General features: G+C 39.2%; 6 protein-coding genes across 7 annotated transcripts; 2 read left to right on the plus strand and 4 right to left on the minus strand.

Annotated features, from left to right (window-relative positions):
* The first annotated feature begins 16,370 nt into the window (after window positions 1–16,370).
* LOC134668353 (organic cation transporter protein-like) lies at window positions 16,371–25,396 on the plus strand. Its single transcript, XM_063525833.1, has 7 exons — window positions 16,371–16,798; window positions 20,405–20,639; window positions 21,040–21,295; window positions 21,856–22,178; window positions 22,321–22,621; window positions 23,478–23,659; window positions 25,222–25,396. Exons 1-7 carry the CDS (start codon window positions 16,371–16,373, stop codon window positions 25,384–25,386), a joined length of 1,890 nt encoding a protein of 629 aa, XP_063381903.1. The 3' UTR covers window positions 25,387–25,396.
* A 9,380-nt stretch (window positions 25,397–34,776) lies between these two features.
* LOC134668029 (organic cation transporter protein-like) lies at window positions 34,777–73,319 on the minus strand. Its single transcript, XM_063525471.1, has 10 exons — window positions 72,874–73,319; window positions 51,554–51,631; window positions 46,320–46,479; window positions 42,495–42,726; window positions 39,986–40,086; window positions 39,247–39,395; window positions 38,552–38,874; window positions 38,016–38,325; window positions 36,250–36,431; window positions 34,777–35,174 (listed from the first exon to the last, which is right to left on the minus strand). The coding sequence occupies exons 2-10, from the start codon at window positions 51,582–51,584 to the stop codon at window positions 35,013–35,015; spliced, it is 1,650 nt and encodes a 549-aa protein (XP_063381541.1). The 5' UTR covers window positions 51,585–51,631; window positions 72,874–73,319; the 3' UTR covers window positions 34,777–35,012.
* A 7,514-nt stretch (window positions 73,320–80,833) lies between these two features.
* LOC134668354 (organic cation transporter-like protein) lies at window positions 80,834–84,747 on the minus strand. Its single transcript, XM_063525834.1, has 4 exons — window positions 84,485–84,747; window positions 83,759–84,388; window positions 83,098–83,213; window positions 80,834–80,998 (listed from the first exon to the last, which is right to left on the minus strand). Exons 1-4 carry the CDS (start codon window positions 84,678–84,680, stop codon window positions 80,834–80,836), a joined length of 1,107 nt encoding a protein of 368 aa, XP_063381904.1. The 5' UTR covers window positions 84,681–84,747.
* A 235-nt stretch (window positions 84,748–84,982) lies between these two features.
* LOC134668355 (uncharacterized) lies at window positions 84,983–86,437 on the minus strand. Its single transcript, XM_063525835.1, has 3 exons — window positions 86,271–86,437; window positions 85,501–85,711; window positions 84,983–84,991 (listed from the first exon to the last, which is right to left on the minus strand). Exons 1-3 carry the CDS (start codon window positions 86,435–86,437, stop codon window positions 84,983–84,985), a joined length of 387 nt encoding a protein of 128 aa, XP_063381905.1.
* An 11,768-nt stretch (window positions 86,438–98,205) lies between these two features.
* On the minus strand, window positions 98,206–103,121 carry LOC134668356 (solute carrier family 22 member 1-like). Its single transcript, XM_063525837.1, has 4 exons — window positions 102,955–103,121; window positions 100,561–100,765; window positions 99,486–99,741; window positions 98,206–98,699 (listed from the first exon to the last, which is right to left on the minus strand). Exons 1-4 carry the CDS (start codon window positions 103,119–103,121, stop codon window positions 98,206–98,208), a joined length of 1,122 nt encoding a protein of 373 aa, XP_063381907.1.
* Window positions 103,122–114,823: 11,702 nt separating this feature from the next.
* On the plus strand, window positions 114,824–118,604 carry LOC134668019 (uncharacterized). 2 transcript variants are annotated; one of them, XM_063525459.1, is made up of 3 exons: window positions 114,824–115,102; window positions 115,734–116,637; window positions 118,449–118,604. In XM_063525459.1, the coding sequence occupies exons 1-2, from the start codon at window positions 115,045–115,047 to the stop codon at window positions 116,630–116,632; spliced, it is 957 nt and encodes a 318-aa protein (XP_063381529.1). In that variant the 5' UTR covers window positions 114,824–115,044; the 3' UTR covers window positions 116,633–116,637; window positions 118,449–118,604. The 2 variants fall into 2 exon arrangements, with proteins under 2 accessions (XP_063381529.1, XP_063381527.1); XM_063525457.1 differs by having other exon boundaries at window positions 115,734–118,604.
* The last annotated feature ends 3,626 nt before the right edge of the window (window positions 118,605–122,230 follow it).

Below are 122,230 nucleotides of genomic sequence, written 5' to 3' on the forward strand. Positions count from 1 at the left end.
TCACAATTGCCACTAACATTGCAGTTCTCATGGTCAATATAATAATCATGTATTATACAAAAACACAAAGTTAAATTATTAAATGTGACAGTTTATTAATAAACATATTTTATAATCGCAAAACATTTAGGTACATGTACAAATATCTAATCTCGATCTGATCATAAAATCCCTACTAAGTAATATTGATATTGATATTTAGTGAAATCAAGTTTTACAGCATTACAGCTAACACCAATGCACTGTAAAATTAAATAGTAAAATTAAGTACCTAAGTAATAATAAAGCGATTAATAAGCTACCTACTTATTACATGTTTGATTCACAAAAACGTAAAAAATCTTTAAAAAGTTTATGACTTTCGTCGGCAAACAAGTCGGAGCTAGGTGCAAAAGATAAGAAATTACTCTGTCTGTCTGTCCGTCCGTACGTCACAGCCACTTTTTTCCGAAACTATAAGCACTATAGTGTTGAAACTTGGTAAGTAGATGTATTCTGTGAACCGCATTAAGATATTGGTACAAAAATAGAAAAAAAGCAATACATTTTTAGGGTTCCCCATACTTCGAACTGAAACTCAAAAAAAAATTTTTCATCGTACCCATACGTGTGGTTTATCTATGGATAGGTCTTCAAAAATGATATTGAGGTTTCTAATATTATTTTCTTCTAAACTGAATAGTTTGCGCGAGAGACACTTCCAAAGTGGTAAAATGTGTCCCCCCCCCTGTAACTTCTAAAATAAGAGTATGATAAAACTAAAAAAAATATATGATGTACTTTACTATGCAAACTTTCACCGAAAATTGGTTTGAACGAGATCTAGTTCGTAGTTTTCTTTTAATACGTCATAAATCGTAAACCGCAATTTTATTACGTTACTTGCTGCTGCGGAACCCTTCATGGGCGAGTCCGACTCGCACTTGGCCGCTTTTTTACCTCATAGCTATACTTATGCAAACAGGCTATTTTATGAATTATTTAACTTTGTTTATTATTTTTCATAAGTTAGTATTTTTACTGCTGATATTTGACACGATCTTATTTTTGAAGCCTTATACGAGCGTGTCAAAAATTTTTGCGGCCTTCGAAGAGTAACATATTATTGCAGGTGAGTCAGGTGACTGAACTACTGAAAAATCACACCGCGGCAAAGGCCAAACAGAATCTTGTTAAGCTTTACATGTTACGGATTGACACGGAGATCTGCATGCAAAAGATAGTTGTCCCGTTGTAGATCAGACGCGGACGGTGGACGAATCGCCCTGTAGCATGCCAGGTCGGGTAGCTATGGAACACCCTGTTTAAATCCACGTCGCTAAACCCGACGGTACCCTGGAAATTAAAACCACTTCATCAAAAATAAAATTAAATACATTACCTATATTTAGCTAGCCATACACACTAGGGTACGCCTGAGCATTTTTTCCTGAACAGTTCAACTACACGATCTAAGCTGGTTAGAAAACTGCACAGTCGGATCACATACGCTACATTTTAACCATGCAGTTGGCAAAACTGCGCAGGCATTCCCTTGTGTATATGGCCGGCTTTAAAAGAAACTAAGTTTTTGGAAAAATTTCATTTTTGGTACAAGCTTTTAACGCTGACTGTACTTTTCTTACCACAGGCTCGCTTAACTAATACTCATTGAGACAATTCTAAAAACCCCTAACACAATTAGGTTGCGTTGTTTCATCACAGAGTTCCTATGGCCACCTCCGGTCTCCATCATCAGATCAGCTCCATGATACCATAATATTGCATTGTCACCCGACTTACGTATGTATGCAAAATTTCAGCTCAATCGGAAACCGGAAAGTGGATCAAATTTAACTTGCAAGATTTGATTACAGAGAGATAGACAGACAACTGTCAGGTGAAAGTAAATAAAAGCTTGTAATAACATTATAAGTCCAGCATAATATACCTTCAGCACCCGACAGTCTTTTTTATTATACCGGAAGTTCCCTGTGATTAAAAAGACTCTCCCCAACCAACTGCGGCAGTTCTGTTTGTCGACATGTATCAACGGCCGTTCTTGGCCTGAGTCGTCCATTCTGAACGTTGTCGTGCTGAACTGAAACATATTTAAAATATATGTAATGTTGATAGTCATGTGAATGTGTTTAGGATGCTGTTGAGACTCCCATGTTTCTGCAGCGTATCATCCATATTCACCAAGGTGCGCACAGACGTCTCCGGTGCCGTCGGGCGCAAGAATCTATTTGACCAAAACCCAGTCTTAAGTCTTGAAACCTTTGAACGTCACACCTATCGTGCGCGTATGATAAAATTACATTCATACATACATACATACATACATATAATCAGGCCTATTTCCCGGAGGGGTAGGCAGAGACCACGGATTTCCACTTGCTACGATCCTGACATACCTCTTTCGCTTCCTTCACATTCATAACATTCCTCATACACGCTCGCCGGTTTAGGGTGTGGGGTTTAGGGTGGGTGTGTTAGGGGGGGGGTAGGGGATAAAACTTTGTAGAAAATTTACATTATTAAAAGGAACTTCAGCCAGAATCCTGTTCCGTCCGCTGAGGAAGGTTGTATTCTTATATCTGCGAATGCTGAAGGTGGAAATCCAAATCCGCTTCGTTGCGAACGGAGGCTGAGGTCTGCTACATTCTGTGGCGTTTTCTAGAATCACCTCGTATTTTCCCTGAAATAACATTGATTGTTATCGTTGTCTGTGTCCAGTAAAAGATCAAAAAATCACGACGTATCGATCTCTACAAGGCTTCGCATTCTCTTGTAGAAAAGGAGAAGGGGTCTACGGAAATTACGACATTTCACCAGAGGTGAAGGAGGTTTAAAAATCCTCAAAACACCTCACGGAATTACTGCTAGAACCCAAATACACAGGTAATCACAACTTTTATTTTTAAATATGTTAGTGGTCTGCCTAATTTCGTGTTATCCAGAAATTAATGGTTATCTAAGTATCTTCGTCATATAAAAAAAACACGAGTGAACATAATATTATTTAAATGTAATACTTACACTGCTAGTAGCACTATCTAAAATGTGGTAAAAAAATATTGAAAACAAAACAAAAAATGTCCGAGGCATACTGCCGTTACCTTGCAATAGATAATAGAAATATAATCGTTGAGGTTTCAATCACAAATATCGTTAATAATGATGATTATATAATGATATAATGAGATTTATAAATAACTTCATTGCCCATTATAATGCATTTTATCTAACGCTCGTACATGTATTAATATTACATTATTAGGTACCTATCTGGACACAAATGATACATACATGTATGGTCGTCGGTAAACGTCTAATGCTTTACACACGCATTATTACCTCAAGCGATTGATACCTTACTAAATGTAATCGTAAATAAACTTAACGAAAAGCTTAAAGTAACTGCAATTTTGTTGGACCTAAGCTCCGCATTCGACTTGGTCGACCATAATATTCTCCTGGTAAAACTAGACTTCTATGATATTTGAGGCTAGGCCTTATTAAATCTTACTTTCACAATAGAACCAAGTTCGTGAAAACTACAGATGTAGTACGAACGTAACTGTGAGAATATTATCCGAAACTGTCACACTAATGCGAGGAGGATACCACAGGGTTCCATCTTGGGCCCAGTCTTCTTTATGCTATACACAAAGACCTGATACAATTGGTCAGAAATGAAATATTGGATATCTATCATCCTAATCGTTTTTATGACGATTGCAAATGTTAGTTTGAATTGGCCCCCCGGTCGGTGTGAATCACACATAAATTCGATTATAATTGCGTTTCATCGTGATTTAGATGCTATAATTATAACTATAGATAACCTATTATTATTTACTAACTACCTCTAGCCACTGGTAGTATGTCATTAATGTTATAGAAATGCGTTGTGCTTGGCTTTTGGTTGCTATTTTTATTTGTCAGTTTTGGGATGGTTATGGTAAAAATGTAAGTATATGTTTCAGCTTATTATTCTTAGCTTTATTTTCTTTGTACATTTTCTTTGTTCATGTCAAATTTCATGACATTACAGAATGTCGTTTTAAAAAAATAAGAACTTCGATTGTCTGGCGGCGGCGGGGTAGGTGTGACTCGATAAACGATTGCCATCTTAACTAATTACTTAATAATTTGACTGAAGTAAAACTTTTCAGGGAAAGTTCGAGGTAATGCTTAACAACATCACAATTTGCCGTGACCCAGAGCCCCCGTTCCCCGATAAGCCGATATTATTATACGAGTACAAGCTGTTCAAACAGAAGGGCCACAGTTATGTCAACGGCACCAGCGCTGTACTCAAAGAAGTTTCGTTCAGCAACGTAAGAATATATAATAAAAACTATTTAACCAGTGCAAACATATGCACGCGGCCTCAGTGCACGCTAAATAAATTAAGGATACTAAGCACGAAAACTTTCGTACGTAGACCCGCTTTTTTCTATCATATCGCACACGCATAGTTATATCCCCAGAAAATATTACCGGGACAGCAGTATAATTACAATGTTTAAGAGTAGTGAGGACAAATAACCATTTCATCATTTTCCTCGCGTTGTCCCAGCATATTGTCACGGCTCATGGGAGCCTGAGGCCCGCTTGGCAACTAATCCCCAGAACTGGCACTAGTTATTACGAAAGCGACTGCCATCTGACCTTCCAACCCAGAGGGTAAACTAGACCTTATCGGGATTAATCCGGTTTCCTCACGATGTTTTTCAAAGCGACTGGCAAATATCAAATGATATTTCGTACATAAGTTCCGAAAAACTCATTGGTTCGAGCCGGGGTTTGAACCCGCGACCTCCGGATTGAAAGTCGCAAGCTCTTACCGCTAGGCCACCAGCGCAGCGAGGACAAATAACCATAGTAAAAACTTACCAACGTCTACGTTCCAGCTCAACCTGAAAACATACAGTATAGATGAGTCCGGGCGCCGACAACTGAGGTTTACCGTGGAGAAGCTGACATGCCGCAGTTTGGTCGGGCAGGCGATCCTGGTCCTCACCAATATCGGGTACACCAGGAACAAGTGCCATCTTACGAAGGTATGTGGTGTGGTTACCAAAATGGTGATGATGTATCCATCTCTATCTTCCTCGCTTTTTGAGTCTCTGAACCAATGTGGAGCAAAGACCAATGTGGGTTCTAACCACGCCGTTTCCACGCCAAGTGCCACGTTAACTGTGGCGCTCCAATGTGATTGGGTACTCAGGCCCGGATTAGAGACCTAGGGCCCCTAGACACTTGGTATGGCACTAAGAATTTAGGGGGCCCCTTCTCCATCTCCAAACCATTGCTAGGTTGCCTGGGTCCCTGGGCCCGGGCCTTGAGGGCCTAGGCGGAAATCCGGCCCTAGGTAGACTACGAAACATCGATTGATTAGACACAAGGATTCATAATTCTCTTGCCCTTGTCCCATTCACTTGGGGTCGGCGCAGCATGTCTTTCTCTTCCACACCTCTCTGTCGCCCGTCATTTCATCATTCACTTGCATTCGTTTCATATCATCTCTCACACAGTCCATCCACCTTTTCCTCGGTTTTCCTTTCCTCGTACTTCCCTCCACATTCATTCATAATACCTTTCTCGTCACATGACTTTCATCCCTCCGCATCACATGCCCGTACCACGCTAGGCGATTTGCCCTTACTTTTTCTGTTATGGGTGCAACTTTCAGGCTTCCTCTTATATACTCATTCCTTATCCTATCCATTCTCGTCACGCCACACATCCATCTCAACATTCTCATCTCCGCTACATGCAATTTCTTTTCATCCGTCACCTTTAGGGCCCAACACTCTGATCCATACATGACGACAGGTCTTATGACTGATTTATAAATTTTACCCTTCAACCGAAGAGGCATTCGGCGTCGCAAATGGTTCCCGTGACCTGTCGCCATTTCATCCATCCTGTGCTAATCCGGTTTTTCACGTCACGGTCAATATCGCCATCGCACTGTACGAGCGAACCGAGGTACTTAAAGTCGGAGCAGATCGGCAGTGTAACGCCGTCGAGTTCTATGGCAGCAAAACTGGAGAGACCGCCATAATCGCAGAACATTAGACACAAGATTGAAGATTGTGTCGAGATTAGACACAAGGATTATTGATAAATTAGCGACGGTTCTAATATAGATGCCATGTTTAGCTCTTTATTATTTGTAACAATATAATTTGTGAGAGTTAAATAAAATGAATTAGAGTGAACAGGCACCTTCTGGGCGAGCTCGCTCCATCGTAGGCCACGTCTACGCCTCGGCTAGTCTGTGGCCATGAGTAAGCCCATTCATAATAAAAAAAAATGTTTTTTCAGGGTAACAGCACTTTTAAGGAGGTTGACGTGAACAAGGTCAGCCACAGTCTGCCGACCTGGCACTCTGTAGGGACCCTGGTACACCGCATGCATCTCGTGGACCGCGGGTACACCGTGTTTTGTTATGAGGTCTCCGTCACCGTGAGAGATTTGGTTTAAAATCCACCAAGATACCTTCCCTATTCTGTCCTACGAAATCTTCTCCTGAGTTACGATAATGGATGGGATTTTCGTAACTCAATAGAAACATAAACTTATCTATGTAGCAATATTTTAAGCTATCATAAATGAGTCTAAAATATAATGTACCTATGTTTTTTTTATTGAATTAAGGTGACAGTCCATTTCCAACGACAGCTGCATTACCTACTGTTGATTTTACTATGGAAATTGACAATGACAGCGACGCGTTAAGTACCGGTAGTGCAGCTGCGGTTAGAAATTGAATGTTACCATTATTATAGTCCCCACTATGCTCCAAAAGTCAAATAGCTGATGTGGATAAACCAGCTGCCAAGCTAAATTGGGACTGGGCGTAAGACGTTTACCGTATGCCGGATGACTTGTGGGCTAACAACCAATGGGCTTCGCCGGCCGTAGTATTTTACAGATAGTGCCAGCATAGGTTTTCCTATCAATTCCTAGAATCTTTCTTCTCTTTAAGCCAAATTTAAGTCATTCGATACATTATAAATGCGCCTATAGGATTGTAGGTGCGGTAATATTATGATGTGACTTTTTTTCCAGTCTTGAAATTTACCGATCTCCTGGGAATTCACAGGACTAACCCTGATCCAGTTCCGGAAAATTTAAAACCCGATACCGCTTCGCATGCCCTAGTAGTTGTAGTACCTAGTTGTGCTTGTGTAGTAGTAGTAGAGCAAAAAAACCTGGCGGCGTACGGTGTTAGACGAGAAGAAGAAGATCGGGAAGTCTTGGACCGAAATGAAGCAAGAAGCTCAAGATCGATCTACATGGAGTCACTGTGGACGCCCTCTGCCCCATCTAGGGGACATAGGATCTTAAGTCTAGTAAGTTATAGAGCAAAAAATGCACAAGGATGACTACAGAAATCGGTCAGCACCTTTACCAGACTCAGACAAGAGGTTAAAGTTCAATAAAAAAATAAATGCAAGGTATTTGAAGTATTTTCATATTAATATAAACTAAGCCACTTAATTCATAAAGTGCCGGCAGGTGGCTTGACCAGGCATGTCTAGACACGCTCACTCATTATTAAACCCTACCCGTGTCGTGCCTAAGTCCTAACATGGAAAACTGTGGAGCCTCCAACTAGAGTGTCTGTTACACACGGTACAATTCTTTTTTTAACAATTATTAAAATACGAAGTTTGGGCTGATATTTGGTTTGGCTATGCATATGCAAACCGTTTTTCCACTACTTGTTCGAAATCGATTGAGCTGGGTAGACTAGTAAATTTTTTAAACATTTAATGTAATACACGCATGTTTTGAGAAAAGCACTAAACGCCGCGTAGGGCTAAGATGGTCGCCTTTTTATTATCTGTCACCATATGCCTGGTCACGTTCTAACATGTATGAAAGTGCGAAAGAGACTTATGACATGACAGGTGACAAAAATGCGACCATGATATTTGTGCATAGGTAACAGGAATTACACGCCATTGTGCTTGCTTCACCCGGGTCTTCATAATTATCATGCTTGGCCGGCATTCACTAACTCTCGGCATTTGTAGCAAAATATACTATTGTTTCAATATTTTATCGACACTCCACACCACCCCTGTTCGCCATGGTCACGTAAACCTTCGAACAGTAAATATATCCACATTGGGGGTAGTCGCGGTGCATGGGAATTATCGCAGTTTGCATTTTTAATGCTCACATTTTAGCGACACGAAAGAGAATTGTGTAAGCGAGCAAAACCAGTAATCTCCATACTGCATGCGATATTACATTAATTATGCCGGTGTTTTTGCTCGCTAAGCTTTTATACAATGAATATGCCCCGTGCATGAACTATAGGAGCCGTCAGATTTTTGGCGCGAGGCGTAAATGTGTCGTTTAATCTTCCGATGTAGCCCACAAGATGACAGAACCTACTATGCACAAGGAAACGTACCGACGAGAACGGTAGATGGTAGCATTTGTTGATGTTTTCGATTCAGGCCACAAAATGGCAGACTCTCCAACGCGCACGGTCCCTATTGCCGTATATTTTTAGTAACAAGTTAGACACGAGCTGAAAATACTGTGCATACTTTGAATTCGCGCCTTTTCTACTGGCAAAGTTGTTTGACAGACTTTATTTAGTTCTAAAAGTTAAAAACGCCAGCCTCAAAGGCAAAAGCGGAAAAAAACATAATAAAGCACAAAACTTCCTCGGAAACAGTTAATTTTGCTTCGGTAAATACTTTCCTTATTAATTACAAGCGTCTCCCTTAACTCGAAATTAACCAAGTTTTTACAGGGCGCGGAAAATTAGCTGCAAAAAGAGTTTGCCGACGAAGTTTCATTATTTAGTTAACTGGGCGAATAAAAGAGTTGGCTTTAGGTCGGGGGCAGATTGAGCGGGAAAATAGACAAGTTTATATCTTGTGAATTTACGAGAAAAGCAGAGTAAAGTGATAAAAGCAGGGTAAAGTGAAAAAAGCAGGGTAAAGTGATAAAAGCAGGGTAAAGTGATAAATGAATGGTAAAGTGATAAATGCATGGTAAAGTGATAAAAGCAGGGTAAAGTGATAAAAGCAGGGTAAAGTGATAAAATCAGAGTAAAGTAATAAAATCAGGGTAAAGTAATAAAAGCAGGGTAAAGAGATAAAAGCAGGGTATACTGATAAAAGCAGGGTAAAGTGATAAAAGCAGGGTAAAGAGATAAAAGAAGGGTAAAGTGATAAAAGCAGGGTAAAGTGATAAAAGCAGGGTAAAGTGATAAAGTAGAGTCCATCTTAGCCAACTTTGCACAGACTTAAACAGAACAAACGGATTGTCATTTTAAACGTCACACTTTCATTTTGACATTAATGTTATGATGATTATGCCACACTTTGTCATTGCTAAAGCCATGCAGAGTTGGCTTGGTCCGACTCTATAGTCTGTATCTTAAAGTATTTAAATAAAAGTAAATAAAATCTATACTCAAATGGCTCCTTAAGCCAGTTGTGGTTTGATGAAATCATTACATGATTGTAATAATAGCTAAAGTCAGGTCGTTCAGTGACTGATCCAGGCGGTTTTGTATTTGGTCGGTAGGTACCTAACCAATAAAAGTATTAATTACCCGAAAATTTACAAATTGTTTGTTTACTTTTATTTAAATACCTAAATAAGATACAGACTAGAAGAGGTGTAAAATGTAAGAAAAAACTGTGTCTCGAATTTGACAGCTGAAATAGATGCTGCTGTATATTTTATGAGAATTACCTCCATTCTAGTACAACGTAATTATAGTTTGGCTCTAAAACTCGTGCTTTATAGCAGCCACCCGAAGTGGATCTCGGCCTCTGACACCAAAGACCGCCATGCTTCTCTGTCACAAAATTCTGTTAGTTTATTTAAAACCGCAAGTGCGCCGCCGCCCTAACAGCAATGGCGTCCATTCGGCTCATTCTGTGACCTTTTTACCTAATCAGGAGTGCGCTACCTAATCAAACCCTTTTTGTTCCGATTACACATTTCTACTTTATTGTACAGTCGACGTCAAAAATATGTTTACACTTTTGCACCTTACTCCTTTGTAATAAGGCGAAAAATGTAAACATATCTTTGACGTCGACTGTACGATGCCGCTGCTTCCTAGCTTTAGTATTTTACTCTTTCACTACGTGTACAGTACAGGCCACTAATATATCACCTCCATGTTTTTACGGTAGATTTTTTTAGGGTTCCACACCCAAAGGGTAAAACGGGACCCTATTACTAAGACTCTGCTGTCCGTCCGTCCGTCCGTCTGTCACCATGCAGGCTGTATTTCACGAACCGTGATAGCTAGACAGTTGAAATTTTCACAGATGATGTATTTCTGTTGCCGCTATAACAACAAATACTAAAAACAGAATAAAACAAAGATTTAAGTGGGGCTCCCATACAACAAACGTGATTTTTGACCGAAGTTAAGCAACGTCGGGCGGGGTCAGTACTTGGATGGGTGACCATTTTTTTTTGCCTTTTTTTGCATTATGGTACGGAACCCTTCGTGCGCGAGTCCGACTCGCACTTGCCCGGTTTTTTTATATTTGTAAGTGATTCTGGGGCCTATCAGAGAGGAAGATGGATCTTGGAGGCGAAGGAAAAATAGAGAGCTAGAGGAGCTGGTTGGCGAGATTAAAGCCACACGACTCCGCTGGCTTGGTCACCTGGAGAGGATGGGAGAGGATCGTGCTGTGAGAAGAGCGTATGTGGGGCACCCGGGCGGAAAACGTCCATCTGGGCGTCCCAGATACTGCTGGAGTGATGAAGCTCAAAAAGACCTGTCCGCCTTTGGAATACCCAACTGGCGCGAAGTGGCGCAGAATAGGGCAGAGTGGCGCTCTCTTGTGTCAGAGGCCAAGATCCTTTTTGGGTCACTGGGCCAGTGATGTATGTATGTAATGTATGTATGTATGTAAGTGATTTTAGGTAGTAGGTACCTACCTACTTTAGGTACCTAGTTTATTAGTCAGTAGTCCTTTGTGCAAACGACGAGAAAAATTGGTCTAGGGTCTATGCGGAAATAGAAGAGTCGTGGAATGTATGGGGCCCAATACATCCCAAGACTCTCTTCCCGACCAAACTCTACACTAAAATTGGACGCTACGAAAAGTCACGTGACACTCTTGTGGATAAAATGGAACTTTCTCATCAGTCTTTAAAGAATAAAGAGCCTTTACGAGCTAGTTTCATGGAGCATATTGTTTCGCCTCATGTTGGTGAATCACGTTACGATAATTTAACAATAAACAATTGACAGTGAGGTGCGTATAAAATTGGTAAGACCGAGCTTTGGTCGAAAAACATATTATAAAAACTCAAAAATGCGCGTTTTCACAGCGATAAAACCTAGCTAGATCGATTTATTGCCCCCAAAAATCCCCTAGCAATATTTCATCGAAATCGTTTGAGTTCCGAGATCCCCGAAATATATATAGGTACATACAAATAAATAAATAAACAAGAATTGCCCAAACAATAGATGCGTATAAATTTGAACAAATTTTAGGCCTATATCCAAATAAAAAGTAAAAATAACATACCTAGTCCAAATATACCTACAATCAAATCCGCCAATACCAAACACCTCTGCAATACATGACCATAGAATTTTACTGTCTAACCTTGCCAAATATTTAGTTTACTTTCGCAAAGTCCTTTCCAACACAATTTTTGTACAGAAACGAGCCTTATTATTACTGGATAAGGGTGTTTTTGCAGTGAAGTGTTGCATCTGATAGCCGTTGTTCAAATGAATACGATTTAGCTCTTTACGATTGACCGTCGGCTTAATGCCAATTTTATACGCATTCTAACATGGATTCATTTAGCATCCAAAACTGGAAGTGCCATTGAGCAAGCTATACCATTTCGTACCTTACCACAGTGACCTTTGAGTAAAAGCAGGCCACTGACGAGCCCTCCAAATGGATGCCGTTACAATGGATTCATCCAAATGGACGGCATCCTAATATTAAACATTGTGCGTTTTTGACAGTCACGGACCGATTTTGGATTGCAGCCACGCTATTTGGACTGTTGGAAGGCTCGTCAGTGGCCACCTTAACACCGCGGGAAGGGAGTCGGTATTCGCACTATTTATCCTCTGCCGAAACACATGCCCAAATGGGCCTGCACACAACTAGCGTGTTATGAACCATCCGTACACAAAAAGAGATCGAGGTGTGCAGGATTTGTCTTTGACGTTTGTCATTGTCTATGTACTTGTGTCGTCATTACTTATAATTTAAATTTTGTAATATGTAGTGAGTGAGAAGTGCGGATATTTGCACGTTTTCCTCGCAAAAAATGTAAGAACGATTTGTACGATAAGGCTTGGGATTCTCCCTTCCGACGTGTCGGAAGCCGGTGTTGCTGGCTCGAAGACTGTGACAGCAGTCAATATGAAAGCCGTATCTCATATTATTGTCACTGTAAAGAAGAAGACACCTTCTGCTATAGCAGAAGGTGTCGCAGAGAGCAAACCGGGACTGGAACCTCAAGTGGCAAGAGCTTTCTCTGCCAAAAATGTGGGAGGTCGTGCCGCTCACGCATCGGCCTCCAGTCACCAAACCCGTTGTCTAAACAGCAAGGCATAAATCGCCTGCAATACTAGTAGACGGAAAGGCCAGTGATGACGATGAAAGAAGAAGTGCCGTTTCTAGTTCCGTACGATTGAGTCCATGTTTTCGTCCGTAGAATAAAATGTCGTCCATAAAGGGATAACAAAACGCCTGTTATCGCCCATGCGTTAGGAAGTGCTGAGTTTTTCATGTTTTTTGAAGTGCCACCGTTGACGCTTCGACCCTTGTTTCTTTTTTAGGATTTTTATGTCAAGCGAACGGACATCCTAAGCACGTTATTTTTTAGAACCTTTAATATTTCATTTGTTTCGCTGATATTTGTTCGTTGACAATTTGGAGCGAAGGACCGAGTAAAAACGAAGGTCTCCATTTCAGCTTAGACAAATTATCTTTCGTATGTCCGGGTATTCTCGTCTACAGGTCGCATTTCAACCATTTTTCGTGAAATTAGGTGAGCAGATTTGTTAATCCTATCTAATTATGCGTTGCCTTATTAGAAATGATTATTAGGTTAGGTTAATACTGAACATATTTTAGGTAAGTAAGTAAAATTACAATAATGCGTTCCTCAAAATATATATGATTTTGAGGAATCATACGCATTATTGTAATCTTTTTTGTCACGATTTTAGGATAAATCACCTGTATTTAATTTTGTTGCCAACATAGTTTTTCGCCATCGTGTCGCCACCTTTGAGATGGTTGTGGTAACATGTTAACCTCCTGGATTACTCGCATGTATTTTCTCTTACTGACTGACAGAGCCAAGCGATTTTAAACTACTAAAACAGATGGCGTTGTAATCAAAAAAGTTTTTATTTTATAATTTTAGTGTAATACCTCATGCTACCTTATGGTTCAAAAGCGTGCAAAAAAGACCAGAATTTATTAGTCAGGTATTTTTAGTTCAACCTTTCTGCCATCGTGTTTTCATCCACCAAGTATCCCTTGCCAATTTGAACCCTAAACACGTTGTAATAAAGTAGGAAATTTGTAAACCTTTCGTTTCTTTGTATAGTCTGAACAATATACGTTCCTTTAGGTTTTGGGCAAAACTCCAAAGCACGTGTTAATTCGAGCAATGAACTTGCACGTGCTGCATTTTGTTCCAAGAATACTTGAAACGATGCATTTCTACCTTATTTTAAAAAAAGCTATCCTGTCCATAACCATATCCATACTTCCATACCAATATTATAAATGCGAAAGTGTGTCCGTCTGCCTGTCTGTTACCTCTTCAGGTAACCCTTTATAAGGCATAAGGGCTGATTTAGACGGCGCGCGAACTCGCATGCGATTTTAGTTACATTGCGGCCTGTGGATTCCATCCAATTCAACCGACCAATCAAAACCCGCAATGGTATAAAAATCGCAGGCGAGTTCTCGCATCGTCTAAATCGGGCTTAAGGGTGTCAGGAATTATGCAAAATTGAACTCTATCGCTTTGAAATAAAGTTCAAAATCAGGTGGGAAATATATTCCCTCTGCCTTATAAAGGCTTAAACTGCTGAATGGATTTTTAGTTTAAATTTGGCATAGAGATAGTTTTAATTCCCGGGGCAGGGCATAGAATAGTTTTTATGTTGAAGTCATTTTTAAAAAGGACGAAAAGGGGGGTGGAAATGAGAAAATTAACGAATTGCCTGTTAGTTGGCGTAAGGAATTAGCATATTATGCTCAAAATTATTGCCATTAGCTTTTATTCAGGCAATAGACTCTAACAACATAATAAATAATAGTACTATGTACCTACAGAAGACTCACTCTCTAACAAAACGCGTCTGTTACGATCAGCACAGATATGGCCGCTAGGTGGCGACAGCGCCACACGCGGCTTATGGCAAACCCCAAAATTGGGTGGAACGGATGTACTTTTAGCTACCTGTAAGCGACGAAATCGCGGAGTGAGACACGCCTGCTCTAACGCTGAAACGAATTCCAACCAGACGAAACCGCGGGCATAAAATACGCGGCACTCAAAAGTTTTTGTCGATAAATTGTGATCTTTTGTTGACATCTGTGTAACAAATAACAATTCAATAAGAATTCAATATGTTCTAGTTAATAAAATCAATGGTGGTTTCCTTTAAGGTTTCCTTTCGTTCCCAAATTTCCCATTTTACTTATTCTACCGGGTGTGGCCTATAACTCGAGCAAATAATTAAAACATAGATTGTACTACTCAAACGGTGACACTTTTGTTCAACAACTTTTAAAAATAATGAAGTATTTAGACTCCCTATTTTTCATACAAAATAAATATCATCTTCAATGGACGCCATCGCCGCGCCATATCATTGTGATTGACGTTGCTTGTCACGCCTTAAACATAACAAAATTCGCAATACATTGCGTCTTAGAATAAACTTTAAAGTGTATTAAAAATCAAACCACAAGTTATTTTTAAAAGTCGCTGAACAAATAATGGTCAGTATGAGGAGTACAGCCTACAGTTTAATTTTTTGCTCATATTACAGGCCACACCCGGTATAAATTATTAAAGGATACCTATCAAAATTTGGTGCCCTTGGGAGGCGCCCAATTGTAATATCAATAAGTTGCTCTGGCAGTTTAAGATAATATACCTTCATTAAGAACATTATTAATTTGTAAGACTATTCAAAAGGGCTTGTTGCCAGGCCTAATACTTGAATAAAGAATAAATTGAATTCAAATTTAACAATATAGCTAGAGGTACTATAATTAATTATAATTATTATTTATCATTACTGACGACCTTATTACGTATATACTCGCATAATATGATAATATATATTATCCTAATATCGATTATTGTAAAAAAATATCTTAATCACTTAATTATCAAATCGCCCATAGGTTGATTCTCGCCCTAGTTACTTGTTACGGTAAAATAGACCATATGACACTGGAAACAAAGTGTTTACACATAATTTAGGTAAATAACATTGTTGATAAAGCACGTGCGGACATTTCAATATAAACATTTGGTATGTATATGTTTGTTTGTTTTGATTTTACATTACACATACACTTAAATTACATTACTTTAGGTATGCATGAAATGCGAGAGGCGAGATTAGGTACTTATTGTATAGAAAAAAAAACTAATAATGCTAAGGGTACCACGGTACTTTTGTACCCAGAGATGTAGGTAAGTACCTACAGGAAATTGTCAGTGTCAGGTGTCAAGTGTCAGCTTGGTAAATTAGGCCCCTGGTTAGTAAACATCAAATTATGCCATCATCTCAAATTCTGAAATATTGAATCATACATAAGTACATAGTATAAATCCCTATTTCATCATTATCTTCCATTTCACAAGTTATATTCCTTTAAATCATCACAGCAATGATAAGACAGGAATTTTCCTACGGTTAACGAACTGCAACTGATAGAAATTATTGCACCATTCTTCTTTTGTCGCATTCGCAGTTTGTAAACGGATTAATAATTATCAATAAAGCATACAAATAAATTGAGAACGCAGTCTGTTTTTAAAAAACACAGAACGGCATTACTCACATTGAAATCATATTTAACGCGACAAGTTTCGAAAGGCATTCATCGTCAGGTTAATTTTTCCGTGTTTTCATCTCCGTATCGTGTTGTTTGCTTTAATTTATTAATCTCTTATACAAGTTATTAAATATCATAATCTACAAACAGTGGTCAAACAACTAGTATAGCAAAACTCCAGCGTTATCCTCCACGTCACCAAATCCGAAATGCCGATAACATTTATTATCTCTTATTGGGTCGGCGGGCTTACCGCCATTGTAGTAAAGTCCGCTGGTGCGGGCGTACCGTTCAGCCATGGATGGAGTGACCGTTGAAGATGGCCCTAATCCTGGTCCAGGACCTAATAGTGAAGGTCCAGGAAGACTGGGCGATGGGAGTCCAGAAGGGCCATCGAATGGCCCAGGGCCTCACAAAGGTCCTAAAGGCCCACCAGGTCCTGGAGGCCCACCAGGTCCTGGAGGCCCGCCAGGTCCAGGCAACCCAGGCTTCCCTGGCCCCCCGATAGCCGTTCCAGGGCTAGACTTCAAACATCCAGATGGACCTGATTCCGGCAGGCCCAGTCGCCCTGACCCTCCAGTTATAGACCTGGATTGGGTGTTGGTCAACGAATTGGGGCAGTTCGGAAGGTTCCAGCTGTACAATCTTCTGCTTGTCTCCGTCCCAATCATCATGTCTGCGTTCATGAGCGAGTATATTTTCTCGGCCGCTGCAGTACCACACAGGTAACTATTATTAAGCTATACCTAAGCTTAAGCTATACCTATACATAAGTGTAAAGTGTCTGACAAAAATTGGATATTTAATTTTGACAACCTTGCTTTGCTGTCTTTTAAGCTGGTTGTCCTGGTTAAAATGTAGATTTGGACATAACCGTATTTATATGTGATGAGGATTACCATTTTTTGTTCCTGGGTGCAAGTTCTTATTAATCTGAGCTATTGGACTTTTTTTTATGTCTTTTGTCATCTGGATGTAGGTACAGTCAGCTATGCTATTAGCTTAGCTCCTTTGCATATAAAATTCTATGCAGGCGGGATACGTTTTCTCTGCAGCTGTTACACGTGGACAATAAATGAATCTGGCTCTGAACTTAATGCTGAACCAAGTTTAAATTATTATCTTTACATACCTGATGTGACTGGCCATATGCCTATTACGTAATATTAAGCTCATTTATCAATATAAAACTTACATTTTAGCGGTGAAGGAAAGCTTCCGGGAGCTTCCTTGCCGGTCGTGCGTTTACGTTCCTGATTTTCATTGAAATTTCTAAAAATGGTAACTCGAAGCACTTGATTTCATAGTCTAATCTTTATCACATGTATCCACAATTAGATTAATTGCTAATTGACTTAGTAAAAACAAAATAACGACAAGGATTTGTTTACGAAAACATTTGACAGTAAGAAAGGTTGTTTACGTTGACTTTGACAGGTATGGGCGAGGAGCCATTTAGGTATTGTTTTAAACCGCAAAATTCAAAAAGAGTGAGGTAGATAAAAGGTTTCAATAATTAAATAATTATTTTCTTATATATGTTTAAAAAACATTATTATAAAGGTAAACATGAAATACTTTAGTATGACCGCAATATTTGGAATCATAAAGGGAAAAATGTTAACTCAAACGTACTTTGGTAGTGCATGCGCGTATGTAAATACGATTTAAAACTACCCTCATCAGCATTTTATTATTAGAATATGGATCTTAACATGTAGGACATAAGGTTTAAGTAGTTGGGTAAGAGATTCACAGATGGCTCAGATTAAGGTCATCATGGTTAATCAAGAGTAAACCTTAAAGTATAAGGCATAGGGACTACATGCGAAGCATGTCAAGAATCGGCATTAAACGGCTTTATTAAATTATCCAACCAAAAATAAGCTTTAAGTAAAGTATGTAAGACTTATGTTTCGGTAAAGTAAGTGGGTATAATATGGGACGATGGTTTGTCTTCACTGACGACAAATGGAATGTCTGGGGACAATGGGTTGCACTCGCCAAGGTCAATTTTGTCTTCACTGACGACAAAAGGAATGTCTGAGGTCAATGGGTTGCGCTCGCCAAGGTCAATTTTGTCTTCACTGACGACAGATGGAATGTCCGAGAACAATGGGATGTCTTCAGTGACGACATGGGTAAAAGTATAAAAGGATTGATGGGGAAGGACGCGAGTGAGTCTTTTACTAGCGTCCGGACCGACAACTGACTTTGGTTTTTGTATAGTACGCGGAGATTATTGGTGAGGGGTGGGGATACTCTGTCCAATTTTTTCTGAGTCGCTGGGCTTTATCGAGATTAAGACGCAAGTCCCAAATCTCATAGAGTAGCACTCGGAATTGTGTCTTTGTTTTGGCATGGCGGAAATATGTTTCCGTTTTGTTGAAACTTAAGCATCTTTGGTTAGAGTGTGCCCATTTTACTAATAGTTTTCTATAGGAGATTTTCAATAGAAATGTAGTTGTTTGGAAAGTGTTTACTTGTTCTAAATCTGAAAACTCCTAATTTTTATTTTCTCATTTGATTCAAAACCAAATCAGTGCCTAGACATACAGTTTAGTCTAGCCTTTCATCTGCTATCCTAACGGTGACAAACAGCGGATGGAAGGAGGTCTAACTTGTTCCAAGATGAGGGTTGTCTTGGGGTCTGCTTTTTATCAACATAGCAGACTTAAAACGTCTCCCTCCCTAGCTTTTCGATGTCCAACTGTAGAGGAATAGCAAGGACGTCACGTGCGCGTCATCCGGGGTAACCTGGGCTTGCTTGAAATCTACAGTATTCGAAGGCTTTGTATTTTAAATATATTTATTTATACCAATTATATACATAATAGGGACCTGCCCTATCCATGTTGCATCCCTGCCTTTGTGCAAAACGCCATGGAGGGGGGCAATAACTCGAGTTGATAGGTTGCAATCTCGGAGTCACTCGCCGAATGCTTAGCTTATATCTAATAGGGACACACTTGTGTATATTCCAAAGTACCAGGGTCGATGGTAAGTACGAACTGTGCTTTGGTTATACTAGAGTAGGGACAGAGGATAGGGTTAATAGGGTAGAATCGCACACTATTACTAGGGAATTATGGTTTCTTTAGAGATTTAGGGCCTAAGATTGAAACGGTTGATATTTTTCCTCGTTTAAAACCTTCGAATATGGTTTCTTTATTATAAAATTATGCGGAGTTAACTGTTACTGCTAATGAATTTATAATTTATCTGGGTAAAGGGTATTCTCTATCTTATTCTAATTTTATCTATTAAAATTCTGGTCGTCTGGAGTAGAGATGAAGTACTGAGTAACATAATCAGGTTTCCAAGGTATTTATAAAACAAATTCTAAAATATCAAATTGAATTGCTGAAATGCAGTCTATTCTGAGATGGAATATCAAAGAATAGCTGTTTTAGGGGACCTTTGGCAGGCAAGAGTAAACCAAAGGATACTTTGAGTGAAATAATACTCATTTTGATATTCGTAATTCGTTTTCAGTTTCATAGTAAATTTAGTACTTCGTTTATACTAATAAGAGACCAGAAATGCAGCTTATATTTTAGTTTGGGGAATGGAAATGGGATTAATATCCCTTAGCTTTTGAATGTAAAAAAGATTAATTTTGATGACTGATGAATATTTGGCACTTCTCTTCATAGTCATCTAGATATGCATAAGTTCCGAAGTGTTGGTAAAAGCCCGTCTGGCTAACAAGTTAGGGTAGGTGTTCCGACTAACCTTGTTGACTGGACTAAGAGCCTCCAATCCTGCATCGAGCGTATGAGTAGCATCTTCGCAAGAAGCTGGTAGTTAATTATAATCTTGAAAAGTTAGGGTGTAAACGGGCTTATCCCAGGAATGCTACTTATATGTTATCCCGGAGGCTTAATAGGTGTGGCAGGTTTTTACCAACAAAATTTTTAAACTCATTTTATCAAGAATATATAACTTTCTTAATATTTTATATACTGCATTACCATACCATTCTAATATTTTTAGCAATACCATTTATATTTTACCTTAGAACACGTTGAATATGCTGCGACAATAACTTAATAAAATATTCCTGAAAATTTTCTTCAATAACATAATAAAAAAAATCTCAGTAATAAAATCTCTATTTTATGAACTAGGTAATAATAAAATAAAACAGAGTCCAAAATAAGCATTACTCATTAAAGGATCTAGGTTTCCGCGGTCCACTTCGAGGGGTCCTAACTGTTTACTAGACGATTACGAGGCCAAAATTTAGGAGTAATTATTAAGGGGATATTTATTTATTTAATATATAAGGGGGAGGGTACACTACTCATCCAATCCAATTATACCTACAGATGCGTGATCCCAGAATGCGGCGAAGTCCCTGGCGCAGCACACGAGTACAGGCCAGATTGGATCCTCAACGCAGTACCAGCTGACAGCAACGGAAACCCTCAGAGTTGCGAGCGCTACGTACCCTTAAGTGGAAGTGGCACTCCGCAATCTTGCCCCGCTAATATCTTTAACCAAGCTGCTACTCAGGAATGCGATGGTTTTGTGTACGATAGAACTAACTCAGTTGTGTATGATGTAAGTTGGTATGATATGCTTACAGATTATTTAAGTAGGTATATTGGCGTCTGCTAGCTCGCGGGTGCACGCACGCGGGTGCCATTATAAATAAAATCCTGCACCCCGTGCCAGTCAGTATTGCTCATACTGTTTTTTGATAACCCGCTCCGTGTACCGTGCCGGCTAGCGGACGACTCTGTGTGGGAACGGCTTTGACAAGAATTTATATCGACTGAAGCACGTAAAACTCTTGGGGTTTTCTCAATGGCTATTGCTTTTTATATGAACTCTTTATTGCAATTATCAAATCTACATAATCATGAATATCATGATATAGGTTAATGTTCTAAATAAATCTTCAGGTCAATTTAGTTTTGTATGTACCTTACCTAACTCTATTTAAGCGTTACTTTTCCAGTTTGACCTGGGCTGCAACGAATGGCTACGAGCACTGGCCGGCACCCTCAGCAGCGTGGGTACTCTTCTAGTCCTTCCCATCACCGGTTTCGTGTCCGACAAGTACGGCAGACGTGTGGCCCTCGTCATCAGCGTGTTTAACCTGGCCCTGTTCGGTCTTATCAGAGCCTTCTCTGTCAACTACCCCATGTACCTCGCCTTTCAACTGCTGCAGACGACTCTTGGTGCTGGCACATTCAGTTCTTCTTATATCTTTGGTAAGATTTTTACTTATAGTTCCAAACTTACTTTTTAATAAGTACATAAGCTAGGTAACAGCCCGTGTATTCTATATTTTTTTAAATTTCAACAGGGCTGAGTCTCCAAAGTATTCTCTGAAAGTTTGTCTTTTTTCTTACACGGATTTAACAGTACATTTGATGGTCATCAGCGACAAAAAAGACTATGCGTTCTTCTTCTAACAAGAATTAACTTTCGAAGGTCTAATCCTGGAAGCTAAATTAAAACCACTTCTGCAGCTCATTAGAGCTGTTTTGATGATGGAAACTGAAGGTAGCTATAGGAACTAGGTGACAAAACAAAATAAACTTTGGAAATTTGGGTTTATTAATAAGTCTTCTCGATTAGTAGATTCTTTAGTTACGAATGTTAAGTCTTCTCTAATCTAATTTGTAGAATTTGTAACAGATCTGATTTACAGAAGAAGTTTTAAATTAAATTCGGGTACAGTAGCTAATTATCTGTATGGCCTTACTATTTACCTATGCCTAAAATAATTTCATCGCATCTTATTATCATCCACTATTGTATTTTGTAGCTGCTGAACTGGTGGGCCCCAAATACCGAGTAATAACAAGTGCCACCTGCTCCTCGATGTTTGCCGTCGGCCAGGTCATCCTTGGCAGCATAGCCTGGCTGGTCCAGCCCTGGCGGTACATGATCATGATCCTCCACATCCCCTGCTTCATCATCATCGCCTACTACTGGGTGCTGAGAGAGAGCGTGAGGTGGCTGCTCGCTAAAGAGAAGTTTGTGGAAGCTAAAGAGGTTCTAGAAAGGGTCTCAAAGGTTAACAGGAAGGAGATTAGTGAGAAGTCTATGCAGGCGCTGTTGACGCCCGCGCCTGTAGCTGAAAATCAGGTACTTCATTTGTTTTTTTTTATTCATATAAATTTAGTGTGTACGGTCACGGAATTTCCAACCGTACGGTACGGTTTCGGAATCATAAAAATTCCAACTATACCTGTCTTTTCTTTTATCTAACTGACAATTTTTTCCTCAGACCGATAGCTCCGATGGTCTCCTCAAGACGATCGTCAAGTCCCGTATTCTCCTTCGACGGGTCTTTACTACTCCCATCTGGTGGATCACGACCACCTTCGTCTACTACGGTCTGTCCATCAACTCCACGGGTCTCGCCGGCAATATGTACCTCAACTACATCCTCGTCTGCGCCATCGAGATCCCTGGCTACTACACTGCTGTGTTGGTGTTGAATCGCGTTGGAAGGAAGATTACTCTCAGTTGCGGTTTCTTTGTGGCTGCCGCTTGCAATATTATCTTCGCTTTCATTGACAATAATGGTAGGTTTTTTTTTACTCCGTGATACTACCGTCTATCGTATCGTGTTTACGTGGTTTTACTTATTTATTTGTTTGTCTGCCTGTGGCGTCGAAGTTTATAGGAAAAAAAATCTAAAGAAGATTGCATTCGATTAGAGAGAATGAATGAGGTACTTTTAGGGTTCCGTGCCTCAAAAAGAAAAAACTGAACCCTTATAGGATCACTCGTGCGTCTGTCCGTCTGTCATAGCCTATTTTCTCAGCCCAAAGATGGACATGTTTTTTTTATAATTTTAAAATACACAGGTTCGAAGTTATTTAAGAAAATAGCTAATAAATAACAATTCCCCCCCCCCCTTTATCTCCGGGTCTAATTTTTTTCTTCAAAATAGTTCTTTACCTATAGATGACAGGAAAACCTATTAGAAATGTGCAGTCAAGCTTGAGTCGGACTTATATACGGAACCCTAGAAACGCGAGTCCGACTCGCACTTGGTCGGTTTTTTTGGGCAGTCGTGTAAAAAAATGTAGGTAAACTTTTATATGTATTTCATGTAGCATTTATATCTATCTTAACATATAAATAATATAATCCATTATCATTTAATCTTCATTATCGCTAACAACAATGTGATCGAGCTATCAGATAAAATTTCACGAGTTCCATCTAATAAACTGATAATTTATGTTAAAAACAATGTCTTTGTTGAAATTTAGTTATCAATGATGTCAAAATAATGAAATTGAATTGTTACAATTAGCAACAATGTAACGGGTTCGAAAAAAAAGAGTTTTCTGTATAGTAAACAATTATTTATGACTTACTTAAGTATAAAATAGACGTTATAACTTCATTAACAGTTGATTATGCTTTCAGAACTAGCGACCTTCAGCCTGGTCCTCTTCCTGGTGGGCAAGTTCGGTATCTCCGTGGTGTTCACGTCGCTGTACCTGTTCACGTCGGAGCTCTATCCTACGCAGTTCCGTCACACGCTACTAGCGTTCTCGTCTATGATTGGTCGCGTTGGTTCGATCACGGCCCCGCTCACGCCGGCTCTGGTAAGTTCGGTATTTCCGTGGTGTTCACGTTGCTGTACCTGTTCACGTCGAAGCTGTATCCTACGCAGTTACGTCACACGCTCCTCGCGTTCTCGTCTATGATTGGTCGCGTTGGTTCGATCACGGCCCCGCTCACGCCGGCTCTGGTAAGTTCGGTATCTCCGTGGTGTTCACGTCGCTGTACCTGTTCACGTCGGAGCTCTATCCTACGCAGTTCCGTCACACGCTCCTCGCGTTCTCGTCTATGATTGGTCGCGTTGGTTCGATCACGGCCCCGCTCACGCCGGCTCTGGTAAGTTCGGTATCTCCGTGGTGTTCACGTCGCTGTACCTGTTCACGTCGGAGCTGTATCCTACGCAGTTCCGTCACACACTCCTGGCATTCTCGTCTATGATCGGTCGCGTTGGTTCGATCACGGCCCCGCTCACGCCGGCTCTGGTAAGTTCGGTATCTCCGTGGTGTTCACGTTGCTGTACCTGTTCACGTCGGAGCTCTATCCTACGCAGTTCCGTCACACGCTACTAGCGTTCTCGTCTATGATTGGTCGCGTTGGTTCGATCACGGCCCCGCTCACGCCAGCTCTGGTAAGTTCGGTATCTCCGTGGTGTTCACGTTGCTTTACCTGTTCACGTCGGAGCTCTATCCTACGCAGTTCCGTCACACGCTACTAGCGTTCTCGTCTATGATTGGTCGCGTTGGTTCAATCACGGCGCTGCTCACGCCGGCTCTGGTAAGTTTTGCTTGATTATCGCACTTTTGGTGTTTGATAAGCAATCTTGTACATTTTAGACCTGTGGATTTGACACTGGAAATGTTCTTAGTCTGTGCCGTAAAGTTATAGCCTCTAGCCGCCCACGAATCACGACTTGCCAAGGCAAAAGCAATTTTAAATTTTTCATTTAATATTGCAATTAAACGATGATATAATATGAATTCCAGGACATTTCTCTTTCCGCACAGACTCTAGCCAATGTATGAAAAATCATGAGATCAAAATTAGCTGTCTAGCATGTTCTGAACTAAAAAGTAGTCGTTCATAAACAACAACTTGGTAGACAATACTATTAGAATTATGGTTCTGGGCATAGCCAGTAGGAATAGAACTTTAATCCAGGTTTCCAAGTTTGGTCTTTTATAGTTAATATCTACAGTAATAATGACAATTCAATACCGATATAGCAGCCAACTGAATAAATGACAAACAAGCCAAACGAATACTTAGGTACATTGGAGTTAAGTAGGTATAAAGGTATGTTTGGCATTGGCAGTTATTTTACTAGATATCTTTAATTTATCAAAGTAATAATTTTTTCAATATCTCCTCTGTTCTTATCTAGATCGGCTTTTAATCTAATCTAAAATGCATTTTTTTTTATTTTACATGGCAATACTAGGTATTTAAAATTTTCGCGAAATGCGGCAGCCGAAAGTCGGCCAGTATTCACTTTTCAAGTTAAAAATGGCGGCCGCCGCATTGTGCTCTTGTCGGATAGCGTCAATTTCGTGGATTCTTGCCGCACGACCTTATTTTATTTTATTATAAAAATGTGAACCTTCTACAGATGGAGTACTGGGAGGGCATCCCATCCCTGATGTTCGGGACCATGGGCGTGATCTCGGGGCTGCTTGTGCTCACGCAGCCCGAGACCCTGGGCACGAAGATGCCCGACACCCTGGCGGAGGCCGAGGCCCTAGGACAGGCGCCCAAGGTCAAGCAGACCAGCTGATTCTCTCTACACTAAGACTTATAGCTCTAACTTTATAATAATAATGTATTTATTACGAAAAAAACATATTACTTATTTTCTGAAAGTTTGTAGTTTTTTTGAAAGGCTTAGTTTCCCCTCTGGGTTGGAAGGTCATCTATGGCAGTCGCTTCCTTATGAACTAGTGCCTACGTCAATTCTTGGGATTAGTTGTCACGAGCGGACCCCAGGCTCCCATGAGCCGTGGCAAAATGCCGAGATAACGCGAGGAAGAAGAAGAAGATTTACTGAAAGTTTTTAATTTAACTAGGCCTTATCTAAAAATGAACTAGTAGCTCTATGAGCAGGGGCCAAATTTGACATGTACAACTGTCAGATTTCGCATCCACGTCAAATCAACAGTTGATAAAAAAATCAATGCAATAAGCATACTGAGTGTTGATTCCATCAACGGTGGATAATATCATTTGGTACAACCAAAACTCAACTCTAAACTGTTACAACTCTAATTGTTAATGTCAAATTTAGACATTGTACGTATTCGAGAACTTATGATTTTTCCCACATCAACGGGAATCAACACGATACGTCAAACGTCGCTTGTCGAATAGGGGTCCAGTTCAGATGTAGTGCATAATCCTTAACCATCGTATGATCATGGAAAGCACGAAAGTGTTATATTATGCCAATTCAGTCAGTCACAGTGCAAAAAGTACTATTTAATCCGTTTCCATAGTTACATAAAAAAGTATAGTTATCTCAATTCACAATCGATCAATTATTTACATAATCATTTAGATAACACTACGCACTTTTATCTTTTAATCATTAGTGTAAGTATTCGGAATTCCATAGTGTGCATTCTATGGATTTTCATTAAGACAATTTTTGTAACATTATAAATAATAATGTTGTAGGATAATCTTACACAAATTGATAACCCCACAGTAACCCCAATAAGGTTTTTATTTTGTGGGTACTATTTATTCGAAGATTTAAATAATAGATAGATATAGATAAATACTTTACATAGAAAACATCAATTACCCAGGAACAAATATCTGTGATAAACACAAATTAATGCCCTTACTAGGATTTGAACCCGGAACCTCCTGCTTCGTAGGCAGTACATTAATAATAAAAGTAGTTACTCGTAAATTGTACATTGGATACTAAAAAACATGTAACGTAGTTTTGCATAATCAATTTATTAAATATTCAACGATAATCTATATTTACAGTTTGTATACAACTATACACAGGGTTTGTATAGCAATATTTACTTAGCTATAGCTATATGGGTAACAATACTTTTGGCATGACGATAATGATGACAACAGTGATGTTGGGCAGAATTAGAAAGAGTTCATAAATCTCGTGATTTGTTAATGCATAGTTGTTGATGCAGTGCATAAAGTAACGCATTTTATCCGAAGCAATTTAGGCCCGAGCGTTGGTAAGCGATATAGGTCGAGGATAAAATGCCTGGGGTATATACTCTGCTTTTCACTTCGATTGCGAGGAAAGTACTTATACAGAAATATCAAAAATGCAAAGGTATTTTACCGTATTCATCATAGTCTAATACAACATGGCCTTCTCTTCCCAGAGTGACACAAGCCTACGTCACATAACATGGCCGCTATATATATTAGCGCTGTCGCATAATGACGTAGGCTTGTGTCAGTCACACGACCACGAAAATACGGGAAGAGAGTACCATGCGGAGTATATTATTATACCATGGTATTTATACAAGGCTAAAGGATATGAGTAGGTAACTAGGTACCCGGGCCCGATGGCTCGTGGGGAGGCGCAGGCGCACCGGCCGCCGGTTGCAACAGTGGCAGGCAAGTATTGCCCGGTTCTTTATTGCTAGTTAAAATAAGGGTCGTAAAAAACCGGGCAAGTGCGAGTCGGACTCGCGCACGAAGGGTTCCGTAACTATATAATGCAAAAAAAAAACAAAAAAAGAGCAAAAAAACGGTCACCCATCCAAGTACTGACCCCTCCCGACGTTGCTTAACTTTGGTCAAAAATCACGTTTGTTGTATGGGAGCCCCATTTAAATCTTTATTTTATTCTGTTTTTAGTATTTGTTGTCATAGCGGCAACAGAAATACATCATCTGTGAAAATTTCAACTGTCTAGCTATCACGGTTCGTGAGATACAGCCTGGTGACAGACGGACGGACGGACGGACGGACGGACAGCGAAGTCTTAGTAATGGGGTCCCGTTTTACCCTTTGGGTACGGAACCCTAAAAATGATTTTATTTTATGCACTAGAGCATAAAAAGCAACTTTTTGTCGCTTACACGCGACTTAAACAGAAATTTACGTGCATGAGAAGATAAAAGTTACTTTCTGTGCCTCCAGTGTAAAAGGGTTAAACTCAAAAAATGTAATTTTTCAGTATGGCCGAAAAACGTTTCAAACCGTGTTTTCTCTGCATTGTTTCTAAAAAAATTAGGTTTTTGTTTTTAGTTTAGATAGTTTAAGTCATGAATTATAACTTGTCATTTAAATTAACCTGACTTATGTGAAAGTAACGGAAATATTGGCTTTCAAAAACAACCTATATCCCTTTTCACAAAAATAATGAATGTGTGAAAAGGTTAAGCTGCACTTTCTCTAGTGTTGCTAAAATCTTTTTGAACTTTTGTGTTGTGTAAAGAAACCATTTTGGGAACTAAATATTGCATTTTTTTTAGATTGATGGTACAAAAAACAAACCAAAGAGAATAATATTATTGTAATTAAAGAATGACTTAATATATTTAATTACTCTGTTGAAATTGTGAATGGTTACTGAACAGAGTAATGTTGTACTGTTGTACTGTAGTGGTGTTGTACTGACAACAGGGCAGTTGTACTTGTTTGTCTTACTTCCCCATCTTTGTTTTTTTATTTTTTGTTTTTGTTGCACAATTATTTCATAATCAGCCTTTTAGATGTCTTTTCTTCTAAAGGACTTTCTTTTTGATATTTGACTTCCACCGTTTTGCACAACATTGACCAACAAAAAAAAATTATATGGAAAGGAATCTAAGTGAACATTAACCATAATCATTAACTCAATTTAGCGAAACTAGATGGTGAAAAACGGTCAAAGTAAATTATTTATACCCCTTTACACATCATGACGTCTTAAAAAATGTTTGTGAATAATAAAAAAACTTAAGTTTTACCGTCATTCACGAACTAGACTCGGTAGTTGAAATAGATCTAAGTGAATTTTGATTTCTTTACACCGAATGTTTCTTGAAATGTAGTTTATTCATTAAGATTAAACTTTACTTTAACTATTGTTCGTAACACGATTCTTAAGTACCAATTTTTTAAACGAGATTATATAAAAATAAATCGTTTTGAACATAATGGTTAAGATTTTTGGGAAACTTAAACCCTTTTGCACAATCGATATCTCAGCAATTAGAAGTCGTAGGGCCGTGGGTGTCAGCACAAAAGATGTAGTTTCATGTAATAAACCTCGTACTGGCAAAATTTGTAATTTGGACAAACTCGAGTTTAACCCTTTTACACTGGAGGCACAGCTTTGATCTCGTATATTTAAATTATTTTTAATGTCATATATCGCTCTTTCTTATTCTGGCGTATCTTTGTAGATAATAAACATTATTTATTTATTATGATGAAGGAATGAAAATATAGGAGTATAAATGCGTTATTTTTTAACAACTTAGTAAAAATATTAATTATGACACTCTATATACAATAATATACAAAGTAATAAAAAAATAAGAATCATAACGAAACTCGAGAGCAACATAGGCTAAGTATTTCGTGGCCAATTTGAGCTACCTATAATATAAGTATGTGACTATTCTATGTCACAGCGTCTCTCATCGGCGTCTAGACAACGTACATAGTCTAATAAAACATGGTCTTCTCTTCCCAGAGTGACATAAGCCTACGTCACAATAACTTGGCCGCTATATACCGGGTGTGGCCTGTAACATGAGCAAATAATTAAAACATAGATTGTACTCCTCAAACGGTGACACTTTTGTTCAACAACTTTTAAAAATTATGAAATATTTAGACTCCCTATTTTTCATACAAAATAAATATTATCTTCAATGGACGCCATCGCCACGCCATATCATTGTGATTGACGTTGCTTGTCAAGCCTTAAACATAACAAAATTCGCAATACATTGCATCTTTGAATAACCTTTAAAGTGTATTCAAAATCAGAGTACAACTTATTTTCAAAAGTCGCTGAACAAATGTTGATCAGTATGAGGAGTACAGCCTACATTTTTTGCTCATATTACAGGCCACACCCGGTATAGCGCTATTGCATATTATCATATAGCGCTGTCGCAATGATGACGTAGGCTTGTGTCAGTCACGTGACCACGAAAAGACGGGAAGAGAGTACCAGTCGGAGTATATTATTATATATACCATGCAACTGTACGACTGTTGCTTGACGCGACTGTGCAGCGACGCCATGCATTTTCCACAGCGCTGACTAGACGTCGACGCTCAAAAGACGCTATATTCTGTGGTCTCTTTAAGGTGACAGTCCATTTCCAACGACAGCTGCACTACTGTTCATTTTACTATGGAAATTGACAATGACAGCGACGCGTTCAGTACTGGTAGTGCAGGTTAGAAATGGAATGTTATACCATTATGCACACTGGCGACACGTGTCGCGCGATGTTGCCAGACATGTCGAGCGATGTTGCCAGACATGTCGAGCGAAGTTCGGCAACGTCGCGCTACCTCACCCGATGTCAACAGAAGCAATTGGGTAGGTAAAGTTTTTTGAAGATAGGCAAATTATATTTTTTCCCGATAGTATTCATTATAGCGATCACGGAAATGCAGCTCTTTTATTTTTATATCATTTTATTGATTAAATATAATTTTTTAAATGATCGATATGACGTTTGTGAGGTGAAATGGCAGATTCCAGTAATTAATTCCTTGGCGCGTAGTAGATGGGACGGGATAGAAAAAAAAACGATGTCAACTGTCAGTGTCACTTAGCTCTCATTCCCGAAAAATAACGGACAAGCCTCATGTTACCTTGCGAATTGCTATTAATGTTATCATTGAGATTTTCGGCGACCTCAGCACGACCCACGGACTTCTGATTCCCCACGACATCTGCGCGTATTTGGACAAAGATTGAATTTACTTTCGATAACTTGGCACTGCATAAATTATTGGACAACGTTTTCTTCCCCACCCCTACACGACGGCCCCTACGCTGACCCTTGGACAGAGTTTTGCAAGAAAAATAAGCGAGTTCATACGAGATTGCGAGCAGATTCTACAAATTTGAAATTATTATCATAACAGTGATAGGCACAATGCCGTTGAATTAGAGGAGCAATGGCCGTACAGGAGTACGTATCCGTGAAATACATAGGTACATAAAACTTTCTTCACTTGTGTTTTGATTTTTATTATTAAATTGCCATGAGCTGTTAAGTTCGTAAACAAGAAATCGGTCTAATTTTTTCTAACAATTTCAACCATCTGTTAGTTTTGTGTGGTTATCCTCATTTTATGAATGTTGTTCTTATTTTCAGGTGGATGTAAACATTCATTGGCGGTATTATACTGATGGCTAATTAGAACCATTGAGCCATGACATACTTCCTTGCAGTGTTATTCGGCTAAGCCTCTCCGAGCATCCTGTGAATCTGAAGGATATAATTATTTCCATAAAAAAGAGCAATCGAATTAGGACCAAGATATCCCGAGAATCTAAAGACATTTTATAAAAAATGCAATAAAATGAAAATGGGAGACTCTCTTATTTTAACAATGTTACAAGATCATGACAATGTTATGGTCTATACTTATTAAAATTTTAAAACCAACATGTCTTTATCTTTGACTTGAAAATGTACAAATGATTTGGGTTAAGTTTTATGAAATGCAACTTATGCTAAAAATCTATTATTAGTATATGTCAAATTATCGTGAACTCGATGTTGCTTAAGGCGTATCCAGATTAGTCAATTTTTCGCCAATCTGATTAAATTGCCCGATCGAATCGGGACGTATGGACGCAAACGCCAATTTAGCTCGCCGAATTCAACCGCCGATAATGTCCAATAAAATGAGGTGCGGACACAAGAACACCAATTTGTGAGGCTAGTATTTTCGTTATGGGGCATTTTTTCAACTTAAATGGGTCTAATATCACCATAAATCTAAAATTGGAGATTGACGCCAATTTCATTTCTGATCAGATCGACCGATTTGATCAGTCCCGTCTGGATACCGCTTTAGCACCGCGAAAGGGCGCTGCGCGGTGCGCGCGGATTGACGCATGCGCGTACCGTATGCTTTGTATCTATGGTAATATAATTTTAAAAAATATGCAAATAAAAGGCGGCAAAGTTTATTCGTTGTGCAATACTCAATAAGTTACCGCTTGTTATTTTAATACTCGTAATAAACAAAATGAGTTCAAGTGACGAAAACGACCTGGAATAGACGGCATGCACCGCCTCATTTGAAAGCAGAAGCAAACTTAATAATGAATAACTAGCTTCCTGCTAAGTCCTGGGACAAATACAACAGGACTTACGACATGCTCATGCTGTGGAAGGACACAAGAAGGACAGCCAAAACGCAAGAAACACCTACTCTGAATGTGGTTTTTAGCGTATTTCTGTGACCAAGTGAAAACTAAAAAGCCATCTACATTTAATATAAACTAAGAATATGCGTTGTTTTTTTAATTGTATTCGCGTCACTTTACCCCTATTAAATACGCTTTACTAAATTGAATTTGTTTTATTTCCTCACATAATTTGAGAATAGTGCTTACTATGTATACCTCAATGGAAGCAAAAATGTAGTATTTTTGCGAGTTGATACACTTGCTACTTGTGTATAGTGGCAAATGTATTAAACCCGCAATCAACACTAATCAATATGTAAACAGGCCCCAACGTGAAGCACATTTACCCTACAGACATACTTATCCATATTGACCATATTTGAACCGCTCAACTCTCTTCAAGGGCACGCCACACAGCGTGATTCTAGGTATATACTGTTGTAATGTTAATGCTTAAGGATAATAATTTGTGGATTTTAAAATAAAACGAAACGAAATTTACTGGATTTAGGTATATTATATTATTTTGGATTTATTTTATTTTTATTTTATTTTATTTTGTAAGGAGTACCAACAGCTGCAAAAACATTATATAGATTTAGGTAACAATACAAAGCCAATTACAGGTACTCACAGATAGAAGAATTTATATTATAAGTTTTCTAAAGTACAGTCGCCATCAGATATATTGGTGCAGCTAGGGTGCTCATAAATATCTGAACACGCCTCTATTATCAGGGCGTGCGTGTTCAGATATTGTGAACACCTTGCCGAGCCCATATATAATAGCCAATAACGACCTAGTTATAAGACTATTACAATCTTAATCATTATGTATGTATAATACAACAATCACGTTTATATAGTCCTCACAAACGTATAAGTTACCATTTTGGCCAATATATCTTCAAAGCTTGGCACCGAATCGCTGTTAAAGACTTTGGTGTGCTCAAATACGCTGAATTTGGAAAGTAACGTATCTGTACTTCCTACAAGACGGTACGACGCACTTTGAGTTCATCTCTGTAATATTATATTTCCATTCGAACGTTTCCGGGATCGTCTCGTGTTGATACTGAGATCCAAAATGACTCGTGTAGCATTCCAAGAGTCGTGGTGGAGGCGTTAATGAAAATGTTCTCCAAGAAGCAGTGCCAAGTAGTTTCCGTCCGACCATTATTTTCCAATTATTTGCAAGTTATTTTCCAAGAATGACACTGACAGTTGACATCGATTTTTTTTCTATCTCATCCCATTTACTACGCGCCAAGGAATTAATTACTGGAATCTGCCATTTCACCTCACAAACGTCATATCGATCATTTAAAAAATTATATTTAATCAATAAAATGATATAAAAATAAAAGAGCTGCATTTCCGTGATCGCTATAATGAATACTATCGGGAAAAAATATAATTTGCCTATCTTCAAAAAACTTTACCTACCCAATTGTTTTATTTTTGAAATTGGAACCCTTAGTTACACAATAAAACCACAAAAGAACACAAAAACACAAAACGTATCACAAGATTTATTTTAATTATTGGTAACATTCGATTTTAACAAAATTCGTACCTACGTTTCTTAAGTGCAAAAGTTAGAACTACATAAAAAAATACACAAATAAATCACTTTAAATATTATCACAAATCTCAGAGCACATTAACACTAAGGCCTGAGTGGACGCTCGAAGCGGAGCGTTCGGCGGGGCGTGCAGCGTGGCGTCGGGCTCACAAGTGATTTGAGCAGCGTGCACTAAGACCGCTCCTATACGTTTGCATTTATTTAACATGCACGCCGCACGCCCCGCCCCGCTGCACGCCCGGCTCGAGCGTCCACTCAGGCCTTACACTAATGGCTCCTCTACACGATGGGCCAGCGCCGGCCACTCCAAGGGACGCAGCCATGCAGTAGAATGAGATAGCAATATCACTTGCTCCCTCTAACGCATAAATACGTCCCTTGAAGTGGCCGGCGTTGGCCCATCGTGTAGAGGAGCCATAAGACATACGATTATTGGCTAATTGCGGCTTGTAACGCGTTTATAAATAAGAACCAGACGTTCCAGGGTTAGCCAACTCTCTCGGCGTTACCCGTTTAAACCCTGAGTTAATAGTACAGTTTAATCCTGTTATCCTGTATAAACGGTTAACTCCGAGCTAGTTGACTAACCCTGGAACGTACAAGTGGCCCTAAGGGGGCTAGACGCTACTATCTTTTAATTTCAATAATGCCGTTTGAGCACCATATTTTACAATAATATATTTATTTTGGCACAGTCAATCTTAAATACTAATTTAGCTAAGGCCTGTGTTTCAGCCTTACTTAATTCTTATCTAATAACTAATCATTGTAAAAAATATCTCAAACCATTATACTCAGATCCAACAATTATATGCAAGACACATATCAGATATTTAACTTATAATGTCCGCTCGGGGGGCATATTGCAATACTAGAAATGATATTACCTATAATACATAACACTCTCACCTTTTGTACACATATTTCATTATACGAATGGATCTACCGTCTACCGCGATTTAATTTCATTGTTTTTCCTTCAATTCCGCTGTTCCAGCTGAGTTAATTGCACCAGCTGTGGTCGCGGAAAGTACAAAACGTCGTCGTCTTCGTCGCGTCTTCGGAATTTAAGGTAAAATATGAAATTATATTATATCGCGGTGCCTATAGTTCGTTTTTTTAGCATTAGAAAGAACTCCATAGAAGTAAGCGTACAGTTTTTATCAGGCTCTATAATTGTTAATAATTATTGAATTATCTAATGTAGCACGGTCAATACATATAATTTACTTCAAATCATTACCGCTAAAAGTGCCGGATTTGGAACCACAAGCTTACTATACATCCGTACGTATAATTAAATAACTATATGATATAACTCCAGATTTATGCACCTAGCGACCATCTTTTATGTCACCCAGATATATCACAAATTCAAAATTGGGCAATAAGGTCAAGCTCAAGCGTCTCGACTGTCTACTGTGTCCGTTCCACTGTCCCACACTCAAACTTTAGCGTCCTCTTCAGTCCGGTCCAGCTTCTCAGCCTGCTGAATGTCGTCGGGCAGCGGCGACCGGCTGGTTTCTGGTAGTAGCAGAGCTAGCAGACCAGGTATGAAGGCTACCAGGCCTATCACTACGCTGGGCAGGCTGTGCATGTATTGCTCCTGTAAGAAATAAGAAAAAACTCATTAAGGAAAATAAAAGCGTTGTTGCGACTTTGTGAAACATGATAAATACTTGTGGAGCATAATCTAAATCAGCCAGAGTCAAATCTTTAACCACATCATAGTTCCTCATATTTTCTCAATAAACTACTTAGTTAAGTGCCGGTATGTTACTATGATGACTTTCATGCACATGTTTTAGACAGACCAGAGCGCTGGTGGCCTAGCGGTAAGAGCGTGCGACTTGCAATCCGGAGGTCGCGGGTTCAAACCCCGGCTCGTGCCAATGAGTTTTTCGGAACTTATGTACGAAATATCATTTGATATTTACTAGTCGCTTTTCGGTGAAGGAAAACATCGTGAGGAAACCGGACTAATCCCAATAATGCCTAGTTTCCCCTCTGGGTTGGAAGGTCAGATGGCAGTCGCTTTCGTAAAAACTAGTGCCTACGTCAAATCATGGGATTTAGTTGTCAAGCGGACCCCAGGCTCCTATGTGAGCCGTGGCAAAATGCCGGGATAACGCGAGGAAGAAGAGTTTTAGACAGACCATACTGTAATATCAGCAGCATTATGGACGACTTTATCCACGTGATAATATAACCGTCACATTTTAACACCGCAGGATTGAAAGTGGCGGACATCGTTTTGTCGCGGTATAAGTATACGTACTGGTCAACATAATAGAAAATAGATGATGGAGGCCAGCGCGGGGCCGATCATTATAAAAGCCTTTAGGTAGGCTTACGTCCAGCTGTCTTTCAGCTGACATGATGACAATTACGACGATGATGATGATTTGTTGTACAAAAAAGTTAAAAAGACTAAAGTATCTTACCAGTAGGGGAACTTGAGGCACAAGTATAGCCCCGATGCGTCCCACAGTGTTCGCCACGTTGGCTAGAGAGTTCCTCGAGGTGGTAGAGAAGATCTCTATACTGACGACGTAGAGAGAGAACATGCCGTACCTGTTGCACATCTTACCACAGCAATACACTTAACCTTCGGTAGACTTTATCTCGGGGGAATAAGGCTGACTAATAATCAGATAACTGTGTTAAAGAAGGAATCTTACCAGCAGAGGAACTTGTGGTGCCAGTATGGCCCCGATGCGTCCCACAGTGTTCGCCACGTTGGCTAGCGAGTTCCTCACGGTGGTAGGGAAGATCTCTATACTGACGACGTAGAGAGAGAACATGCCATAGCTGTTGCACATCTTGCCGATCAAGTAGAGGACTACGGACAGCCAGCTGAGTGCTGAGGTGAGAAATAGATTGAATTAGATCACAAATATCAATAATTATATAATTTTAACTGACGTGGGACTGGGCGGATCAAGTCTGCCGCATGCATCCGGATAGGTGGGCTAGTATAATAGTACAGTAGATGGTATAAAATACTTCATATAATTGCAATAGACTTTTGAATAGCTTGGTTAATGGAGAACCATAACTGATCGAAAAAATATTAGTAAGGAAGGTATAAAAAACATAATTTGTTTGCAGCATATACTAAAGCCACAGAGAACCACTGATGATAAGTAAGTAGTTAGGGTAAACCCTCCAGTGAATGAACACCCCCCAGTGAATGAACAAAATCACGTTTTTTGTCTAAAATAAGAAATATAGCAATTTCTTCCACTTCTCTTATTTTTTTTCTTATTAACAACTCTATTTCCTATGCAATGACTACCCGTAATAAATTTATTTTCGACCAGTTAGGATGTGATTGGCGTTTGAAGTTTACGTATTTCTGGATTTGAAGTTTTTTATGGAAATATTAGATCCCAGATAAGAACAGTGTACGTTTGGAGCAACATATGAAGTGCTTATTTAATCTTTACCAGTACAAAGTTTAGTTATTTGGTTAGTTTAAGAGTTGAACCTTCTATTTATGTACACTTTGACGGCGTATTATGCGATTAAGTCTTTATTTTTTATAGTTCCATTACTGGCTCATCAAATGTTCTGAAACCAGTAAATGAACAGTGTGTTCATTTACTGGTGTCGCGTAGATTTCATTTTTTCCCCAAATGTATATGTAAACGCAATGGTATTGAGCTTGTTTTTTGTGATTCTGCATAGAAAACGATTCTGATTCATTTAGCCAGTATTGGAACAAACCAAATTTCTATAGTCCATTTACTAGATTTGTCATGCCTATGTATGAACAATACAAAATTTGGCTTGTTCATTTATTGGATTTCTACTAATTCTATGTATGAACAGTGTAACCACGAACAATGCAGTGACAAGTTTATTATTTTAAACATTATTTGGTGAGCATGACCCCTTTTCATCAAAATATGCACGTTGGTTCTTGGTTTAATGGTTAATTTTATTTTTTCCTTTTAATATGTAACGGGTTTCTATGTTATTGGTGAATAACCGTCATTTTATTACATTATAATCGATTCGAAGTCAATATGGAGAGATAAAAAGATATAAGAACTATTGCTATACCTATTAAAATAGAGCCAGAAATGGTGTTTGTGATTAAAATGATTTTATTATTCTAATTAAAAAGAGTTAAATAATGTTCATTCACTGGGTTTTTCGGTGTTCATTCACTAGTTTTTATGTTCATTCATTAGGTTTTTGGGTAGTTTTTGGTAAATTCTGGTATAACTCAAAAACTATGAAAGTAATTAAAAATCGCAGAAATTACATTCTTATTTATTAAATGAGGATTGATTAAATTGCAGTTAATTATTCCAATTATTAACGAATGCTGAGCAATGATTTATCAAACTTGGATAATTGCTTAAGTGTTCATTCACTGGTGGTCTTACCCTACTTATATTACAATTATTTAACAATTCACTCATGAAAATGAACTCACAGCTTGGCACAAACGCTGAGGAAATGAAGCAAACACCCGCAAGACAGTACGCCACACAAATAGGCGCTTTCCGTCCAAAGCGGTTCAGCGTTAGCGCAGTAATAATGCGCGTGGGCACCGCAACCAACTGCAGTGCGGAGTAGTTCAAGTATTTGTTGCCAAATATGCCCGTCGAGTAGATGATGGCGCTAGTGTACACGAAGGAGAGGCAGATAAAACAGGCGGAGATGAGCGTTAGGCGGAGGAGGATGGTGCGGGAGCGGAGAACGGAAAGGAGGTGCTTGGTTGAGCAAGAGGGCGCGTTGTTGTTCTGAAACAGACAATAAAATACATTTAAATAAAAAACTGTAATAGTCAAGGCTAAAAATGAACTACCTATGATGAACAATCCATAATTTTTACCTACATTTCTATCGAATTAGTAAGATTATAAGCTCATAGAGTTACTACACGTTTATTACGTTTAAAAGTTTTATTGGACAACCATTTATCTATAATTAACTATCTAAAATAATCTAAATGAACGTTGTTCTCACCTCTTCACTCTTAGTCTGTTCAATTGACTTCATCATCTGCTTCGCCTTATTAGAGAGTTCTACATTATTTATCTTCGCTACTTTGTTCAGCACCCTCACAGCTTCATCATTCTTATTATGAGCCAGTAGCCAGCGTACACCCTCATCTATCAAGAAGATGTAGAACACCACAACCAGCAGGGGTGCGTATATGGCTCTCAGGAGGTGCCTCCAGTAGGGAACCTTCCAGGCGATGAGACCGAAGAAAGCTGTTCCGATGTTGGTGAAGATGTCCCAGATGCAGGAGAAGGCGACGCGGCCGTTTTGGCTGACGGCTTCTAATGCTGTAATGTTGAACACAATTGTTAATTTAAAACATTTACAATCTTCAAAAAAATCATGCATTTTCCAGATAAAGAGTAAATTTATGCATCACCAATTTATGCTTTCAAACTTTTTTTAAATTATCTTTATACATGGCTATTGCAGAAAGTCACGACCCCCAAAAGTATTCCCAGTTACCAATCTAGCCGTAACCTCATTTATTTGGTCCGGTGTTGATCCCCTTGTTTGTTGATTTATTTTTATGTTGTTTGTTGATGTCATTTTAGCTTTTTAATGTAGCTTTTTAATGTAACTCACTTGGTGGTCATTAAATATGTTAACCCCAGTATCCTAGAAGTGCAGTGCAGAGTATGTAAGATAGTGATACTTACAGAGCACCATAGAGGCGTTTCCGTATCCAAACGCGGTCTCAATAAACTCAAGAGCCAGCAGCATCCAGTAGTTGACGGAGAAAGACTTGATCAAGCCTACGATACCCACAAGAATAGGCGTGCCGACGATGATGACTTTGCGACCGTACCTGCAAAGAAAGTATAAAATGGCTTACAGGATGAATTAGAAAGATAAAAACTAACTTACTTGAAATTGCTATCATTATGATGGCAATTACAAGAAGCAAAATTGTGAAATTGGTACGCTCAACTTTGTACTGACTCGGTAAGCGACAGAGTAATAATAAATTATAATACCTATCTTTATGAATTCCACTAGGTAGATTCAGAATATTTAAAACGATATGGGAAAACGTACCGGTCAGAAACGAAGCCCTAAAGTATAAGGGAGATGATGATGATGTTGTAGTCGATGCCGATCATCATGCGCTTCCAAGGTTAGTTGTTGAGACTCCATTCCATTAGATCAAACATTATCTAAATGGGATTAGTTAAGAGGATGATGATATTGTAGACGTACCGATCGGAGCCATAAAGTATGAAGATGGTGAGATTGAGAGATAAAAACATGATTTAAATGGTATTAATTAAAAAGGTGATGAAAAAGTAAACGTACTGGTCGGAAACGAAGCCGTAAAGTATGAAGATGATGAGATTGAGAGATAAAAACATGATCTAAATGGGATTAATCAAGACGGTGATGAAATAGTAAACGTACCGGTCAGAAACGAAGCCGTAAAGTATGAAGGAGATGATGAGCCCAATGTTGTGGACGGTGCCGATCATCGTGCGCTTCCACGGCTCGCAGCCCAGGTCGAACTGAAACACAATATTTTGTGAAACAATGTTACTAATACTTGTACAAAACCAATAAATATTTTTTCATGTTTTTTCCAATGTTCCTCTGCAGTATACAGTTTTTTCAACACTTCGTCCTATTTTGCGAAGGTAATAATATAGGTCATACTGAGCAACTTTTGCTATGGGACCAAACTACCAAACGAAAAATTACGAACTGTTTTAAGCCGATTCTGTTTTAACAATTTGATAAGGTTTACGATTTTGACTCATGTCATCAGGCATCTCACACGCGCCGATAAGTGCTAATGCGAAGGGTCCTTATGGATCCTGCATTTAGTTAGCGGCCAGTGGTAGATTTGTAGTCTTTGCCGCCCTAGGCTCCATGCCCTATAGCCGCCCCTTTCGCAGCACCCATCATATTGACTATAATTTTAAGTTATTTCTTGTTATCATGAGCGAAATTATTGTCACAATTTGCCGCCAGTTATTTTTTGCCGCCCTAGGCCCGGGCCTACTGGACCTTAGGGCAAATCCGCCACTGTTAGCGGCTAATATGCTAATGCAGATTGGTGCAGCGGCGCAAGGTCTTAAAAATATTAAAAAAAAACTCTATGGGTGCAACGTCCGTCTTTCACACGTCTAGTCACTACACCTTATAAAACAAAGCCCCCGCTGCGTCTGTCTGTGTGTATTGTATGTTTGCGATAAACTCGAATAATACTGAACGGAATCTCATGCGGTTTTCACCTATCAATAGAGTGATTCTTGAGAAAGGTTTAGGTCAAATATAATTTCGGACGGAGCGGGTCGCTAGTGACATATAAGGCCAAATTTCGAGTCTCAAACTAGAGGGCACTCCTCCGTGTCTTTAGTCAATAACTCTTTGGTCACATTGTCATTGGTGTGTCACTGGCTCATTGGTATGCTAGATCTCGAAAATTTTTCAGCATTACAAATTCTTGACTTAACCTCTAGCCGCCCAGAGGCCTATAAAAAGGCCTGATATTACATTCTAATTTGAATCTTAATTTTCACAAATCAAAGTTGCAATTGTCTTGGCAAGTTTTGATGTCTGGGCGGCTAGAGGTGTAAAATATTCTATAGCTCAGATTGTTCAAGAGTCCTCTATTCATAATAATGTCAATGAAATAACATAAATTAAATTATTTCAGCTTATCAAGTTATTCGCTACGCCGTACGCATTTATTATAGTATTACAAAGAAAAGTAAATACTTACGGACATTTTCAAAACAACAATGGCGTTTGAAATTCTGGCACACGGAGTAATTTTTAATACTTGTCATGTTTTAGGAGTTTCAAATTATTAAAAAGCCCGATTATGCTTAACCTTTTTTAAGGTTTGTCATCGTGTTTTAATATGACCTTGAGTTGTGTCATTAGGCATTACTCACGCCTTAATAAATGCCAGTGAGCTTCTTAATCGAGACGACTCCTGGAGGCCATTTCAAAAGTAAATTTTGACATCAAGTTGATATTTAAATTAATGTCATTTATTATTCGCCCGTACCATCGCTCACACTGTTAACTGTCCATCGGTGGACCTCATGCCTTTTATATTATAAATAAGGTCCACCGATAAGAGTGTTGCTGTTTGTACGTCTCGCTCGCGCCAATACATGTACTGACAAGTACGAACGAAATACACGCGTGAGTGATAACCAGAGCTCGGATAGGGTGAGCTATTTGCCTTATATATGACATAAGACATGTCAAATTATAAGGCAAATAGCTCACCCTATCCGAGCTCTGGTGATAACAAAACGACACCATTCAAATATAATTTCGATGTCAGAATAAAAGCAGTTTGAATTGGCCTCTTGATTGAATTTCTTCAATGGTTTTCCTAATACGAACACCATACTAAATATGGCCTTAAATTGATCCCCATACACTATTTTTGTTACACCTTGTATAGTGTATACGGGTCAGAATTAAACTGGACAGTCTACAAGATATAGATATAGATTTCTGAATAGCAGCGTTAGCATTAAACTTGGCCGGCCATGACAATGACCATCGCGGCGGCGGCGCGCGCGCATTGTGTTGCGCGCGTCACTAACCTACCCGAGCTAATGACCAGTAATGAACACACTACTGTAAATATGCCACTATTCTGCTGATTGAACTATGGTAAGTATTTTGTGTGTTTTTATACAAATGTTGGTGAAACTGAAAAGCTCGATGTAATTGAAGTTCACCGACATTTTCTTGACATAAGACGATCATGCACGCTAATACGGTTAGGTTCCGGGCTGAGGGGGCTGACACTTCGTTATCTATGATATCACGTGATGCTTCCCTGCCTCGCCCCGGGCCCGTACCGTTCTACCTTGACAATCCCAAGTAGGTACTAGTGTGAACTCATCTATGCAATCTGTAAAACTTCTATACATTTTCAACTCACCTCAGCCGCAACACTGTTGTAATTTTCATACACAACGCGCTCACACGCCACCGTATCTCTAGAACTGAAGTAGTCCGGGCTACACGAGTTGGACGCGTTCCATCGCTGGCTGGATGAGTTGAGCGCGTACCGTGCCGCTCGGTAGCACGTATTGGTTGTGTTTTGTAGCGCGAATTCCGTCCAGGACGCGTTGAAGCTTGGGTCTATTGAGTCGCATTCGGGTACTGCACATCTGAAAATAGAAAATTGTAAGCACAATGTACATTAAATTGCGATTTGTAATGTGAAACCTAAAGAGTTCTTATAAAAACCTAACCTTGACGGTTTTGAATAAAAATAGGTATATACCCCAAATTTACTTTAGGTTATATCTTTCATATTATAAATATACGTATATAGATCTCATTAACTGTTGGTATAATAAAGTAATAATATTTACCATAGGAACATGTCAATATTCAGAAAGAAAAAAGGGGACTAAGTTTGTATGGACAATATGGAACCCCGGCCTTCACTATTCCCTTAAAATATTTGTATTAATTTTATTTACGCCTTCGTTAATATTTTATTAAACTCATTAAATCATCAAAAGAACACATTGTTTACTATAATGTCACGTTCTCTGAGATAAATTATCACTTGCATTGTCAGTATAGTACAGACAATAATGAATAATTGAACAGGTATTTATAATTATTATGGCAATAACCGTAATTAAAATTTATGTTTGTTTAGTAAGTTATAAAAAACAGCTGAATGTATGAAATTACTTAAATCTTGTTGCACTATTTTCTTTTCCCGCGCTTTCTGAAACGGAATCAGCATTTTTTTATAATACTTGTGGGAAATAGTCACTCGCAAGCATTGACATAAAAATATCTCTTGTTTCATAATGCCGGCTGTACACACTCGTCGACTCGTCGCCTCTCGCCGAGTCTCGGCACCACTCCGATCCAATCGGAGAAGCGCGAGACGAGAAAAGAACAGTATGTAGTTACACACTCGTTCTCGGCCTGTCTCGGGATCTTTTGACTAGTGTTACAGCCCGCATTAAAGTCCAATGCTCACGAGTAAATTTTACATAAACGGTGGTCGACATTCACGAAACATCCATAAGTAACGGTGCACTCTAATACCTCAATGGAAACGGGTCACTAGAACTTTCCACAGACATTGACCCGTTTTCATTTGAGTGTAAATGAAAATGCCCATGACCGCGGCACGTGCCATTATACACGCGTCCACCGTTACATAATAATCAATTAAACTGCGACGTATAAACAAAACAATGCGATGCACTCGTTTAATTTTAGATTTATTTGACGGCGATGCTTTAATTTATGTTTAAATGTGGGTATTGTTAAGTCTGGTTGTAAAATATGGGTGCATTAAACCTTTTAAAGATTTAGCAGCGACCGTGTAATGACAGTATGAAAAGGTGTATTTTGAGATGTTAATTGTTGATAGTAAACTTTTCTTTTAAGATGGACATACTCACTTAATTTATATTCTATTGGTGATTTCTTTTTACAACAATCAGTCACCATAACATATTGCGCCGTATAGCGCTATCTTTTTCAGCTGTCCAATTCAATGCGCGATTTTTTTTAGACTTTACACAGCTTTTTCAATCAGTAATCTTTGCTAATATGTAACTTTGACGAGCGATGTGTCATTATTGTTTTGATAACGTGACACGTGACTTATCTTAATTGTATCATCCAAGAGCCATATACAATGAAATTATGCATGTAGTAACAAAGATACAAAGTCGAAAATTGGCATGAAAAGCATAACAAGCTAGCAGGTACATTACGATAGGTATAAGTGCGAAAAATAGGAAATTCGCAACGAGTGGCGATAAATTAAAACACGACCGAAAATTTATTTTTTAATACAGTTGCTCAAAAAGTGCTACTTTACGTAGCTGTTTAGCGTGCGGAAAGTTGGTTATCTCGAACTAGTGCTTTTTACTTTTCCAATTTTTTTAAATTTATACTTGTTCCAATTCACGACTACTTATTGATGAGTGTTAATATTAGTTTCCTTTAAACGTCGTAATCAGCATAAAAACCTACCGTTAATGTAAGAATACGAAAAATATTACATATTTCATATTTAATTATTTAGCTCTTCATCATTATAACACGTTTAGTTTTTAATATTCAATATTGAAAATTCCGTTCTTAATAAGTTGACTGAATGGAACGGAATAGCTGCCAAACGCCCATAGATATAATATACTTAAAGGCGACGTTTAACCGAGCTGTCACTGTTACCACTTTTGTTTAGTGTACGATTAACAATGTTTTTCTTATTTTTTCGCAACTGTATTAAAAAACGTCGTTCGATACACGTGCGGAAATGTCATTAGTGAAGTAATGACATACCTTCCGCACTAGCATCGAAATGTACTATTTTCTACATACCTAGTTTTACGTAATGTGCTAATTATCGCACTAGTGCGGTAAAGTGCACCATATGTATTGTAAAGATACTAAAGATCCGTTTCCATCATGTTTGTTCGTAAAGGAATTAATTTTAGTCCCAGTAATAATAATAATATAATTAAAGTTTTCGGTTTGCGTCGCTTGGTGGAGAGGCTGGGATGGTTAAAACAGCTTGACCCCTTTGAATTCACAAAAAAACACAGTTGTTGTTGAATTACTTAAACAAGTCAAGTTTTAATAAAAATATGCTGGTTATAATGCGAGCTCTTTTGTTTCATGTGTTATTTTGCACCTATATAAGCGTCTAAGAAAAGTCGAGATTGAAGCCTTCACAGTCCGCCGAATGGTATCGGCCTGTCAGTTGTTCGGAACTGTCAAAATTTTGTTCTAACTGACAGGCCACCCGGTACCGTCCGGCGGACTGTTAATCAGTGGGGCACCTGAGGGACCTGTGGTTTTTTTCATACCTATTATCCAATAAACTGTTGTACCATGTACCGTTACCTGTAAGGCACCTCAGCAGCCACGAAGACGTAAGTAGTTATAGTTGCACATGGCCAGGAAAGAGTCTCTAAAGGAGAGCAGCAGCAGCTGGTGCCAACAGCCACACTCTTAACTTCCTTATTACAAACGGCATAAGGTCCACCGATGGACAGTTAAGAGTGTGGGCGATGGTATTTTCTGAAGCTGCCCAGCTCACACAGGGTGCCGTCGATGAAGTTTTTTGCATCGTATCTTATTGTAAGTCTTTTATTTCCTCTTCAATGTCTAGTTTTAGTGTCAAGCGGACCGTACGTGCGGATCGCTCCGCACCACCAAAATGTATGAGAAAGATGTCCGCGCGGACCCGTCAGCTTTACTCTATAACGCTCCCTGAACTTAATACATATTGGTCCGGTGCGGAGCGATCCACACGGACGGTCCGCGTGACACTACAACCAGCCAAAAAGAGTTGTATCATCTGTCGTTACCTGTAAGGCACCTCAGCAGCCGCGAATACGTAGTTGAAGTTGCACATGGCCAGGAAAGAGTCTCTGAAGGAGAGCAGCAGCAGCAACAGCTGGTACAAACAGCGACACTTTTAACTGTCCATCGGTGGACCTTATTACAAGGGCATAAGGTCCAGCGACAATTAACAGTGTGGGCGATGGTATTCGCCGAAGCTGCCCAGTTCACACAGGATGCCGTCGATGAAGTTTTTTTGCACCGTGTCTAATAGTTCGTCTTTAAAAAGAGTTGTACCATGCGAAAGCTGGCGGGATACCGCTCTGGACCGATCAAAGTGGCGTGCTCTTGTGTTGGAGGCCAAGACTCATTTTGGGTCACCGCGCCAACCAACTAAGTAAGTATTAAGTACTTAAGCATGTGTCGTTACCTGTAAGGAACCTCAGCAGCCGCGAATACGTAGTTGAAGTTGCACATGGCCAGGAAAGAGTCTCTGAAGGAGAGCAGCAGCAGCAGCAGCAGCTGGTACTTGCCAAAGCTGCCCAGTTCACACAGGATGCCGTCCAGGTTGAAGCCTTCTGTAGGCTCTTCTGCCTGGAAATAAATAAATATTATAGGATTTATAGGACATTCTTAAGGTGACGGTCCATTTCCAACCACAGCTGCATTACTGTTCATTTTACTATGGAATTTGACAATAACAGCGACGCGTTCAGTACTAGGAGTGCAGCTGCGGTTAGAAATGGAATGTTACCATTACACAGATTCATCATCATCGACATTTATTTAAGAGTTAGACTCTTGTCGGTGGAGCTATTTCCATGCATGCCGGTTCTCTGCCTTCTCCTTGACAGCCTGATACGACACGACGTTGAGATTTTCCTTTACTTGATCTATGAACGTTCTCCTTCTTACACAGATTGACTAAACCAATTTTTAAACAAACAGATACGAGTACGTCTGCGAGCGATATTCCAAATTTACGGAAAGCTTCCGTAGCTTAATTGGTTAAGAGCAAACGTACGGATTGCGGAGGTTAGGGGTCATCCATTAATTACGTCACACGAATTTCTAGGTTTTTTGACCCCTCCCCCCCTCCTTGTCACACTTGGTCACATTTGGCAAACCGCTCCCCCCTAGTGTGACGTCACATTTTTTCTACGAAATCGCCAAATCGAATTATGTAAGTACCTAAGTATTATTAATATTTTATCAAAATATTTTTGACGATATAAATATTAGTAATTTTATAACCCAGAACTGCTTAGGAAAGAAACTTAAACGAATAAAAACGATTATCGTTTTAAAAACTTGTTATTTAAATGTACAGCGAATAAAATAATTTAAATAAATTTTCGGTTACTGATAAAGTTAAAGTGACATCACAAAGTTTGTGTCTCCCCCCTCCCCCATGTCACAATATGTCACATTTTCTTGACCCCCTCCCTCCCCCGAAACGTGTGACGTAATTAATGGATGACCCCTTAGTGTTGGTAGAAGGCTTGTGTTGTGGGTATTCAGACAACTTTATATATAATATACAAATACATAGAAAACACCCAACATTCAGGACCAAATATCTGTGCTCAACACACAAAATGCCCTTACCGGGATTCGAGCCCAGGACTATCGGCTTATGGGTTTAAAATACATTTAAATTTAATTGAGCGTCAGAGAATCTCTCCGTTAGAACTTGGTCAAAAATATCGGATGCAGGTCGCATTTCCTTGCCAATTCTCGTGAAATATTAAGAAATGGTTCTTTATCGAATTTGAGATGTAAAGTGACGATTCCCTCCAGTGGTGGAAGGCCGGATCCGAACGTGGAAACGTGGTCTTTAACTATCGCGTATAACTCCTTTTGCCGCTCCCCGTAGTATTTGGTTACACAGCCACGAAAAACGTTGTCTCCCTACCTGACACTGCTTGTATAGTCTGTAATAGACTTGAAGGCCAATGATGAATGAATGAATGAATGAATGAATGAATGAATGAATGAATGAATGAATGAATATTCTTTATTTCAGACCAGGTCCATATAAAATTAAAATTAAAATGATGATGATGATGATAACTCCTTGAACCTCTAGGCCACCTCGGCACGGCGGAATCGGTCCCAATTTATCGACTTTAAGTGACCCGTTTAAAATGTTCTAGTCTCACGGAAATTTTCACCTTAATTCTTCTTTTTATAATTTTTAGGGTTCCGTACCTCAAAAGGAAAAAACGGAACCCTTATAGGATCACTTTTGCGTCTGTCTGTCCGTCTGTCACAGCCTATTTTCTCAGAAACTACTGGACCAATTAACAGTGACCCAAAGAAAAGATGGACATGTTTTTTTTATAATTTTAAAATACATGGTACGAAGTTATTTAAGAAAATAACCATTTAACCTTTATCTCCGAAACTACTGGGTCTAAAATTTTGAAAAATATACACAATACAGTTCTTTACCTATAGATGACAGGAAAACCTATTAGAAATGTGCAGTCAAGCGTGAGTCGGACTTATGAACGGAACCAAAACATGATTTGTATCCCTTTACATTGTACCTAATAAAGATTAATAATTAATATTAAATCTACTGTACCTTTTTTAATTGCATCTCTGTGTTTTTTAATTGCGTTTTTGGCACTGTTTCAGCATTGTTTTCAACGACCGTTGTGCCTTGTGTATACATTGTTGTAAATTAATCTTTCACGTAACATAGAAACGTGACTTAGCAAAATGGGTATAAAAGGTTATCAATAACTTTATGCTTTATGTTTTTTCTCATTTTTGTATACAGTAAACAAAACGTGAGAATGATTTTATAGATATTATTTGTTTTAATGAATTTTCGGTACCAGAAAGATGGTTTCAAATTAGCAACTCTTCTTCTTTGTCGTCACACTCTTGTCAGAGTGGTCGTGGTCGTCATGTCAGGGCCGGTGGCAAGCTTCACGATCCGTCGCCATTCCTCCCGTACTGTAGCCCTTCTTGTAAATTCATGGAGTGGTTCATTGAATGCACTTTTGACTAGGTCTGACCAACGCATTGGTGAGAATTAGAAAGACGTTGTTTAATACCAGGTTCCTGGAGAATTGAGACGTTGGTTCGGAACTGTGTCCAGGTTACGCCAAGCATTTTTCTCCATTATCAATTAGCAGCTATCTATTATTGATTTTATTAAAATGTACGAATCACACTGATTTTGACATCATACTCGTATTGAATTTCGGAAAAACATGGGGCGTTATCAAATTTAAATACTAGCAAGCTTGGCAACAGCTAATATTTGCCTATAAGCGGATGTTAAAAAAACATAAATCGTTCCACAAAATTCTGTGAATGAATGTTGAAAAGGTAATATTATAAATATTTAAGTATATAATAATGGTCATCATCATAATGATGTTGGAAACTGCTACAGTTAAACATGTTGAATTTAACTACTGAAACACTAATCATGTACCTAGATTTCATTTTAATGCTTGTCTTAGAGCATTTAATAACCGGAGTCGCCTTTAACAGCTTACCCTTCTGCCGTTTTAAACCTTCCACGATTGTGCAAACTTTTATATGGACTGACGTTAATCTGACATGGCTATTTCTACGTTATGTACAAATAGCCATACATTTGACGTGGGGTACGTCCCCCGTAAAAATCGGCAGACTGTTTTTTACAGACATTGATAGCCAAGGCGTCTCCAGTTACTAAGTGCTCTAAGATGCTTGTAGTCTTGTAGAGCATCTACATCTCCAAATCCTATTTGTAAAATATAACCAATATATATATGTAATATATATATATTTAAGTTTATTTAGTTTAGAGATAGTTTGTATTATTATTTGTAAGCTAATTTAATGTTTTATTAGGGTTCCGTACCCAAAGGGTAAAACGGGACCCTATTACTAAGACTTCGCTGTCCGTCCGTCCGTCTGGCACCAGGCTGTATCTCACGAACCGTGATAGCTAGACAGTTGAAATTTTCACAGATGATGTATTTCTGTTGCCGCTATAACAACAAATACTAAAAACAGAATAAAATAAAGATTTAAATGGGGCTCCCATACAACAAACGTGATTTTTGACCAAAGTTAAGCAACGTCGGGAGTGGTCAGTACTTGGATGGGTGACCGTTCTTTTTTTTGCTTTTTTTGTATTATAGTACGGAACCCTTCGTGCGCGAGTCCGAATCGCACTTGCCCGGTTTTATTTACTTAATAGTGTTGTAATAAATAATTGCAGACATTAATAAATGTAACTATATTTTCATACTTAGAACTAAAATCAAGTAAAAACCAATGGGAATCATTTATAACCTTATATTATAAACAAACTTTACCGTTATATTGCAATAGTTAATTTATGTTTAAGATTATGATAATCATAATGTCGCAGGTGCGATCTGAATCAATAATACGGACGAAACAAAGTAACTGCCCACTTGTCATACTTTTCCAAATAGAGTTATTTTACTAACAGTGCCACTTGCACCATTCACTGACCCGGGGTTAACCGTTTAGATCTGGAGTCACCATGGTTACCATTGCAATTTGACACTGGGTTAACGGTTTAACCGGTTAACCCCGGGTTAGTGGGATGGTGCAAGTGGCGCTTACCGATCTATAGTTATCTGTCACAGTGTATACCTGTCTGGCTGTTCTACATATATGTAGAGCCATATTTCTTTTTCTTAGGTCATTACAGAATAATACTTTTGATTTTGACGCATACACGCGTATTCGGGAAACGAAATAATCACAAGATCTAGAGACGATATAGAGATCAACTAGATTTACATTAGATATCGACTAGATGTGACTTGGATACCTAAGTCATAACTTGTCGAAATCGTTCAAGAGGACCTCCAGAATCGCGGAAACGTCAAATTTGACATATCTAAATTACAAATATCTTTAAATTATCCATATCGTAACTTGTTGAAGTCTAGTAAAGATCTAATTCATTTCCCGAATCGAGCCGCGAGTCTTATCCGCTACTTTTGCTAACTGTACAGGCTGTTGTATTTATTGTTATGTTTATGTATTTTTCATGAGAAACTTGTGAAACAGTTTTGGGGGCTCCTTGTAGCCTAGTTTCTAAAACATCCCGCGTGGCACGCTGTTTATAATCCCATACAAAATGAAACCTAACGCCAACGAGTACGTCACGACACGCTATCGATTGAAATGTGTTCTGTACATTTTATTTTTAATTTAGTATTTTTATCGGTCCGTACCCAAAGGGTAAAACGGGACCCTATTACTAAGACTCTGCTGTCCGTCCGTCCATCTGTCTGTCACCAGGCTGTATCTCACGAACCGTGAGAGCTACACAGTTGACATTTTCAGAGATGATGTATATCTGTTGCTGCTATAACAACAAATACTAAAAACAGAATAAAATAAAGATTTAAGTGGGGCTCCCATACAACAAACGTGATTTTGACCGAAGTTAAGCAACGTCGGGCGGGGTCAGTACTTGGATGAGTGACCTTTTTTTTTGCCTTTTTTGCATTATGGTACGGAACCCTTCGTGCGCGAGTCCGACTCGCACTTGTTTAGTTATTTCACTGACTTTTGCCGAAGACCGGGCAAAGTGGAGAAGACTGAGCAGGAAAGCGGACCTGGCGCTAGGCCGGGAAAACGCTAGGTGAAGAAGAAGATTTTTTTACGAACTTACCTTTTCTTTGATATCCTTTGCTGTCATGTTTACAGTCTATCGCACTAACACTAGTATCACAGAATTCAGCATATCTGGAACAACGAACACAGTTTTAACACAAATGTACACACACTAGATACCAACGAAACTAATAGGAATTTTGTTAAAAGTTCGTAGCGCTATGAAAACATTAATTATTAGGTAAGAAAAAAAGGTAAGATCATATATAAAAAAAAGATATGATGCATGTGACTATCATCATAAGTATCATAACGAAATCATTATAATGAAAACTATTTTTCTAGAACATACAAACAGATAATTATAGAGATCTTAGTTGAGATTTCAGATTTCAGAGATTTAGGATATATGTATTAAATTTCATTTTTAACAAGCAGAAACTTCCACGTCCACTTTCCTCTTTTAAATTTATTCTAAGCTTGATATATGTATTATTGTTATATGTAATTGCTTTGAAGATTTTTTGTAGGCAGTGATGTTATTTTTGGGAAAGATAACAAATTGTGATATGTCAGTGATTCCTTATTCTTTGACATTAGCATTGATGCGTGTCGCTTAAATGTATTAAAATTATTTTTCGAATCTTTGGAAAGCTTATAAGTAAGTAAATATTTTTTTATGAAGAAGACGTAGGAAGGTAGATATTTAGATAAGTATTCATAATTGTTTTAATTATTTAGTGTATGTACGTACAATTGGTTGTATGACTTGTATGAAATTGCACTGCTGAACTAAGCGTATTGGGTTTTATACTGTGAACAATTATACACGTAAGTGCTTTACATAAGCCATTGTAGTACATCATTTGGAACCGCGTCACACTACCGTTCCTAAGTCAAGTCTGAAAGTCCCATAACTGTCAAGTCGACGCATTAGCGTCATCATGCGTGTAAGATAAATGTGACATTTTATTTTATTTTTATTATGAAAATAATTAATAATGCTTATTGTCTAAACAATTATGCTAAATTGTTAAAAATTGCAATATCTATTTGCAAAACTACTAAAAAACGTTAGAAATTAAACCTAATACCTACATAATATATGTCCTACCTTAACGCTTGGGTTCTTTAAAAAAAATAACTAAAACAAAACGTACGTATTATCTTCAAAAAAATATCTCTTAGCTTTGATACATAAACATAAACTTTTGTTAAAATTGTCAACAATACGCCAAAGTACAAATAAGTACTTATATAAAATATATATAGTAAAAAAAATGGCAACGTATTTTTGGGGCACCTTGTAAATATTTTATATTTATTAATTAATGATTTGAAATAAAAGAATAAAACAAAGAAATGTTGCTATATTCGTATGCAGGTTCATTTTTTATCCACAAATTGATAAATAGCAAATTAAAATTAAACGTTTTCCTTCAAATATGCCACTGATTAATTACCTACAATAAAAGCTAATTAATTGGGTGGTTAACTGTGTACTATGAATCATTAACCAAATCGTCTGTAGCCATTACATAGTGACTATTAGCACAGAATAAATAATAGTACTAGGTACAGAAGACTCACTCTCTAACAAAACGCCTCTGTCACGATCAGCACGAATATGGCCGCTAGGTGGCGACAGCGCCACGCGCGGCTTATGGCAAACTCTAAAAAAATTGGGGTCTAACGGATGTACTTTTAGCTACCTGTAGCAAAGCGACGAAATCGCGGAGTGAGCCACGCCTGCTATTAGTGACCATTGAAAAATCAATTTACCTATTTTTCTTCTTATAGTCTATAGTTATTTTCTTAGCATTAGAAAAAAGGTAAACAATCTTGATGAACTTTGTCTCATATTTGTGTGTGTGTATTTTTTAAATTATTATATTTAAATTATTTACCCCAGCTGACTCTCTATTAAATATGGTTTCTTTCTAGCTATGAATATAGCTCAGACCGCAAAATACGCACGTTGCAGGTTATTTTACCGATTGCTATGACTTACTGTAACATTAATGACCTAAATAAAAGAGGTGTAACTGTTACATTGTTTCTTTAAAAATAAGCCCTTTAGTCTATGATTCATGTATCGTAAGTTATGATTCGCTCAACCGCATAAATATTAAATGGTTATAATATACTTTTTTTTTAAATGACGGTGACGATTAAAATGTATCTAAGTACTTATAAATTAAAGTCCTATACTTATGCGCAAAACTCGTGTTTTTTTAATTCTATAGGTACTTATTGTAAGGCATTTGAATATAGTATGCAAAATAAGCAATTTATCTCATTTAATGAAACAGTGATTCTCAGAACTGTTACAAGCCTGCCAAAAGATATGTAGGAACAATGGTTGTGTACATGCTTATTATTATCTCTTATTAGGAGCGTTACTAACTGGTACTATCCCGTACTTCTATGGAACGAAGACGTCATTGGACTGGTCAAATATATTTTAGATTCTAAAATGTTCTAAAATTTAGAACATCTATTGAAAAACGAATATACCTAAAACAAATATGCTAGTTATTAATAGGTACCTGTGCTTTTACATAAGGTACCTGCGAAAAAGAAGGCCCAATGCAGTTTTGTTTATGGTACAGTCGACGTCAATGATTACACTTTACACGTTAGGTACTAGCGAACATGGACGCAAAAATCGATGAAATTTTGAAAGAAGGCAAGCTTAAGAACCGTGCCTTCTTTGGCGCATGTACCATCGACGGTTGAAATGAATGTTGTTGCGCTGTTGTTATGATACAAGTTGTATCATACAACTTACAGCTGTATCATAACAACAGCGCGTTTCGCAGGCGATCAATTGTGCCGTTTTCAACAAAAAGGTTACTTATTGTTGGTTGTCAATACGACGCTATTTCCATAGAGCTTCAATTTGAAATCAACCTAATCGACAACCGACAATGTGGGAGGTACCTTTTAGTTGAAAACGTCTTATTTTATTTACCTTGGCATTGTTGAAAGTGCATAGAGACAAAACGAAAACATTACAAAGTGGGTCTGGACATTTTCCAAAACTCACTTCATTTAATTAAACAAAGAAGATTCAGAAATATGCTTAAGTTTTGACGTCTACCTTTAATGCGTTAATAAATACTCCACAATGATGTCTGCACATGATACATAAGCATTTTTGTTCACGCTGAAACAGAGACGCTTCGGTCAATAGCGGGTATTAAGTACTGCAATGTTCTGCCGCCAGAGTGCAGCACTAAGCTAGCTAGTAAACTATAGAGTAACTTATACATACTGTGCACTAAACTGTTTTTTGACAAGTTTTCACAGACAATAAAATTTGACACTGATGCACCAAGGCGGTTTGTTAACAAATGCCTACCGGGAAACGCGAAAACCGAAATTTAGGTATCTGCCTCTTTATCGCTCGAATAGGCAAGAGAGGTCAGATAACGAAATTTCGATTTTCTTGTTTCGCGATAGACCCCCAGATTGTGGTGGATATTGGTAGTGGCGCCCCCTATGCAAAGGTTCGCGTAATATTCCCTATTATAATGCTGGCGCAAAGAAGGCACATTTGACGTTACTAAACTTAAAGTTTATGTGATGTTACTCATATACTGGGTGTGGCCTGTAACACGAGCAAATAATTAAAACGTGGATTGTACTCCTCAAACGGTGACACTTTTGTTCAACAACTTTTAAAAATTATAAAGTATTAATACTTCCTATTTTTCATACAAAATAAATATTATCTTCAATGGACGCCATCGCCATGCCATAATTATCATTTATGATTGACGTTGCTTGTCATGCCTTAAACATAACAAAATTCGCAATACATTGCGGCTTAGAATAAATTTTAAAGTGTATTAAAAATCAAACCACAAGTTATTTATAAAAATTGCTGAACAAATCTTGGTCAGTATGAGGAGTACAGCCTACAGTAAATTTTTTTGCTCGTATTAGGTACAGGCCACACCCGGTATTGTGTTTTAGATACAATGTCGTCAGGATTAGTTTCACTGTGTCATATTTATGACAACGTATCGCGGGTTCTCACTATACACTCATCCGTTTTAATACTACACCTGTATTTTAGACTATGACTAAACCTTGACTTAGGTCACTAAGAAGGAAGATGCTAAGTCTGGTAATCTTGTGACGTCTAGGATACGTAACATAGCTGTGTACATCGTTGTAAGAGCATCATATATATACTTACCTTATAAACGTCGGCCTAAATCGCAAACCTCGTAACTCCTCCGGGGTAGTTACGGGGTTTGGGACTATAAGTATTGTTATCCAAGGTAGCAATTACTAATTTCCTTGAAATGGAGTTACGAGGTTTGCGATTTAGATAAAGTTTTGATCGGTATTTACCTGTAACCGTAACACGAGTCACTGGCTCAAATCTGACATATACGCCACACGATGGGCCAACGCCGGCCACTCCAAGGGACGCAGCCATGCGGTAGAATGAGATAGCAATATCTCTTGCTCCCTCTAACGCATAAATGCGTCCCTTGGAGTGGCCGGCGTTGGCCCATCGTGTAGAGGAGCCATAACACAAGAACTTTACGATCGGTCGCCGACATATCAAGAATGTAGGTACAGGTACAGTCACCTGCAAAAACATGTTACTCTTTGAAGGCCGCAAAATTATCTGACACGATCTTATTTGTAGAGCCATAAGAGCGTGTCACATATTTTTGCGGCCTTTGAAGAGTAACATGTTATTGCAGGTGACTGTACACATAATATTTATCATCGCATACCTTCACGGGTTTTATAATTATAAAACAAAAAATATTTTTTATATTACTTTACGTGATTATGATTTGGTTTAATGCATTGAGGAATTCAATCACATTATCGGTTTAGTGTTGTTTAATATTTTATTATTATGTCAAAATATTATTAAAAATGTAAGAAGGATTCAAACGGTCTACTTAGTTAAAAATACTTTTTTTATGTTAGATCAAACCATAAAAATACTACAATTACACGATTTGCATGTGTTAATGATCTGATTTACTAATAAGTATAAAGGTCTTTTTAGTATTAAGATTTATGTGCGTATTACGCTCCTCTAACATATGTATCTTATATGACTGTATGTGTTCTGAATAACTAAAATAAATAAAATAAAATAAGTATGCTCTTTTTCAGATTTTTTTCACACATTAAGAGGGATAAGGCCGGGCATAAAATAAATAAAATAAAATAATACATTTTATAGGACATTCTTACATAAATTGACTAAGCCACGGTACTTTAATAATGCTGCCGTCCTAAGCTAAAAAGCAGTATTTGCATTACATTCTTATTGAAAATACGTCCATTTAGCTTAGGAGGGCAGAATGTATCTATCTATTGCCTACTTTGTACAAATTATTACAATATTATTCATTGTTCTATTGTGATAGAAGTGCCTTAAATCATAAGCGTCAATTTTGTTTAATTTGATTAGATAACTGTGGAATTTTGACATTATTTATTTCTCATTCAGGCGTTATACCGGGTGTGGCCTGTAACACGAGCAAATAATTAAAACATAGATTGTACTCCTCAAACGGTGACACTTTTGTTCAACAACTTTAAAAAATTCTGAAGTATTTTGACTTCCTATTTTTCATACAAAATAAATATTATCTTCAATGGACGCCATCGCCACGCCATATCATTGTGATTGACGTTGCTTGTCACACCTTAAACAAAACAAAATTCGCAATACATTGCGTCTTAGAATAAACTTTAAAGTGCATTAAAAATCAAACCACAAGTTATTTTTAAAAGTCGCTGAACAAATGTTAGTTAGTATGAGGAGTACAGCCTACAGTTAAATTTTTTGCTCATATTACAGGCCACACCCGGTATGACCTATCGTACGTAGATACAATTTAATTTAGCCATATTATGCAATTATGCAGCTTATTTTGTTGTACCATTCACCCAATAAAGAATATAAAGGCTCCTCTTCACGTTGGGCCAACGCCAACGCCAACGAGGGACGCAGCCATGCGGTAGAATGAGATAGCAATATCACTTGCTCCCTCTAACGCATAAATGCGTCCCTCGTTGGCGTTGGCGTTGGCCCAACGTGAAGAGGAGCCATAAATTTAGAGCACTCTGCTGAGCAATGCGCAAAAAAGTCCATGTGAAGTTAAATTTATTCGCTAAGATAAAAAAAAAAATGTTTTTTTGTATAGTCGGTTTACGGACGATGATTTTGCGTGATAACGTCATAAGAAAACATTGATGAATAATTGCCGTAACGTTAATTACCATGGAGATTTGTCCACAACGTTACCATGGAGATCCGTCCACAACGTGACACTTTTTCATGCATGCTACCGGTGTTCATCGATTTATAAGACGTTATAAATAAATAAATAAATAAAAAGCCCATTTTATCCATAACCAACTTAAGCTATAGGTACACAAAAAATAATACAGTTATAAATTTTGAACTAATTAGCTAACAAATAATAGATTGAATCCACATAACTTAAAACTAAGTAGGTTTGGACCCCTCTCGGGTAAAGGCCTCCTCCAAATCATGCCATATATCTCTGTCTTGAGCTACTTCCTGCCAGTTGTTTACTTTATAAGACGTTATCACGTCAAAAATACATTAATTATGACATAGCCACACTTTGTCAATGTAAATACCATTCAAAGTTAGCTTGTGAATAGTTGGCAATGAAAATAAGTTTTATATTAAGCGTAGGGACGTGCTTGAGACGTGTCGCGCTAGACGTTCCTCGCATTCCTGCGATAACGGCAGCTTGATTTGACACGCATAATGACAGGTGTAACGATCCATAGCATAACATAATATATAATAGCGTTATCTATCATAAGATAGTCCTGGAATGAATACATTCTACTAGTGACTCTATGAGCCGTAAACTCGCAAGCATGACTTAAAACTTAATAAATTTATGGGCCCGATTCGGATTTTGAAATAGATATCTATTAGATATCTTTTAGACATCACCAAGATACGATAACGGTATGTTTAAGATCTAACTTATCAAATTTGACATTTGCGCGATTCCGGAGATACTCTTGAACGATTTCCACAGGATATGACTTAGAGATCCAATTCACATTTATTAGATATCTTACTCTATCTAAGTGGCATTGGTTGCCCGAATTGCGCTGCAAAAGAGAACTAGTTGATATCTAAACTATAACGTATCTAGAATGGATCTAGTACGTGTCGTCTCTTGTGAATATCTTGTACTACAAGTGAAAGTCCCTTTCTAACAAAGGCTGTCAAAAAGGGACATCCACTTGCATTATAAGTTACAAGCTTTTGATAAACAGGCACTGAGGGCTGGGTCATATCTAGCACAGTAGATCAGCATAGCCATACAACGAGGCAATAGAAGGGACACGCTAGCAATATGTAGACGGCGATTTGGTGCAGAAGGCCTACCGCGAAACACGTTTGACGTGTTGCGTCCCTGTCACACTTACGTAAGAAATTACAAGTGCGACAGAGAGGCAACACTTCGAACGTGGTTTGCGGTAGGCCCTCAGATTTTCTATTAAAGTACTTATAATTAATTTATAAATTTTCATTTTTATTTTTATTTGTAATTTTTATTTTAAGGCATTTTATTACTTGTTATAAGGTAATTAAATTAATTATTTTTTACATAGAAACCTTTAAAAAAACGGGTCATTATTACCGGTTTTTCATGTTTTCTTCATCCCTTACGATAAATTCACGTCACGTTAATATACCTAACCAGGCGTGGCTCACTCCGCGATTTCGTCGCTTTGCTACATGTAGCTAAAAGTACATCAGTTCCACCCCAATTTTGGGGTTTGCCATAAGCCACACGTGGCGCTGTCGCCAACTTGCGGCCATAAGTATCTGTGCTGATCGTAACAGACGCGTTTTGTTAGAGAGTGAGTCTTCTGTACCTAGTACTATTATTTATTTTGTGACCTAACGTAAAAGTCGATCATCCAGCAGTATTCCTCAGGGAAAACAGAACGCGTCACATAATGTAGATAACGCACAGCACATACTACTGAGTCACATGTTGTCGTAACTAAAATACCGTACAGTCAAGCTGCCGTGTTCGAACTTCAAGATATTCACAAGAGACGACACGTACTAGATACATTCTAGATACGTTATAGTTTAGATATCAACTAGTTCTCTTATGCAGCGCAATTCGGTGAATTGGATCTCTAAGTCATATCCCGTGGAAATCGTTCAAGAGTATCTCCAGAATCGCGCAAATCGTTATCGTATCTTGGTGATACGATAACGATTGGTCTTGAAGATATCTATTAGATGTCTATTTCAAAATCCGAATCGGGCCCATAGAATTTGATTTCTGTGCCATTTGTTGTTACAGTGACTAAATATGAAAGTCGCTAATTTTAATAATTATTATGTGCGTTGTTATGTCAATTATATGCTCAATAAGCTCTGTGGTCCACTAGCCTCTTAACTGTCTTGGTTTGTAAACAAAAGTCCGATATCGTGCTAATTTTGCAGTCCGTCCGTCCGTGTTCAGATAAGAACATTGTGGATTATTGGGATATGTAAACTAGACCAGTTTCCGGACATATCTACATACCAATAGGTGTTGATTGACTGATTTATCATACCTATTACAATATGTACATGTATACTTACAGTGCGCAAATCCAATATCCCCTAGCCGCCCAGAGACCTATAAAAAGTTCTCCTGTTCCATTCTAAAGAGGCCCACAGATTACCAGTTCACCGGACGATATCAGCCTGTCAGTTAAACGCAAAATTTGACAGTTCCGAACAACTGACAGGCTGATATCGTCCGGCGAACTGGTAATCTGTGGGCCCCTTAATTTGAACTTTGTGTTGACAAAATAAAATTTGATTTGCTTGGCAAGGTTTGACGTATGGGCGGCTAGAGGTTATGGGCAAACAGTGGTTAGCATGGGACCTAAGAAGTATATTAAGATAAATTTTACTTAGAAATACAACGAAAGTATTGTCAATCTGTATGTCGGTTTCACCGTCTGTCTGTCTGTCATAGGGCTGTATTTCAAGAACCGTAATAATACACAGCTGATATTTATTCATACATAATTAATATGAGTAGGTATTGCCGCTTAAAATTTACGTCCAATCGCGCCTAATGTGCCTATTATAATCTAAATGTGACGTTCCGCGGCAAAAGGTACCTTATGGCGGCTGGCGCTTACGTCGCATAGCGCCGCAATAAATATTGGAGCGACATTAATAATAGCGTAAGCGCCAACGGCCATAAGGTACCTCCCGCCATGGGGCGTCACAAATATCGACAGGTAAAGTATCTAATAGCGGGTATAAAGTGCAGGAAAACTTTGATTGATTACCACAGTACATGCGTACGCGCCTCTTACTATCAAAAGGTAGTATCCGCCATTGAAATCAATACAATTTACGCCCTTACGTGTTTTAGAAGGTGTCGTTGATAATTGAAACTTATTGCCTTGTCGATAAGGTGCGTTATTTGTATTGAGCTATCATTTGACCCTCTACGCGCGTGACAGCTAGTTGATGTTGGCAAAGAGAATAGAGTGTATAGAGATGGATTGTCAAAGTAAATTATGTAGCCACTGTAAATTTACTGCCATCTTTCGACACATAACACTCAGAACATAAAACTGTTAGAACGTCGTTTGACTTTGATCCTTATTTTTTCACTGATAAATATGTGTTAACTTATCAAATATTAATATTAACGCTATCTACTCGACTATAGGCCAAAGGTATGGTGCAATCTTTTCGACCAATGGCGCCATAACCTTCAGCCTACTCTCGAGTAGATGGCGTTATTTTTATATTTTACAAGTTAACACATATCAGGAAAGATAATGATCAAAGTCAAATGGCGTTCTAACAGTTTTAATTGTCTGTCAAAAGATGCCAGTAAATGTACTGTATTATACCGGGTGTGGTCTGTAACACGAGCAAATAATTAAAACATAGATTGTACTCCTCAAACGGTGACACTTTTGTTCAACAACTTTTAAAAATTATTAAGTATTTAGACTCCCTATTTTTCATACAAAATAAATATTATCTTCAATGGACGCCATCGCCACGCCATATCATTGTGATTGACGTTGCTTGTCACGCCTTAAACATAACACAATTCGCAATTCATTGCGTCTTAGTGATTAAAAATTAAAAAAGTGTATTAAAAACCAAACCACAAGTTATTTTTAAAAGTCGCTGAACAAATGTTGGTCAGTATGAGGAGTACAGCCTACAGTTAAATTTTTTGCTCATATTACAGGCCACACCCGGTATGTAGTATTATATGACATGTGACTGTAGCTACATAATTTACCATGACAGTAACTCTCTATCACAAATTCTCTTTGATGTTAGTAAGAAAACTATGAATAGGAGTACTATAGTTCGTTCGCGTTAAGAATGCAGTAAAATCATGATTGTCCTAGCCACGTCTGTAACCAATCAAATCGTTCCTAAATAGAAAGTTAAGTTCACAGTAATCAGTTGAAGTCATACTTTCTAATTCTAATTATGAATGATTTGATTAGTTACGAGCATCGCTGCGCCAGCGCAGCGGACAGTTATGATTTTACTGCATTCTTAACGCGAATGAACTATAATTACAGAACTTTTAATTGAACGTTTATAATACGAACGGAGCTTAGGCTCTTGCAATAAGGTGGACGAAATGTCAATTAATTAATGTGGATGATAGTACATCCCGTATGAAGAATAGAGATGCAAATATTAATCGTTGACCTCTTGTTTTTAGTGGCTAGGGGCCCGATTCGGATTTTGCAATACACATCTAAAGTGCGTCAAGCAAATCTTGTCAGTAGCAATGTAAAGCAAACTAAAGTAGGGCAACACTCAAAGAGTAGTATTGCGCTAAGAAAAGCAGCAATGTACAATGTACATCGAACCAAAACTTTTTTTTCCGCTGAGCGCGCCTTGTCAGGTACGTTAATTCAAATTGTCACTCGCGGATTCTCTATTGAAAATGTTTGAAATTGTTATTAATACGTATGGACGGACAATTTAAAAGCGGTGTGTGATGTTGATAAAAATGATTAACTAATTTGAAGATCTCAAAATAAAATTGTAAGTGGACTATGCCGTTAAACAAGAATGTATGATTAAAATCATTGCTTCAGCAGGTAGATGTCATACTGGATTTTCATATTTTATTAGATTTCTCAGTTGGCACTGTAGGCATTGTAGGCACCTTAGCTTTAATTAAGCACAGTCTTATTTAATATATTGGTATTTAATGGTGACACAGCAGAAATATCTCTTGAAATAGAATCGATTCAGAATGTAAACATTGTAAACCATTTGTAAACAAACAAGATGATGGCTGTCATTCGCGATCCACATTCCACAGATAAAACACAGATGACACGCGATTTTCGAATTATTCGAACACAGTGTTGCTAACCCGCGATTTTTCAAATTTGCCGCCGTTTGCTACTGACAAGATTTGCTTGACCCAGTATATTAGATATCTTTTAGACATCACCAAGATACGATAACGATATGTTTAAGATATAACCTGTCAAATTTGACATTTGCGCGGTTCTGGAGATACTCTTGAACGATTTCCACAGGATATGACTTACGGCTCGATTCGGGAAATGAATTAGAGACTCAATAATAGATATGAAATAGTAAAGATATGTGACGTTCCACTGAAAAAGGTACCTTATGGCGGCTGGCGCCGCGATTCGGCAAATGAATTAGAGATTCACTAGATATGAAATAGTGAAGATATGTGACGTTCCACGAAAAAGGTACCTTATGGCAGCCGGCGCTTACGTCGTACCGCCGCAATAATATTGGAGCGACGTTAATAATAGCGTAAGCGCCAACCGCCATAAGGTACCTGTATCCGTGGTACGTCACATATCTTTACTATATCGTATCTAGTTAATCTCTAATTAATTTCCCGAATAGTGCCGTTAGAGATCCAATTCACATCTAATAGATATCTTACTCTATCTAATGTAAAAGTGACATTGGTTGCCCGAATTGCGCTGCAAAAGAGAACTAGTTGATATCTAAACTATAACATATCTAGAATGGATCTAGTACGTGTCGTCTCTTGTGAATATCTTGAAGTTCGAATACGGCAGTAGTAGGACTTGAAAACATAATGATTGTGAATAAAGAACTCGCATCGATAATCGGTTCTCGTTTTAATCACACAGGCAAGCGTGAGCTGCTCTAAATATCAATTTCAATTTCAATCAAACTTTTTTTTTAGACATAATTAACAAAAATTGTGCAAAAATCACGAGTATCTTGATTAAAACATTAAATATTTGCTTAGAGAATATTTGTGTTTCTACGCTGTTATACCCTAATACCTAATTACAAAAAATTTACTATTTCTAGTTAGTTGAAAAATGTTTACAATATGCGTGATTTATAAAAGAAAAAAATGTAAAAAAAATAAGATTTACCTAGGTTTTAATTTGATACTTATATTCATATTTTATTACACAAACGGGTCTACCGCGATATAATTTCATTGTTTTTACCTTAAATTCCGATGTTTCAGCTGAGTTGCACCAGCTGTGGTCACGGAAAGACTAACGTCCGTATGTATAATTAAATATGTGTACAAAACGCGAGAGTTTAAAGTGTTATACTTATTATATTGATACTTAATGAAAAGATAAATAATACCGACGTCAAATCAACAGTTTCAGGAATAAAGTAAGACTCACGTTAGACCGGGCCGTGTCCGGGTCGGAGCTTCCGGTGCATCGTTTTCTATGGAAAGCATCACGTGATCGCCTGTCATGTCATAGAAAAGTAAGGGCCGGAAGCTCTGACCCGGTCACGGCCCGGTCTAATGTGAATCATTCTTAAAGTGACTGTATATAGAAGCACATAATTTATGTTCATCGGTATAATAAAAATAATTGATTTTCCATTTCCCACAAGCACCATTATTTATCTCAGAATGTTATTAAACTTTCATGTACTTACTACTTACACTACGCATTGATAAGGAAATTACAACTATTAATAACTAGGAACAACATGTATGTGCTAAGTTTAAATGTTTCTTCATATTAGGTTTTATACGCTTATCGCTAGAACGCTAATGCTTGAACGGTCAGGGCCCGGGCAGATGATTCCGAGAATTCCTTTTCTATGCGAGTGAATGGTGATCACATGATGCTTTCTATAGAAAACGATGCGTCGGATGCCTCGTCCCGGACCGGGACCGGGCTAGCGTGATTCATCCTTAATGGTAACATTCCATTTCTAACCGCAGCTGCATTAATGTCAATTTTACTATGGAAATTGACAATGACAGCGACGCGTTCAGTACCGGTAATGCAGCTGCGGTTAGAAATAGAATGTTACCATAAGAGTCACATTCCATTTCCAACTGCAGCTGCAATACTGTTCATTTTACTATGGAAACGCGTCGCTGTCATTGTCAATTTCCATAGAAAATGAACAGTATTGCAGCTGCAGTTGGAAATGGAAGGTCACTTTAAGTCTCTGTTTTAGTGAGCACCTATTAAGGCTTGCGCATTTAAAAGCTCGGCATATCAATATGTAAAGTCGCCATATTTAAAGTTCAATACGATTATTTAAGTTTTATCGGTAACTCTATCCATCCGTCCTTTACCATCGTCCACATCGTTAACTAAATTTTTTTAAACTTTATTAAAAGATCAGTAAAATTTTTACTGTTAGTAACCTACCTACCTACATTCTTCCGCGAAAAAACAGTCGCCCTCTCTCCGCTGCGGTCACTTTCGCACTTACATACTTGTTAGAACCTGGCAGGCATGGTGACATGCGATAAAAATGCGACCGTGCTATCGCCGCTGGTCTAACCGCTGCCTAATCAACTCAGGCGCATTGTGCGGAGCCGGAAGCGGCAAACAATAACTGTCTCCACGGCACCTTGGATTATCACGATTACTGACATTTGCAGCGTGTCATGTTTAGACTGCAGTTACTAGGAGTTTTGTGCAATTACTTTGTTAAATCTACTGTAACTATTCAAGATGTAATCGTCTTTCGGTAGGTGTCGCTATATGCCACCCCAAAGGCGTGTAGAGTCTGTGCGGAAAGAGAAGAGTCGTGAAATGTATGGGATCCAATACATTCTACGACTCTTCTCTTTCCGCACAGACTATATATGTCGGCGGCCGATCGTAAGATCAGGCATATCGTGAAATTCCTAGGCATATCGTGAAACGTGAAAATCTTTGACTCGTTCCCTGAGTCGACGGAGCCCCGCTACGCGGGGCTCCTATTTCTGGGCAGTTTTCCCTTCGGGCATCTGGAGCAAACTAACGAACCTATCCTACCTATATATTGGTTTAATGTGACTATATCGTCAAAACATTACACAGGAACATTACGATCTGCCTGATCTTACGATCGCCCGCCGACATATACATAAGGGAAGGAATGGAAAGATTCGCGAGGTTCTGGGAAGCTTCCGTAGCTCAAATTAGAGCAAACGCACGGATTGCGGAGGTTGCGAGTTCAATCCTGCCAGAAGCGTAATTTTTTTCCATTTTCTCCTTTAATAGCTACCTATAAACTTTGTAACTATTACTCGTATATGGAAATAGATGTCATATAAAATAGTGACCAAGTAGAATTTCAACTGGAGGAATTACTTTAACCCACATGTTCTGAAGAAAAGGTGATTTTTTTGTGGTTAACGCCTTTAGGACGACTCACGTTAGACCGGGCCGTGTCCGGGCCGAAGCTTCCGGCGATTATTTTTCTATGACATGACAGGCGATCACGTGATGCTTTCCATAGAAAACGATGCGCCGGAAGCTCAGGGTCCAACACGGCCCAGTATAATGGCTCCTCTACACGATGGGCCAGAGCCGGCCACTCCAAGGGACGCACCCATGCGGTAGAATGAGATAGCAATATCACTTGCTCCCTCTAACGCATAAATGCGTCCCTGAAGTGGCTGGCGCTGGCCCATCGTGTAAAGGAGCCATAACACGTTACCTAACGTGTACGTATACGGGTGTAACGGATGACCTAAAAGGATGACTCGTAGGTCATCCTTTTAGGTCACGGTGGCACTTGTTCGAATTATTTAGGTGTATGCAATCTTTGAAAGGCTAAGGTTGCCTCCAGAAACTCGCGAACTAAATTGACAGGTCAATGTGCACAAATGATACCACAGTTTGGCCAGTGATGTACATATCGATATTTTCAAAAAAGTTTGAATTAGACAATATCGCGAAAATTCACCGCTAGCCGCGCTACTGTTCCGCGGTCAGTTAAAATGTATCTTTAAGTAATTTAAGCTATTTTAAAAATGTTACTTGGTATTTCGAAAATTGTGCAATTTTATAGTAAGAGATACAAGGATATTGGATAAACATATTGTAGGTAATTAAATAAATATTTTATTACATTTATTTACTTTTATTTGTTAGGAAAACTTACAGCTAGAGTAACAAGTTGTAGATCACAACATAGAAACAGTGATTTGGCTCAAAATACAAAAAAGGCCAACCCAGACGGGGAAGTAAGATAAAATAGAAATCTTATTTTATTATTTAATTTGTTTGGTGTGGACGTAAAAATTAAATCGTCTCGGTGATCCCTATTGATTCGATTGTAAAGAAGATCAGACAATTAGGTCAGAATTTAAATAAAGTTAGACCAAAATAAGACTGCAGCGATTTTGATAGCCCACACAGTGCAAGTATTATTTTAAACATCAAACTTCTATGAGTATGACATATTAAATAACAGTTGCACTGCGTGGACTATCAGAATCGCTGTAGACTTTTTTGGTCTAACTTTAATTATCGATCAGTCTCATCTACCGCCAACATTGTATAAAATTAAATCACCAATTTTAGATTTATGGCGACAAACGCGAGCTTTTGATATAAACAACTTGCCCCCAAACCTGCATACTAACATTGAAATTTGTCAGTTTCGCATCCGCACCTCCTGATTTGATCGGTAACGTCACAATCTTACAATCGACACAACCACTTTTCTCGTCACATTCATACAAATCGAAATCGGTTATGACCCCTTTATAATTATGACATGGGTAGTAAGTATTATCCTACTTATCGATATCATTTTATCGACATATACCCCTGACTATTTTTTCTTTGCTATTCCTGGTATCATTTTATTTGTCAAACTCGTGTCAATTTAGTTCGCGAGTTTCTGGAGGCAACTGTAGTTACTCTTGAATTATTAGCACTTAAGTTTGATCATCAAACCATGGGTAATTTGATTTGATAAACTTTCAAATAATTGGCTCCTTAAAGTATGTACAGTCACCTGCAATAATATGTTACACAACGAAGGCCGCAAAAATATCTGACACAATCTTATTTGTAGAGCCATAAGAGTGTGTCACATATTTTTGCCGCCTTTGGAGAGTAACATGTTATTGCAGGTGACTGTACACTAGACAAGTACTCAATAAACAAACAAACAAGAAGTACTATAATATATGTCACACAAAGTAATAAATCGAAAGATGTATTTTAAATCCAAAATTCACAATAAAAACAATTCTAATTGCAAAATTAAGCCATAACCAGTTTCAGAGGTCAAGGTATAATTCATCTTCTAAGTACAACGTCATGTACAAAAACTACCTAGTTACATAATATAGGTACATATTATCAAAGTCAGGGTCAGTGCCAATGGCCGAAAACGTAAACAAGCCAATCTGCCATTATCTTTTCTACATTATTTCGTGAGGTTTGCCGAGTATTTGTGGCCTACTGATGACATACGCATATACTGCCGTATTCAAACTTCAAGATATTCACAAGAGACGACACGTACTAGATCCATTCTAGATACGTTATAGTTTATAGTTTAGATATCAACTAGTTCTCTTTTGCAGCGCAATTCGGGCAACCAATGTCACTTTTACGTTGGATATCTATTAGACGTGACTTGGATCTCTAAGTCATATCCTGATGAAATCGTTTAAGAGTATCTCCAGAATCGCGCAAAAGTCAAATTTGACAGGTTAGATCTTAAACATATCGTTATCGTATCTTGGTGATGTCTAAAAGATATCTAATAGATGTCTATTTCAAAATCCGAATCGGGCCCATACCATGTAGTTGCCTTCTGAGTCTGGGGTCCACTTTAGCAACATTAAGGTTGAGGGAGCGCTGGTGGCCTAGCGGTAAGAGCGTGCGACTTGCAATCCGGAGGTCGCGGGTTCAAACCCCGGCTCGTACCAATGAGTTTTTCGGAACTTATGTACGAAATATCATTTGATATTTACCAGTCGCTTTTCGGTGAAGGAAAACATCGTGAGGAAACCTGCATACATCTGCGAAGAAATTCAAAGGTGTATGTGAAGTCCCCAATCCGCATTGGGCTAGCGTGGGGACTATAGCCCAAGCCCTCTCGCGCTCGAGAGGAGGCCTGTGCCCAGCAGTGGGACGTATATAGGCTGAGATGATGATGATGAAGGTTGACTCATGCTAGAGCGGTCCGGCTCGGGGCCGAAGCGTCGACACTTCGTTTTCTATGATGGGTAATCGAGAAACTTATTAAATAAATTAGATAGGGCCCGTTTCTCAAAAGCTTGTAACTTGTTATACAAGCGGATGACACTTTTTTACAGCTTTTGTTAGAAAAAGGGACTTCCACTTGTATTACAAGTTGCAATTAAGCTCCAAGCTTTTGAGCAACGGGCCCCAGGGGTTTAAGCCACAACCGCCTTATGTTAGTATAGGTACTCGTATAAACCCTAGATGCCTACAATTAATAATGTACCTATGTTTTCTTGTAGAGGCTTTTACACTCACGCGCAGTTTTCGCTCTTTCGTCGCTTTGCTACAGGTAGCTAAAACTACATCCGTTCGACCCCAATTTTGGGGTTTGCCATAAGCCGCGCGTGGCGCTGTTGCCACCTAGCGGCCATATCTGTGCTAACAGTGACAGACGCGTTTTGTTAGAGAGTGAGTCTTCTGTACCTAGTATTATTATTTATTCTGTGGTAGAGGCTTTTACACTCACGCGCAGTCGCTCTGTGATTCACGCACTATAGTCTGTATCTTTAGGTACTTATTTAAATAAAAGTAAACAAAATCTACCCTCATCTAGCTTAAGTAGGCTGATGAAAACATTACACGATCAAATAATGTAGAATAAAAATCAAATAATGTGACGGCAAGTCTTGAAGTCGGACTCGAAATGAACAGGACGAAAACCCAGTTAATGACCAATGGCGCGAAACGTAGGGTCTCGGTAGATGGGCAGGATATACAATATGTTGACGAATACACCTATCTGGGCCAGACAGCATCCTTCGATAGCAGGCAGTCCAAGGAAATCGATCGACGCATCGAAAACGCCTGGAAGAGCTTCTGGTCCATGAAGGCGTTAATGAAGGGCAACCTTCCACTAGCACTAAAACGCAAACTCGTCGACATGTGTATTCTGCCTATCCTAACCTACGGTGCCCAAACTTGGTCATTAACAGAAGCCCAAAAGTCCCGACTCAAGATTTGCCAGCGAGCAATGGAGCGCAGTATACTAGGAGTCCGTAGAATCGATCGGGTAAGGAACACAGAGCTGCGCTCCAAAACTGGAATCGCAGATGTGGGTGTGAAGGCCGCCAAGCTCAAGTGGGATTGGGCGGGACATATCTGTCGGATGCACCCGGACAGATGGGCCAAAATAGCGACCGAATGGGCACCACAGATCACCCGAGGCAGAGGCAGACCAAAAATGAGATGGCGAAACGACCTGGACTCATTTTGTGGCGACTGGCGGGAGCATGCACAAAGCCGTGACGAGTGGCGAAAGACAGGGGAGGCCTTTGCCCAGCAGTGGGACACAATATAGGCTATTAAAAAAAAAAAAACAATAAAGTCGGGTCGTTCAGTGACTGATTCAGCCGGTTTTGTATTTGGTTGGTTAACCAATAAGGCCCACTTGCACCATCCCACTAACCCGGGGCTAAGCGGTTTAACCGTCAACCCAGTGTCAAATTGTACTGGGACCCATGGTAGCTCCAGGTTTAACCGGTTAACCCGCGGTTAGTGCAAGTAGGCCTAAATGTTATAACTACCCGAAAATTTACTTTTTTTTTTTTTTTTTTTACTTTTTTTTAGAGTATAAATTTAATGTGGAGACCTTTATGATTGTTGATCGCCATTAAAACAAACTCAGTCATATTTGTTCGTATGTTTGTCTCGTAAACTGCAACTCATGGTATATTTCTTCGTCGCGCTTCGCTGCGGAACCAAACTACATGTTGGGTACAGTCAAACGATTTAATTTCAGTACCATTTCGTACTAATACCACAGAATAAGTAATAGTACTACCGTACAGAAAGGACACTTCCTACAAAACCGAAGTTTGACAGCGATTCAGGGTCGAATCATGATATCCCTTTCTAACTTAGGGCACTATCCCTTTCGACAGTATAGGGTTGTCAAAATTCAAGTATTTTAACTTTAACAGCCTGTAGCTCCTTAAGTATTGATCGTAGAGTCAAAATAAACTAACAAAATTTGTAGGAAATTTAATGTTAAAACTTTTGTGCGAAGTAATTATAATGCTATTCGTACAGATATTCGAGATATGAGCAAAAATATGAAAAAAGGTACCTTCAACAAATGAAATGTAACAATGTGAAATCTCTTTATCATGGTACTTATTAGTAAAATGCAAGCATCATTTCAATTTTACTTTTCATATTTCTATTTTACTTGCACGACTTGCCTGGGGCACAGAATAATTAATAGTACTGCCGCACAGAAAGGAAACTTCCTACAAAACCGAAGTTTGACAGCGGTTCAGGGTCGAATCATGCTGGCCCTTTCTAATATATGACACTATCCCTTTGGGCTATTTAGGGTTGTCAAAAATCAAGTGATTATCTTATCTGTGGTCGTGCACGCAAAAGGAAGTCAATTGGTGCCAACCCTAATAATTGCTAGGAGCAATGCTGAGCCGAGTTTGACCGAAATCAGGAGTTTCGCACCCCTGCCTGGGGGCCGATTTTTGAATTTCGATCGCTCGATTTCGTCACTCAAAAATCGGTGGAAAACGGCGAAATGCTAGTTTTTGAAATACGAGCGATCGAAATTTAGAATCTATTGGTATTGGCCACTCAACTTCAATTCTATTAGTAGAATTTAAATGCTAGTGGATATATTAATTAACGAAATACACGAAATCGAGTGAAATTCAAAAATGAACCTATAATGATAAAAAGCCAAATTCTAAAACTAGTAGTACTTAGAGTAGAACTAGTATTTAGTTTATTTGTAAGAAAAAAACTGCGAAAAACAGCGCTTAGTGGGATTTTATACACGCATTGTTAAACAGCAAAATTTAAGAACAATCGAACAAAGAAAGTAAAAATAGATGAAAACGAAACGCTTGCAAGGAACAGTTGCATCATATACAGCTATGTACTTGAAAGTACTGGTAAATACAATGTTTTTAGGGTTCCGTATCCAAAGGGTAAAACGGGACCCTATTACTAAGACTCCGCTGTCCGTCCGTCCGTCCGTCCGTCTGTCACCACGCTGTATCTCACGAACCGTGATAGTTAGACAGTTGTAATTTTCGACAACAGAAATAAGATGATCTTATTTCTGTTGTCGCTATAACCACAAATACTAAAAAGTACGGAACCCTCGGTGGGCGACTCCGACTCGCACTTGTCCGGTTTTTTTTGGTTAGTCTGTTAATAATTTCATTGTACCTACTTAAATAATTTTGCATTATTTTTATATGGGTTTAAACCAAAACGTAAATATGCTTATGGACTCCTAAAGTTTTTTTAATCGGTATAATATTATTCAGAAAATAGTTATACATAGGTATAGTTCATGTAATAAACAGCAGCCAGAGGTTATTTTGGTTAGTCGTGAATTTAATAGCAAATAATGCGAATTAATTTGATACAATCTCAGAAAGTAAGAGAAATTCTATTGTTTGTTGAATCGGTTCTAAAATATCCTAAAATTGCAATCAATGTATGAATCAGTCTGTTTTCAAGTCTTTAACTACTAGGACTGTTTTAGTATCAATTGATTTTTAACGTAGTCTATAATTACTTCCTTTTTAGATATAGCACACTTAGAATACAGAGGGTCATAAGTAGTAATCTCTCATTTTTTGTCGACGTTTTCATCAAAATAATAAATATCCTCTCAATTATGAGTAAAAAAATTAAATTAAAAAGATAATTTCATTATTTTCATCCACATAACGATTTATTCAAACAAGAAATACATGTAATATAAACAAAAAAAAAACAATTATAAACTACAATAAATCTACAACTAAAATAACTACTAAACTAAAATAACCACATAACTAATTTTCACTACAAAAAACACTTACCGTTTCCATGGCGTTAATTCTAATTATTTTTCACTAAACTGATAATTTGCACTAAACAATAAGTTACAATCCACTTTTCACTAAACGTATCATATTTTCCCCGCCAGATGTCCCCAGTAGCGGAGCGCGCGCGCCACTGCCCCGGCGCATGCCCTAACGCATGCGCGCTAAATACCAACATAACCCGGCGCGCGGCCGAATTCGGAACTAAACAATCACAACCAAATCTCAGCACACCACGTACACACTAGCGCCAAAACGACTGCAAATCAAAATGTTTTGACGATAAATATGGCATATCATGACAGTAAATCGTTGTATGTACATATTGTACATAGCGACTATTAAACTGTGTACCAAACAAATTTGACGCTACAGCAAATCTATCAAATTCCTAAACTTGAGTTTGCCAGTCCAATTTTCACGCATATGACATAATATTGTGCGAAAAATTATGTAAGTATGTTAGTAAGTAGGTACATAGTTACATAGTAGGTACCTCTATGTTTATATGTTAGCAATTTAATCATAATAGTTTGCTTCGCTTGGCCATTCGATTATGCTACTTTTTAGTTCCAAGACTTAATTAAATACTTTGGCAAGCTAAAGTAATAATGGTAAAAACTAAAGAATGTGGTAGAATGAAAGGTAATGAGGGATGGCGAATTTTAACTCGACAAAACACAAACGGATTTTTTTATTGAAAGTTTATTATTCAATTGATGTACGTATATTGATTCTTAATGTGTGTCTTTTCATTATCATTTCACTTTTAGAACCCCAAATATTGACGTGCCCTTAATTTTTATAAGCAAAATAATTGTTATTTCTTTTTTATAAGACATTATTTTTTCTCAAATTTTAAACAAAAATATTACTCTGCTAATCCGTGAACTATTTTTTTTATTATTAATATAGATTTCCATAAAGTAACTTCAAATAAACCTTTACATATTATTCTGTTTCTTAATACCATGAAATAGGGATTTTATTCAGGATGTTTCCGGCAGGGGAATTATTCGATTTGGGGGCCGATTTTTGAATTTAGATCGCTCGATTTCGCCACTAGAAAATCGGTAGAAAACGGCGAATGGCTAATTTTTGAAGTACAAGCGATCGAAATTTGGAATCTATTGGTATTGACCAGTCGATTTCAATTCTATTAGTAGAATTTTAATGCTTAGTAGTGGATACACGAAAACGAGTGGTCGAAATTCAAAAATCGGCCCCTTGATCCCTGTTTATTATTTATTATTCACAAAAATCAATCTTTAGTTAAGTATTTTCTCCTGTTTTGTTTAGAAAGTTAAACTTTATAGAAGTCATCATTATTAGGTATAATATTGGATGGACCCTGTAACACGAGCAAATAATTAAAACACATATGTGTCGTCCCACGGGTAAAGGTACCTTATGGCGGTTGGCGCTTACGCTATTATTAACGCCGCTCCAATATTATTGCGGCGCTATGCGACGTAAGCGCCAGCCGCCATAAGGTACCTTTTGCCGTGGAACGTCACATATTGGACTCCTACTCCTCAATCGATAAAACTTTTGTTTCATACTTACAATATATTCTCTCTAAAACAGTAGTCACTTCGAACTTTATTTACATTATACTCCTAATTTTATTTACAAAACCGTCACTTGTTTGATAAATCTATCGTCTTAAGAATACATAATTAATTAATTAGATACACAACTATACACGTGCGACACTGCCGTGTCTACTCACTAAACTAGTGGCCCGAATGTCGATCGATACATTTATACCGAAATATAAAATATTTGACATAGGCAAAAAACTAACTAAATAGGTGATGGTGGACTACGTTATAATCGGGATGAATCAAAGTGTCAGAATAATATGTGACGTCCCACGAGAAAAGGTACCTTATGGCGGTTGGCGCTTACGCTATTATTAACGCCGCTCCAATATTATTGCGGTGCTATGCGACGTAAGCGCCAGCCGCCATAAGGTACCTTTTGCCGTGGACGTGGAACGTCACATATAGAGTTAGTAAAAAATACTTGGAAAAAACGGCCAATGTGACTCGGACTCGAAGGATCCCGATCTTACCTTGTTTTACTTTTTTTTTACGAACTTTCTAATAAGTTTTCCTGTAATCTATGGGTAATGAAATGACGTTATTCAGGTAATCTTTGTTTTATTTTTCATGTCGCATTATAATTTGCAAAGCTAAAGATTCCAAAAGTGAACCATTATCATAGCGAGTGGTAATAAAAGTGGAATCTTGAGCGTTACGAGGGTTTCAAGCTTCGAGCAACACGGAAGGGAGGCGGCATTCGCACTATTTCCCCTCTGACGAGGTATAAGATTAGCGCGTCAATCTAATCTAGCGCGGGTAATAAAACTAGTTGCACTTGGATTTTTCACTAGACCGAGTCCAGACGCGCGCGTGAACACTGCTGCACAAAAATGCCTATTTGCTCGGTTTTTTGTTATAAAAAGAGGTCGGGGACATCAAATTTACAAAAAGAAAGTGTTACATTTCACATGTAATATTTTTTTTTACATATCATACGTTAAATTACATTTAAATACAATTATTATATTTTAGTCTCAAGTAATTGTTGGATTTATCGATTTTGCTCGCTCAGTACAAATTGCGGATCGGTCGAGCGACAAATCCGACTTCTCATCTCTCAGAATACAATGACATACTTCAACGAAAATGTGTTAGTGTGCCTGTTGTGACACTAGTCACTCGTCCGTACACAAAAAGAGATCGAGGTTTGCAAGATTTGTCTTTGACGTGTGTCATTTTCTATGTATTTGTGTCGTCATTACAGATTGGATTTTGTATGTAAGTGTGTGAGAAATGCGACTGTGTGCACCTTTCCCCCCGCGAAAAATGGCAGAAAGATTTGTACGGCGAGATATCGCTTGGGCCCCTCCCTTCCGACGTGTCGGAAGCCGGTGTTGCTCGAAGGTTTCAAGGCATGAGGGTTAAACAACTTTGCTACCGAGTGTAACTTATTTTTTGAAGATTTATTAGTGTCTCCCAGGTCTAACCTCACGTAAGCACGGCAACCACGAGTTGGCATTTGACATTTTACGTTAGCGACTGCGTGAACTCGATCGCACCCACGGAAGAAAGAGTGAGCGCGCCGCGCTCTAATACATCAGCGCGAGCGAGATGGACTGCGATAGAGTTTACACAGTCGCTAACGTCAGGTGTCAACTGTCAATATGCATTCTTACTGCAAAGAGAGTAGTCAGAGTCTAGAGTTAGACCAAGAAAAGTCTGCGGCGATATTGATAGCCCACGCAGTGCAAGTGTTATTTATAAGTCAGATGTCATAGAAGTTTAATGTTTAAAATAGGAAAGCCGGGAAAGCAGATTAAGAGTCCATCAACGTGCACACGAGCGCCACTGCTAAATAATCGTGATTATATAAATTTGTGACGTTCCACGGCAAAAGGTACCTTATGGCGGCTGGCGCTTACGTCGCATTGGAGCGGCGTTAATAATAGCGTAAGCGCCAACCGCCATAAGGTACCTTTACCCGTGGGACGTCACAAATTTATAAGTACTTTTTGAATACATCAAACTAGTTTTCATGTTACTGGATTCGCCGATCTATGAACTATGGGCAGGACACTTGGAGCCCAGTTCGGCAGCCTCCTGCATAGTGTCAGGTAGCGGGATGCCTTTGGTCTCTGGGGCCAGTAGCACCAACAACCCTGATATTGCTGCGAGGGTGACTCTGCCTCCCCTGGGGCCGGGTTGATGGTCTTGTTTCGGGCCAAAACCAAGGGATTATTTATACGTAAGGGTTATTTATACGTCATAATTTCATAGAAGTTTGACGTTTAAAATAACACTTGCACTGTGTGGACTATCAAAATCGCTGCAGACTTTTCTTGGTCTAACTCTATTATTGTTTTATTTCTGTATAGCACCAGGAAAGCAGGTTAAGGCGATATGATTCGACTCATCAACGAATCTGAGGGGGTGAGGTGCGCGGCAAACCGTGAAGCCCCGCCCGCGCGTCCCGATCCGCTCGACGAGCACGTGAGCGCGCGCTGTGCGCGGCGGCGATAGCAAACGGGTCACAGTATAAGGATCTTATGATGGCAGTATTTTAACCATACCGTGCAAGGGTTCCGTTTTTATAGTTTTTATTGTATATGTATATATTTTTTGCATTACGTGTTTCTGATCATTATATTTAGAATTATTATTTTTACAGAGCCATGTGTACTTATTATTTAGTGATCGGTAACAACGTTTTAATTTAATGGCAGCGTAGTAGAATTAAAGTACCGAAAGGAAATAAACATTTTAAGGTGACGGTCAATTAAGGTAAGGTATTGTTCATATAAAGGTAAGGTATAGGTAGGTAGGTAGGTAGGTAGGTAAGGTAGGTAGGTAGGTAGGTAGGTAGGTAGGTAGGTAGGTAGGTAGGTAGGTAGGTAGGTAGGTAGGTAGGTAAGGTAGGTAGGTAGGTAGGTAGGTAGGTAGGTAGGTAGGTAGGTAGGTAGGTAGGTAGGTAGGTAGGTAAGTAGGTAGGTAGGTAGGTAGGTAGGTAGGTAGGTAAGGTAAGTAGGTAGGTAGGTAAGGTAGGTAGGTAGGTAGGTAGGTAGGTAGGTAGGTAAGGTAGGTAGGTAGGTAGAACCTTAATCAATCGGGGTGAGAGATTAGCATTTTACTCTTAAATACGACAACCTGATAAGAAAACGCAAACATAATCGAAGAGTTTGTATACTACATTGTAAAACACCGGTTGAGTAGAGAGTAATTTTTTTTTATATGACAAATGGTATTCGGTTTTTGAGTATCAAGGCATACCTAAATAAAGAACACTATTCAATAAATTTCAGCAAATCGCTTGAATACATCCCGAAAAACAATACATTAAAGAAAAATAATAATAAAATCATAAGTCAAAAACTGTCACTAGTAGGATGTTGATACTCAGCAAAAATATCCTTCATTATAAGAGGTACTCACAAAAAAAATAATTTAATTTTTTTTTTATCGGGCTTAGGGAAAACTCAGTTAAAGGTCAGATGGAGGAGCGGATGATGGAATTGAATTGATTGGCAGAGCTAGACAAAGATAAGTCTGCAACGATTTTGATTTGGTCTAACTTTTAACTTTTTTCATATTATGAAAAAGCCACATAGTGCTTTCGGTGGGGGGTGTTTAGTATTAATCCTTAATACCTACTGCTATACTGATTTACTTGAGGTAGCGAGGCTACTGGCCGGCGACACACAAGCAATGGTCTAAAAAGTAATAACTAACGGTGTCAGTGTCACCAAAACATCGCGACAGAAAGGATATCTGAATTCGCAAAATATACCATAAAACAGTGCCTTGAAATAACGAGGAAGCCAGCAGCGAGCAATCCACCCGCCGAGGCCTCTGCCAGCTGCAGACCACAAAATCCCGGTAAGCCCTTCTACAATCTGGTAAAGCAGTATAGTGTAGCGAAGGAACTAACTTAAAAAACTACAGTCCACTGGCTTTACGCCACACGGACATACCGTAATGTAACAAATTATTTTCAATATTATGTTTTGTTTCTTCCAAATATCTATTAAATAATTAACTGATTGTTGTTGAAAACCTGTTCAAGGACGCCGAATTAATATCTACTATTCCACGTCCTTGAACAGGTTTAAAACATCAATCATTTTCTTTTTCTACCAGATATGGTTCAGTCAAATTAATTTCTTCTACCTTTCTTAGCTAAACTCTAGTTCTACCTAAATTAGCCAGACTCTAAAACCAGTACAGGCAGCAGCAGATATAGATAAGCAGAATAACATGTTCAAAATGATCGACACAGACCTTATTATCTTGACATTTCCGTGTCATCATTTTGATTACTAGGCCCCGTAGCTATTTCTGCTGCGGACTGTACAATCCAGTAAATTTTAGTGAAACTTTTATATTTTTATTCAGTCTAGCGTATGATTTATGTTTATTTATTACTATCGACCCGCCCCGGCCTCGCGCGGGTTAACAAATCGCTTAATAATCCTATAAACTTTTGTATAGGATTTTGCTTTGTTCGTCATTCCCGCAGCTCGACTTTCGGCCTCGCCCAAAATTACTGGGGGTGGAGCCTCCTTCGGGCTCGCCTAACCTACTTGGAAATTTGAATTTGGCCTGTGTCCGCCGCCATTTTGGATTTTTCCAATTTTTTTTTCACATAGTAATCTTGGGCCTCCAAGCTCGCCGCATGCCAAATCTCAGCGCACTCGGACCAACATGAAAAAAATTAAAAAAAAAGTCGCCCTGTGTGATTTTTTTTAAATGCAGTTTGTTTTGTCTTGGGGCCCTCTATGACATTTGGTCGAGCACCCCCCACCCATCTCGCACCGTTTAAAAGTTGCCATACAAAATTAAAATGACCATTATTTCCGCCATCTTGGATTTTTTCCAAAAAAACTTTTTCATAGGAATTTAGGGGCCTCTATCTTCCGCCATGCCAAATCTCAGCGCGCTCGGAACAACTTGAAAAAAAATAAAAAAAGTCGGCCATTTTGAAAAAATTTAAATGTATTTTGTTTTGTCTTGGGGCCCTCTATGACATTTGGTCGAGCACCCCCCACCCATCTCGCACCGTAATATGAATACTTTTTGAGATATTGGGGAAATTAAAGATCTCTACTTTCCCCCCTTTTTTTGCTTATAACTTTTGATATTTTGTGTGTGCTACTACACGCTTCGAATACATTTTTCTAGGCATTATGACGAATCTAATGAGGTATCACACGTATTTTTAGGAGTATTATCTCTATTTTTCACCGTGTTCAGTTTCTCGAACAAGACTAATATGTACAACCAAGCACAAGATGAACTGCCTGTAGGCACTTGGAACTCTCAATTATATTTAATTCATGTCGACCGTGGTCAAATATTAAAATTAGTGATATGTATTTAGTTCTTAAATAATTGTATTGCGATATGCTTATTATGGTAATTTTTTCAATTAATTCAATTTGACATTTTATATTTATATAAATTTATGATTATGATGATGAATTTGCACGCTTGACGGGCCTGGCACGTTGCATGCGATCCAAAGCCGGGCGCCTTCGGCATCCTCATACTAAAAGCGTAACACTATACATATATTGTAACATCCCCATACTGTGTCAATCCAAATAAATAATTTCTGATTTTCAAAGGAGTCAAAGAGCACGAAGGAATATAATCATTTTGCAGATCGGACGTAGGTATATCAGTAAAGGTGAAATACTGTAAATATATCATACTTACATACTCACAATTATATTATCTAGGAATATAATATTATTTACCTACATTGAAATTGGTTGCTGACCTAGTGAAAATACTGAAATATTTTAACTGTTGATGTAGTAAAGCTAGGCGCTTTCAACCACCTCGTAAAGTATTAGATGCTTCTGTTATCAGAAAGTGTGTTTTTATAGCACTTAGTGACTTTTTCTTACGTTTCATATGCTTTGTTTCCCATTGTTTGTAAATGGTAAAATCACGTGACCGCGCGGAACAGACTGACACAGGTCCGTCCTCTACAAGCGCTGCCGCGCGACTGAAGAGGGCGTAAGTGCGTTCGCGAGTGATTGCGCTTGCGGATTTAGTAGGTATTGAAACATAGAAATTATTTTAATGATGTTACCGAGACAAAGTGATCCAAAACGTCTAGATTATCTTATTACCTATACATTTGTGTAAAAAACAAGTCTAAAAAGTTTGTATTGTAGATATGGTTTGGATTTATTGTTAAAAAAAGGCGTAACTTTGGAATTTTTTTCTATCGAGCAAAGTTTATCTAATCATGTTTTTGAGATCCAAAACGTATCTGCCAGATCCTTAAGTATAAGATATATTTTTTTCACAATTTTAAAACATTGTTTCTTATATTTCTAATGGATTCAAAAAACTGGTTCGCTTAGCTCCTACGGAAAAAGCACGCCTTAAGGCTAGCTTCAACTTTAGTTTTTTCTGGCAGGACGTTTGGAGCCCAGCTCGGCGGCCTCCTGCATAGTGTCAGGTAGCGGGATGCCTTTGGTCTCTGGGGCCAGTAGCACCAACAACCCTGATATTGCTGCGAGGGTCCCAAACAGGACGAACGGGAGATGCTCCCATACCATTGAAGCCTGGAAGAAAATAATAATTATTATACATAGGTATCTACCTATATTTAAATGCTATATAGAGCTCCCCTGTAGAAACAAATTTGAGGATTAAAATGTAAAGGTGCGTCGCAAAAACTGCATTTGTGACGTTATCTATGAAAAGGGACCTTATTGTCGATGGCGCTTACATCATTATTAAAGATGCTCCGATATACGTGCTGTGCGGCGTAAGCGCCATCGACAATAAGGTCCCTTTTCATAGATAATGTCCCATTTATTTACTGTAGACACGTCATCGTAAAACTATAAGCACGCTTTTCACAGTGATAATTTTTAAGAAAAAAAAACCGACTTCCATGGGGGCCGATGAAAGATTATTGTAGATGGTACACTATGTAGAAAAGGAGGTAAAACCACCCACTTTTTTACTAGCATTTCGCTTCTGTATAATGGCTCCTCTACAGGATGGGCCAACGCCGGCCACTCCAAGGGACGCAGCCATGCACTATCACTTGCTCCCTCTAACGCATCAATGCGTCCCTTGGAGTGGCCGGCGTTGGCCCACCGTGAAGAGGAGCCATGAGGGTCGTAGTTCTAGCCTAACCTAACCCACTCCTCAGTTCGAACCTAATCAAACCCACTTTTCAAGTAGCATTTCGTTTCTGTAAGGCTCGCAGTTCTAACCTAACCTAATCCTTGTTCGGTTCTGTGAGGATCGCAGTTCAAACCTAACCTAACCCACTTAATGGCGCATGCCGTGCGGTGTACGGGGGTTTAAGCGGGAGGGGCTAGTAAGATTGGCATCATCGTACTTTATACCTACATTAATTTTATGGTAGGTAATCATAGTTGTTTATTTAGTTAAGGTATCATAGTGGTTTTCTGGGTCAAGGTCCGGGTCCGAGTCCGGGTCAGAGTCCGGGTCCGTGTCTGGGTCCGAGACCGGGTCCGAGTCCGGATCCGAGTCCGGGTCCGAGTCCGGTTCCGAGTCCGGGTCCGAATCCGGATCCGAGTCCAGGTCCGGGTCCGAACCGGATCCGGGTCCGAACCGGATCCGGGTATGAGTCCGAGTCCGGGTCCCAGTCCGGGTCCCAGTCCAAGTCAAAATCGAAATTCGTAATCACCAAACGTGTACCATGCGTCATTGAAGAGTTCTGTTCTGGTCATCATCAGCAGTTCCACTTCATCAAATGCGACAGTTTTGAATGTAAATGCTTGATTTTATGATGACAATACAAAAAAATCTATACGTATGCCTTTAATATTTGAGGAGTTCCCTCGATTCCTTATGGATCCCATCATCAGAACTCTAGCTTGACAAAAATGTGGCTTAAAAACTTAACTTGCTTAACGAACATAACGAAAAGGAAAAATCGCCAAACGTGAACTATGCGTCGTTGAAGAGTTCTGTTCTGATCATCATCAGCAGTTCCACTTCATCAAATGCAACAGTTTTTGATGAAAATGCTTGATTTTCTGATGTAAATACAAAAATCTCTATACGCATGCCTTTAAGATTTGAGGAGTTCCCTTGATTCCTCATGGATCCCATCATCAGAACTCGAGCTTGACAAAAATGTGGCTTAAAAACTTAACTTGCTTAACAAACATAACGACGAGGACAAATCGCCAACCGTGAACTATGCGTCGTTGAAGAGTTCTGTTCTGATCATCATCAGCAGTTCCACTTCATCAAATGCAACAGTTTTTAATGAAAATGCTTGATTTTCTGATGTAAATACAAAAATCTCTATACGCATGCCTTTAAGATTTGAGGAGTTCCCTTGATTCCTCATGGATCCCATCATCAGAACTCGAGCTTGACAAAAATGTGGCTTAAAAACTTAACTTGCTTAACAAACATAACGACGAGGACAAATCGCCAACCGTGAACTATGCGTCGTTGAAGAGTTCTGTTCTGATCATCATCAGCAGTTCCACTTCATCAAATGCGACAGTTTTGAATGTAAATGCTTGATTTTATGATGACAATACAAAAAAATCTATACGTATGCCTTTAAGATTTGAGGAGTGCCCTTGATTCCTCATGGATCCCATCATCAGAACTCGAGCTTGACAAAAATGTGGCTTAAAAATTTAACTTGCTTAACAAACATAACGAAGAGGACAAACTGCGTAGGGAACAGCTCATTGGTGAAGATGTACAGTGAAGTCACCACTATGGAGATGGTGTACTTGCCTAGCAGGTACACTGCCAGGGACAGACCGTAGAAACCTTGAAAATTAATGGTTATGTGACTAGACAAGTATTTTATTCAATATTAAGGTAAACATTTTGTAAACATCATTTAATTTTTAGAAGATGCTTAGATATAGTGATATGAATATAGTTAACTTTTAAGTATTTTCAGTCATGTTTATCTAGGCTCCTTAAAAGATGTCACGCATGGGACTAAAAATTGGTTAAATGTTAATAAATAAGACACGACATTTTACATTCAATGATTATGGTTCCTTAAGAAAGAGGCTGGCTCAACTGGACTAACCTGCGGGCGCAGCACGGTGACATTTTTATCGACTATCACTATGCGCGTCCCCTTCACACTTACATACTTGTTAGAACGTGACAGGCATGGTGACAAGGGATAAAAACGCGACCGTGCTACGCCGCCTGGAAAGAGCTGGATATAGCTGCTCAGGATCGCGACAAATGGAAAATTCTTCTGCGAGCCCTATGTCCCTAATGAGGGATGACAGGATTACATCATCATCATAATCAATAAATTAAAGCGACAAGAAATATACAGTCAAAGAACTAACCATCAGGCATAAAAATGAATCCAATCTGACACGCTGCACAAATCCAGAAAGCGCCAATAAACAATGGTTTTCTACCAATCCTATCAAATAGGAGAACAGCCGTCCAAAACCCAGGTATCTCAACTGCTCCAACTGCCATGTAGTTCAAGTATTTATTCCCTGACATGTTGACAGCATTCATTGACAAACCGTAATAGACTAGTACAGTTGTGATCCACCAAACTGGTGCTATAATACAACGAAGGAGTATAGGTTTGTGTTGAAACACAAGAGTCACTAGCCACGGTTCCTTCTGCTTCTTTAAAGCCATCCTTCTCTCTTCTTCGGTGCTCTTTTTCAAACTTTGTAGAGATCTCTCAGACATCGTTTTGCGATTCATTTGTGCTGCCATTTTCAATTGCGCTTCCGCTTCAGTATATCGCCCTTTGCTTAAGTACCACCGGACTGACTCAGGCATGATAAAGAAGTAGGTAATTGTGATAAGTTGAGGTATATAGAGTGCAAGTGTCAAGTGTCTCCAGTAAGGTACAGCCCAGGCCATTAGAGCCTGCATGACCATGCCTATTGTGTAGAAAGTGGACGTTGTAGCGCCCGCTATGACTCGATACTTGGGTCCCACAAACTCCATTGCTGTTAAAAAAAGTGGTTATAAATTAGAATTGAATTTTTAATGTCTAATAAATTTTGATAAATAAAGAACAAGCGACAAATCTATGTTATACTTACCAATAATATAAGCGCAAGAAAATCCTGCCGCATCAAAAACAGCCTCCAGAAACTCTAAAGCGATAAAACTCCCATAGGATTGAGTCCAGTACCGGGACAAGCCAAGCCAGGCACGATTAAAGGCGTTGAGGGCCACGGCGAATCGGCGCCCGTATCTGTCAGCGATGAAGCCAGTCAAGGGCAATGCCAGTATCATGCCGAACGTGCTGGCTGAGCCGATGATTGATCTGAGCCATTCTTGGCATGCCAGGTCAAACTGTAAAGTAAAAGATACAGTTAAGAGCCCATCAACGTGCATACTAGCGCCACTGCTGAATAATCATTATTATTTAAATTTAACGAAAGATATTAAAAAAGGGGGCCGCTACGTACCTACCTACTGTGTTTTGTATTTAAATACCTTTTGAATACATCAAACTAGTTTTTGTGTTGCTGGATTCGTCAATCTATGCGTCCAAAGATAAAACGGCCGTTTTTGTTTTGAGTTCCTATACCTATCTAACGAATCTAGCAACATAAAAACTAGTCTGATGTACTCAAAAGGTACTTAAATACAAAATACAGTACGTAGCGGCCCCCTTTTTTAAAATCGTTCGTTAAATTTTAATAATCACGATTATTTAGCAGTGGTGCTAGTGTGCACGTTGATGGGCTCTTAAGTTACGTTAGTGCTTGACAGACAAATTTCAGTAAGTGACATTTTCTCACCTCGTTATTGTTATTTATTATTAGTTTCATGGTTATTTGTAATGCACTCAAATAAAATCATAGACTAGGAATCCTCTAGACCGAGTTTAGAGCAATTATTTCATGCAACCGATGATGCCAAAAATGAGGGGGTACGCGGGACGAGGTGAGCGAAGTCCCGTGCCGTGATTGGTCCGTTCAAAGACACGGACGTCACACAAAGACACTTTCGACTCGAACATGGAGTAAAATTACCGTATGCGTGGCAGAGGGGGTAGCGCGACTATGCTCAGTCTGGAGGATGTTTTGTTTGTGAATAAAATACCTACCTCATACACCGCGGTGTCTGTATTCTCATATACATAATCCTCGCATGGCACAATAAGATCCCTGTCGAAGTCATTAACCGAGCAGCTAGCATTCCCTCCGAGCCATGTCGAGTTGAATCTATTGCAGTTGTCGAAAGACCCACCATCTTCGGGTATCGCCATGGTCAACCAATTCGAATCACCGCTGGTTTCGCATTCTGGGATTAGGCATCTGGTAAATATTATCATGTTATACATAGAATCCTAAAATTATTAATAATTGTACCTAGATTCTAGGTTAGCTAGCTTCTTTACTTTAATTTTGAAATTGGTAAAATACGGCTAGTCCGTCTAAGCGAGAAAAAAAACGGAAACAAATCAAAAACAAGCTCTCCTATATTTCTGGTCCAAGTTAATTTGTCAAACGACTTTTTTTTATTTGGTGCTCCGTCAAATATTTTGCTTTCCGAAAGGTTTCCGTCGACAATTTTGCAAGTGACAAAAGGCCACGTAAAATTTCTATAAAAATATGCATTCAGACTTAAGGCCTGGGCACACCGGCTTGCGTGTGCGTGACGTGTACGTGCGCGTGCGCTAAAATGTTGGAGCCGCACACGCACACGTCACGCAAGAGCTGTGCCGTGTCTCATAAGGATCTGTATACTACAACGCGCGCGCACACGTGCACGTCACGCACACGCAGCCGGTGTGCACAGGCCTTTTCACTTCTGCCGTTTACAAATTCAGTGCAAAAGGTTGCTTGGATACAAAGTGAAAAAACCAACACTCACCTGGTGGTTATTCTAGCAGCAGTAAACACATACTCGTTCCCACTATACCCGCCAAGTAGAGCCACTAACAAAGCCAACCCTAACGCCCTCTTCTGGAAACTCCCAAACTCCCCTATTTCCTCTATTAGTATCGTGTCTAAATGCACTTTTTCTTTTTCTTTCTCCATTCCTTCTGCTTTAATACCGTCCTGCTATTCTGGCTGACTTCTTTTTAAAGTTAGGACTGGTTTTTGATTCTGTTGAGGTGAAATTTTCTTTAAAGTTTTTGGTGACACGTTGAAGTATATTTACCACCTTAAGTAATGACAAAACGTTCGTTTTTCGTTTTTTAAATGCTACCTATAGTATAAAATACATATGTTTCATAAATTATGTCTAAAGATTTAGAGATTTTGCTTTGAACAACCAGATAACTTTCCTTTAAAATAGATACAAATATTTATAAGTTGCACGATAATTCGCTACTATTTACGATCCGTCACTAACCATTACAAGAGATCATGTAGGTACTTGACATGTAACTGATAAACTATTGATAAGACAATGCATTGGATATTGGATTACATTAGGCATATTTAGGATAGTATAAAGCGGGTGATATTATTCTGATGCATGTCTGAAACATACCTATGTACAATACCTACAATCATCATATTCTGATATGCTTGCGGCATTACAGTCATATTTGCGGCGTTTGCGGTAGAGACCGCTGTCCTAGCCTTGGAGTAACGACAGAGTTTAATTAAATAAAATTAAGGTAAAAAAGTTTTAAGTTAAACGGTTTTATTTTAATCAGAAAGTGTACCAAAAACTAGAAAATAAAAATTATTATACTTATCGGAGTTCTACATATGTACTACCTATGTTTCTTTTCTGGGCAGTATTCATGCAAGACGTGTAGCAAAATGTAGTTTTCTCGAGTCTGATTCTAAACGCCACTTTTCGACACCATGTCAGTGGATTAAGTATTAATCGGAATTTTTTCTGAGACTAAAATAAAAACGTGGGGCGTTAGAATAAAAATACGTTGAGAAATATAATACATTCATATATTTGGAAAAGAAATATTAGTAAACATGACTAGAAATCATTATAACACAATTTCACCTATGTCATACCTACCTCGGAAAGCTCCACATTTCATTGTATATTTTTACTTTTTTAGATCTTACTCAACATTTTTAAATACTAACGCCCCACGTTTTTATTTTAGTCTCAGAAAAAATTCCGATTAATACTTAATCCACTGACATGGTGTCGAAAAGTGGCGTTTAGAATCAGACTCGAGAAAACTACATTTTGCTACACGTCTTGCATGAATACTGCCCAGAAAAGAAACATAGGTAGTACATATGTAGAACTCCGATAAGTATAATAATTTTTATTTTCTAGTTTTTGGTACACTTTCTGATTAAAATAAAACCGTTTAACTTAAAACTTTTTTACCTTAATTTTATTTTTAAGTTTTTAGTTGAGAGCCCGAAGCGTCCGGCAGGTTAGTGCTCGAACAGAGAACAATGGTTCAAGTGTCTTAATTGCGAAGGCCGAAGGCCGAGCTATGCGTAGGGCCGAAGGCCCGAAGCGTCCGGCCCGTTAGTGCTCAAATAGAGAACAATGGTTCAAGTATCTTAATTGCGAAGGCCGAAGGCCGAGCTCCGCGTAGGGCCGAAGGCCCGAAGCGTCCGGCAGGTTAGTGCTCGAACAGAGAACAATGGTTCAAGTGTCTTAATTGCGAAGGCCGAAGGCCGAGCTCCGCGTAGAGCCGAAGGCCCGAAGCGTCCGGCAGGTTCGAACAGAGAACAATGGTTCGAGTATCTTAATTGCGAAGGCCGAAGGCCGAGCTCCGCGTAGGGCCGAAGGCCCGAAGCGTCCGGCAGGTTAGTGCTCGAACAGAGAACAATGGTTCAAGTATCTTAATTGCGAAGGCCGAAGGCCGAGCTCCGCGTAGGGCCGAAGGCCCGAAGCGTCCGGCAGGTTAGTGCTCGAACAGAGAACAATGGTTCAACTGTCTTAATTGCGAAGGCTGAAGGCCGAGCTCGGCGTAGGGCCGTAGGTCCAAAGCGTCCGGCAGGTTCGAACAGAGAACAATGGTTCAAGTGTCTTAATTGCGAAGGCCGAGCTCCGCGTAGGGCCGAACGTCCGGTAGGTTCGAGCAGAGAACAATGGTTCAAGTGTCTTAATTGCGAAGGCCGAGCTCCGCGTAGGGCCGAAGGCCCGAAGCGTCCGGCAGGTTAGTGCTCGAACAGAGAACAATAGTTCAAGTGTCTTAATTGCGAAGGCCGAAGGCCGAGCTCCGCGTAGGGCCGTAGGTCCGAAGCGTCCGGCAGGTTCGAACAGAGAACAATGGTTCAAGTGTCTGCATTGCGAAGGCCGAAGGCCGAGCTCCGCGTAGGGCCGTAGGTCCGAAGCGTCCGGCAGGTTAGTGCTCGAACAGAGAACAATGGTTCAAGTATCTTAATTGCAAAGGCCGAAGGCCGACCTCCGCGTAGGGCCGTAGGCCCGAACGTCCGGCAGGTTCGAGCAGAGAACAATGGTTCAAGTGTCTTAATTGCGAAGGCCGAAGGCCGAGCTCCGCGTAGGGCCGTAGGTCCGAAGCGTCCGGCAGGTTCGAACAGAGAACAATGGTTCAAGTGTCTTAATTGCGAAGGCCGAGCTCCGCGTAGGGCCGAAGGCCCGAAGCGTCCGGCAGGTTAGTGCTCGAACAGAGAACAATGGTTCAAGTGTCTTAATTGCGAAGGCCGAAGGCCGAGCTCCGCGTAGAGCCGTAGGTTCGAAGCGTCCGGCAGGTTAGTGCTCGAACAGAGAACAATGGTTCAAGTATCTTAATTGCGAAGGCCGAAGGCCGAGCTCCGCGTAGGGCCGTAGGTCCGAAGCGTCCGGCAGGTTCGAACAGAGAACAATGGTTCAAGTATCTTAATTGCGAAGGCCGAGCTCCGCGTAGGGCCGTAGTACCGGACGTCCGGCAGGTTCGAGCAGAGAACAATGGTTCAAGTGTCTTAATTGCGAAGGCCGAAGGCCGAGCTCCGCGTAGGGCCGTAGGTCCGAAGCGTCCGGCAGGTTCGAACAGAGAACAATGGTTCAAGTGTCTTAATCGCGAGGGCCGAAGGCCGAGCTCCGCGTAGGGCCGAAGACCCGAAGCGTTCGGCAGGTTAGTGCTCAAACAGAGAACAATAGTACAAGTGTCTGGAGGCTTGAAGCGTCTGGGAGGTTAATACACAGAACTATAGTATGAGTGACAAACACGTTACAGAACTATAGTATTATGTATAAGTGTCTGAATGCGAAGGCCGAAAGCCGAGCACCGCGTAACGTCGAAGGCGAAGCGTCTAGAAGGTTAGTCCTAAAACACGGAACTTAATTTTCTTCGGCGCCCTCATACTAAAATGATTATTACTTGGGACTTCGCATATTTATACCTATACCTATAGTTATATCTATAGTGTGGGCAGGCCACACCTTGCATCATCACGACTGAGGAGTTGGAGGTAATTTTTAAATGCTAATTAATGCCCTTACTGCCTAATACTGGAAATCCTACTTTGAAATCAGGACTTAATTAATCTTGGTGGTTAAGGCAGGCAGTAACCCTGCAGCATTAGAAGGAACTGATGAGTTGGGAGGACAATATGAAACGTAAATGCCTCTACTTAAAACAATGAGCACTACTTTAAAATTGACACATTCGCCAACCGGTCGATTACGATAGGCAGTAACCTTGCATCATCACGATTGAGGAGTTGGTGGTATTATTAAATGCAAGTGCTCCTGTCCAATACTTTAAATCCTACTTTGAAATCAGAACTTTATTAATCTAGGTGGTTAAGGCAGGCAGTAACCCTGCAGCATCAGAACTGATGACTTGGGAGGACAATATTATACGTAAATGCCTCTACCTAAAACATAGAGCACTACTTTAAAATTTTAAAATTGACACATTCTCCAACCGGTCGGTTATGGCAGGCATGCAATAACCTTGCATCATCACGATTGAGGAGTTGGAGTTCATTTTTAAATGCAAGTGCCCCTGCTCAATACTTTAAATCCTACTTTAAAATTAGAATTTTCGCAATCCCTGCCGGTAAAGCAGGCAGTAACCCTGCAGCATCAGGACTGATAAATAGAGGTCATTATGAAACGTAAACACCTCTACTTAAAACTTAGAGCACTACTTTAATAGTGGCATATACTCTAACCTGTCGGTTACGGCAGGCAGGTACCTTCCATCATCACGACTGAGGAGTTGGAGGTCATTATGAAATGCTCCTGCCCAATACTTAAAATCCTATTCTAGAATCAGAACTGTATCAATCCTGTTGGTTAAGGCAGGCGGTAACCGTGCAGCATCAGAACTGAAGAGTTGGAGGTCACTAATAAGTCACTAAGAATTTGTTTTATAGCAACAATAATATAGTTAACCTAGCAAGTCTGTAATACTCTCGGTTAAGGTAAGCAGTATCTCTGCAGCATCAGGATTTAAAGATCCAAGGTTGAAAATATTATAAAAAGTCATTGTCACGGGGACCTGATACGGATGCCAAATTTCATCGAAATCGGTTAAGTAGAAGTGGTCGAAAATTCGATTGCAAGATTTGAAGCACATATATGTACAAAGAAGATACGGGGTCAAGCTAAATAAAACCGTTTAATAATAATAATAATAAACCCGCGGGGGCAGCTTGTGGCGAGCTGACGGTGAGTGGCGACACCGCGGACCCCTATTCCAGAGGGCCCTGTCATCTGGCCCTCGCCTCTGTGCTTGCCTTGATTGGCCGGCCAGAGTGGAGTCGCAAGAGCGGGACCTATGCTCCAGGTTGGAAGTGTAAAATGTCATAACGCCGGCGGCCTGCTGAACGGATCACCGGGATCTGGCTACCGCAGACTCACCTCTCGACAACCTTACAGCCGCTCCGAAGTGTTGCCCTATTGTCGCACTGTGCGTGCGGCCGTTGTAGGGCCCACTAAATGAGTAGGCGAGTCACCACCTGTCTTACACAATTTTGAGACTGATTGTCACGGCAGGTGTCCGCTAGTCTCTCCCATAGCCCATTATCCAGTCCATCCAACGTTCAAATCTATAGCCCATGACCTTAGTTCCCATCGCAGCACAAAAGTGCTGCACTGCAATAGTCTTTGCACCTGGCGGGGACCATCTCCGGATGTATCACATTGTGCGTTCGGGGATGGTATCCGCCATGTGTATCCCTTGCTTTTAGATTAAAGTGTCTTAAAGGGCCTCTGCGCTGTTGGCTCCGGCCCCACGTACGCCTCCCAAAGGTCCGGGACCCCATGGTCCCGAGATATGGAAAAGACATACAAATAATAATAATAATAACCCCGCGGGGGCAGCTTGTGGCGAGCTGACGGTGAGTGGCGACACCGCGGACCCCTATTCCAGAGGGCCCTGTCATCTGGCCCTCGCCTCTGTGCTTGCCTTCACCGGCCGGCCAGAGTGGAGTCGCAAGAGCGGGACCTATGCTCCAGGTTGGAAGTGTAAAATGTCATAACGCCGGCGGCCCTTGAACGGATTACCGGGATCTGGCTACCGCAGACTCACCTCTCGACAACCTCACAGCCGCTCCAAAGTGTTGCCCTGTTGTCGCACTGTGCGTGCGGCCATTGCGGGGCCCACTCAATGAGTTGGCGAGTCACCACCTGTCTTATACAATTTTGAGACTGATTGTCACGGCAGGTGTCCGCTAGTCTCTCCCATAGCCCATTATCCAGTCCATCCAACTTTCAAATCTATAGCCCATGACCTTAGTTCCCATCGCAGCACAAAAGTGCTGCACTGCAATAGTCTTTGCACCTGGCGGGGACCATCTCTTGATGTATCACATTGTGCGTTCGGGGATAGTATCCGCCACGTGTATCCCTTGCTTTTAGATTAAAGTGTCTTAAAGGGCCTCTGCGCTGTTGGCTTCGGCCCCACGTACGCCTCCCAAAGGTCCGGGACCCCATGGTCCCGAGATATGGAAAAGACATACAAATAATAATAATAATTCGGCTTCGGAGAGAGGGTGAAGTAATTTCTCACCTTCTGTACATGGATGATCTCAAATTATTTGCACCAAATAGCCAAGACTTGGTGGAGCTACTGAAAACCACCGAAGTCTTCAGTAATGCCATCAATATGGAGTTTGGTGTCGATAAATGTGCGGTTATGCATGTACAGCGGGGGAAAGTTGTAAATTCAACAAATTTACAACTTTCTGAGACAATGTCTTTCAGATCCATCTCTGAATCAGAAACCTATAAATACCTTGGTATGTCACAGTCGTTGGGTATTGAGGAAGAAGGTATTAGACGGTCGGTGAAGGAGCGCTTTTTCAGTCGGCTCACAAAAGTACTTAACAGTCTTTTGTCAGGAGGCAACAAAGTGCGCGCCTTCAACGCCTGGGTAATGCCTCTACTCACATACTCCTTTGGCATACTAAGGTGGACTCAGACCGAGCTGGATGCCCTGGATCGGAGGGTCCGACAGCTGCTCACCACACACCGTATGCTGCACCCACGCTCGTCTGTTATGAGATTGTACATCCCACGGAAATGTGGAGGTCGCGGCTTTCTAAACGCCAAAAATCTCCACAACCGTGAGGTGTACAATCTCAGGAATTATTTTCTCAACAACGAGTGTGGGATGCATCGTGATGTGGTGGCAGCTGACAGGGGCCTCACGCCGCTCTCCTTGGCAAACGAGAACTGGCGCAAACCTGTAGTACTAAGCACCGAGGACCGCAAGGCGGTATGGAAGGATAAGCAGCTACACGGGCGGTTCTACAAGGCCCTCATGGGACCCGATGTAGACCTACCCGCGTCGGTGAACTGGCTACGATTCGGGGACCTCTTCGGAGAAACCGAGGGCTTTGCCTGTGCAATTGCGGACGAAGTTATCATGACGAATAACTACCGGAGATATATCCTGAAGGACGGTACGGTCGACATTTGTCGGGCATGCCGCCGTCCCGGAGAGTCACTCAGGCATATTATCTCCGGTTGTTCTCATCTTGCTAACGGCGAGTACTTGCACAGACATAACCTCGTAGCCAGAATTATTCACCAGCAGCTTGCCCTCCTATACGGCCTTGTGGACCGCGAAGTGCCGTACTACAAGTACACACCTGCGCCAGTTCTCGAAAATGGTCGTGCCACGCTCTATTGGGATCGATCTATCATCACTGACAGGACTATTGTTGCCAATAAGCCTGACATCGTGCTGATAGACCGATCGCAGCGCCGGGCCGTGCTCGCCGACGTCACCATCCCTCATGATGAGAATCTCGTGAAGGCTGAGAAGGACAAGTCCAGCAAGTACCTAGACTTAGCTCATGAGATTACCGCCATGTGGGATGTTGACTCGACGATCATTGTTCCGATAGTCGTGTCAGCGAACGGTCTCATAGCGAAGAGTCTCGACCAACACCTAGAGAGACTCTCGCTGGGTGGCTGGATCAAGGGTCAGATGCAGAAGGCGGTAATTTTGGACACGGCGCGTATAGTACGTCGGTTCCTCACTCTGCGGCCCTGACCACCGGCAGCTTGGGCCCTGCCCCGCTGCCGGCGGCACCCTAGGTTAGGTTTTTTATAATGTGTTTATATGTATTTTTTATTGTTTTGTAAGTGTTTTTATATTTTACTTTTATATACATATTATAAAAACCTAGCCTAAGAAAAATGATGAATAAAAAAATAATAATAAAAGACTAAATACGTGAGACTTTGGGTGACCCTAGGCTGGATCATTCATTCCTAGACCAAAGAATAGTAATGAAGGTTAGCTGGAAGAGATCCCTTACAGGGATAAGTTTGCCTTTGTACCTTTATATCTGTAAATATTATGTAAACATGTGTTGTGTGCAATAAAGTGATTACTACTACTACTATGATAGATATGAAAGTTTGCATGTTTGGATATTAAGATAAATAATGTTTTTTAATTTTATCTTATTTTATTTAGTAGTAGTTTTTAGTTTTAATTTAGTTTTATTTTATAGATAAGTTAGTTTATTTTCATTTTTAATATTTGTATCTACCTTATCAATAAACTTTTACATGTTTTTTATTCATTCATTCATATAAGGTCTCGGAAGGTTTCTTCGACCTGCCAAGGTCCGCAGCCTGCTGCATGGTGTCCGGTAGCGCGGTTCCTTTGGTCTCTGGAGCCAGCAGCACCAGCAAGCCGGATAGGGTTGCGAAACTCCCGAACAACACGAATGGTAGGTGTTTCCACACCATTGTGCCCTGTGGAATAAGATTATCATTGTCAACGTAGTTCATTACAAGCTTACACTTGCATTCCGCAAGCATGCAGTATGAAAAGAGAGACTAAACAGCAACCTACATGTGGGTCCATACCAAAAATACCTGAATGAGTTTTAACGTCTTGATAATAAAGGCTTTTTTCCTGTATTTTTGAATACCTTGGCCGCTCCAATATCGATATAACTGATGACGATTGTACTGTACTGTACCTACGTTAGCGTAGTAGTTGTCATTCAAAATATGACATTGTTGAGTAACTCATGTGTTCATTCCCATACATGGATACCCTCATGTATGTACACACCACAGTAGATTGGTTAGTCTTCTATTGCCGGGGGCCTAGGCTAGGCCCTCTAAGTCTAAACTTATACTCACAAAAGCAGGCGTGAGTAGTATTGATATGGCGCCAATCCTGCCGATCATGGAAGCGAAGGAGAACAGATTGCCTCGATATTGCGTAGGGAACAGCTCGTTCGAGTAAATCTAAATGTTAATCTAAATCATAGTAGCACCACCCCATCTCGTCCCGTGGGTGTCGTACTTATAAGGCGTACTTAATAGCGGGGTCCTTGCTCAAAAGAGCTGTGCGCGCGCCCCATCGAAAAAAAAATCTAAATCATAGTCACCAAAGCAGGCGTGAGGGGTGCTCATATAGCACCAATCCTGCCGATCATGGAACCGAAGGAGAACAGACTGCCTCGATACTGCGTAGGGAACAGGTCGTTCGAGTAAATCTAAATCTAAATCATAGTCACCAAAGCAGGCGTGAGGGGTGCTGATATAGCGCCAATCCTGCCGATCATGGAAGCGAAGGAGAATAGACTGCTTCGATACTGCGTAGGGAACAACTCGTTTGTGTAGATGTACACGCAGGTTACGACGATTGAGATGCTGTACTTGCCCACTAGGTACACAGCCAAGGAGAGTTCATAGTAATCTGTATGAGAAAAAAGTGGTTATAATATAAACAAAAGTAATTCTGCCTTTCCAATGAGGCCCTGACGAGCGGAGATGTTTTAATCCACAACTCTTCTCCACTACAATTGGTTGATTCTTTTCATCTCCGCTCGCCTCCGCCTCAGTGGAAAATACAGCCTAAAGCAAGAAAGGGTAACATTAGTTTATAGAAAGAAGAAATAATTATAACCTTTGAACCATAATATTGAGACTTTAGCAGACTGTAAACGGAAGCCAGGCATGAGTGAGTTTGCAATGATTGCCACGAGGGTTGTGACACTTGTGCCACAGGAAAACATATTTATTTTGTTTGCGTAGCAGAAACTTATTTACTAGATTCCTTTAAAAATAAAAATAAATGAATTCATAAAACTTTAGCAAGTACATGTATTTAAATACCTACCTTTTGTCATGAAGATAAATCCAATTTGACAGACCGCACACACCCAGAAAGCGCAGCAGAGCAACGGCTTCCTGCCGATCCTATCAAAAAGGAGCACAGCCGTCCAATACCCTGGTATTTCCACCGCCCCTACCGCTATGTAATTTACGTATTTATTCCCTGACATGGTGACAGTACAGGCATGAATTGAACTCAAAGTCAGCGGTTGCGTGCGACAAAAAGGAAGCACAATACAAAGTTAGATCCAAAGTTCGCGAACTAAAAGATAAGTGGTGGAAAGAAATGGCTGTTGAATTACAGCATTACGCCGACACACATCAAAGCGGGAAGTTCTTCGAAGGAATACAAGCCATTTTTGGCCCCCGTGTCAGAAAAACGGCCCCACTTTATTCAAAAGACAAGTTAACCCGAGTTACGGACAAAAATGCCGTATTGAAGCGATGGGCAGAACATTTTAATGATGTTCTGAACCCTAATGCGCTCAGTGCGAACTTGTCTTATATCAACTCGCTGGAAGAACTTCCCATAAGACAAGATCTAGATGACCCACCAACTTTCGAAGAGTTTGCGGCAGCAGTTAAGCGTCTCAAAAACTCTAAGGCCCCCGGCATGGACGATCTCCCGGCTGAAATTTACAAATACAGTGGGAAACACATTGTCAACAGACTATATCATCTGGTCTTAAGAGTGTGGAACACGGAACAAGTGCCGCAGGCCTGGAGAGATGCGGCTATCTGCAAGCTGTACAAAGGGAAAGGAGATGTCTCCGACTGCAGCTCGTATAGAGGCATATCGCTTCTCTCCAGTGCCGGTAAAATTCTTGCACACATTATTAACACCCGCCTAAGTAACGTCGCTGAAAACCACCTTCCGGAGAGCCAGTGTGGATTCCGTCCTAGCAGAGGAACCATGGACGCAATCGCTGTCGTGAGGCAAATCCAAGAAAAAAGCCTTGAGCACCAACGGCCTCTCTACATGTGCTTTGTGGATTTGGAAAAGGCTTTTGATAGAGTTCCACGCGAGGCTCTCTGGATCGTTCTTTGTAAATTTGGCTATCCGAAGAAGTTCGTCGACCTGATTCGCCAATTCCACATTGGTATGAAAGCCCAGGTTCGGCACGAAAACGAACTCTCCGAGGAGATCCAAATTACAAGTGGTGTAAAACAAGGATGTGTTCTAGCACCTACACTCTTCGCAATTTATTTTTCAGTGGTCATGAGAGATGCTCTGCAGTATTGTGGTGACCAAATTCAGCTGAATGTCAGAACTGAAAAGGGTGTATTTGACATTTCTAGGTTTAGAGCGAAGTCCAAGATTCAGAGGATCTCCATTTTGGAGATTCTTTATGCTGACGACATATGCCTCATGTCCGACACCATGGCGTATCTCCAAGGCTACGTTGACGCACTACATCGCTCATGTCAACAGTTTGGTCTCGTTATTAGTGCTTCCAAGACTCAAATTCTCAAACAACCGTCAAGAGGAGGTGAGGCTGACCCAACGGTGCTGAATCTAGATGGGAGACCTCTAGATGAAGTATCACACTTTAAATATCTTGGAAGCACTATCCGGCGTGATAACACCCTAGCCTCGGAGATACCTTCACGTATCGCCAACGCCGCTGCTAATTTCGGACGACTCACAGATCGCGTCTGGAGGTCCCATGATCTCAAGCTCGAGACAAAAATTAGCGTCTACAGGGCGCTAATCATTCCTGTCCTTTTATATGGAGCAGAGACATGGTGCCTCTACAAAACAGACATAAAGAAACTAGACACTTACCACCTGAGGTGTTTGCGGTCTATACTCAGGATTAAGTGGCAGGACCATGTTCCCAACTCCGAGGTCCTGCGTCGTTCCGGAATGTATGGCATGGAGGCCATACTAATGCAGCGGCAGCTCAGATGGTGTGGGCACGTCCTTCGAATGGATGATCACCGCTTGCCTAAAGCTGTCCTCTACTCTGAGTTGGCAGTGGGTAAGCGGAAGCACGGTGGTCAGCACCTGCGCTACAAGGACGTGCTCAAACGGCATCTGAGCGCTTGCGCCATCGACCCTGAGCATTGGGAGGAGCTTGCTGGAAGAAGGTCATCTTGGCGTTCTACCATCCATAACGGTGTCAAAATGTTTGAGGATAACCGTCTCAAAAGCTTAGACACCAAACGCCAATTACGGAAAGAGAGACCTAAGCCCTCCTACGTGTACACGCTCAACGAAGCTGGCCAACTGTATTGTCACACGTGCAATAGAGTGTTTAAGACCAAGTTCGGCCTGGCCAGTCACATAAGAGCTCACGCTAGACAGCGTCCATGATGTTTATCTGGGGACGCCGTCATCGAAAACGATGAGGAGGACTATATAGTATACCAGAGTGGTCGTGATCCACCAAACTGGTGTTATAATACAACGCAGCAGAATCGGCTTATGTTGGAATACAAGCGTTACTAGCCAGGGATCCTTAATCTTGTGTTCCTTCTTCAATTCTGTAATCTTTCTCTCTTCTTCTGAGCTCTCTTTTAGTTTAGCTAGCGATGCTTCTGATAGCAATTTACCGTTCATTTTAGCCGCTCTCTTTAACTGTGATTCGGCTTCATTATAACGGCCCTTGCTCAGATACCATCGTACTGATTCTGGCATGATCCAGAAATAAATAACAGTGACCAGCTGCGGTATGAATAAGGCTAATGTCAAGTGCCTCCAGTAAGGAACGGCCCAAGCCATAAGGGCTTGCATAATGAGTCCTGTAGCGTAGAAAGTAGACATCGTCGCGCCAGCTGCAACTCTGTACTTCGGCCCCATGAATTCCATCACTGTTGACAAGCGAGATACTTAAAATCTTTAAAGTCGATCATAATCAAATTTTGATGAAGTGTTACAATTAAGCTCTATGAGTCATGATGCTCTCAAGGACAGTGGAATTCTCACGGTCGTTGTAGTCAGTTTTAGGAACGAGTGGGTGTTGAGTGCTATAAAAAAAGAAACGATATAGATCATTCAATGTCAGTGTCGATCTTATCAGCAATTGCATCTCGTCCACTGTTGCTAACTGTCATTTTTTACCTTATAGATTACTGAACTACATGTAGGTATTTATTTCTTTCGATAATGTATGTGCTAGAGTCAGACCGTGAAAAGTCTGCAGCGATTTTGATAGCCCACGCAGTGCGAGTGTCATTTTAAACGTCAAAATACTATGAAATTATGACGTAAAAATAACACACTGCGTGGGCTATCAAATCCGCTGCAGACTTTTCTTGGTGCGACTCTATTATATTTTCTTTTAATGCACTACATATTTATTTTCTGACAAGAAAGTCTAGCCAATTAACAAACATTTCTAGAAAACGCCAAATAAATAATGTACTTATGGAAAAGATCGCGTGAAACTGACATGTGACTATAACTTCATACTACTACTTTTCATATTAGGTACTTATCGATACATTTTCAATTTTCTATTGGCATTTTGCCGATACGCCCCCACTGTATTTGACTCAGAGGAAAAAGGGATTGGCACCTAGAATAAAAACCCCTAGGGATGTAAACCGCAATGTTTTACCACAGACACCGTATAAATAAATTGCTCCCCAACTCACCAATAGTATAACCGCATGAAAAAGCCGCAGCCCCAAAAGCGGCTTCCAAATACTCCAGGGCTATGAAACTGCCATAGGACTGCGTGAAAGACCTCGCTGTGCCAATCCAGGCACAATTGAAGGCATTCAGGGCGAGGGCTGTGCGTCGGCCATATCTGTCGGCGATGATGCCAGTCAATGGCAGGGCCAGCATCTTGCCAAACGTGAAGACTGAGCCGATGAGCGAGCGACGCCATTCTTGGCATGCCAGGTTGAACTGAAAAATAAAAGTCCAGAGTTGCGCATCATACGTTTCGGACATATGGCATCAACCGGACCAGTTTTAGGTACAAATATGCACCTGCGGAAAATTGAAAGAATGTTGACAATTTTAACAAGAAACAAAGAGAGTTTAAATTTGGGAAATTATTCGAACTGAACTTTGATTGAATGATTTTTTTTTAATTTTGCTCGTCACGTCCCCCAGCTATTTCATACTAAAATTATATTATCGTTGTATGCAGATTTACGATATAGGTACAATTAAAAATAAAACAAATTTAGACATTTGTCGTAAATATGTGTTTTTTTTATCGCGCCAACTTTAACTTAGTAAGGTTTTGGTTGGAGTCAGCCTTTGCCAATATAATCTAGTTTCCATTAATTTTTGAAAGTCATTTGCATTTTACATTTAGCCCCCTCTGAAGAGGCACTGTCCGTGGCAATAGGGTAATTGACATTTTTTTTATGAATGGTATCAATCGATCAGGTTTGTTTTGAGGATCAAATATCTGTATGGGACCCATTGTCTTAAAGCAATACAAAAGTCACAAATGATGGTCAAAGTCTGGCACCCGCACTTTACTGACGAAACGCATCTATCAAAATGGCAATACATCGTGACGTCACCATGTAACTTTAGAGGCCGTTTCGAGGTATGGAACACAAGGAAATTGTGATTTTGTCGATGAAATATTGCGTTTATGTTGGCATACAATATTTTTGCTAAAAGAGGGTATAACAATTAAGGAAGTCTCAAAGCTGCCATCCTAATACTAAAGAACGTTGCTGTCGAACTATCCAATACAAAACATACTTCATAGACAACAGTGTCAGTCTTCTCATAAACATACTCGACCTCGCACCGCACGACGTCATCTCGGTCGAAATTGTCTGCCGAGCAGCTAACTCCTGAAGAGTTGAATCGTCTACAGTTGTCGAAGGTACCACCGGCACTGGGTATGGCTAGGGACAGCCAGGATGGTGAAAAATCTCCGGTCTCGCATTCGGGAATCAGACATCTGAAAAATCACGTTTTTTAGGGTTCGTACCCAAAGGTTAAAACGGGACCCTATTACTAAGACTCCGCTGTCCGTCCGTCCGTCCGTCCGTCTGTCACCAGGCTGTATCTCACGAACCGTGATAGCTAGACAATTGTAAATTCAATGTTGACGTGTAAAAGTGCCCTTGTGGCCTATTTGCTGAATAAATGTTGATGTTGATGTTGAAATTTTCACAGATGATGTATTTCTGTTGCCGCTATAACAACAAACACTAAAAAGTACGGAACCCTCGGTGGGCGAGTCCGACTCGCACTTGTCCGGTTTTTTTTCTTATACCTTTAAACAAGCAATTCTTGTAAATATATCTATATATATATTCATGGGATTTCGGAAACGGCTCTAACAATTTTTCTTTATGGGAAGTCCATATATGTAGTAAATTTCATTACGTTTCGGGAGCGAAAAATCGATCTAGCTAGGAGCTAGGTCTTATCTCTAACGCGCATGTTTTTAGTTTTTATCTGTTTTCCCAGATAGTGATAATAATTAAGATGCAAACGAGCAGATGAATCGCCTGATGGTATATAAATGATTACCGTCGCCCATGGACTACCCGCAACACCAGAGGGTTTGTAGCGTTGCTGGTATTTAAGATGGGAAAAGAGAATAGATAGTATAGAGGGCTATTGTCAAAGTAAATTTTGTAGTCACGGTACATTTACTGCCATCTATCGACACACGATTAAAACTTAAAATAAAATTGAAAATATATAAATTAATCAAAATATGTTTACGGATAAATGATTTTTAAATTTTATTGTTCCATACTGACCCATGTTCTTTCACTGATATGACGTGTCAAAATTGTTAAATATCAAACGGTGTTGTGAACGCCATCTAGCCGAGAATAGACCAAAGGTAATGGCGCCATCTATTAGAGAATGACTTTTTCTTGATTTCCGAGGCACGTTTTTTTCTTAGACTTTATTTATCTTGTACGGAGTTATATATATCCTGAGATGGGAGAGTCTTTCGTTGAAGTTTCGAAGGCCGTATCGGTCCGGAAACAACACAGGCGACAGGACCATAGTTTAATATGTTTATTTCGTGATATAAATATATACAGTTTTGAGTTTTTTAACACATCCGCGTGTTTGCTTTAAGGATGACTCACGTTAGACCGGGCCGTGTCCGGGCCGGAGCTTGCGGCGCATCGTTTTCTATGGAAAGCATCACGTGTGATCGCCTGTCATGTCATAGAAGCGTAAGCTCCGGAAGCTCCGGCCCGGACACGGCCCGGTCTAACGTGAGCCATCCTTTATTCGTTCTAAGAATAAACCTACTGTAGTTACGTAGCATAACAGTGGTTATGATATTTATCTAGGTTATCAAGTGCGTCTAACATGCCTAAATACCTATTTAAGACTCTGATCTTTCTCTACGTCCTTGACTTCTTATCTTAAATCTAGATTAAAGAATAACTGTAATAAAATGTTTATAAATGTTGCGAAGACTTTTTTTATGATTTGAGTAAGTAATGAAAAAATGTATCCCACCTTCGTAAAAAAGCTTTAGATTATCTCAAATTTGCGAAGTCTACAGGAAAGACGAGAACGAGTTAAGCATACAATAATATCCGTATAACCCGACTGTACAGGCAGTGATAGTAGCGGATGAAACATCGCTCCAAAAGTATCTGCCATTCTAGAATTATTAACCCGTTACTTTATGATGCTGAATGTACTACATACGGGAAAAAATAAATTTATTGGCAAAAAAAAAAAACATTTTTGGTACAACCTTTATCGCTGACTGTAATTTTCTTTCCACAGGTAACTAATACTCATCGAGACAATTATAACAACCCCAAACACAATTAGCTCACCCGATCAGCGTGATGGTACCTTTATATTGCATCGTCACCCGACTTATGTATGCAAATTTTCAGCTTCATCGGAAACCGGGAAGTGGGTCAAATTTAACTTAGAATATTTGATTACAGACAGACAGACAGACAAACAGACATTGCATCGTCACCCGACTTATGTATGCAAATTTTCAGTTTCATCGGAAACCGGGAAGTTGGTCAAATTTAAATTAGAAGATTTGATGATTACAGACAGACAGACAACGGGACAGGTTAAACTAAATAAAAGCTTGTAAAACAACATCACCTCGTCGAAATCCTTGCAGCAGTGAACACATACTCATTTCCACTATAACCACTAAGCAGCGCCACTATCAAACACAGCGCCAAAGCCATTTTCTGGTACCGTCCAAACTCTCCTATCTCCTCCTTTATTATCTTGTCCAAGTTCACCTTGGCTTCTTCTTTCGCTTTTTTAAATATATCATCTTTTTCACTTTCATCCATTTCACTTAGTTGGCCCACTGATGGCAATCTGTAGGTAACCCCTAATGTTAAAATGTTAAAATCGCACCAAACAAAGTTTGCAGCGGATTTGATAGCCCACGCAGTGTAAGTGTTATGTATACGTCATAATTTCATAGAAGTTTGACGTTTAAAATTACACTTGCACTGCGTGGGCTATCAAAATCGCTGCAGACTTTTTACGGTCTGGCTATAAATAATTTCATTCGATAGCGGGACGTGACGTGACGCGTTTGCGTTAAGTGTCATTTTATATGGGATTTTGAGTTTCCAAAACCTCCCGCTTGGCGCGCTGCTCAAAATCCCATACAAAAATAGACATAACGCAAACGCGTAGGTCACGTCACGTCACGCTATCGAATGAAAACACTAGGGGTTTGTTTATTTTTATCACTAGTTTTAAAATACACTCAGGTACTTAAAAAATATTTTTACTAGTAGGTATACTTGTAGAAAATTAACGCAGAACTAATGTGCTTAGAGACAGAAGTATTATGCGAGGTTCTGTCTCTACGTCACATGCATTACTAACACTGCAAAGAGATGTACCAGGGGCCTTATTCCACTTGTGCAAAACTGACATTTCGAATCAACATCACATCAACAGATGATTGTATCGCATTGTTCAATGGAATCGCGTTCTATCGCAAACTTGTGATCGAAAAAATAAGTAAGAAAAAATCAACTTTGTTTTACTACTACTATACGGTTTATAATGACTTTGAACTCGGGGTAGGTCGGTTAAGTCGGTTTGGTTCGGTTGTCACCTAACTGTGGATTGCTAATGTCAAATTTTGACAGGCGTGGATACTATCGCTAGACTTTTTTGTCCATGGGCTTGGGCACCATCTTGGAGTTTTTGACGTGCGAAAGGGTATTTTATAGCATAGAGTAAAGCTTTTTTTTTCAATATATACGTTTACAGGAATTAATGACATCTTGTGAGCGATAGATGAACTAACGCGCTATTCACGGTGCGGCGGCGAGTAGTGGAACTATACGTGACAATTTCCCTCAATCAAAAGGGGACTACACTGTTGATGGTCGATAAAGGCTATTATTAATTGAATTTTAACAGCACGAACGCCTTATTGACAAGCGTTCTTTTTGTTGAACCCACACCTACACGTCAAATAATGCTCGCTCCACACATTCACCTATGAACGCTCAAAAATACCTATTCACGCAAGTTGTAATTAAACCATATTTAGAAAAGTCAGTTTTTATTACTGGGTGGAATTAGGGATGAAAATCCCGGAAAAAAACAAATGCTTATCGCACACACAAAATTTAGTTTTTTCCTGTTATTTTCCAGTTTAGGATGACTCACGTTAGACCGGGCTGTGGCCGGGCCGCCGGAGCTACCGGAGCTTCCTTTTCTATGCAAAGCGTTAAGCAGGCCACTGAAGAGCCTTCCAAATGGATGCCGTTACAATGGATTCATCCAAATGGACGGCATCCTAATACTAAACATTGTACGTTTTTGACATTCACGGACCGATTTTGGAATGTAGCCACGCTATTTGGACTGTTTTCACTATGACATTGATGCATCAAGGTGATTTGCTTACAGTACCTATGTTTACAGATAGGCTACCGCAAAACGCGATAATCGAAATTTCGTTATCTGCCTCTCTGTCGATCGAATGGCCATGAGTGATAGAGGCAGAAAACGATATTTCGATTTACGTGTTTCGCGGTAGGCCATGGGATGTGATTAACGCCCTCTACGCAGGGTTTTGCGTAATATTGCCTATTTCCTGCCTCAAATTACAGTGTGACAAAAACCAGTAGAATATAAATGAGGGCGCCACTTTCTACGTTACTGTCCCTTTTTTGACGTAAAATGCTTAAAAATGGCATCAATTTAGTATGGAATATTTTTAGTTCCAGTTTATTTAATTTCTACTATTTTATGTCGCACTTTGGGTATAGGCACTAACTACTGAAATAATACAATAGTACTCTTTGTATATATATTTTTTATAATAAACTAAACGGGGATTGGCTCTATTGAAAACAGAGCCTAAGATGATGGAGCTTACCGGCTCAGTAAGTAATAATAGCCTATTCACTCTTGCTTTAAAGACACCGAGGTCAAATTTCCCAGGAAACACAGATGACGGGAGCGCATTCCATTCCTTAATCGTCCTTACAAAAAAGATGAGGCAAATCGTTTTGTGCGGACAAATATAGATGGTCAAGCAAATCTTGTCAGTAGAAAAAGGCGCGAAATTCAAATTTTCTATGAGACGATATCCCTTCGTGCCTACATTTTTCAAATTTGCCGCCTTTTTCTACTGACAAGATCTGCTTGACCAACTATAGAATATTAACAACGAACGGGTACAGTCGCTTTGCTCCTCCCGCCTGGACGTCCGACATAGACCTAGTATTAGGTACATAGATGAGCTATACGCGTGCCTCCGTGAGGGATAAAACATTCGCAAAGCGACAATATTAAAAACACGTTTTAACATTCCTGACAACATACCAAAAACAATCTACGTAATTCGGTCGGGTTATTTGTTGCCCACCATAAACCATATAAATAAATGTTGGTGGGGAACAAACAAAAAGTGAGACTGTGACAAGGACAAGCAATAATACCGCTTTCTCTGCTACTCCTACTGAAATTGCCATAAGTGCATCTGGTTCGGTCGTTTAGCCCCTCCCCCGTGTCATCTCTATACACCGTGTTTTTGTTGAATTCCGTTACCTTCGGGGTATGGATAAGTATCCGACCGCCATATACGCCAGTAACCGACACATAATTATTTATTTCAGCACGCTACATGTATACTAAACTATTTATACTGTTTTTATTAGTATTGAATTCTAACAATATTTTGGTGGTAACTACTGGGAATAAAAATTCCCAGTAGTTACCACCAAGCCGAGTTGGTGGTAACTAGTGGGATTTTTTTTTTACCAGTGGTAAAAGGTGGGAAAAAATGCCCAGTAGTTACCACTGGTAAGAACTTGGTGGTAACTAGTGGGAATAACACATTCTTTTGCGCACTCCCTAGAATATATCCGATAGAACACCGATAGACATGTAACTCGTCGGCGATGATATGATCGAGGCTTTGTAACTTTGATTTGACAGCCATCGCCAAAAAGTATATGAGCCCGGCGCTCTATCGAGTCCAGGGCTGCCAGCTGATAGTCGGACCAAAAAAGTCTGCAGCAGATTTGATAGCCAGTGGCAGCAGTATTCCATGCACGAGCAGACCTATGTTTAGTGCCGCCTCACCTTAAATAGGACATCAGGTTTTGGTAGCAGGCCTGGACTCAATTGTCGACCCGAAATTTTGGTTGGATTATTATTTTTCTAATACAAAGGCCGCAATGAGACTACCATAAAAATTTTGTTTTGTACCAAGTTTTGTTTCTTTTTAAAAATAAAGGAATGTCTCCTTTAAAGTAAAATGAGCCTGCTTAAGGATTTAAGGTAGTTTCCCTCCAGGGCCCGACTTATCTTGCCACCCTGTATATGGCATCCTATTTGAAAGCAATCCTACAAATTATGGTCATACACGCCAAATTTGTCAAAATTGTTGTTATTACACCATCATCTGTAAATATGTAGTTAGTTAATAAGTTTGTGCGTGTATCCTACTAACATTTGTTGTAAGATTTAAATTTAAATGACGAAATTGATCTTTTGTTGGCCTTAAATAAATTAAATTAAATTATTAATCACAGGGTAATTAAATAACAACAATCTTAACAAATATAGCGTTTATGATCATGATTGTAGGATTGCTTTCAAATAGGATCAATAAACATTCTTTGAATAGGTAGGTATATCTTCCTTTGACGTGGCTGCTATAGTCTTCAGAATTTGATTTGCCGTGTGATCATCGCTTTCTGGTTGCAACTTGGTGCCATCGAGGAATGTCCATAGTATATATATGAAAGAAAAAAATATTTATCACAACACAATACCTTCTACTACTACAGGGCGGCACCTTTAACCTTATTTTGGCAGTGATAATAATATATCCTTACTTAATATAAAATAGGTTAGGTGTCTACATAATTGTGTATCAATAATATTTTCAGTGGCTCATCTCTGTTATATATATACTAGCTTTTCCCCGCGACTTCTTCAGCATGGAATTATTTTATTCAATCAGTTAAAGGGTGATTTCTTGAATGAAAACTACCCTTTGTCATTCCCCGGGACTCAAACTATCTCTATGTAGGTACCTACCCAACTAAATCGTGCACCAGCGCCGGTGCTACACCGCACGGGCGGGACAGTTCCTATTGACAAAGTTTGTTGTCCAGTTTGTGTTAAGTCCTCATACAAAGTTCCACCCCTTTAAGGGATGATTTCTGGAATAAAAACTATCCTATGTCCTTCTTCGGGACTCAGACAATCTCTATACCATACATATTTCAAATAAATCGGTTCAGTGGCTTAAGCGTGAAGAGGTAACAGACAAGACAGACAAACAGACAGCCACACTTTCGCCTTTATAAATTTTATAATATTAAGTATGGATATATGCACTAGTCCAAGCACCAAGGGCGTGTAAGCGATAAGATAGAGATTCCGTGTCGGTAAAAGACAATAGATAGGTACCTCCCATACAACCAATTCCAGTCGCCGTTACGACGCGGTGTAGACACATCTTGTGTCGACACCGTCTGTTTCGGTCACAATTCCAGTCGCAGAGTCGTCGCCGTGTCGACACAGTTACCAGAAATGGGGAAGGGTCGACACATGACACAAAGTGACATAAAGTGTGGTCGCCGTGTGCACACATTGTTTCGGGTTTGCGACTACTTTATGCCAAAATCATTCGTTCATTCGTTCATTTTGTTCCTGTCAAATGGAAACTGTCAGATGGAAAAATAGTTAAATAAAAATAAGTGACATTAATACGCCATCTCTAAAACGGATTACAAGACGTAATTATATATTGTTTGCATTTATATTACAACAGGACTTAAATTATTATGGGGAATTAAACTGCTCGAGTGATTTGATAAACTAAGTGTAATATAATCAACGCGCCACCACATTGTTTTAGTTTAGCCGGAAATGAAATTGTTTACTTCTCAGTGCTTGTGTTCATAAATATATTATTTGATGCATTTTTAGTACTTCGATGCGTATACTATACTTAAATAACAGAAATAACGCTTTACATACTACGAAACTTGTTAATTATGATGTATAAATATGGTTTAAGGCTGAGAAATATTGCAGTCACAAAGTAGTCGCAAATGTTTCGACTTTGTGTCGACTCTGTGTAGACACATGACACGCGCTGTCAAAAGTAATAACAAAGTTACTGGATTTGCAAAATGGCTCCTTGTGTTCATTTGTTTTCAGATATTCTCAAAGTGTAAAAATGACGTGGTCAGAGATGGGACTTAATAGATTAACTGTTTATTCGATTAATTAATGGAATAAAAAAAGTTAATCCTCAAATTTTAATCACGATTAGTTTAGTCGACCTAACATAGATTGAAATTGAATTAATCTGAACATTAATCGAATAAATTATCGATTAAATCTCGGTTGGAAGTTGACAGGGGGCCATTTTTGTACGTAAAAATAATAGAAATGTCTTGCATGCAGATGGTAGCCAAACACTTTGTCATAAAAGTCGAGATGGGTGTCGATTTATAGGTTTTAGGGAGTGCCGATTTCGAAAATGATGACCATTTTGGAATCCAAAATGGCGGCCATGCACTGTGTCATAAAAGTCGTCATGGATGTCGTTTTATACGTTTTAGGGGGCCCCAATTTTGAAAATGATGACCATTTTGGAATCCAAAATGGCGGCCATGCACTATGCCATAAAAGTCGTCAGGGGTGTCGTTTTATAGGTTTTAGGAGGCGCAGATTTCAAAAATGATGACCATTTTGGATTCCAAGATGGCGGCCATGCACTATGTCATAAAAGTCGTCATGGGTGTCGTTTTATAGGTTTTAGGGGGCCCCGATTTAGAAAATGATGACCATTTTGAAATCAAAAATGGCGGCCATGCACTATGTAATAAAAGTCGTCATGGGTGTCGTTTTATAGGTTTTGGGGGGCGCAGATTTAGAAAATGATGACCATTTTGGATTCCAAAATGGTAGCCATGCACTTTGTCATAAAAGTCGTCATGGGTGTCGTTTTATAGGTTTTAAGGGGCGCAGATTTCGAAAACGATGACCAATTTGGATTCCAAGATGGCGGCCATGCACTATGTCATAAAAGTCGTCATGGATGTCGTTTTATAGGTTTTAGGGGGCCCCGCTTTCGAAAATGATGACCATTTTGGAATCCAGAATGGCGGCCATGCACTATGTCATGAAAGTCGTCATGGGTGTCGTTTTATAGGTTTTGGGGGGCGCAGATTTCGAAAACGATAACCAAATGGTTATGGTGGCCGCCATTTTGGAATCCAAAATGGTCAACGTTTTCGAAATCGGCGCCCCTTAAAACCTATAAAACGACACCCATGACGACTTTTATGACATAGTGCATGGCCACCATTTTGGAATCCAAAATGGTCATCATTTTCAAATTCTGCACTCCCTAAAACCTATAAAACGATATCCATGACGACTTTTATGACAAAGTGCACGGCACACATCTTGGATTCCAAACTGGTCATCATTTTCGAAATCGGCACTTCCTAAAATCTATAAAACGATATTCATGACGACTTTTATGACAAAATACGTAGCGGCCATCTTGGATTATAAAATGATCATCGTTTTCGAATTCTGCACTCCCTAAAACCTATAAATCGACATCCGTGACGACGCAAGTTATCTTTATTTTCAGATCTAACAAATTGCTACAGAATACAAAGGACAAAAAAAGAAGCGAGGAGGTAATGAAACAAGCAAAAATACAGATGATTCCTCGACGCAATAGGATGCTTCTTAAATTGTGTCCAGATTTTTTTGTCATAAAAGTTTTTATTTTTCACGTATTACTCTCACAAGTTCCGTGACATTTCGACCTTGTAATTTTTTAAGTAAATGTTTTTGTTTATCTGTGAGGATCTCACTAGAATAATATAATCAAGGTATGTTTATATTTGATGATTGAAATAGTAACGCAAAAAAAAATTATATTTGTGTCTTGTATTCCTGCCGAAGACTTTTATTTTTCCTTTTCCTTCTACACAAGTTTGGTCAAGTAATAAGAATTTAGGGCTCTCAATTTTATTTTGACTTCTACAACAGTAAAGCTACGAGGCCATGTTTGGTATCGTTTTCGTATAAATTCGCAGTACCAAATTTAGTTATGGTATCACATTGACACCATTCCAAAGTAAAAACATATAAACTTACTTTCTTTTAAACTCCTCTTCACGCTTAAACTGCTGAACAGTTTTAATTTAAATTTAGTACACATATATTTTGGGTCTCGAGACAGGACATAATAAGTTATCTCAAAAATCATCCTTCAAAGGTGTGAAATGACGTGTAGGGAGGAATTCAGAATTGACTTCTTGAAGTTAATACTGTTTAAGTTTAGGTTTGAAGTCATGTTTTTTTATCATTTTTAACTAAATCAAAGATGTAGACCATCCCAAATTTAATATAAATCGGTTCAGCGGTTATTGATTTCCCGTACAAATTTCCACGCCACTTTTCACACCTTCAAAAGATGGTTTTGGTTATAAGATCTATCCTATGTCCTGTTCCGGGACGCAAACTATTTCTATACCAAATTTCAACGAAATCGGTTCAGCGGTTAAGCGTCAAGAGGAGTTTAAAAAAAACCGACCAAGTGCGAGTCGGACTCGCGTACTTATTAAGGGTTCCGTACATTAAGTCCGACTCGCGCTTGACTGCACATTTCTAATAGGTTTTCCTGTCATCTAAAGTAAAGAACTATTTTGTGTATTCAGACAGACAGACATACAGACGCACGAGTGATCCTATAAAGATTCCGTTTTTTGCTTTTGAGGTACGGAACCCTAAAAAGATTTTTTAATTTTGTGGAATGGTTTCAATGTGATACCTTAAATGGATTCAGCAACCCAGATTTATACGAAAACGATACCATACACGGCCTAGCACCTTCACTGATGTAGATATATCAAGATAAAATTGAGAGCCCTAAATAAACTTTCAAGAGCGGATATCTCAAAAACTATTCAACATATCGAAAAAATTGACTGAATAAACTTGTAACAAATTAAATTAACTTTCATTATGTATAAGTGGCCATGTCGCTAAGATGCATAGTTTCCGAGATAATCGAAAAACCGGAAAATGGGACATTCAAAGCCCCCTCTCTTCCCCCCGCTCAAGGGCTACGGCCGGGGACTTTTGATATGTTCACCTCCTAACTTGCCCAAACCAAGTTACAGAGTCAAAAATTGTGTTCCGAGCATTTCCCTCTACAACTTTTTTGAGCATTCGTTGGCTGACCTAAGTAGCTTATTGCATTTCTTTAAAAACTTTTCTGTAAAAGGTTGACGGGTGTTGGGTGTTTATATGGTTTTGGTCGATTATTATCATTTGCATCGCCCATGATGACTTACTAGAATTACTTACGAGCACACGAGACACTAATAGTAGTTTGACAAACCTTGGTTTTCAAGAGGTATTTTATATTGACATTTGCTGTCACAAATTTGCTGTCAGATTTAGTCGCAAACCGCACGCAAAGTGCACACAAATGTGTCGACACCTTGTTACGGAAAAGTGTACACACGGCGACGACACTTTGTTTCGAAACAATTCTAGACACATTGTGTGGACTCTGTTACGACACATCTGACATTTAGTTACCACTTTGATGATTCTGCGACTGGAATGGTTATATGGGCTATATTAATAGTTGATCGCTGGCTGTTCACATTGCCGGCGAGGACTCTCTTTGCACTCTTTACTCGCAGCGATAAAAGCTGTCAACGATAAAGTCGCTTAGCGGTAGGTACTCGCTAAGCGATGTTCGCTTGGCGGTCGGAGAGACCATGCAACTAGAAAAAATAGTCGTATTGTTTTACCACATGTATATCGATATTACTAACGAACCTCTGTAACTCAAAAAAAAAGAAACTGTATTTTTACGTGTCTATGTATAATCACCTGCCTAACACGAATTTTATTGTGTTTTTAAGACTAACAAAAACCTACAAGAACCTCTCTAAGTCGATGCACTCTATAAGATAAAACCTCGTTAACACGAAGTTTTGGCGTTTCCCTTGAGATCCGTGCTATCGAGGTTCCACTGTACTACTATTCTATGTACTATTCACGAAGGCTGATATTTGCTTGTAGACCTTCATCATCATTATCATCATCTCAGCCATAAGACGTCCACTGCTGAACATAGGCCTCCCCCTTGGACCTCCACTCGTACCGGTTGGAAGCGATCCGCATCCAGCGTCTTCCGGCGGCCTTAACAAGGTCGTCCGTCCATCTTGTGGGTGTACGTCCTACGCTGCGTTTACTAGTCCGTGGTCTCCACTCGAGCACTTTTCGACTCCATCGGCCATCTTCTCTGCGCGCAATGTGGCCTGCCCATTGCCACTTCAGCCTGCTTATCCGGTGGGCTATGTCGGTGACTTTAGTTCGTCTACGGATCTCCTCATTTCTGATTCGATCACGCAGAGAAACTCCGAGCATAGCCCTCTCCATAGCTCGTTGAGCGACTTTGAATTTTGAGATGAGGCCGATAGTGAAAGACCACGTTTCGGAGCCGTAAGTCATCACTTGGTAACACACATTGATTAAAGACTTTCGTCTTGAGGCACTGAGGTATGTCGGACGAAAAGACATTACGTAGTTTCCCGAACGCTGCCCAACCGAGTTGGATTCGGCGGTTGACCTCCTTCTCGAAGCTTGTAGACCTTATTAACCTTGAATACGGTGTTTAAAACGTCAAACTCGCATTCAAAAACTCGCTTCGGTCGCAGCCGGACGCCCCAACTCGTTTCCAGTTTTCTAGCTCTAATCGCTTCTCGCTCATCGTTCTTGGTGAAACCAATGCCAGTATATTGAACCTACAAAATAATATATTATATTTACATTTATAACACGAGGTACGATAAATATACCAATTATTTTACACTACTGAAAACTGCAACTAAAACGTTCGATATGTTTCGGAAATGTTTGGGCACAGTCATTTGTAAGGTCAAATATCCTCCCATCACCCATCTAATTAAATAAAATGTTCCGTAGGTTGTATGTATAACTATATACAGGATACAGGTGTATAAAGACGGGCCAATAACACCTGCTTTGTAGGTATCTTAGTTCAGTCATTATAGATTTTGACCTGTGAATAATCAGTTCTTGGATTTTTTTTCGTAGGTCCCTCGGGGGGGTCAAGGGAGTATAAATTCAAAAAGTAGACTGAATCAGGCTTCTGTGTATATTCAAAAAACGGTTTTTCTTGAATAACTCGGGCATTTTTGATTTTACAGTAAAACCGTGAGGACAAAAATTGTAGGAAATTTGATTCTCTACAAGTTTGGTCCTCACAATTTTTCTTCTAGGATCGATATTTTGTAAATTAAATTTTAAAAAAGCGACAAGTTCCTAAACCTACGTATAATGAACACCAACTACGCCGGTATCGTCTTGGGTTGTCCCATTCGTTTTTCGTCAAGTTCTTAAATTAGTCCTATTCTGCTTTCGTCACCCATTCTACATTCGTCACAATCGTCGGTGGCTTTCAATGTAGAATGCGTGACGAAAGCAAAATAGGACTAATTTAAGAACTTGGCGAAAAACGAATAGGACGACCCAAGACGATACCACTACGCCATATTGGTTAGTACCATGCAACCCCGCGACCCGCCCCGGCTTCGCACGGGTTACACAAAACCTTAACAGATTATACACCTAAATCTTCCTCAAGAATCACTCTGTTGATAGATGAAAACCGCATGATAATCCGATCTGTAGTTTTTGGGTCTATCGCGAACATACATACACACAAACAGCGCGGCGGGGGACTTGGTTTTATAAGGTGGAGTGATTCTATACTCGCTGTGGTCAGTTCTCTTCCTCCCTCTCTTCCGCCCGGGAGGGTATAAATAATAAATAATTAAAAGCCTAAGCCGAAACACCTATTAAATACTTGTCATGGAGAAGTTACTTTCTGGTCTTCATGAAAAAGTTCCATTCACCAAATAGCACTCTTTAAATGCAAATGTAAAAATATACTATAAGTACCTATATATAAAATATTTGAAAAGTTTCGTCTATTCTTTCTGGAACCCATCACCAGAAATAGGTCTCGACTAAAATGATGCTTAAAAATAACTTGCAGATTAAACATAACGAAGAAGACATATTGCCAAACGTGAAATACGCGTCGTTAGGGTGTTCCAGCTGGTCTTCATCAGCAGTTCCACTTCATTAAATATCACTCATTTTATTTAATCTGAATGCTTGATCATCATATGATTCAACAACAAATTTAAATGTATTATGTCTGTAAGATTAGACGAGTTAGGAATAAATTCTTACGGAATGATCATTCACAGAGATAGGTAGAAAGATGGACAGACGGACGGATGCACAGACGGATAGACGGACAGACGGACGGACGGACGGACAGACGGACAATAAAGTGATCCTAAAAGTGTCCTGTTTTTTCCTTATGAAGTACGGAAACCTAAAGAATTACTTTCTGCTTATCATAGCGTTCTTTCTTTAGACATACGAGTACTTTATAGTAAGTAATTATATTCATTGACGCCTCCTCTGTATAACTATGTAGTCATGTTTATGACGAGCCATACGACACGATAGTTTAAAGCACGAAGTGTGGAAATTTTAAACTATCCTCTGGTATCCCTGTTTACAGCTAGCAACACCGCGTGCCTATGTCCGCCATTATGTTTTTTCGTGCGATACGATTACGACTAGTGTCTTAAAAAGTAATTAAAATATCTAGTGTAAGAACATAAAATGAACAGAAGAAAATTGAAGAAGTTGTTGGATATCCTCGATTACGATTCGGATGAAGGTATTTATTCCTAAATATCAAGAAAACTGATCGTTTTCTGTAAGCAGACCGGCAGAGACGCCATTGTTGTTGTTGGTGAATTACAATTGCGCATCATTGAAATAATACCTATGCAACGTTTTTTCGTTGTTAAATATGGGATTTATTCTTATTATAAGCATGGCTATATACATTAAACACATGTATCGAGGTATGCTTGCGGTATCACGAGCGGATGCACGAGCAAAACTTATATTTGCACACATTGATGCCTACTTGATTTGCCTCTATAACGATACATTAAATAACTGATTGTACTCTATTTTGGATAATTCTTTGTTTATACACAACAGCAGAAAATATTCTCGCGGTGCCACGGGCGGGTACACGAGATGTATTTGTACTACATGCTGTTTGTTGTCACAATACAAAGCAAAAATGTAATCTTGCGGTACTACTGTGCGAGTACACGAGATACATGGCTTTGGTAACTTCCTTTTATAATTATTACAAAAGGCGTACTCTCGCGGTACTACCGAGCGAGTACACGAGATGGTATTTAGGAAGTTTATCCCGGTCCAATGGAGTGTGTTCAATAAATAGTTCAGTAATTATAAATACTATTTTTGTACATAGAGTTGTATGTCCACAGCCCCTCGAACAGATCGAAAAAATCGAATAATAAGTTCGAGTGATGAGGATGAAGAACCACCTAAGAAGAAACGGAAGCGTATTTTGCCTATTGAAGAATCTGATGATGAACAAGCTGATGAAAATAAAGAGAACATCTTGCAATTAATTGGAGAGCCAGATATAAAAAAGAATGTAATTTCCATTAACCCAAAATTAGCGGAACTGTGGCAAAATATAATACAGAAAGGATTGGATAAAGAAGGCAAAAAGAAATTGGAAGAAAAAATTCCCTCAATAGAGAACTGCTTCGTTCAAGCCCCGACATTAAATGAGGAAATTGAAATAACACTAAACAAAAATGCTAAAACCAGAGATCAAAAACTGTGCGAAAAACAGACCCAAATTGGGTTAGTTATTGCTAACTTAAATAAAATGTTAAAAGAGCTAATTAATAAAAATGATAAAGAACATGTGGAAATGCTAGGTGACTCTATAAGACTATTAGCTGACCTCCACTACCTAGAAACCGAAACCAGAAAGGCAGTTATTCTACCGGGCTTAAACAAGGCACTCAAGGAAACATTAGAAAAAACGCAAACCACTACTTTCCTCTTCGGAAATGATTTACATAAAATCATTAAGAAAAGTAAAGAAATGGAAAAGTCTGTCAAGGATATTCAACAGAATAAAGGTTTAAACTTTTGGAGCCCGTCCTCCACCAACAATCAAATGCAGGGCGGGCCAAGAAAAAATTACCTAAGCAAAATAAGAATGTATCAAAGAAATTACTACCGGAACACAGCAGCAGCAGCAGCAGCAGCAGTCGGTCAACCCCGGAGAACCCAACGACAGTGGTCACCTCGTCGTCCAGTTCGAGGCAGACGTCACCACCTTCATCGCCGAGACCACAAGAAATAGCCGAGGTATGTGTGGCTGGACGACTAACATATTTCTTTGACAAGTGGTCCAAATTTATTAAAAACAAAACAGTCCTCGAATGGGTTCATAAAGGTTACGAAATACCTTTAATATCAACACCTAACCAGAAACATATACCAAAAAATGAAAAGTTCACTTCTACAGAGAAACAAATAATTCATGACTCATTAAATAAATTATTGAAAATAGGGGCAGTAAAGTACTGTAAACCTGTAAATAATCAATATTTATCAAAAATATTTTTTGTCCCAAAGCCAGATGGAACAGCTCGATTTATCTTAAATCTAAAATCCTTTAATAAACATGTACTTACACAACACTTCAAAATGGAAGATATTAGAACTGCCATTAAATTAATCAACAGGGAGTCTTACCTTGCCTCCCTGGATCTTCAGGATGCTTACTTCTGTTTAAGAATTCACACAAATTCCAAAAAATATTTAAGATTTCTTTTTGACAACAATATGTACGAATTTCAGGTACTTCCATTTGGTCTCTCCTCTGCTCCTTATGTCTTCACCAAGTTGATAAAACCTATAACAACTTACCTCAGGGAACAAGGTCTACTTTCAGTCAATTATTTGGATGACTTTTTATTTATTGGGAACTCACAGATTGAATGCTCTCATAATATTTTAACCAGCCAAAACTTAATAGAATCATTGGGTTTTATAATAAATAAAGAAAAAAGTAACATACATCCCTCAAAGCAATGTAAATTTTTAGGTTTTGTTTTAGATTGTTCTAAGTATTGCGTATCATTACCAAACGAAAAACGCACCAACATATATAATAAAATAAAATCATTCATCCGTCTCAAACATACTACTATAAGATCTTTTGCATCGCTAATTGGTATTTTAATATCGATTTGCCCTGCTGTTCCATATGGCCTAATGTATACAAAACGATTGGAACGCCATAAATTTCTTAATCTTACAAAGAATGACAATAATTTTGAGGCTAAAATGGTACTTACTTATGAAGTAAAAGAGGATTTAAAATGGTGGAAAAAACATGTCTGTTTGGCTAGTAATCCTATTAGGGAAGGTATTCACAAAATTGAGATATTCACAGACTCTTCTCGAACTGGTTGGGGTATTGTATGTGGTTCTAAAAGGTTACACGGTTTTTGGAATAGAGAGGATAGGAAATCACACATAAATTATTTAGAATTAAAAGCTATATATTTTGGCCTACAGTGCTTTGCTAAAGATCTAAGAAATTGTGAAATTTTATTGCGTTGTGACAACACAACTGCAATATCATACATTAATCGATATGGAGGGATTCAGCACAAACATTTAAATGATCTTACCCGTCAAATATGGAAATTTTGTGAATTAAGAAAATTATATATATTTGCTTCTTATATAGCTTCTAAAGATAATTACATAGCAGATAGAGAGTCGAGAAATACTAACGAACAAACTGAATGGCAGCTATGCAATGACGCATTTAACAAAATCAAATTAAAATTTGGATGCCCAGCAATTGATTTATTTGCATCAAGAGAAAATGCTAAATGTAAAAGGTTTATTTCTTGGCATATCGAACCTAATTGCTGGGCAGTAGACGCTTTTACAGTTTCATGGACAAATTTAAAATTTTATGCTTTCCCACCATTTTCTCTCATTTTAAAATGTTTAAAAAAGATTGAAATCGATAAAGCAGAAGGAATAGTGGTAGTTCCCTTGTGGCCGTCTCAAGCTTGGTTTCCTATATTTATGTCTTTAAAAAAGTCACCCATATTGAAATTTTACCCAAATAGGTCATTGTTATCATCTCCTTTCAGGGACCACCATCCACTACACCAGAACCTTACACTGATTGCCGCAGTATTATCAGCAAAGTCTACTTAAGAAAAGGATTAACCTGTGAAAGTATCAATATAATTTTAAATTCATTATCAGATAATACAATAAACCAATATAATTCATGTTTAAAACAATGGTGGGAATATTGTAGTATTCAAGCAATTGACCCTTTCATAATGTCAGTTCCAAATATTCTTAGTTTTCTGACCCAAAAATTTAACAATGGTTCTGCCTATGGAACTCTTAACTCTATTAGATCAGCTTTGTCACTGCTTATGGATAGTGATTTAGGTACACATAAAGATATTAAAAGATTTTTTACCGGCATTTATAAAATGAGACCAAACAATCCAAAGTATAATGAAACCTGGAACCCAGTTTTAGTTTTAAATTATGTTTCAAACTTATATCCTAATACAAACCTCACGTTACATAATTTGTCTAAGAAGTTAATAATTCTATTAACTCTAGTTACTGCTCATAGACTACAAACTATGTCGCTCATAAAGTTAAGTAATATAAATATCGCAGATGAAAATATAAAAATTAAAATTACCGACAAAATTAAAACTTCAGGAAGGAATAAGCTGCAGCCATTGCTTATAATTCCATATTATAAAGAGAATTTGAGCATTTGTCCAGCTACAGCTTTAAAAGACTATATTGATGTCACGAAATCATTAAGAAAATCTGATCAATTATTTCTGACAGTTAGGAAACCCCACACACCAGCTTCAACTCAAACGTTGGCAAGGTGGGTTAAAGATATTTTATCTGAAGCCGGTATAGATATATCTATATTTAGTGCTCATAGCACAAGACATGCGTCGACCAGCCACGCATATAGGAATGGGGTGAATATCGAATATATTTTAAAAACAGCTGGGTGGACAGAATCATCTAGGTGTTTTGCTGATTTTTATAATAGACCTTTAATAGATGAAAATGTTTATTCAACCAGCATTTTAAGCAGTTTGTAATTGATTATTTAACTCACTTTTTAGAAATGCATATGATCATATGTGACCGTTATCAATAAATAATTAAAATAAAGCAACCATGTCTTTAAACATCTACATAGTTATACAGAGGAGGCGTCAATGAATATAATTGATTGATCAAAGGAACTTACCTGTAAGTGACCTTCGATCAAAATTATATGAAGTTGACGCCTCCTCTGTCCAGACCCTACCCCTTTTTTAGTTGCTCTTTATCCCTCCCAAAATGCTTGCCTAATTTTAATTATTTCAGTACCTACTTTGAACTATAATGGCGGACATAGGCACGCGGTGTTGCTAGCTGTAAACAGGGATACCAGAGGATAGTTTAAAATTTCCACACTTCGTGCTTTAAACTATCGTGTCGTATGGCTCGTCATAAACATGACTACATAGTTATACAGAGGAGGCGTCAACTTCATATAATTTTGATCGAAGGTCACTTACAGGTAAGTTCCTTTGATCAATCAATAATCGTATTAACTTTATTCCTCTTCAACTCGATACCTACACCCGTTCCCGAGATAAAGGGCCTTGACTTGACAGACAGACAGACGGACGGATAGACAGACAGACGGACAGACGGATAGACGGACGGATAACGAATTGATCCTTAAAGGGTCCCGTTTTTTCCTTTTGAGGTACGGGACCTAAAAAAATAACTTGTACTGATCATAGCGATCTTTGTTTGGACATATCGTATAGTAAGTAATACTCGTATTTACTTTACACCTCTTATTACATATTTCGGTCCCTTTTACATATTACTTACATAGGTGAAAGAAAAACTATTAAGTTAAGTATGTATACCTATATATATACTAATATTATTTCTAGTACCAAAAAATCTACTTACTAACATACCTACACGTAATTTAAAAAAACCGGCCAACTGCGAGTCGGACTCGCGTTTCTAGGGTTCCGTACATAAGTCCGACTCACGCTTGACTGCACATTTCTAATAGGTTTTCCTGTCATCTACAAGTGAAGATTTTATGTATTTATATTTTGTGTATTTTTTGTATTTCAAAATTTTAGACTTAGTAGTTTCGGAGATAAGTAACTTTTAGGCTATTTTCTTAAATAACTTCGAATAAATGTATTTTAAAATTATAAAAAAAAAACTACTACTAATTTACATATGTGTACCAAATTTCAACTTAATTGGTCCAGTAGTTTTGGAGCAAATAGGCTGTGACAGACGGACAGACAGACGGACAGACAGACGCACGAGTGATCCTATAAGGGCTCCGTTTTTTTTCTTTTTGACGTACGGAACCCTAAAAACAAACCTCCTATGAGTAGATCCACTTCACTAAATGTCACTTTTTTTGAACGTAAATACTTGCTTTATTGATGAAAACACAAAAATCGCTATATGTATGCCTACTTATAAGATTCGAGGAGTTCGGATGGACCCATCATCAGAACTGGGATTTGATAAAAACGGGATACCTATACTTTAAAAAAAAATCCAAATCGGTTCACCACCGCCAACCGGTTGAAATTCTAACCTACGAGTAAGTAGTGGCTTACAAAATTAAAAATACCTACTTTCCAAATTTCATTATAATATAGTTTTTGAGTAAAATTGCTGTGGCATATGGACGGATAGACGGACAATTCTACCTTAGTGTACTTATGAGCTTAATCACAGAATAAATAATAGTACTAAGTACAGAAGACTCACTCTCTAACAAAACGCGTCTGTTACGATCAGCACAGATATGGCCGCTAGGTGGCGACAGCGCCACGCGCGGCTTATGGCAAACCCCAAAATTGGAGCCGAACGGACGTACTTTTAGCTACCTGTAGCAAAGCAACGAAATCGCGGAGTGAGACACGCCAGTTAATATTTACTTACTTCTTTTTTTTACTTTGAGACATTCTTAGCGGTAAACGTATTCGCTATGGCCGAAAACAGTTTATAGATGATTATCTTATATCGATGCTTTAAATTATTGTTGCTTTCCCACAGCCATCGTAAATTTATTATCTTTTAAACTTTCGTTTTTCACGCGTTCCTGAAACCATAAAGCAACTATAATCTGTGCTGAAACTGAACAAATCTGTACACATGAACACTGAAGAACGTGAGATTGATGGAAGAAAATAATGCCAAAACCTGAAAGCTGAAATCTAAATTTGAAGAATGTAGCAGAATGCATTGAGCACTGTCAGTTTTTTTTTATATTCCATATTCCATAATATCAATATCCAGAGAGGAAAATTGCGACTACGTTTGTATGGAGAACCGGACATCCCCTTGCCTCTTAATAATATGCTTCGGCACATGATTACACATATTTATATGTAGGTACGTGCATTGTATTTCCATATCTTACAAGCAGAGAGCCAGACGGTGCTTGCTGGATATTGGTTTCTGAAATCTTCGACTAAGTCTTGGGTCATATGAAAATAAAGCTCTTTACTTAACATTGTATAATATTTTCCTTTTTCATAGTTTTTTTATATAATATGCATTTTTTTCTTGGATATAAATTTCTTGACTTCGATTGACGTGTTTATTATTTTCGTTACTATGACAGCGTGAACATTGAAAAAAAAAAAATATAACGTGAAGGTTGAGTCCGCAGGTGAAGGTACAGTGACATTTATAGTTGGTCAAGCAGATTTTGTCAGTAGAAAAAGGCGGCAAATTTGAAAAATGTACGCGCGAAGGGATATCGACTCATAGAAAATTTGAATTTCGCGCCTTTTATAACTGAAAAGATTTGCTTGACCATCTATATAACTCACAC

The sequence above is a fragment of the Cydia fagiglandana genome, chromosome 10 (assembly GCF_963556715.1).
Source record: "Cydia fagiglandana chromosome 10, ilCydFagi1.1, whole genome shotgun sequence".
Lineage (NCBI taxonomy): Eukaryota > Metazoa > Arthropoda > Insecta > Lepidoptera > Tortricidae > Cydia > Cydia fagiglandana.

What these genes read in the sequence shown, in the direction of transcription:
- LOC134668353 (XM_063525833.1), top strand. Translation starts at nt 16,371, where the DNA reads ATGGATGGAGTGACCGTTGAAGATGGCCCTAATCCTGGTCCAGGACCT. An exon ending in CTAACTCAGTTGTGTATGAT is followed by an intron (nt 20,640 to 21,039) that starts GTAAGTTGGTAT and finishes TTACTTTTCCAG; the next exon opens with TTTGACCTGGGCTGCAACGA. An exon ending in CCCCGCTCACGCCGGCTCTG is followed by an intron (nt 23,660 to 25,221) that starts GTAAGTTCGGTA and finishes AACCTTCTACAG; the next exon opens with ATGGAGTACTGGGAGGGCAT.
- LOC134668029 (XM_063525471.1), bottom strand. Translation starts at nt 51,584, where the DNA reads ATGACAGCAAAGGATATCAAAGAAAAGGTAA. An exon ending in GGATATCAAAGAAAAGGTAA is followed by an intron (nt 46,480 to 51,553) that starts GTTCGTAAAAAA and finishes ATTTCCAGGCAG; the next exon opens with AAGAGCCTACAGAAGGCTTC. An exon ending in CACCACAAGTTCCTCTGCTG is followed by an intron (nt 35,175 to 36,249) that starts GTAAGATTCCTT and finishes TATTTCTTACAG; the next exon opens with GAGCAATACATGCACAGCCT.
- LOC134668354 (XM_063525834.1), bottom strand. Translation starts at nt 84,680, where the DNA reads ATGATACTGGCATTGCCCTTGACTGGCTTCATCGCTGACAGATACGGG. An exon ending in TTCTTGCGCTTATATTATTG is followed by an intron (nt 84,389 to 84,484) that starts GTAAGTATAACA and finishes TTTTTTTAACAG; the next exon opens with CAATGGAGTTTGTGGGACCC. An exon ending in ATTCATTTTTATGCCTGATG is followed by an intron (nt 83,214 to 83,758) that starts GTTAGTTCTTTG and finishes TTAATTTTCAAG; the next exon opens with GTTTCTACGGTCTGTCCCTG.
- LOC134668355 (XM_063525835.1), bottom strand. Translation starts at nt 86,437, where the DNA reads ATGGAGAAAGAAAAAGAAAAAGTGCATTTAGACACGATACTAATAGAG. An exon ending in GCTGCTAGAATAACCACCAG is followed by an intron (nt 85,712 to 86,270) that starts GTGAGTGTTGGT and finishes AATATTTACCAG; the next exon opens with ATGCCTAATCCCAGAATGCG.
- LOC134668356 (XM_063525837.1), bottom strand. Translation starts at nt 103,121, where the DNA reads ATGGATGAAAGTGAAAAAGATGATATATTTAAAAAAGCGAAAGAAGAA. An exon ending in AGTGGTTATAGTGGAAATGA is followed by an intron (nt 100,766 to 102,954) that starts GTATGTGTTCAC and finishes GTGATTTTTCAG; the next exon opens with ATGTCTGATTCCCGAATGCG. An exon ending in TTCATGCGGTTATACTATTG is followed by an intron (nt 98,700 to 99,485) that starts GTGAGTTGGGGA and finishes GCTTGTCAACAG; the next exon opens with TGATGGAATTCATGGGGCCG.
- LOC134668019 (XM_063525457.1), top strand. Translation starts at nt 115,045, where the DNA reads ATGAACAGAAGAAAATTGAAGAAGTTGTTGGATATCCTCGATTACGAT. An exon ending in CGATTACGATTCGGATGAAG is followed by an intron (nt 115,103 to 115,733) that starts GTATTTATTCCT and finishes GTATGTCCACAG; the next exon opens with CCCCTCGAACAGATCGAAAA.